The 144179-nt window shown below is 31.8% G+C and overlaps 3 protein-coding genes across 5 annotated transcripts; 1 reads left to right on the top strand and 2 right to left on the bottom strand.

Moving 5' to 3' along the window:
* Nucleotides 1-46715: 46715 nt before the first annotated feature.
* LOC139492834 (uncharacterized) lies at nucleotides 46716-47789 on the bottom strand. The gene has a single exon (XM_071280986.1). It carries the CDS (start codon nucleotides 47787-47789, stop codon nucleotides 46716-46718), a length of 1074 nt encoding a protein of 357 aa, XP_071137087.1.
* A 14840-nt stretch (nucleotides 47790-62629) lies between these two features.
* On the top strand, nucleotides 62630-115084 carry LOC139491478 (uncharacterized). Of its 3 annotated transcripts, XM_071279192.1 has the most exons (10): nucleotides 62651-62771; nucleotides 66640-66816; nucleotides 67336-67451; nucleotides 68609-68672; nucleotides 109290-109403; nucleotides 110101-110200; nucleotides 110627-110715; nucleotides 111709-111819; nucleotides 113155-113335; nucleotides 114875-115084. In XM_071279192.1, the coding sequence occupies exons 2-9, from the start codon at nucleotides 66652-66654 to the stop codon at nucleotides 113329-113331; spliced, it is 936 nt and encodes a 311-aa protein (XP_071135293.1). In that variant the 5' UTR covers nucleotides 62651-62771; nucleotides 66640-66651; the 3' UTR covers nucleotides 113332-113335; nucleotides 114875-115084. The 3 variants fall into 3 exon arrangements, with proteins under 3 accessions (XP_071135291.1, XP_071135293.1, XP_071135292.1); XM_071279190.1 differs by lacking the exon at nucleotides 113155-113335 and having other exon boundaries at nucleotides 62630-62771; XM_071279191.1 differs by lacking the exons at nucleotides 62651-62771; nucleotides 113155-113335 and adding an exon at nucleotides 65988-66005.
* An 11660-nt stretch (nucleotides 115085-126744) lies between these two features.
* Nucleotides 126745-136219, bottom strand: LOC139492489 (uncharacterized). The gene is made up of 6 exons (XM_071280666.1): nucleotides 136135-136219; nucleotides 133565-133876; nucleotides 131080-131195; nucleotides 130693-130870; nucleotides 128912-129022; nucleotides 126745-127399 (listed from the first exon to the last, which is right to left on the bottom strand). The coding sequence occupies exons 1-6, from the start codon at nucleotides 136217-136219 to the stop codon at nucleotides 127338-127340; spliced, it is 864 nt and encodes a 287-aa protein (XP_071136767.1). The 3' UTR covers nucleotides 126745-127337.
* Between the last annotated feature and the right edge of the window lie 7960 nt (nucleotides 136220-144179).

Below are 144179 nucleotides of genomic sequence, written 5' to 3'. Positions count from 1 at the left end.
TGCAAGTAAAACGAAATATAAAAAATAATAATAATATAATGGTATACAATTAGAAGATAACCATTTCAGTCATTTTTCTGATGAAAAAAAAAATATATTAAACCTCACTTCCTTAAGATATGTTAGAATTATTGTCTTCGTTATAAAAGGCCATTATAACTAAGGGCAGAGATCTCATTGTAACATGACTATTACATATTGTAATTTGGTAAATTTATTACTTATGATTTATGTGGGTTTTTATTTTTCATATACTGTTTTGTTTATAAGGCTGTTTATTATTTTATTATTTGTTAACATTTGTATAGCTACAAAGATTGTTAATTTTTAATGAAAGTAAAATTGAAATGATAATCTTTTAAAGTTTTTGTATTATAAGTGAAATGCAGAAACGAAAACGTGTTACAATTTACAATTTAGTGTCCTTCAAATAAGACATATTATGACTGATTTTTCAAAAAATAACCAGTAACTTAAATAAACCAACCTGGATCTGGATTGAAAGGATTTTTTACTGGCTTAGTAATACAACTGTCTTTTCCGGTTGCATGACAGCATTCCCATATACCATTAATTTTGTCTAAAGCTGCGTATTGAAAGGTTAATGTTGTTTTTTCTTGGAGGATATTTTGTGTAATTTCTCCAATTTCTGACGTACAAGTTCCGTTAATATACTTCGGAATTGGTGGTGAACATACACCAACTTCCGTGCCGTTCAATTCAAATGTCAGTCTCGAATTGAGAGGTGACACAACACACTCCAATGTTATACGTGTTCTTCCATAAGATACACGGAATGTTCTGTTTCCTACATTCCAGCTACCTACAAATTATTTTTTTTTATGTTTTACTTGTGTTGTTTTTATTTTTAACAGTACATGTACCCTTATTTTGTTTTGTTGTATATTTTATTTTATTTTCATTTTACTACATGTAGGAATGGGAAGTGTTTGTCATCATGCTTCACTATACTGAATACGTTATCAACTATAACCATGATAAACGGCGTCTTTGTTTGAATTAATTGTAAATTGGTTTGAACTTTGAATTCAGTTATGCTGAATGTCTGTTATTTTTGTTGACACTGTTTTGGTTGCTGAATCCATGAAATGGCAACGTGAACAAACTAAGTAAGTTTGGGTTGCTCAGATACCCAATTTGGAAATATTACCAAACATAAAAAAAATCATGTCATTCTCCTTTACAAAGATTTATGGAAAGTCGTGTTATTTTAATGGGACGTCATCAGATGATTGCCTTTTTTCATGAAGTCACATTAGAAATTTTGAGAAGAAACCAAGAAAATTTGACGTCATAATTAAATTTCGATCAATCATTTGTCGAGAACAGCTTTTTCAGATAGTGAGGAGAAATACTTTTCTCACACCGATCAAGAAATGTGAAAAAAGCGCAAAAATTAGAGAAGTAAACTCAAGTAAATTTAACATTATTGCAACACAAATGTCGAATGGTCACATGGAAATCAAAACCAATCATATTATATCTTGCTTAAAGTATGATCATCTGTTTGTGGTATTTGTGGTTAAGAAATAATAATATGCTGTTAAAAAACTTGACTTACCTTTTGTGACATAAAGCAGTAAAAATATCGTTGTTCTAAAATAATATTTTTGCATTATTTTGGCTTCATCTTCTATCAATTGGTAGTCTCGCTTACTGATTAGGAAAATAGGTTATATGATATTGTACCATGTTTTGTATCTAAAAAACAAAGAGTGAATTAACACAAAAGAGTGGTTTAAAAGAATAATTATTTTACATAGTAACTTTTTTTAACAGAAAAATAGTGACGACGAATTTGTCAAACGAATCCCATTTATTTTAGATGCCCCGGGAGATAAATCAGACCTTTTCGTCATATACAACACTTCGTGTTGATCTTTGTTATTTCGAATTAAGTGACTTTTCAATAGACAAGACCATATTGCGGTTTCGACAATTAAAGGTTAAAACATCTGTTGTCATCTTTTTTAAATTCTGCATGAGAAGCTCCTGTACGATGTATGTTTCATGTGAATAAAAAAAAGTAGAAAGCAATACGAAAATGCAGTTGGTTCAGTTAGGAATGTCGATTGTTTCTGGAAAAAAATAGATATCCTGCGAACTTGACAAATATATTGTCCCAAAAAATGTTAAAAATAGTGACAAAGTCAGTTTTAGTGATTTTTTTTATAAATTCAGAGGTTCATTTAAAAAAGTCTTTCCAAACAACAAGTTGTTTGTTTGAAAGTTGATTCTTTCTCCAACAGAGAAGCTTACAAATGTAGATCAACGTACAGCTTTCAACATACATATACTGCATACAAGTAGATAGCTATTCAAGACTCCGAAATCACAAATGTGAATTAATTAACAGGAAAACAAACGGACCAGCTTGATGAAGAAACCAGTTACGGAAAGGTAAATATGATGTATAACAACGGATCAAGTAGTATTACATCGCACGAATGAACAAAATACAAAAAACAGTGGAAAAGGGCTTAAATTATCAGATACGAGAGCTCTCAAATTTACGTACTGAAAGCAGGATTTAATCTTATTACAACAAATAAAATATAACATATATTATATAACACGTACATATAAAACCAGTAAGAAAGATTATTGTACATTATTTATATAGATTGATATGGGTCGTTGTATCTTTTGTCTTATGTTTTGTGTTCCTTTTTGTTTAAAAAACTTTTATTTTAACTGATATTTTCATATTGATAGAAAGAATTCATTTATCGAAACAAAGTTTGTTGATATGTTTTTGATATTATTGATATATTAAGTTAAGAAATTTCCAAAAATAATAATTCATTTATTGAATATTTCGACCGGATAAGTAACGGACGTCATCACAAGTTCGTTGACAGTTATAGAATAACCGTAACGGTTTCACAAATGATATCGGATATGTTCCTTACGTCGTAACTACAATCCCCTTCCCTTTCATGATGTGACCTACCGAATTAGACTTTTTACCGGATTTGTTATTACATAAACAACACGACGGGTGCCGCATGTGGAGCAGGATCTGCTTACCCTTCCGGAGCACCTGATATTTCCCCTAGTTATTGGTGGGGTTCGGGTTACTTATTCTTTAGTTTTCTATGTTGTGTCATGTGTTCTATTGTTTGTCTCTTTGTCTTCTTTCATTTTGAGCCAGGCGTTATCAGTTCATTTTCGATTTATGAGTTTGACTGTCCCGTTAGTATCTTTCGTCCCTCTTTTATTCCCTATTTTGTTCTTACTGATCCATTACACAGAAAAATCTAAATTCATAATATAATTTCTTTTTTATATTTGTTTACAGTAAAACTCACAACAAAATACGACTATTATGTAATTGTGAATCACAGTACGAAATCAAATATTTTTACATTTCTTTTTTTTAATTTTTATGTGGAACTTTTGATATCTATTGTTCTTACGTATTTGTGCATTACAATTGCTAGTGTTGTTCTTCGCCATGTGGTGATGCCCCCTACAAATTCCGGTACTTTCTTATTCTTTTCACAAAGCTTTAAATGACCATGTTAATCTTTGGAATGTTAAAAATATCGTAGTAAAATATTTAACATACAATTTCATTTGAAAGAGAAAAAGCGCCTGGCTTAATATAAAAAAGAAAATGTGGTCTGATTGCCAATGAGACCACTCGTCACAAAAGACCAAATGACACAAAAATCAACAACTTAACCGTACAGTCTTCAACAATGGCAAACGCCAATTATGCATGACATAACCCCTTGAAATTCTTTTTGAAGCATTAGCAACACTTTTGCTAGTCCACTCTTTTACCTGTAAATCAACAGTCATTTCACATTAAGATACAAAAAACACTTTCCGATGAAAGATCTATTGATTTTGTTCTGATTTTTTATTTTTTTTTTTTCCCGCCTAATATTTTTAATGCGTGGTATTGTTGTTTGACAAGATATTGCTTATATATTTGAAATATGATATCGTAGTGGGTTTTTTTTTTCCTATAATTTTGCTTTTGTCCGATAATTTTCGTTTTGTCCGTTGCTTTAGGTCCGTTTTGCGTTTTATTCGAAAATTTTGCTTTTGGTCCGACACTTTGGTTTTTTGTCCGTTGTTTTCGCTCTGTGTTTGCTCACTTGGAATCCATCGTTTCGAGGAAGTTAGAAAAGGATAAAAATGTTCCTAAGGTCAAGTTATATCTACCCTGAAATTTTCAGATGCATCAGACATACCGTTTTGTCAGACGTCTATAATCATTTGTATGCTAAACCCTTGCATAAAGCATCATTTACATATCCTAACGCATTTATAATTCTTGGTACCTATCAGTCATTAATTTAGTTTGCATATCAAAGCGATAAAAGGAATGAATAAAATTTAAAATCATAATTTTACTAATTAACTCATCATATATACCAGGATCACCTATAAAAGACTCATCAGTGTCACTCGTAAAGAAAAAGTTTTGCCAAATACTGCTAGGGTACATGTTATTTATTCTTGAGGAAGAGAAGCGTTAATATTAAAAAATTCAAAGTTTTGTAAACAATTCATTTTACAATAATGAACATATCACTGATAATTCATGTTAAGACGGACTTCAGATTTAGCTACTCATTCAGTTATTTAATCATTCAACAGTTATGTTGGATGATATCCTTTGAGGTTCAAAGTCACTCACAAGATAAACATGTTTACTTTGTTTCAATTATATCATGACGAACTTGACAATGCGCACGCCTAAACAATCATATGCTCGCCACTACAAAAATAAAACATTAAGTAAACAAAAGAGATAACCATTGCTTTGGTCCATATGTCTACATTCATTTGCCTATCTTAACCTATTAATATCATTTTGACTTTAACAACAGTTTAAATGTCCATTTCAAAACAGAAGATATTTGTTTCACGCTTTCAAAAAAAATACAAAATGAACGAATGGGTGTTATCATCAAGGAGACACAATCCAACGACAAAATAAACAATAATGTATTATCTTTACAAATATATTTTTAGCATTTAACAACTATTTTATATTGTGATTTTTCAAACTTTTTTCATCTGGGTGTGGACGTGGCGCACGTCTGGAATATTAATTTTATTAACAAAGTACCTTCTGTTGGATATTAATCGTTTGTTTCTCTGTCCTATATTTTCTCCCATTTATTTGTATTGTAGTACTGTCATGTAATGCTGTCATTGTAATGTTATAATTAACATTGCCAATAAAGCCGGAGGTTTGACTTGATACAAAACCAGGTTCAACCAACCATTTTTGTCTTGTACTGGATAAGTCAGGGAAATGGACATTGTTATATCATAGTTCGTTTCTGTGTGTGTTACATTTAAATGTTGTGTTTCTGTTGTGTCGTAATTCTCTTATATTTGATGTGTTTGCTTCAGTTTTAATTTGTAACTCGGATTTGGTTTTTTTTTCTATCGATTAATTAATTTCGAACAGCGGTATACTACTATTGCCTTTATGATGTCTAAAACAACTGTCGAAAAGCTTGATGTCAGCAATCAGATGCCATGTTTGGCAAAATACAAAATGTCCTTTAATTTAAAAAATATGTAATCATAACATGACATTTACATGTGTTTCAACTTTTTTGGGGGGTTTACAATTCATAAATAACCAATTTAACCTTAAGTTCCCTATAAGTTTGTCACATATCTCTTTAGTAGAAAGGTATTCTTATGTATCTGTAGCTTAAAGGTTCTTCACTGATCGAGTGAACACAAGAGAAAATATTAGAGTGTTCTGTCTTTCTAATCATTCGAATTGCATTTTGTCAAGTTTGGTTAGAAGTATCATGATAATTAATGTCGCTAGAGCAAACCTCATATAAATGTTTTTCTTTAATTTGAAATTGTAGGCGGTATTGTTTTGATCGGGTGATTTTGAAGCATTTGCTTTTTTCAAATGTTTTATTCTTTCATTTTAGCCAGCAAAAATACACTAAAATCTCCGAATTTTCAAAGGTTGGTTGTTGTAATTCTGAACGTTTAATAATCATTTAGGCATTAAGGCCCTTTTTTGGCAAAAAATTACTGCAAATTTAAATGTCAAAATACATATTCATTTGCCCTAACAAAACTGAAGTACTACATGTAGATGTTTAGAAAATAAAAACAAATTTCCCATGTTAAAACTAACCAGGGCAACAAATCATTCCCAAAGTTTTATAATATTTCTTGATTTACCTTGATTTTCATCATTTAACAAAGATTTTTTTTTATATTTGGCGAGATTATGCCAATAGTTATGATAGTTAAGCATCTTTTAAATTCTTTTGTTATATCTTGCCCCAGCAGAATGTTTCTACAAAGGATATAATGATTGAAAACTGCATAAATCTATATTTTTCAAAACAGTTTACATTAGGACGTAATTGTGACGTCATCAGATAATAGGTTTTTAATTCATTTTTCTTCTCTATGTGCATTTCAAACATATGTGCCAATTTGAAATAGCTTTCTAATAATTTCTATTTTAGGGCCAAAACAGGTCCTTAATACCTTCACCCCTTTGTTTAACATGAAAACGGAACTTACATATATAATGAGTACGAGTTTATATTTAAATCCATCATTAAATCACGTTGATTGCAACGACATTCTTTATGTGCGTAGTCAACTAAAACCAATAATGTTGTAATGAAACACTGCTGTTTCAGGTCAGGATAAGGCTGGTGTCTGTTAAAAACATTAAAACCCGCTGCATTTATATGCACATGTTCTAAGCAAGAAGCCGGTTATGCAGTGATTTTCGTGTGTATGTGTGGTTCATATGTGTTTCTCGGTTCTCGATTTCAATATATTGTGGACCTTTGGTTTCTTCTTTAAATTGTAACATTAGTTATTTTGGGGCTCTTTATAGATTGTTCTTCGAGTAGGGCCAAGGCGCCATGTTGAAAGCCGTAATTTGACTATAGTTATGAACTTTTTATACAGTGTGACTTGGTTTGAAAGTTGTCTCAATGGCACTCATAGCACATGTTCTTATTGTTAAAACGAAAATATGGATAAGAAACAGTATTAAAAGTCGTTGGTTTTAACTTCCTGTATTTTTTGCAACACATAGTAAAAGTAATTGTATTTTTCTTCTTTTCCGTTCTTTCAAAATTGTGAGATTGATTGTTCGTATTGCTAACTACGTTCAATCATCCGTTGTATCCTGTGTTGTTTGCTTCAGTTTATGTTGTATGCTAATTCAAAACTTACCAAAAGAGTTTTCAAATTTTACCCTAATCCATTTTTATGATGATAATGTCATGTGCATTGATTAAAGTTCATTATATCTACTTCACCTGAGATACATGTATTTATCAATTATATCTTATCAGGAAACAGTTACATGCAAACACAAATCAACAAGGTAAATATGTCTTCATGAAACTATTTTTATAATATGATAAATTTTAAAACCGAGAAAAGAAACAGATATTATACAATACTATGGATTCTTTTTGTCAAATGCATATGAGCTTACGCCCCCTAAAGAGCTTTATATACCAATGTTTCAACTAATGTTTGTAAAAATTGCTTTTCTTACTGTAAGGGAAAGACAAAATGGGCAAGGTAATTACCTACGTTTTCCATTCTATACCTTTAAAAATGTGAAGTATACATTACATTGTAGCTTACTTAAATATAATCCAAACAATATGTTTACCTTTAACGTTGCAATTATCACAAGATTATACAATATTCAAATGATTTTAACTCTTGAAGGAGACTTGTACATAGTACACACATTAACCTTCAATATCGAGATTGAGTTTTCTCTTGCTATTTTCATTTCTTTGATATCTTCTGCCATTTTAATTTGATGATGATGATGATGATTAACGTACAGCAGGACATTGAATGCTTGTTTGATGAGATAGAGAACATGATAATGTAATATAAACAATTCCCCTCATTTGTAATAGACCTTCATGTTGAGCCAAATTTGTAATGTGCAAGTTCACTAAATAACAGTTTGAAGGAAGATATGATCTTACCGAACGCATTTTAAGCAGATAAACAGCAGCTACTAATTGTAAAGTCTTTGGTTTGAACAAGTCGAATTCTAATACACGACTTATCGCACTGGAAGCGAATATTTACTACCAAATTATCACCACGACATAACAGTTTTATTGCATATTAACTTATTTTAGTCGAAAGCTGTGTTGAAAGAAGAATCAAATATCGGAGACGATTCCCTATTAGAAACATTGACGGATACAATTAGCTTTCGGACAGAGGACTTGAAAATGAAAGCAGTCACTGTGACAGTTTTGAGTCTAGTTCTCAAAAGTATGTACAATTAATTATCCTATAATTTCTAAATTGACACACGAAACTAACCAATACGTTATGTTATGAATTGTAACATGTTAAGGACCTCAGCTTGTATTTCCGATGGAATTCATAACAAATTACACTTCAGTTAGTATTTGTTTAATCGGGGGGGGGACCATCCTACATTCCCCTGCGTCAGATAGCTTAAAGAGAAATCCGTGATAAAATAAACTCACAAACTTATTCACATCAAATTTCATGTTTTCAAACAAAATCCCTGCTTCTACAGTAGCTTTGAAGAATATTCCCACAAATTTTATTACACCAGCTGCAAACTGACTTAATATGTCATTAAAAGAGGGAGGAAAGATACCAGAGGAACAGTCAAGCTCATAGATTGAAAATGAACTGACATCGCCATGGCTATAAACAAAAAGTCAAACAGACGAATAAAAGTACAGAAGACACAACATAGAAAAGTAAAGACTAAGCAACACGAACCCCACAAAAAAAAACTGAGGGTGATTTCAGGTGCTCCGAAATGGGAAGCAGATCCTGCTCAGAGATTAACAAAAAAGATTTAACTCTGACCCGTGCCCAAAAACGAGTCAGAGTAAGACAGTTTAAATGACGGGGAAATCGCAGGAGAATAAAATAATTGTAAATATTGTAATTTAATCATAAAAAATTATACTATGATAAATACTTGTTTTTAGGATTATGACTACCACATAATTTAAAGTGGCACTACCCACGAGAAATAAATTAATAAATACAATTTTTTTTTATCTAAATAAATCTTTAATGAGAGTGAAATAGTAAAATAAATTCCCTAATCATTCGCTTTTAGCAACCAGAGTCTTTTAAAATACATAGTCGCGTTTTCAGAACCAAATAAACACAAAAAGTCTTATATACAAAACACACCAGCAAAAATGGATGATAATACATACACATTGACGGGATGTATAAGTATCGAGCCACGTCAAATGGATAACACAGAAAACAAACCAAACAGTACAAATTAAATTAATATTAATAATAGAACCAAGACCAATGAAAGAAAGTATAACACGTTGTTGAGATGATTAACAACGTCAGTACGAAGAATCTATACATCAATGCTGTCATGTATTATTTGTGAAGTTGATATATTTAAAAAGGCTTGGTATCTTCCGATGAACTTTACAGAGCATTTTTTAGTACATGAAGGCAACAAAATGCATCCACTATGTCAATAGCATTGCCATCATAATATCAAATTTCTTCGTCTTTCACAAACCGTCTTTTCTTAATACCATTTTTTTTAGGGGGGGAGGGAATATTTACAATCATTTACAAGTATAGAATAAAAGTTTGTCTAACATATTCTTGGAGTCAATAACGTAATCAGAAAATAAAAGCATGTCATCAGCGTACATAAGTTAAAATAATGATAAGTCTTGAACGTCATATTGTATATTTATATTACGCAGGAGTTCCATGTCCAAGTAATTGACATAATATGTATTATAAAAAAAAGTATAGGAGAAAGGACTCCCTCTTGCAAATTACAAACTAAACTTGTAAACTGATCAGAACAATAACCATCAATTTGAGCATTGAAGACCTGTTAGTGAACTTTAGCTGTTGTCTATTCTATGGTCGGGTTGTTGTCTCTTTGACACATCCACCCATTTCAATTCTCAATTTTATTGGTTTTAAAACAGACTGCAATTTGCTTGTTATACCAACTCTTGACAGTTTCAACCATAAGGTAATTTTGGATACGGACTCAAATGACTGCTTATAGTCAACAAAGCAACAATATCATTTTTTTTTCTTGAAAAGAGCCATCTTGGTAAATTGCGTTAGCTGTAGATGTACTGCTACCAAGTCGAAATCCAAATTGAGCATCGGTGACCATATAATTATTCTAACACTATTTCATCAGACTTGAATTTATAATAGATGTAAATACTTTCGCTAAATTACTGACCACAAGTTATTTTCTGATGGTCCGTTGAATCGGACGAGTCACCTTTTTTTCTAAAAACTGGAATTTACACTGCGAGTGTTCAAATGTCGAAAAATGTACTGACGTTAATATCCTATTAAATATTTCCTCTAGGAATGGTAGCAGAATATCCTCGAATTCAATGAATAACTCGTTAAATGTAGTTCAATGAATAACTAGTTAAATGTGCTATCAGTACCATGACTTTTACCTCCTTTAATGTTTGAAATATATACAAAGTTTTATATATATAGATCAAAGTGTTTTGCACTTTTGGCTAAATCATTTACATATCGGGTTGTCTTACTACGGGTACGGTCACATCTTTTTGTGTGCATTATGTGAGTTACAAAGGAATGGGGAAATAATTTCCTTCAAATTGAAAATAAAAACGATTCTCCGGGTACCGCAATATGTGAATTCATTAGCTAAGCAATCCTTATGCCGACCGTTCAAAATACGCAGACCAGCGTTTTTTTGTCTTAGATTTAACCATTTTAACCAGAACTCATTAGTTTTTTAATCTGGATTTGTTTTAATTAGCAAATGTGTGTCCCTTAAAAACCCCAAAATATGGTTTTAAAATATCAACAATGGGGACACATAGATTTTGATTTATTATAAAATCATTAACTATAGCAGCTCTTGCATTCATGTTACCTAGTAAAACCACCTTTGCAGTATCTGGTGAATATTTTTCAGAGGTTCACAAGTCATAAAGTAAATCACAATTATGCATTTTAATAATTTGAATAAACAGAAGTCAAATATACACATCCCATTAAATAATCAAACCCACAAGTTGATATATCCATTGACACGTTGTGAATGTCAACTTCTTCATCATACTTTGCCAAACAGTTTTTGATTAACAAATATAGTCCACTGCCTTGTTTATATTTACTTTTTTTTAGATAGGAACTGGTTAACAAAGATAACCATCTACAATATCTTCAAATGACTCATCAAAAGTTAAATGAATATCATCAACAAGTTCGAAATATACTTATTAGGTCTTGCTACTTTTCGTAGAAAGACTTTTTGCTTTTGTTCTGATTTTTTTTTTTTCTTCTGCCATCTGAGATACTTTTTTTGTTTTACAACATATCGAAAGGATTTTTTGCCAATGATGTCGTACAGTGATAGGGATTTTAAAACAAACTCTATGTTACCGACCACTTATTCTATACAATGTAGGAGTTATCTCCCCTTGTCACTTTTTTCTTGTTATCTTTATTTCTCTGAAACAAAAAAAGAAGATTTCAAAAAACTGTTTTCACCAAATTGTTCGTCTACTCTTAGTAATGTTTTGATTAAGTTTAACTGATTTGATCGGATAACATTTTATCGGAGTTAACTTCCATTTAAAAATTTAACATATGTAATATGTTGAATACATTCTTACACTATAAGTCTTAGAGGCCTAAAGTATTTTGATATGAAGTTCTTGGTCCATTTTGAGGAAATTAAGGTCAATGTCAAAGGTCAAGATCAAGTTCTAAATTTTGAGTTTTGCCTGTTATCTTTATTCAAATAAAACCACAACAGTTAATGATATGATGTGTTTGCAAAATAATTTTATACGATAGGCGCACCCTCAACCCATTTAAGTCGAAGTGATTCGGTCAACCTTTATATGAGTTTTCTCCCCTTATGTATTTGAAATCAGTATTTCTCCTCAACCATACACTCAGGTCAAAGGCCTTGGTTTTCTCGCTTTAAGTTTAATGACCGATGATCTTCAAATTGAGATAAAGGTCAGAGATCAATTTGACGTTTTAGATTTTGACATATGCTAACAATTCTTATTGGTTCGTTATCAATCAATAAAGGTTGATCATAAGTATATATTTTTTAGATATTATTTTCTTGTATCTTGCCAAAAGGAAGATTTTACTATCCTTTATTTTCAAAAATATAATAAAAAGTATGGATCACCGTGTTATTTTCCAAGCTATGAGTTGTTGAAAATTGCCAACATTTGGCTAGATTGTCCATGAAAAAACACATTTGTGCGCATAAAAACAATTCCATGTGGTAGAATTTTGAAAAAAATGTAAGGAGATAAGTTTTGTAATATGTTTCAAGAAAACAAAAAGAATAATTGGGGTCACCGAACTCGTTTTCTTGCTACAAGCAACCATAAAAATTTCCCTATTTGTACAGTATATATTTTTTACAAAAAGAGTTACACTGTATTTTCCCTTAAATGGTTTAGTTGGAAAAAAAATGATTCTCAATACACAACATTTGATATTTGTTTAAATAGTTTTGATACATTAATAGTTATCAAAGGTACCAGGATTATAATTTACAAGTTTGATTTGTATGAATAAATAGTTTAACCATTAATTTGCAAATCTGTTTCCAAATTTGTAGATTTGAACCAATAAATAGACCTAAATTTTGTGCTGCGATTGTACAATCCAAGATGGCGGTATCCCATGAATCTACCTTTATTCTTCTGCATTTGGTTGGAGACCTTTTATCATTTATCAGGTCAACCGGAATTGACCATAATTTGACCGCTAGTAGCCAATTTCTGACTGATCCTATGAAAATGTAACAAGAATAATATTGTTGTTTTTAATATCAGTATGAAGTTACAAATTACATGAACCAGGGGTGACATTTTCCAGCACCGTTTATCAAATTTGTGGAAAGACCTTCAATTGTTCTCTGAAGAATTGTTTTTTGTCGAACCTGCGACTTTTGTCGGAGAAAGCCCGACAAAGGGATAGTGATCCGGCGGCGGTGGTAGTTAACGTCTTAAACGCTTTCAATTTTAGAAGGTGGAAGACTTGGATGCCCCATACTTTGTACATAGAAGCCTAATGTTACGAAGTTTCCGTCAGTCACTTCTCCAATGTCCTTGCCCTCATTTTCAAGGTTCAGTTACTACTTGAAAAAAAGTTCAGAATTTTTCTCTCGTATTATGGTGTAATAAGATAACTATATTTGGTATGCGCGTACCTTGCTATGTCATCATGCCCGTCAGACGATTTTCACTTGACCTTGACCTCATTTCATGGATAAGTGAATAAGGTTAAGTTTTGGTGGTCAAGTCTCTATTTTAGATACTATAAGCAATAGGTTTAGTATAATCGGTGTATGGAAGGACTGTAAGGTGTACTTGTCAAACTGGCCGGTGTCATCTGACATTGACCTCATTTTCATGGTTCAGCGGTTATAGTTAAGGTTTTGTGTTTTGTTCTGTTTTTCTTATACTGTATGCAATAGGTATACTATATTTCGTGTATGGAATGATTGTAAGGTGTACATGTCTAGCTAGCAGGTATCATCTGACCTTGACCTCATTTTCATGGTACAGTGGTCAAAGTTATGTTTTTGAGTCTTTTTTCTAATACTCTATGCAATAGGTCAACTATAATTAGTGTATGAAAATATTTTATGATCTACATGTCAGACACGCAGGGTTTCATTTACAGTTTTTGTATCTTGACCTCATTTTCACGGTTCATTGCTCAGTGTTACATTTTTGTGTTTTGGTATGTTTTTCTTAAACTATAATCAATAGGTCAACTATATTTGTTGTATGGAAGAATTATTAGCTGTACATGACTGCATGGTATGGTTCATCTGACCTTGACCACATTTGCATGGTTAATTGGTAAATGTTTAGTTTTATTGGTTAATGTTAAGTTTATGTGACAGTTTTACTGAAGCTTTATATTTAGGACTACCAACATAATATCAATGATTAGTTCAAAGGCGAGAAATTTCAGCGTGTGCACTTTTGTTTATATAGTATAAACATAGTTATTATCGATTTTTCAACGTATGATTTGTCTATTCCAAAAACAAGAAATGTGTTCCTGTTCTTTATATTTTGTTCTTAAAATAAAGTTGAAATAATGTTTTCAATTTGTCGAAGATAAAAATTAGACGTACCGTTTAATCGGTGCAGCAGCCAAATATTTTAATACTCTAGCACGAAAAGAGGGAGTAATCAATTACTCAAAATAGTCGTTGGATTATTTCATTATTAACATTCAAAGAGTAGATTTCTTTACAGTTAATCTAAATCCTGCATTTGATTGCTTCTACAGTTTATGTTAATAATTTGAAATTAGCAAATTGCTCATAACAAAACATTGAAATGATGTTTGCACTATATTCAGTTTGCACTTAACAATGTCAAAATAGAATGCATCTGTACCATATGCATGCAATCTTCATGCATATACATGTACATAACTTATATAAGCTTTAATGATAAAGAATTTTAATAGTATCAAATACTCTCCTCGTTAGATACTTAAAACGATATAAGTATCTTTATAATCACACCAATTTAAAAACATATATATATATATATATATCAACAGATGTATCGACAAATATTTGTCCAATTCGATCAAAATTTCTGTGATGATGTCATTCAATTTTGGAAAAGATATTTAGATGACTGCATAATATTTTAGAGCAGATCAGAAAAAGATTTATATAAATTTAAAGATATAATCAACTCCTTACACCCGTCGATTAAATTCACCATGGAAACCAGTGACACACAACTACCATTTTTTGATATCCTCATCTTAAAATCAGGCAGACATATAACAACGAATATTTAGTATAAATCCACAGACACCCATCAATACTTAAATTTTCATTCGTGTCATCCGTCCCATACAAAACGAAATATACCTTACTGTATGGCCAGGCGGATGTGTGCTATAGTCTTTGACCATAACATTCGAGAAGTACGTTTGAAGGAATTAAAAGGCTATTTGACACAAAAGTTTTACCCAGAGGGTTTAATCGAAAGTGGAATTCGAAAATCTTAACCATTGACACTTCAAGAATTACGAACCCCGAAAGCGAAAGACACGAATGAAAACTTAAAGAAAATACCGTTTGTTAGTACACATGACCCGTATTTATCAAACGTTTTAATACAATTAAATCAAACCTCCCGATTCTACACGAAATTGAAACTATGAAAAAAATGATACAGCCGAAGACAACCTACAAACTCAAAGAAACACTTAATCAGAGCTCAGTTCGAACCAAAGATTGTCAAATTCAAGATGCGGTGTTTACGGTCAAGATACAAAATAGTTAGAAACAGGTAAAATGAAATCATTTCAAGATGGCAAAAAATTTCATGTGAACGCCAAATTGACTTGTAAGACAACAAATCTTATTTACTGTGTCACATGTCCTGGTTGTCATGAAAATTATATTGGACAGACCGGGAATAGCCTCTGTGAACTGGTGCGACAAAGAACAAATAAAACACCCACAATACAGAAATTCGCCAATTAGTGCCCATCTTGACACTTGTAGTAAAAAGTATTTTCAAATAATGCCTATTTGTAAATGTAGACGGGATGAAGCATATAGAAAAGAGATGGAACGTTATTTCATAACAACGTTCCGATCGAAATTAAATCCAGAGAACTTTAAATAACGAACAATGGCGGAACGTTATAAACCTTAACGACGTCGCCTATAGCGACACTACATCAGTTATCCTGAAGAGTCCCAATGGAAGGATGAAATCGATAGAATGGAACTGTTAACTTTTTACTTATTTTATTATTTTATTTAATGAATATATATATATCTGCACATGTGAAAATTATTTTTTACGCCTATATATATATATATATTTATTATAAGTGCCTATAAATAGCAGCACATGACATACAAATCTATGGGAGTGTGGATTAATCAGCACAGAGATTAATTCAATTACACAAATAAAATTATAGAATATGGTCTAGCGAAATATCGCGTTTATTTTCATCATTTTGTAAATATCTTAAAATTTCTAATATTTACATACTAAATAGTGTGTTAAAATTACATTGTTAGGCAATCTATATATATTTATATCAATTAGAATGACTTAACTCAAATAAAAAAAACCGAAGTGACACAAATAAACACAAAATGAAAGAATAAATTTCTTCTGTGACACAATGTTAATACAGAGTTAATAAAAAATGGGATGAATTTTTAAAGAAAAGTATACATTTAAAAAAAAATGTCAAACAATCTTAGAGAAACATCAAATTTGAAAAAATAATATAATACCCGGGTAAATGAAAATAATTTTGTTGTTATAAAATTGAGAAAAGAAATGGGGAATGTGTGAAAGAGTCAACAACCCGACCATAGAAAAGACAACAATAGAAGGTCACCAACAGGTCTTCAATGTAGTGAGAAATTCCCTCACCCGGAGGCGTCTTTCAGCTGGCCTCTAAACAAATATATACTTGTTCAGTGATAATGAACGCCATACTAAACTCCAAATTGTACACAAGACACTAAAATTAAAAATAATACAAGACTAACAAAGGCCAGAGGCTCCTGACTTGGGACAGGCGCAAAAATGCGGCGGGCTTAAACATGTTTATGAGATCTCAACACTCCCCTAATCCTCTAGCCAATGTAGTAAAGTAAACGCATAACAAAACGCACATTAAAATTCAATTCAAGAGAAAGTCCGAGTCTGATGCCAGAAGATGTACCCAAAGAAAATAAACAAAATGACAATAATACATAAATAACAACAGATTACTAGCAGTTAACTGACATGCCAGCTCCAGACTTCAATTAAACTGATTGAAAGATTATGTCTTCATCGTATGAATATCAGGTACAATTCATCCCGTTAGGGGTTTAGTGTCATACCATCATAACATATATGAGAAGAACATAACCCGTGTCATGTCAATGACTAATTTAGTATTCAGTTCCGATGCAAAGACACTATAAGCGAATCAATATTAACGCCAAAATATGCAATCTTTAAAGACCTGACAACAGTATCGTAACAATATCCCTTCTTAATAAGTATATTTAAAGGTTTTGTTAGTTTCTTAGGCGAATACTGACACTTTTGTGCTTTATAAAGAATATTTCCATAAAAAAAATAGATGTGAAATACCTCAACGTCTGCATGTTGAGCTATATTTTCAAATGATGTCCTTCTATCGATGATAAAATTTACCAAATGTTTTGACTAGTTTGTGATATCGAAAACCCTGGTGTAATAATTTTTCAGTAATACATAAATTTCTCTCGTTAAAATCTAAAACATGGTTACATACACGAGCGAATCGCACAAGTTGAGATATATAAACACCGTAAAATGGTGACATAGTAACGTCACCATCTACAAATGGATAATTAACGATAGGAAATGAAAAATCATCTCTTTTATCATAAATTTTAGTATTAAGCTTTCCGTTAGTGATATAGATATCAAGATGTTTACCTCTTCTTCTATCTAAATATTCTTCCGTTTAGGAATACCAAGAAATTTCTTGAACGTAAATAAAACTGATCTAAAACTTTGTATATGTAGGGTGAATATAAAAAATGAAACTATACAATTGGTGCTCAATAAAACTTCCTCATGTACAGAATCCGGAACAGAAAAATGCCTGTGTAAATTATGTTGTGTCCTTGCGATTTGTGAGTTGGAGCTTTTAATTTTGCCATTTTTTAAGGGACCCCCTATTGAATTTTAATTGGACATATACTTTAAATGTTTGCAGTCGAGTTCAACTGCTGATTTTACGGAGATTGAACCCTTGTCTGTTATATCGTAGTTGAAGGATAGCTAATCTTTAGATTTAATCCCAAATAAAAATTTATAGTAACACAGCCTCATCTGTTTTCTTGATATATCTAACTATGAAGTAGTCTATTTCGATACAGATCACTGATTTATAATAATTGAAGTTATCGCTATTTTGTGCAATTTTCCTTTGATCTTTTTCAGTGATAATTTTTGCTACTCTCTTGAGATGGATAAATATCGCGAGAAACTAAGGTGTCAAGTGACGTTGCTAATTAAATTGACATGAAATTGACGACGTGGTCATAGGTAAAATAGCGATAAACAGTTTTCATTGGTAATCTCGAATCGCTTGCTTTTCTCGCTTTCGCCGTGCCGACTCAAGCGAGAAAGGATATCTCGATGAGATGATCAATGACAATCTATAAATATCTTTTACAATTAAGACTGAAATCCTCGATGTAAATGTCTTTTGGCTTGATGAGTCTTTGTTTACTCCTTGGTTTTGATTGTTATTGTCTTTAAAAGTGATTTCAACTCAAAACCCAATATCTGTTGGAGATATTTGTATGTTTCCGTTCGGAAACAAAATAAGAAGGTTTTTATTAATTTATGAAAAATTGCAAAATTGATGAAAAAATGCAAAATTGATGAAAAATGTTTTTCAGTACATGACAATACAATTTAGTAATCAGATTTCGATTTATTGGATTTGACAACTTTTAAAGATTGATCTTTTGTTGAAAAAAAAACGACAACATTGAAATCATTGTTTGTGTATTTTGATTTATTGCATTGTCGAAAGTCTTAATATAACAAACGTTCAAGTCTTCTTGTACCTAGTGTTTATCAGTATATTAATATTTCCTTACCTGTGTCGTATTTTTAGTGTATTGTCCTGTTAAAACGCAATCTACTTAATTCAAACCATATTTTACAGTTGCTGCACTATACGATACCCCACAGAATGTACCAAGTCGTGTAATTCAACTACAAGGTTACGACAAAATTGTGGGAAAAGAAATAAAATTCATCTTGAATTGTAGTTCTAGTGAAACGAACTTTGGTGACTATACTGCGGAGTTTTTATCCAATGGAAACACCATAAATTACATCCGTTATTTTCTTGGAATATGTTATAAGACAGTAAACATATCTGTATGCGATTCTTTGATATGTGATTGTTATGTAGACAATGATATGTCTTGGTATTCTATTGCCATTGAAAAACCTGCAAACAGTTACCAGTTTAGCTGCCTTATTCGGGAAAAAAAACCAAGTAACGATTATGTGTATGCGCTTGAAGGAATATGGAGTGAAAATGAGTCCATAAGCCACGTCATACAAGTTGCTCATACAGTTTCACATCCAGGACAGTGTAAGTGAGCAGTATAATTTTTTCCATGGTTTAGTTTTGTTCACCTGGTAGAAAAGTCCATATTTGTCCATCATCCGTGGTCAGGAAACTTCCTACTGAACAAATTTGGCTTGAATGGTCCTTAAGGTATCCTGTAATGATTTGTGTATTTCAATTTCTGGTTTTCACCTAACATGGCCGCCATAACAAAATACAGAACAATAAGAGTTCAATAAATCCTATATTGTCATTATAGTTTAGGAAGGGTAAACAGATTCTGTTCCACATGTTAGAAATACAAGATTAAAAAAATTAGACTAAAGATGCAAACTGCAAGAAATTGTAAAAAATCAAAAATAATGATACGATATGTGTTTACACATACTTGTGGGCATTTATCAATCAGTTAAAATACAAGTAAAACTGGTGCCACGCTCTCAGAACGTTCAAAATCCTTGTAACAAATCTCGGAGGTATCTTTCCAATATAACCTCATTTTTCAGTGGCAGTCGAAATTTCTGAGACCTTCGTGCTCGAAGGCCTCTATTGTAGGACCTACTGATTAAATGTATTCCTTATTTGTTCTTGTCCTGAACATGCTAGTATATTGTGCTCTATAAAGTCTTGAATGTAAACAATGGCAAGAGATGTATACCGCTGTTCAAACTCATAAATCCATGGACAAAAGACAAAATCGGGGTAACAAACTTAAACTGAGGGAAACGCATTAAATACAAATAAAACACTTTTTTTTTTGTTTATAAAAAGGAATTTCCCACGAAACCTATAACAAAAACAATCATTTTCAATTTTGGTCAATTTGATAAATATTGGAATGCAAATGTCGAACAACACGTCCTCTAAAATACAACAAGTATGTTATCAATCGAGTAATCAAACATCTAGACAATGTCAGTTTCAGAGAACCCTTTGTTTTAATCAGATTTTTTTTATAGTATATCAGTTACAGTTGTTATCAATGCGTTTGGTGTGAATAAGACAATCATCAATATTGAATTGAATGCGTCTGGACTATAGCTCGAAATATGTATGCAAGGATTAATGTACATATAAAACGTTCAAGTAATTCTCAAACGTTGAAGTAAAAAGCAACACTTTGAAAACAAAATATAAATAAGGTGTTAATATATACCATCATACCATTTGTTTAATTGAAGTGATGATTCAAAAATGGTTTTTAACATTGAAACACGTGTCATGTCATAAATATTTTTAAATTGAGAAGCCTCATAAAGATATAAAAAATATTGGGTTTTGAAAAGCAATCCGATGGCAAAATAATTTTCCAACATGAATATTTTACATGAACATGTATTGCAATCATTGTCGTTTTTTTTTAATGCAGCATTCGATGTGACGAATATAAAGCAAGAAATGATGGCAATTATACTTGCTGGAACAATACTGTTGTTACTGCTAATACTATACATGATACACTATTTTGTAAAGAAAAGGTAATTATAGATTAAATGAACTTAATTAGGCCGTTAGTGTTCTCGTTCGAATTAAATAAATTTTTCATTGTCATTTCGGGGCCTCTTATAACTGACTTTGCGGTATGGGCTTTGCTCATTGTTGAAGGCCGTGTGGTGACCTATAAATGTTGATTTCTGTGTCATGTTGGTCTCTTGTTGAGAGTTGTCTCATTGGCAATCATACCACATCTTCTTTTTTATTCGGTAGGTTTTACAACACATTACATGTACTAACTTAGTGAGCTTCTACGTTTTCTGACAACTATCAATTTGTATATGGGTATGACTTAAAGTTTTTTTATGCACTATAAAGAATAAATTAGGCTGTAAATATAGAATTAAAAACCAGAGCATGACATTAATTACGTTTTGGGAACGTTGAGTAAAAACGGCTATTCCTTTTGAAACGATAAAAAACCCAAGTGACCTAACGAAAAAATATTAAACACCACATTATTTAAAAAGAAAAACTTTGATTCATTTTCTATGATCTAAGTATGCTTATTTCATAGGCAGCTGATCAAGGACTCAATTTTAAAGAACATGTAGCGTTGGGAAAAGATGGCTATACTTTTTGTAGTCGTTGCAATAGAAACTATACGAATGGTGGTTTCCGGCCAAAAAACATATGAATCAAGAAAAAAGTGTAACAAATTTCAAAATATAATAAATATTTTTCCTCTCCGCTTTTTCAATTTCATGGTATAAATGCGGACTCCCGAAATATACCTACCTTGCATATGCTTGGAAATTTTTCAGACCGTTTAAAAAAAAAGCTTTTTTCGGATCACGGTTACAGTGATATTGATTTTGCTTTAACACGCGAATAGCTATTACTACAGCAATACTCTTGTGAAGTTTTAAGATGATCTGAGGATAAAATATCGTAGGAAAAAAACGGAACTCTGATCTTTTGCACACGAAATGTAACGTTGGACATTACATTTTTTGCGTAAGTAAGTGTTTTAATTCATGGTTTTTGAATTTCGATTCCTTTTTTTCCTTTAATTTCAGGTCTGATATTTTGAATTCAATCCGAAATAACTATACTGTTATCGATCTGACCATACTACGCATTTATTTTTATGCTAATCTATAGCAAAATATAAATTTTATAATTGCTACCAAAATCGTGCGCAACGTCTTAATTATTTATCTGACGCACCTGGGTTACCTTACAATTTGCATCCTGTTGTCCGTAAAAATATTTTTTCATTGTATTCTTAATTTTCTTTTTAAGTTTTGTATGGTATTTCATTGAGTTTTTATCCTCCTTTAATAGAACTATTCATTCTGAATAAAACTTGTTAATACAAAAAACAATAAGGAAGCAACCATTCCATTTCAAGGGGAATTATGGGTTTTAAAGATCTATTTAGTTTTTTTACACTACCGATCAAAATATTTTTTTCAGTATTTAATACTATATTAGAAATGGGAAAAATAAGTATTCAGAAATTATCTTTAGTGACATTGCTTGGGCAGGATTTTTTTAATGTCTTTAAATCAATATCCAGATACGGGTTACAATGGATTCCGATTATTTCATTTTGTTTTGTTGTACTGCAAAAATATTTCAGAGCGTTCGTTCAAAGAAATAATACGACACATCATTTGATACACACCAATACATGCAATAGCAGTGTCTATAATTCATATCCAACAGTCTTTAGTAAAAAAAGAAAGTAATTGCTTACATATAGGTGCAATAGAACTAGAAAAATGTAAAAAAGTGAAATAAGATGTACCAAGAACTATTTTTTCCGCGATATATATGCATGATCGTCATCAGTTAACATATGAGTCACATCTCTTACACTAAGGAAATTAGTAACTTTGCTGTTTTTATATAACATGTATAAGTTTTGATTAGATATATAGTTTCCTATATTTCTATTTCATAGGAACTTAAAAATACGACAACACACATTCATGAACCTGAATATAGAAGAGCGTCATCGAAAATTGAAGTCAGCCAATCAAAGCACCAACGGTGGAGGCTTAGGACACCGACGTAAACATTCAGAACCCCGTAACGATAAAGAGACAATATAATATTAAGTCATGCTCAGTCTCATGATAAATTGCAGCCTTATCCAATCACGTACACTCTGATTGGCTTATACAATTTGGTTTGAGTGAATGTATATAGTTTTGATGAATATGTATACTGTTCGGTAGTTATTTGTCTTTAAAAAAAAAGATACACAATTATCTAGTAAGTTCTGTAAGAGCTATAGCTATATTTGGTTGCAATTATTAAATTCACCGTTACAATGTAATAAATAGAGAAAAATCAATGGAGTATTACACCTTAAACCTGTTTCGGTTGTAAAATATAACGCTTAAGATAAATCGTTGACAATAATAGTTTCATCTATTTTCTCATAAGTCTTTCATCAACTTAAAACATTAAATTTTGCTAGCGCTCGTCATTTTCGTGTTTTACGAAACGGTTTTCAAAATGACGAAAGTATTTCATATCAATTTCGTCACTTAAATTAATATACTATCAGGCCATAGGTCTTTGTTGATTTTGCACTTTTCAAAAAAATGTACAGAATTTAGCTTTGCTTCAAATGAGAAATACTTGACATGAGTACAGTTTTATCCTGTCCATTAATGTACAAAAAAAAAACTCAAAACATTTTTATTACATATATGGAGTTCAGCTAATCGAATTTTCCCTTTTTGTTAACCTGTGTACATTTGTAACCATGTAACGTCAAGTTTCCATTATTTGATAGAAACCCCAAATTAAAAATAATGATGCTTTGAAATACCGAATATATATGTTTATGACCTAGAAATATTTTACTCCAATGAACTGTAGAATTAATTAACTACAACTTTCAAATTCAAGGGAATATTATTTTCGACCTATTTCTGTATGCAACCAAATGTGACGCACTATCATTTGGTGGTATTACAATTAATAGTAGAGATCCTCTGCTCAATTTGAGACAATCGTCCAGATTTTAACCATATTAAGACCAAAGAAACACAAGACTTAGGTGTGAACACAATATTTTTTCTGAACAAATATGTTTGAAACGTACATTTTACGTTGAAATGTATTTTAAGTTGACGTTATGAATCATTTTTGGTTTAAAGGTGAATTTTTTTATTTTTTTTTTTGCCTTCTCTGTAAATCGGTTCTCACGAACTACCATATACGTTACCAAATTGTTTTCCACATCTGCTTTAGAGCTGTTTTACCTCAGTCATTTGGTCATCTGCAACGTTGTTAAGCTCATGTTGAGTGTTCACCATTGTCATTCCATCACTGCCAGTTGTAATCCTATATTTACAAGACTTATTTGTACATTTGTAGAAAATGTTTCCATATTTGAGAATGTCTGATTGCCAATTGAAATGTTCATCAAAGATTATCTATTTATTGCACCAGTTTGTTTCCGTGTATAGAAGATTCATCTTAACATATCAAAAGATTTTGAGTCAAATCTTAATGACCTCAAACAACATATAGGACCAAACATAAAAACGAGAATAAAAACGGGGAATGTGTCAAAGAGACAACATCCAGACCTAAGAGCAGACTAAAAGCCGAAGAACAACAAAATAATCGCTGTTTATTTGCTTATTGTGTGTATGGTTTTTTTTTTACTATGCACATTATGTAATGGATGGATACCTCATATCCTTTCTATTTTATTACATGATGAATATTATATGAACATATACTCAGTAAACACCACTTATCTGATATGTCAGGGGTTAACCTACATGTAGGCAAAGTATATATCTAAAATGTATTTACCTTTTCAATTTAATATTTGTCACAATGAAAACCATAATTTTGCGCCACTGACGAAATTGTATATTCAAAATTGGCACTTTGGCATACGTCTGATATAAATGAATATACTCTAAAATAACTACAAATATGTTTGTGATGTAATAAAAAATCTCGAAGACTGTTATCATTTTGTTTACGTTTGCCCTAGCCTGTATTCACATCATTTAACAAAATACCTCTGTTCCTGAACATATATCTATTAACTAGATCAATTGTAAAAACTTGCCTAAACCTATGCAATTATATAGGGGAATTGATGTAATAATATTATGAATTATAAAACGTGTCGTGTATTACATTTGTAGGTGTGCTGTTCTGTGCTGTTTATCGTTGTGTCTTGCTTGTAAAGTATGTTTGATTGTTGTAGCATTTACATACTTTTTGCAAATGGACGCATTCATCCATTATATTAAATGACATTATAGAATTAATCATTTAGCTCCTGCTAATTTTTAGATGTATTATTAAATAAATATATTTGTATGGCTGTTTTAAAGAGAATTTTAAAATTAATTCATGATTGTTGTGTTTAGAAACATTAATGAATTGAAAGCAAATGTTTTAACTACTGTTTTATAAGACATTTTTTAATAATATATGCATTTCTGTTGTTGGTTTTAAGAGACGTTATTAAATACTCATTTAAATACTGAAAAATAGCTGTTGTGTTTTGAAAATATATTTGAATTAATCCTTCAATTACTGTTGTTGATTTTAAAAATATTGTTATTATATATGAATTAAAATAAAATGTTTATACTACTGTTGCTGATTTGAATCTTTGATCTATAAATTACTGGGTTTTTTTTACAGAAACATTATTGTTTTAATCTATGAATATTTCAGAAACATAATAAAATTGATATATTTATTAGTTGCTGTTTTTAAGAGACATTGTTGAATAATCAATTAATTACTGACAAACACTTGCTGTTGTTAAGTTATGTAATTGAATAAATCTACTAATGTCTGTTTTTTTTTAGCTATTTCATCGTGCTTATATAATAATCTATTACTTACTAGACTAAATGTTCTTTTAAAAACCATCATGGAATAATACATGTATATGTATTTCTGTTGTTATTTTCAAGAAATGCTATTGAATCTATATATATTTATTTCCGTTATTTTAGAGTCAGAATTGAAGTTATCAGTTATATTGAATGTTCTTTGTGGTAGTGGTGGTGTGTATGTATTTAATAAATCTAAGTGTTTCTTTCGTTTTACATAAACTTAATAGAATTAATCAAATATTTCGGATGTCGGTTTTTTTTTTCATATGTTATTGAATTTATATTTTTTTCTATTGTTTTGATTATATTCTAATTGTACTAAATACTAAGTTCGTATGTTGTTTTTAAAGACACTATTGACCTTATCGAATGAATGCTGTTGTTTGAGAGCCGTTAGTATGGCATTTGAAATTGATCTTTTTAAAAAGGATCCTGGTTTAAAGTCATTTTCGAATTACTGTTATCCATGTGTATATCATTTTAGAGACATTATTCATTTATCGAATGAGTGTTGTGTTTGAGAGACGTCATTGGACTATTCTCTTTATGGTGGATGCTCTTTTTGGGATATTATCGAATTAATCTATGCATTTTAGATGTTTTATATTCTTAATTGAATAATTTACAAAAAATGATCTATCTATTGCTGTTGTGATTTTTAAGAGATATTATTGAATAAATTTATTAATTATCCTTGCTGCTTTAATATATATTATCAAAATAATGAATCTAGTTTTTTTAATATAATAAATTTTATTAATGTATTTTGTTGTTACTATATGTCATAAGAGTGTCACATGTGGAGAAGGGTCTGCTTATCCTTCCGGAGCATCTGAGATCACCTCTAGTTTTTGTTGGAGTTGGTGTTGCTTATTCTTTAGTTTTCTATGTTGTGTCATGTGTACTATCGTTTGCCTGTTTGTCTTTTTCATTTTTAGCCATGGCGTTGTCAGTTTATTTTCGATTTATGAGACTCAGTTTGACTGTCCCTCTGGTTTCTGTCGTCCCTCTTTTTTTGAAATTAGGAAATCAAAACGCGCGTCTAATGTACAACATTTTAATTCTGGTATATGTTGTGATATACAAAAAAAAAAAGAAAATGTGGCATGATTCCGTAGAGACAAAATGACGCAGATATTAACAACAATAGTTTATAGGTTTGACTGAACATATTATGTCGACATGATTATTGTCTGCTGTAACTGACCGCGGTGCATGTTTACTCGAGCTCTTTTTAAAAATTAGTCGGTTAAAAACATGTCTGTGAACAAAAAAAAAATATTGTAAAGGCAACCAAAATTAGGTGAATATTCAAACAGTCTTTTAATTTTAACTACTGCGCTAATAATAATAAAAATATTCTCGATACATCAAAAGATTAAAAGATTGCAGATGATGATCGTCAAAGACATTTTTATATAACCTAATGACGGAAGTTCGATAGATTTGCGGATATTTTCAGAATGTGAAAAAAGCAAGATAAGTGCACACATGTTTGCCCTTAAAAATTTAACGATAATGCTTATTGTAGTCCTTGCATCACATTGATGTGTTTTAAGTGATTCTTCCATTATACATTGTTCTACTTATAATGTTCCAAAGGTCATAGTATTAGTATAATAGCATGAAAGGAAGAGGAAACGAAAAGGGACCAAAGTTTACTAATAAACACAATTACAGACTCTTATCTCTCAAAATATCTAAACATACTTGATTGAGTAGATATAAAATATCAATACTTTTGATCGTTAGGAATTAACCTGCAAGTAGAATCAATATGTTGCAGAATCAAATATTGAAAATAATGATTTCTCTACTTATTGTTGTTATAAGTGAGTACTTTCTTTTATAAACAGGTCTAGTTTGAATGATATTAATATGAAAAATATGTATTTCGCCGCTTCAAAATAAAAATGAAAATTACTGAAAGCATTTCAATTGAAAGTACGAACTTTGTTATAAAATCTGTCTGTGGCTTATAATTTGAAAATGACGGGTGTGCTTGTTTGGGTTTTATTATCTCCAACATACCTGACTATCGGGATAATTTGTAAATATATTTTAGTTGTTCTTTATCTGTATGGATAATTTTCTTTTCTTAATTTTTAAGAAATATCCTTTATATTGAAAAGAAAAGCTAATTGCATTATCTAAGATTGAATGATGCATTGCATGAGTAACCGGTATATGTTTTTACAATTGGCCTTATCTAAATTTCGTTTTGTATCGTTTGAAATTCTTGCAATGCTGTTTTACGTTTTTCGAATACAGTAAATTATATCATGTGGGTCAACGATAAACAAATACCAAAGCTTCTCGGAATACGGGAAAGCAAACATAAATGTATAATTTGATGAATATTGTTTCATTTTTATGCTCATAAGATGTTGTAGTGTTTTAATTTTCTTAATTTGTTTTCAAGTCGTGAAAGGTGAAAAATTGCCATCTGTGACGCTTCTGGCAGACAAATATTGGGCAATGAAGAGTCAAACTATTAAGTTAAACTGCAGTTCAAACATTCGGTCGTTTGGATTAAATGCTGAATTCCTACTATATGGTAATACATACAATAATGTAGGACTTTTCAATAATCGCTGTTTTAGAACGATTGATGCAAGGGCATGTACACCAACAATTTGCTCGTGTTCCGTTGATGGATTATCCTTTATGTTTATGTTTGACATATCCAAGATACCTAAAACTGACAACAACAGATTACTATTTGGATGTCAAATGAATTTTAGGGCTGAAAAGTTTACAAAAGGATTATTTGCATCGGAAACATTCATGATTCCTGTAATCGGTGAGTATGTCCATAAGAATGTTGGTGTAAGCTCTTTAGAAATATCCGAGATTTATTTGTTATATTATCTCAAAGCTAAATGACTTTTTTCTGACAGTACCGAATCTTACCGATTGGTTATTTAACCAATTAGAGTTAATCACTTATTGCTAACATTACGAAATGTTAACAACATAGATATAGGAAGATGTGGTAAGGGTGTCAATGCGACAACTCTCCATCCAAATAACTATTAATAAAAGTTAATCAATATAGGTCAATGTGCGGAATTCGACACGGAGCCTTGGCTCACACCGAACAACAAGCTATAAAGAGCCCAAAAATTACTAGCGTAAAACCATTCAAACGGGATAACCAACGGTCTAATCTAAATTAAAAAAAAAGAGAAACACGTATAAATTACATAAACAAACGACAGCTACTGTACATAAGATTTTCAGCGGGATTAAACGTTTTAATGGTACCAAACCTTCTCCCTTTTTATATAACATCATAACATAGAAAACACACGATAAAATATCAATTGGAAGGTTACTTTACTAATGTATTATTATTTTTCTTTCTGTTGTTTTGGATGGAAAATCTGACAAAATTAAAAGAGAAACAATTTTCCTAATATATAAATCGGAAGAATTTAACCTTAAACATTATATAAAGGATTAAAAATGACTTGGACATGAACATGGATATGATGAAAACTCATTAAACATAAATGTTTCAAGCAAATGACTAATTCGGAAGTCAAGTGATGTTATGAACTGCTCTAAGTAGGTACAACGTGCTAATAATTGGAATAATAAACAATGTTTTATTGGTAATCAAACCCCTTAGTAAAAGAAAATGGAGGAAAAAAGGAGTTTGGTAAATAAATGATTTAATTGGTAGCGATAACGAAGCTCGATTCCTCATATGGAATTTACTGACACCATATATACCGTATAACGTCACTAGCACCCTATATAACGAATTTATCTTACCGACTAACTAAACGTTTGAAATTTAGATTTGTGACTTATCAATATGATCAATACTGTTAGCATTAAGAAACTACTTCCATTGATCCTACTTCGCCCCTTTCTAACCTAATATGGAATATAAAGGGACGTAACACCACTACTAACCGTGTATGAAATAAGCTCCTCCTCCCTACTTACCTAATATGAAATATACACGGTCTCAGTGCGGACGCTTTTGACCAATCATACTACTAGAAATGCATAGGAGGTAAGATAAATAATATTATCTGGACTAAAGTGCCTAGAATTCTATTTAACATAACTAAAAAATAAAATTGCAAAGGCCTTCATACAGGATCACCCACAGATGTTCGTCAACAGATGCATTTCTCTTCAAAATTAAAGTTATACAAAACAATAAATTTACGTTGAATACGGACCTAATAGAGACTTTAGAAGACATATTCGTAACCTGTCAAAAGAGTATTTGATGTATCGGAAGACCTTAATTGATAGATAGATATACAAATCAAACTTCTACTTAACTTAGGCGTATGTCTTAGTCGGGAAATTACAATGTAGAAATACTAGAAAAACTAATACATAAGAAACCTCATAATTTACGAAATAGTCTATATACAAAACAAATATGCAAAGTGGACAAGAAAATATTGTAGCTTTAATTAAACCATTGTGGTGACGTCAGCCTATTCATTTACCGTGGATTCTTTTTCTAGAATCAACGCTTCCTAAATCCGTCGCTGAAATGGACTCACCAGATTATATTCTATTGCTTCCTTTGTGTTCCTAATATCATTAAGTTTGAATTGACTAATTTCCTGATTTCTGTTCACTAATGCAATTATTTTTAAAAACTTACCTTTAATTTGTGTAGTTTCTATATGCCCTCACTGGGAATCGAACCCGTCCATAAGTTTTGTAACTTGTTACTGACATTAACATATCGACGAAACCTCTGGGCTACCAATAGGTTATGATTTAAAAGTATATTATATATATATATATAAATGAATATATGATATACATCGGTACAACGGACACACATGGCTTGTACCTTAATATATACATAATAGGTAATCGTATAGTATGAGTTGATAGCCACGAGGTTTCGTAGTTAAGATAAATGATATAAAGCTAAGGACTTGTCTGTTTAGGTTCGAATCCCTGAATTCTTTTTGTTGTTCCAAATTAGTCTAGATTTCCAGTTTTTGTTCTTGTTTTGAATGTTATATACGGAATATTTGAATGGATATTTTGTGTAAAAAAAGCGATTTTGGTCGTTTATTATCAGTTAATGGTTAGCTATTCCATATGTTTCAAAGAAAACAAAAATGGATTGCATAATAATGGTCCATTTTTCTTTTATAAATTAATATTATATGATTTCATCTGTTTTACTACACAAATTCCTATGCTAGAAAATCGTGATATGTCTTGAAATTCCGGAAACATACTTATTATATGCACTATATATAATGTTTTTGTCGGGTTGTTGTCCCTTTGACACATTCTCCATTTCCATTAAGATCAATTCAAATAGAAATAAGTTCGAATATGTCTTATTTTGTAAAAACAGATAACATTCGAATGCCTGATGATATGAAGATCTTTAAGGGCAGACGTGTTGTGTTATAATATATTTGTATTTTTTTCAAATATTTAATTGTGATATCTAATTTATTGTAATGGATCGTTTGACACAATATCATGGTTAATTAAACTCACTTACAATACCTTCTAATTAAGAATAGACTTTAATTTTCAAAAGACATTATCACAATAGTTTAAGTGATAGATACAATGGATAAGCGTTGATTCATGAAAAACAAGAATCAACGCTTATCCATTGTATCTATACCACATAATGATTTGAAAGAAATAGATGAGTTATACAAGTAAATTTATAAGTAATAACATCATATTTCAAATTTAGGATACGCATGTTGTTTTTTTGTAAATTCATATATAAGTTTGTCAAATGATTTCAAAATCTAACTATATGTATTTGTCTTGATTTGATGCTGTATTAACGACTTACTTTGAATCATAATCATACCATATCTTATGATTAATTAGTAATGTGGTTTGACCAATAAACACTTTACAGAAAACAAAAACATAATCTATGATCGTTCGTTGCTTATTGTCCGAATTTTAATGTCTGTTATTTATTCAAGCCTACATTGTAGATTCAAAACCAAATACCCCAGTGATTACAAGTAGAATAAAGGAATTAGACGGAAACGAGTATTTAGCTAAAGTCTTATGCTTTACAAATTTAACAGTTTATTCGAAGATTGTGTTAGAGCTTATGTGCCAAAAAGAAATTGCCACACTATTAGTGCGAAATGAGACAACAGTGTGGACGTCTTTGGAGTTTTTAGTCGATCAACTCCAATTTCAAAATGATTTAAATTGTTCATGTGTAGCTACCTACGTAGATATCAGATACAACACGTCAGTTAACTACTTACTTCGAACAAAAGGTATTAACCATTCTCTTAACTATTTTACTTTATTTACTTGCATAAGTCCGACCGGGCTATTCCCATTTCTTGAAGTCTTATCATTTTACGAAGCCGATTAAATACAACTCAGCTGTTTAAATGGTAAGCCTGGAAAAAATACAGTACATCGTATTGTGATAAGTAAATACCATTTTCATATATGTTTCTTAAAACTGGTCACTCAGTTTTATTCTCTGTTTTCAATATTTCCGGGATATTCCGGTAAAACATTATTCTTGTATATAATCAGTACAATATTTGGAATTGTCTGAATAAAATTCTAGATACAGCACATTACTGTAAATTCTGATTTTTGCGGGGTTTTTTATTCGATTTTTCAACAGTGTACGAAGAACCAAAAACAAATCAAAATGCATGCTTTGCGAAACATATCTTTTTTCACATAACTCTAGCGTGGCCAAAATGAAATAGGTTACAGTGTATGCCCATTAATAAGACATTGTGTATGTATCTAATGTGAAAGGAGTAATTACGAACCGTCTGAGTGCTATCCGATCTTTTTGTTGATTTTTGTGTATTGTTTTAATTGTAGTGTTTATATTCGAAATAATATAAAACTAAGGAATATGATATGTGCTAGAATCCTTCGACATGTCTTTCTAGTACTTTTGCGTAAATTTTACGACATTTTGCTGTATATCATGAGCAAAAAAGGAAATACAAACCCTGGTGAAATTTTAATGAAAGTTGCGCATATGTCCTGTTCATTTTCTATTTGCTAAATAAGTTTAAAATCTGCTGTAATCTCATATCTTAATACTCTTTTTATTTTTTTATACAATTATATAACTTCAACCATAGATTGTACATATGGAACAGTATTTGCAGAACGAATGAAATAAGAAGCATGTTGGTCATTGCCTGGGATTTGACATTGTGTATCACAAAGGTTGATACCTTTATTCTGCGTCAGGAACAAATGTTACAACTCCCTCTGAAAAAATGGCTTTAGTTATATGTACCTTGTCGTAATATAGCTCCTATCTGACATTTCTACGTATTGATGGGTTACAATTTCTTGTTAAAGATAGCCGACAGATATTAAAGGGATATTCAAACTCATAAGCCGAAATTATACTAACAAGGCATTAACCAAGGAACTGAACCATGCTTAGGGAACAATTAAAGCAAAATGAAAATGACAGCAAAAGAATTGAAATTAATAAACATTTATATATATTAAATATAACTAATATTCTTAATATACATTACAGTAATATCAACAAAGAACTTTAAATGGCCGTTAGATACTCAAATTCACGAATCAATGATTGCATGATATTTTACTTCAGGAAATGTCAATGGCTTTCAAACGACAGATGTTTTCAAAACGCAACCAATTTGTTCCTGTGTATACACAAATAGATCATCAAAGTTTATTTTGTCAGAAAGAAAAGACATCACCAATGACAGCAACGATAAATGTGATTGCATCCCTGATGTAACTGATCGACAGCAAGTTGGTATGTTAGTTATGTTTAATCTTTGCCAAAGAGTAGACATGGTATATAAAAGTCTTTTGTAGATAAAAAGATAATACAAAAAACTTAATCTTTTTTATTTGATTTGATAGCTATTTCAGTGAATTTTTTTGCTTGTGAGTGACAAAGGAACAATAACATACTGAAGGAATCATGGAAACTATTAATGAATAATGAAAATGAAAATGACAGAAAATAACTTGAATAAAAATTATTTGGAATTGAACAAAGAGGAGCTTTGGAGTCCACATGCCATTCGGTTACAGTAAGCTACATAAATCTGACTAGCTAAAAATTAAATTGAAATGAGTCATATCTAAATAGTTTGATGAAAATGTGCCGGAAATGTTAGCAATATACAACTATATTTGAGATACACCAAATCTTATTTTTATCCAGAAAATAAAAGATGACAGTTTTACTGTACGAAATACATGTATGCATGAATAAAAATAATGTATATTCAGCAAAGTGCAAGGCATATAGCTGTTTTCTGTTGAATTCTTAATGCAATCCCAAAACAAATAGATATTTGCCAATATATTTCTGCATTCATTATAGTTCATAATATGCATAGACGTACAATTCAAGGTCATAAAGAAATATTAAATGAATTGCATGACCATTAATTTGAGCGAGACTGTTTTTTTTTCAAATGGCAAATAACATAATAATGTCCATAAAATGTGTCGTTTTTTTCTTCAGATCTTCGAAAATTTCAATTGACAGTGATTACAAGCATTGTTGCGTCTGTTTGTGCGATGGTTTTTACAGTTGCCTTAATGACAGTCTGTATTGTAATGATTAAATTATTAAAACCGCAAAATATAGGTATTACTATAATTGTTGGTGTAATATAAAAATTACAACATATATTATAGATAAGTTGTTATTAACAAACATTGTGTTTTACTTTATTATTATGGAAAATATATAATGTCCACGTATCACATATTATATGCCAAGCAAGTAATAGCAAGAATCGAGCAAATTCGTTATTTTGTGACATGCTAAATATAGTACATGCAATCAACCATTTGCTCTGACTCATGATAAACACACTTGTTTTTGAATGCATAAAGTGTGTCAATCGAAAATATAGACAATAATTAATTGACTACTTTTCCTTTCTGTTGTCCTTTGATGGAAAATTGAAGTGCAGGAGTGACAGCAATCTATTTGTCTACACATTTATATCAATATTGTTTACATGTTTTTACATGAAAAATTCATTGGAAAATTAACTTGAACAAAACATTCATTAATCTTTACAATAAAATTATAAGTACATTATAAGTTCAGAAAAATAATCATAAATAATTGAATTCAGGATAAAACCGTTCACTGCCAATATACAAATTCGATGTCATGTTAAAAAAAACGTGTTTCATCTTCAAAACATCCAAATTTTGTTAGGTTCAAAATTCGCCTTAATGAAGTATTATAAAATTATGTTGGGTTTTTTTTGCAGATAACGATGATGCATTTAACAACGAAAGAACGTAAGTACTAAGTATACACGACATCAGTTATGTTTTGACGTAAGCATTTTCTAAATGTTAAATAAACTGGTTATTCTCATGAAGTATATTGACGTTATAGTCGTCAGAGAACCAATTTGTTTAGAGTGATGCATTGTCCATACTGCCTACAAATTCAATATTCCTTTATGTCAGATAAAATGTGCAAAATTACAACTGCCAATGCACCTACATTTGTCTTTCTAGATCAAAAACCATTACAACGAAACTAAACAAATAATTACTGTAAACTAAAATACTTTAAATAATTTATTATTTAAATAAAAACTGCTGCTGACAACTAATTTGAAATATCCAATATTATACAATGAAATAAAATGTACGTAATCAATGCAAGTATGTTGTGTTACAAATATGATATCTCCAAAAAAAAAATCGGTGATATCATGTTCCGATAATTTTATAATTGAATTACATGGTTATCTGACGTGTATAAGTGTTCCATTTGTTAGAACAAACATTTGTATTAACGGTTGTCATGTTATAATGTAATAAAGTAAACCAATCCCTTCGATCTGTTTTTCTTTTTTGAAACAAAATCAAATTATACTATGAAGGGCTGTGACTTGAATTCTATATAAATCTGCAGAACTTTAGAAATTAGTATCAAAATCTAATTACATAGCCCATATAGAAGATAGTTTTAGAGTAATTGTGTAGTCATGTTCTGATTAAATTGATGTATAATTGAAACAAGTTATTTTCAACTTAATTTGTGTTTCTGTTTCTAATTCTTTTTAGATATCAAACGCTGTCTCCCTCAAGTAACCAGAATCAGCAATACACGGAAGTGCAATTAACTTTTTATGAAGAAGCGGTAGTACCTCAAGTAGAATCACATCATTATGACACTCCTTCCTCTGAGGCTGACATGTCCTTATTAGTTCCACAAATTAATCATTATGATGTTTGTGAAGATTTATAAATCAAAAATGGCCTCACGGTACGAATTTTGTTTAAGACGGACATAAGTTGATGCCACGCATTTGTTTTCATTGCCAGTTGATAAAAACTATTATTGGATTATGCAGGCATGTTTGTGACAACATTCGCCAACATTTTTTATGTTTTGGTAATTGATTCATGTTAATCGTCAGTATGTGTGTGTTCTGTTATCATGTTGATTGAAATGCAAACAATAATAGGCAGATTCATATCAAACTATTCGATCAACAAGATATTGATGTGACTGTCACACATTACATGTTGTTATTTTGTCAGCTATGTCATTCTTTGTATATAGATCTTTTCAGGATATGCAAAGTTTGGTGTTTTAACATGTTTTAAAATAATTGATCTTATAAGGCACTAACGATAAACCCAATAGTAACTGTTGTCTATATAAGCTGGTCAAGCCGATATGCATAATATGTACGCCCGTGTTACCTCATTGAAGATATATCAAATGCAATAAGAAGAAAAAATAGATGCTTGCATCACCGATTGCTTCAATAAAATTTCGCTCATTGTTTTTTTCTTCTTCATATTTATGTTATCATCTTCATATATTTGCAATGTACTGCGCACTATTTTTATTTTCGTTTTATTATTCATCTTTATGAAATTCATTCTCCACAATAGAACATTTAAACGGAAATCGATGTGGATTATTCGCAATTTAATATGCAAAATTTTCTATTTAAGGATTGAAATTTCGATTATGGAAATCCATTACATTGATACAAATTTCGAAATTACATATCATATGGATGCATATCAGAAGAAAGAATTGTTAATGTTGTGAAATTGCTAAAGTAAATACTGTATTATGGAGTTATATTCTAAACAAATTATGACCCAAGTGATTGCCCCCCGATAAATAGTTATTGACATTTGTTTTAGACAAAACGCAAGCTTATTTTTTGTATAAATTCAAAGGAATTTACAATTTGTCCGTTCGTATAAATGGTTTGTATGCCTCACTAGTATGGTTTCACCTTTTTAATTTTGCACAGAAACGCTGGTATCGTGTACAGCCCTGTAAATCTGCTACTGCAAGCTTTAAACAAATGAGAAAAAGAAAAGGGTTTCGTTAAATTTATTGAATAAAACTATTTCTGTATTTTAACATCGAAATGCCTATTCGTTATTTTTGTTTGTTTTGCTTGCTGTCTTTCAAACGTGTCTCCAAAATTGGGTTTTATTCAAACATGAATGTTATCAGAAACGAAGACACACAGAGTCATAACCTGTAAGAAAAATGTTTAATGATATCTAAATTACAAATTTAATCAAGGAAACCAATATTAAAAAGCTTTTAAACACATGCATGTACTAAGTATTTCAGATGCATATATTCTCATGTGTTAAACTTATGTGTACGTTGAAGGTACCAATTCTGGCTTTTATATTTTACATTTCTTATAACATGTATAATAAATTATTTTGAATAGTTGGTGCTTTAGTCAGACTTGTATCTATTTTAATCCTAATCATGCTAATACCTTTCTCAATGCTTATTCAAACCGTTAATATTAATATATGTGTGTTTGAAAGTTAAAAGATCTAAAAATGTTGTCTGAGAATTATAATTTTAATTGAATCTGCATTCAATCTGTTTGGCGAAACATCAAATAATCATTTTTTCTTTCGTTTTCAGCACTGTTGTGTAGAGGGTTCGATACTTTGTAGTATCATAACACAGCTTCGAGACAAGCAAAGACAAGAACTGGTTATACTATGCTTGTATGAGTGTTTTCCAAATTGACAATATTGATCCATGTAACTACCTTTTTTTCATCTTTAATCATCTTTTTCTTTCTTCCTGACGAATTATTTAACATAGTTTAACAATAATTGTGAAGTATGACTGTTATTTTTTTTGGAAAATTGTGTACATATTTCTGCTAGTGTTCATATTTGTAATTGATAAATGTTGCATGTCTTTATATCTATAGATCATAACTTAGTTATTATATGTAGTAAAGGATTGCTTATTCAAGGTATGATACCGCGTGTGGGATGTTTTTAATTGCCATTAATAGCAAATAAAATGTCCAAAAAAAATATTTACAAGACTTTGACTGTTTTCTGCTCTCTGGTTGGGTTCTTGTCTCTTGATAACATTTCAAATTCCATTCTCAATTTCTTTTTTTCAATATCATTCGATCTTTTCCATTGTGTGTTTTTAGTTTCTGCGCTAATCTGTTTACACTTCAACACTAGCTGTTATCAAATCAAGGGCTCCTAGGTCCGTGTAACACTTATCAATTCAAAGTTTTAAAAAGTTTTGGAATTTTAGATTTTTGGAACTTTGATCAAAGTTTTAAAATATCAAAATTCCAAATTGTGTAAAACTTTAAGTTTTGAAATTTTAAGCAAACAATTAAAATATCAAAATTCTAAATATCGTTTTTAAATTCATAGTTTGGAAATTTGATCAAACTTTAAAAATACTAAACCTAACGTGCAATTTTGATTATTTCACTTTTTGAAAGTTTGATTTTTTTAATTTTTGATTGAAATATCAAAACTACAATAGGGGCGAAAAGAGGGGTACCCGTATAAATAGCAAGAAATATATCAAATCATTTTTAATTACGTAATAAATAATTTAAAAGAAGAAGTCGTTTTATAAAATATATAAGACATCACATGGGATAACAGTATCCTGACATTTTAAGGATGTTAAATTGAGAATGGAAATGGGGAATGTGTCAAAGAGACAACAACCCGACCATAGAAAAAACAACAGCAGTAGGTCACCAACAGGTCTTCAATGTAGCGAGATTCCCGCACCCGGAGGTGTCTTTCAGCTGGCCCCTAAACAAATATATACTAGTTCAGTGATAATGAACGCCATACTAAACTCCAAATTGTACACAAGAAACTAAAATTAAAATACTACAAGACTAACAAAGGCCAGAGGCTCCTGACTTGGGACAGGCTCAAAATGCGGCGGGGTTAAACATGTTTATGAGATCTCAACCCTCCCCCTATACCTGTGCATCTATTAAAAAAATACAAAACCTATTTAAACTGGCATCTGAAATAAGTTGATTTCAATCTCTAATATACATGATATAAGATTAGCGTTTGAAATAAATAATTCAGAGCTATTTGGTGTCCCCAGTGCCCAACATTTAGAAGTAACAGTGAAAACTGACCAACTCGCAGTAGGCCAAATAGTATTAACGAAATATAACAATGAAGTACAATTAAAATCATACAAGACTGAAAAGGCCAGAGGCTCCTGAATTGGGACAGGCGCACAAATGCGGCGGGTTTAATATGTTTCGTTTCACAACCCCCTAAATACCTCTACCCAAATGTAGAAGAAAAAGCTAAGCACTAACAATTTTATCGAGTTTTTCATCGCTACTAATCACATTATTTGGCTCAAAATTTAAAACTAAAAGGCATGGGGAAAATCGGGATTCAGAATATCTTTTTGTCCTCTGCTTGCACAGAATATTTTTTTTCTTAAAAAAAATGGGGATCAGAATAGTTTTATGTACCATTATTGAAGCTTCTCGTAGAAGTATCCAAGTGAAAAAAAGTATCACCTTAGTGACAATATTTGTATATCGGATTCCCCAAAAAGATTACCATTTATCGCTGATATAAACTTTTGATTTCAAAATGCCGACACCTACAAATGGATGGATGGGCGCTTAATGTACAGCGTCAATTATTATATAAGTATGCAGGCTGAAAATAATGTTAATGGTATACGTTTATATATGAATGTGCAAGTTTAGATGAGTTTAATGTTAACGTTTACTTGATTTGGCCTTGTTAATTTTTTAAATTTTTAATGACTTTATTTGCCTTTTTAACTTAACTTGACTTGAGCGTCACTGATAAGTATTTTGTAGACGAAACGCGCGTCTAGTGCAAATACAAAATTTACATCCTGGTATCTATCTGTGATGAGTCTATATAGATGTCTTATAACAGTTTCCTGGCTCCAAGCTACAAATAGTTGATCTTACTCTTAATTTCAGTGTTCAAAAGATATTAAAAAAACCAATACTTAATCATTGATACAAGGCAATATATGATCGTCATGCAATCGATAAAAAAAGAAAACAAAACGTCAAAAGTTAAGACTGAAGTGCTTTTCTGAATCTACCATCTCCAGGAACGCTCAAAACTGAATATTTAAGGCCAACAATTTATAAAGAACAGAAATTATAGTTGATTTGAAAGTTTAAAATGATCGTTCAAAATTACATTGAATGATATATTCATCTGCCGACATGACTGCAGAAAGTAAGAAGTTGCAGAGCAAAACAGACAAAAATAAAATCAAATGAGATAATACAACGTGTATTGAGCCTTTCTATTGCTTTAAAGTTCAGTAGAAAATATAAATATACATACTCAACCTAACCATACTATTTGATTTAATGCGATTTGGTCAGTTTTTACTGTTACTCCTAAAATATGGGTGCTGGGAAAACTAGCAAGTAAAATGGTCATTATCAGAGCCGTGCGTCTTGTTTTGAAATGAATTCTCTTCTTTTGAGAAATATCTATTTTGGCATCCAACTTTTCGACAATAACAACTGTCTGCCTGTGGTTTTTTTTATACATTAACTTTTAAGTATCAGTATGTTTTCATTTCATCTTGTTTTGATTCGTTCTGCTTTTATTTCGTTTCGCAGTTTACAGGTACCCATCTTTTCGCCCCTTTTCTATTTTTGATATCTTAATCAAAAAATTTAAAAATCAAACTTTCAAAAGGTGAAATAATCAAAATTCCGCGTCAGGTTTAGTATTTTAAAAATTTGATCAAATTTCCAAACTATCAAATTTAAAAACGATATTTAGAATTTCAATATTTTATTTTTTTGGTTAAAATTTCAAAACTTCAAAACTTTTACACAATTTGGAATTTTGATATTTTAAAACTTTGATCAAAATTCCAAAAATCTAAAATTTCAAAACTTTTTAAAATTTTGAATTGATAAGTGTTACACGGACCCTCCTAGTGTTGAATGTGTAATAAACCTTCACAGATTTAACGAACACAATTATTATATATGCAATTATCTTAATTTTTTATAATGTATTTTTGTGTCGTACATGTATAAACAAACAGTGAAATCACAAAATACTGAACTCCGAGGAAAATTCAAAACGAAAAGCCCCTAATCAAATATTAAATCAAAAATTCAAACACAACAAACGACCGGACAACAACTATCAGATTCCTGACTTGGTCCAGGCAATTTCTTATGTAGAAAATGGTGGATTTAACCTCGTTAGTAAGCTAAACCTTTTACTGGTATGACCATCGTCTATTAATTATATTGACAACGATGTGTGAACAAAACAATTGGACATATTATGTAACTAGAGGCTCTCAAAAGCCTCTGTCGCTCACTTTGGTCTATAGGCAAAGCAAAATAAGGACACTCTCCAACACTGTAGAAGAGAATAGAACTTGACAAAAATCTCTATTTTGATGATCTTGTATTTCTGATCTCTCAGTCTGTTTAGTTTCTTTGACTAGCCAAGTTTGGTTAAATTTGTCTCGATCGGTGGTTTCAGGTTTCACTGTAGAAGAAAATAGACCTTGACAAAAATCTCTATTTTGATAATCTCGTATTTCTGATCTCAATCTAATTAAAATAAAATCTCTCACTCGCTCATTTTTAATGCTTGGTCGCTGCGTTCTGATCTTTTAGTCTGTTTAGCTTCTTTCATTTCAAAAAAATGCATTTTACACCTATGTTTTATTTTAAGCCATATGGCAGCCATCTTGGTTGTTGGGCGGGATAATCGGATACATTTTTTAACTAGATACCGCAAGGATGATTTAGGCCAAGTTTGTTTTCATTTAACCAAGTAGATTTACAAGAGAAAGTTTTTGTAAAATCTTGCAAAAAATTAAGAAAAGGTGTTAAAAGTTGACTTTTAAGGGCAATAACTCTTTATGGAGTCAGTTGACCATTTTGGTTATGATGACTTATTTGTAGATTATACTTTTCTGAACAGTTTTACTATTTACAGTTTATCTCTATCTATTAAAATATTCAAGATAAATAACCCAAAACTGCAAAATTTCCTTAAAATTATCAATTTAAGAGCAGCAACCCAACAACTGGTTGTCTGCTGCGTCTGAAAATTTTAGGGCAGAAAGATCTTGTTGTTATGAACATTTTTATCCCATGTCAGATTTGCTCTTAATGCTTTAGTTTCAGAGCTATAAGCCGAAAACTGCATTTTATCCCTATGTTCTATTTTTAGCCATTGCGGCCATCTTGGCTGATGGGCAGGGTCATCGGATTCATTTTTTTAAATTAGATACCATAAGGATGATTTAGGCCAATTTTTATTTTATTTGTCACAGTAGTTTCAGAGAAGATTTTTCTAAAAGTTAAGTTGTGGAGCGTGTACTAGTGTTTGTATGTTCATCTTTTTCTTTTTCAGCCATGGCATTGTCAGTTTGTTTTCGATCTATGAGTTTGACTGCCCCTCTGGTATTTTTTGCACCTCTTTTCAAAATGTGTTCTATTTATCATTGTCATATTTTTACTTCAGTCTGACAGCACTAAATGAATACGAACTGCCTTACTTTTCGGAGTGTACGAGTTTACTATGAATTTTAGGTGAATAGGTTTCATAAACTGCATAAACTATTGGTTTAATGTGTAGTCAGTTGTGAAATAATTATTGTAAAATTTCTTTTAATCTTTTTACTATTTTTATGCGAAAAGGTGTTGTAATTCTTTTATATCATCAACTTGACTTAAACCGTGGTATATCAAGATATGAAACTATCCAACACTGTCTGCAACAAAAAGAGTTCTTCAGAAGAATATGATGTAGGAAATGTTGCAGTATATCGTCAGAATGCCGGATTTTCATTAACAGAGAAATATTTGTCAATTCGCAAATATTACCATCTCCACTCAAGACAAGACAAATTATTACAACTGAAACACGCGTCGTATGTTCTACAAGAGGATAACAATTATACATTAACAACAAATTAATTAATATACATTTTGCAAGCAAGACACACAATTAACAAAGAAATAAGCGACATAAGAATCAAAGGTAATGATAATGGATGTTGCTTAAATAATATGCATTGTGACAATATGCTCGCTAAAGAAGAAAGCATCGTAAATTAGTCACTTGTTTTTAATACTGTCCTCTGGGAAAACGAAAATATAAATGTATAAAGTCTTCAGCTGAGGAAATGAATAAATTGGTAAATAATAAAAACAATTTGTTGAACGGCTGCGTTTTATACTCCATACCCGGTACCTTTCCTCCATTGTAACCTGTCACCAAATGTATATACTTGCCTTAAAACATGACGGTTTTTGTTGGGGTTCGTGTTGCTCAGTCATAAACATAGTTTTCTATAATGTTGTGTTTTGTAGACTAGTGTGTATCGTTTGGTCTTTTTACGCTTCCTGTAAAGGCATTGCCGATTTGTTCACAACTTATTTATTTGAATATCCCTACGCTTATACTAAATATTATAATATCTTTGTCGCTTGTTTTTTTTTTTCTTGTTTTTTTTTGCAATTGAATGATTGATTGCTCGTGTTTGTGTAACGTCCAGTGGCAAATATTTCATATATATTCTGGGGAAAAACAATTATCATTACAACCAAAAAGGTTTAGTGAGGAGTGTCAATAGGAGTATGTTGGACACAAAAACATGTTCTGTTTGCTACAGGTCTAGGCTACCTTCGGACACACCAAAGATTTTTTCAGGCAAACAGCTTAACATTCACCCTGCACTGGACATCTACTTAAACACTACATTTTAATAGACATCGATCTGCTTCCATCTTATGCGATTGATTGTTACATGTTGCACTCTCTATTAACTCTATATGCTGTTGGATACCTGAATATTACTTAAATAGACTTTTTTATAATAATTTTACTAGCAAACGTTTTCCACAATTAAGGAGGAAAATTTTGCAGATGATTCTTCTCAGAAGATGTGGAAAATAAAAAATGACGGACCTGAAATAACGACAATCACCATGATCACTGGATTACAGGGACCGGTATTACAGGGCCCTGACTTGGGACCGGCACATATAGAAATTTGGCTGGTTAAAACATGAGTGTTTGCTAGCGCTCAACCAACCCCTAATCTAGGACAGTGGTGTAATATCATTACATAAGAATAAACTATGAAATTCATTTGTTTGTGCTTTTAAAACCCAATACAGTCTTACAACTAAGCCCGAGAAATCACATCAAAATGATGTTGGGCTTATCATCTGCACCACTTAGAAAAACACCATAATTTCAAATTAAACTGTCACTCCAATTAAAATTTGTTAGATGACAGGAAGCACATGTTATTTTATCCTGATCCACAAGTGGTAATTGTTGCATACTAGTAAATGGATTAAAAGTGAAAATACACGACACTGCCTCCCCCTTTTTGAGAGGTTTTATATAAAAATGACCCTCCTTTTTATAACATACTATATAAAAATGCAATTACGTTTGATAACTATATATTGATTTGGAGTATGTATGATCTTCATTTCATATAAGAATATGCTATTCAGAATCTTAAAATTATAATATATATACTAAATTAAACTAATATATGAATTAATATGTATACCTTCAGAATAAGTTCCAAATGTCCCCCCCCCTTTTTCATGGGAAAAATTTGGTTCATTATTTAGGGAATGCTCCTGACTATAGGTGCTGAACATTATGTTACATGTATTAAAATTGATACATTTTTTAGGCCAGAATGGCACACCCTACCATAAAAATATTGAGGTATCATTTAGTATCAATGGGATCTATAAATATATCCCATAGATGAGAAAAGACCTAATTGTTCTTCTTATATTCTTTTTTTTTTCTTCTTCTTAACATCTTTTGACAATCTATCAATACATGCAATAAGAGGGTGTGGCTGAGCTCTCATAGTATTTTAGTAACAACAAATTAATGTATATGTAATGAACTAAGCTGTTTAAATTTACTGAAATTTACCATATTAAAGATTCAAAGCTTAAATATAACATATAAAACTATGAAAAATAATACATTATTCAAAACTCATGCTTCTTCTTTTTAATATCTGATGAGGTAATGTGTAGATGTAAAACTAAATCAGAATATTTACTTTTTACTTTGTAATTTCTTTACTAGAGGGTTTATCAAAAATTTACAAATTCGGTTTTTGTTTTAAACATCTGTTTTATGTAATATCATCTGTCCCCTAATCAGTAGTGGGTGACATATTTATACCGCTACTTAACCATTTTATAATTGAGAGAAGATATGAAATTTTCACTCTGAAGGGCTTAGTTGGAAGACTGAATAGGTCGGTAAGAAGCAAAACTTATCAAACTTATTATATTTAAACAATAGACAGAACACCAATATACATGATATAAGAGTACTCGCAATTACTGAAAATGGGCCTGAAATGTTTTAACTTATCGACATTTCTTGCAAGCTCATCATTGTCCTTACTACACGGAGATGGATTTTGAAAAAATTGGAAAATTACCTGATTATCATCAGCAGAACTAGAAGTAGCGGTCGTGAATACCGGAGCCATAGTAGGTCATAGACATAACCTCTGAACTGTGTAAAGTTGTTGCTACTGGACCCTCTATATATATGTTAACACTCGAATCTCCATCAATGTTTGAACGCAAAATAGTTTTCTTAGCCTCTTCCTATCAGATACCTTGAGCATTTTAAACTGAAAAAGACATGCTATGATAAATTATGTAAATATGTATATGAACATATAAGAATTAAAACAATGCAAAAGAAACAAAAACAAACAAAAAAAAACAGAAAAAAAACCCAACGCATTTGCTGATTCTGCTGTGGCCGATCGTGTCTCAAAGCACGAGAACAAAAAAATGAATATAAGATTTGCCAATGCTAATGGCCCATCCATCGTAAAGCAAACAATATTTTATTTTGTATTCAATAATCCAGCCATCTTAACTTTTAACGTGCGTCTCTAATCAACCAAAATAATGCTAAATTTAGATTTAGAAGTTTGCTCTAAATTTGAACTAAATTCAAATTGTCAAAATTGCATATTGGAAATTAAATCTAGAAATAATTCGATGTAGAAGTAATTTATTTTCTTTTCGGAATGACGACAGAACCTGACCATGCCGTCTGCTAAAAATCATAATTTGCCATGACCCTTCGACAATTGTATCCATCGAGTCAAAATAAACGACAATTAAATCCTTGATAAATATTATTTGAAACAGTTTTAAAACAAATAAGGTTTTTAACAACTTATGTGTCAGATTGGTTCCGATTTTTTAGAAGATAAATCTATGGCTAAAAAATGCGTCTGCTTTTCCTAAATGTTGACGTCAAAAAGGAGGATTATGGGTAAATCAATCACTTGCAAAGATCGATAATCCAACTAGAAACCAAATACTATTACTTGACGATGTAGTATAACGACGGACAGTGGTATGAGCACTACCGATAACTGATTTAAATTTTAGATTTTAAATCCTATTATACAAAGTTGCGAGAGGTACAAAATGTATCTTGTAGGCATTTTTGTAGCTCTCTAAGTGCTTCGGGACATGTATCCCTAACTTTAATTTCAGCATTCCTGATGAAGGTTTATCATGTTTATCCGGACAACCGCTTCTATTAAATTGAATTACCTTTTATTTATTGATTAACACTCAGATGTAATTAATACCTTTACGAAAGGAGATATACTGTAACATTTCGTTGCTATAAAATTTTACTAAAAGTCGTAAATTTAACAGAAACATCTAAAGATCTGAAAATTGCAAAAAAAAAAATGGAAAAATATTTTACACAGCTACATTCGACTTCGTATATATATCACAAACAAACAAAAATCCTGTCACTGTAGATAGAATCCAATACCCTATTGTTATTTTGTCATAAACAAGAACATTTCACGATGTACAACTTCGCTTTAAATATTTTTTTCCGAATTAAATCTTTAATTTCAGAACAGCCTATCCACATCAAACCGCTATGATCAATAGCTAAAGAATATGGCCATCGTATTCCAACAGACATGGTATCTATCAACGAGAGAACAAAGCCGTCTGTTTTTAAAATATGGATCAAGTTGTTATCTCTATCTGAGATTACAATACGATGATTTTCTGTCACCAAAATATCACACGGTCGAAACTTAAACCTTGGTTGACTACTTCCGGTGTACCTCCATTCAACTTTATTCGGATATCGTAGTGACATAACACTTCCGTCCATGTCGTAGGATGTATAGTCCGTAACGTAAATTGCGTCGTGTTTTGTTGCAACTCGGCCAATAACAGTAAATAGCCTTTCACCGTTTTCGTCATGTTCATATTCATGGATATGATTGCCATCACTGTCCATAACTAGAAGTTTTCTTTGACTAATGGTCCTGAGAGGTAAGACGTCTCCCTTTTCACGAACACTGATAAGAAGATTTCTAGAGCTGGTAAAATGAACAGCACGGATAAGAAAAGGGGACACGTCTATAATTTCTTCGAACGCTCCTTCACAGGTTAATCGTTTGATAACTGACTCCCCAACAAATGACATGATTATTTCACTATATCCAATTTCTTCTATGTCGAACACTTTGATATCTTTTATTTCCTGAATTGTTCGAAGCTGTCCATTTTCAAGTCTGTAACACTTTAGCAAATGTGCCTCGCTATTGTCACAAGCAAGCATGCTGCCGTCTTTTCTTTGGAATAGATTAGTCACGAGACCAAACTCAGTTTTGAATTCCTCTTGAATTTCAAAGATAATAGGATCATCAGTATCTGAATGTACTTCTTCGTCAGTTTCCATATTGTCATTTTCTACTTCCGCTTCGTTTTCATCAATTGTTTTGTGATCCTCTAATGAAGTCCTTCGTCTTTTAGTTTCCTCATTTTTGTCTTCGTCTTTAATGTCTTCCCCATCAACACATTCTGACTTTCGTTTCACGGTAACATTTATGGATGCCATATTCGATGTTATATTTACATTATGTTGTGCAATGTCCTTCACAATATTTTGATTTAGGAAACCCTCGGGATTGTTCATTGAAAAGATATTTATAGAATATATATTTATTTACTACACGAATCTATTTATATCGATGTCCTTGTTTAGTCAATTGTAATGTTAAGTTTATTTGCAAAACATACAAAAAGAATTTTATAGTATGTCTATACAAGAATAATGATTATATTCTGGTCTGTTTAATTAACTATGGAGCGAAATGAACAATCATGTAATATTATATTCTATTGTAAATTTATTTAATTACATATAAAGCATGTTTTGGCAAATTGCGATCCAGTTTGGTTTATATATATCTCTATAGTATAAAGTTGGTACATGTACCAAATGTGTAGAAATCAGCAAGAAAAACTTCTAGAGTAACAACATTTTAAGTTAGTTGATTTATGGCAACGACTTTTCATCCTTTCGTTTTGAAGTTAGTGTGTTTGTGCGTGTGCGCGTTTAAAAATTGGAAAGGTAAGTTAATATTGGGTGGGGTGGTTGTTATTAAAACTTTAAGTTGAATACGTGATTGTTCCGAATTTCTTGAAGAAATGAAACAGAAGATTAGCGAGATATACTAAGAGACATCTAAACTCGTAATTAATAGGCGAGTGATACATTTTTAATGCACCTACCTAACACACGGCTAAATAATATGTCACTAGAAAGCTAAGAATGTGTACTTTCTAAATATCCCGGTCGTCAAAAGAAATTATGGTGCATTTTTTTTTAAATCGAGGTCAAAGGTCATGGGTGCAATTCAATTCACGGATACTTCCAGTTGTAAAATCGAGTCAAAACAAATGCAAAAACGAAACAATTTTATAGGAATGCTGTATTACTGTTGGGAAAATACCTTTCTATCATAATATTAATTAATTTTGGTTGATTTTAACGGTAACGCATGTTACATAACGTTTTCTCTCGGAGTCTTTGAAAATCAACATTTAAGTCACACAAATGTATCTGTAGTCGCCCTTGCATTATCTAAATCATATAATACCTCCATATCATTTGATTGCACGTATTTACAAACATATATATCTGCAAATTTGTTGAAGCAAGGGTAAAATATAACATATGACGTATTTTTAATTGTTTAGAAAAGTCCCATGATGAGCTGTTTATTAAAATTGAGGAAGCGTATGGTCTCCTGTTAGTTTGAAAGCCTGACAACCATAGAGAAGATTTTCTTTTATATATGTTGCAATATGTTGATATATAAAAAAGAAGATTTGGTATGATTGCCAATGAGACAACTATCCACAAAAGACCACAATGACAGACATTAACAACTCATACATCACTAAATCAGATATGATAAGAGTACTAACAAACATAACTAAAATGAGTAAAGTGCTACTCGTATATTTTATATCAACAAATTGACAATTTTAATATAAAACATCACAAGGAAAATATGATCACTCATTGTACGTCACTAGTGATGACGTTCGGCTACTTTGGCACTAAGTATTACGTTTTTTTTTTATCTTGTTTCACCGCTTCAAACGGAGGACAAGGCTATCTTAATATTGAACCTTTTATTTGGCTTTCTAATGTTAAAATCCCGTGATCGAAACGTCGGACCAATGGGATGTTGGACCATTTAGGTGTCGGAATATTGCGATATCGGAATATTATAGCTTCATTTTAACTTGTAATCTCATCATTCTTATCGGTCAACATATCCATACAAAGACAACTTCCTTGGCATGGGCATATATCAGTACAGCAGAGGTTTTGCTCAAAGCGGACACAAGATCTACTATATACAGATTGAATTAAAAATTTGGAATAGACATGAGGGATTTGTAAAAGAGACACCAACCCGCTAAAAAGCAGGCAACGGCCAAAAACCACCAATGGATCGTCAATGCAGCAAGTACTTTGAAATGATAATGGACGTCATACTAAGCTTCGAAATATACCCAAGAAGTTAAAATAAAAAATCATACAAAACCAAGAAAGGCACGATGCTCCTAACTTGGGACAGGCGCAAAATTGCGGCGGTGTTAAACATGTTTTTTGGAAATCTCAACCCTCCCCCTATACCTATACCAATGCGTGAACAGATCAAATCTTGTAGAAAGTTGAATGACATCATACCGGACCGATGTTGCCTTTTAGCCAACCAAAGTCATACGGAGATCTTTTATTGTTACTTTAGTTGGGTCGACATTGTCTTGGATAAAATTTTAACCCCCAGAAGAAAAATAATGCCATGTAGAATGTATGCCCAATTTTCATTGTTTCTAATCTCCTGATCAGTCAAACTTGTTAATTGTTATCAAAGGTGTGTCCAATTTTTATACGGTGCATTGGTAGTGATAAACCTAAATGAAAAAGAGTAAAAAAAATATTTATAGATAATATACATTCTACTAAAGCCATACATCTAAGAACTTTGTCAATAGGAATATCGTACGCTTTATTAACTGCCGCAGATGTGCCATCATCCAAAAGACAACACAGAAATGTTTTTAAAGCAGGTGGCATAATTTCAATTGAATAATCCAGTGAAATGTTTTTAGATAATGAATATTCATCTGATTGGATTACAACTTTACCCTATATCTGCTTCCGTAAAGTAGCTGCACTAAGTGCTTGCAACCAGTTTCGCAGTCACTGCTCAGATCTTTAAATTTTACAGACCGAATATCACAGTCATTTTAAACGGGTAATTTTCCGTCATAACGGCATACGACAAAATTATAGAGCTACTGTATACAATATTGGAAGCACCTTGGCCTTGTTGAAGCTGTATACATGTAACTATAAATTGACCATGGTTTTTTTAGTTTTTGTTGAAGCTGATAATATGTTGTGTAGTTTTCTCGGCGGCGATCCTCGGGCAGAAATAAAGCCCGGTTAACCGATCAAGTAATTAAAGTTGTTAACCAGAATACTTCCTTGTGTACAGGCACGTCATCTTTAATCGTCGAAATGTTAGTAAAAGCTGTTTTATGTTAAGAACTAAATAGCTCTTTAATTTCTGATTTCAAATTTTGTAGCAAATATTTAGCGATGCAAGCTCAATGGTATAAAGATTTAATAGTAAAATTATCATGAGTTATTTTGTAAATCAGATCATTGTAGAAGATTTATGTAGTAACACTCAATACAGCTTGAGTTTGCTCCTCAGAGGATACCTTATGAAGTTGTGTAACTTGCTTATAGGCTTTATACATTTGCAAAATATACAAACAGACAATTCAGAATGAGTTGTAGATCTACTGTCCTCGTTGATATATGAGAAGATCTACTGGTCGGTAGAATTGGTACATGCAGTACAAAGTCTTTGTACAGACAAAACAGAAGTTGATAGGTTGTGCTTACTTTTGAAATATTTATAGCAACTCTTATGATATTTTGTATTTTCAAATAGGATGTTTTCATTTTTTTCATATTCATTGACCAGTCTTCTGTAAACTTCATCTTTTCGTTTTCCCAAGGCGGCAATACAACTGTATCTTCATTTAAGTGTTAACTACATAGTTTCTATGTAGTAAATATATGACAGACTATTCATCTGTGTCAATAAATGGATAGTTTTTTTGCTTTTTAGCAAAGGAAGGGTTTCATTGTGAACTGGACTGTGAAAATTTGACACGACTCGGAAGATTTTCTACAATTTCCGATACGATTCCTTATTTAGAAAGGGGTGAATTCTACAGAACTCAAAAACTATGTTTTACTTTGATTTGATCTTTATTTTGGAAGATTTTATATCTATTTAAGCTACACTGAAGTTAAAGATAGAAATAGAACCGTTTAAATATGATTTATCGTACTCTAATAGCACTATTTAGTACACGGAAATCGACTAATAAATTCAGTAAAAAACGAAATAGATAAGGGATTCCGGAAATTATAGTGATTTTACCCAACATCATAAAATTACAGAAATTCGTGATTTTAAGAAATGTTGAGATAAAGTCTTGATCTTGAATGAAAAAACTCTAACTGATGAGTAATTTGGTGTGATCTAAAACGGATAGATTGCAAAAACATTTAATAAAAATTTAATTGTAGATCCGAAAAGGTCGGGATTATGAAAATTTTCGTACAAAATGTCAAATATTTAGAAGGAATGCAAAAGCATGCGAACTTACAGTTGTAAATATTGTTTTTCATTATTTTAAGAATCTAATTCACTTAATTATTCTGTCTAAAAGAAGAGATACGACTAATTTCCTTTGCTTGAAAAACATGTCGTAATTATATAATTTTCAACTAATTTCTGAAATGAACGTCAATTTTACAAAAACTGCACCGTACGATTTTGTGACGACCGGGCAAAAATCAAAGTTTAATCATTATTCTTTCATTTAATAAAAAAATAGCCGTGTGTTAGGTGGGTGCATTAAAGTCCTTAACTAGACGTCTTTTTCAAATATTACACTCGCCTATAAGTCGAAAACAATCTAACAATGTAATGGTAAAGAAAGAAAATGACCAAAATACAGTATAAAAACACAAGACTGAGCAACACAAACCCCACCAAAAAAACTGAGAAGGGATCAATATGAGAAAAAAAAGATATTATTTAAAAAAAATCAGAGACAAAATACATTTATTACTGAAAATGATAGTTAACTTTATTTTCATTTAAGCAAATCATTTAAAAAAAAATCTTTAATGGATATGTCATCTTGTTAAAATGACACAACGTCACAGTCATGTATTTTTTCAGGTTGTTTATAATGTATAATATAGTTATTTGGTTGGAGAAATTTTTTGATGTTTTACTTTTTAAAGTCATTATAATTATCTTTTTATGTTTAAATATTGAATCATTCCAATACTCTAGCGATGTTCACCCCAGTCATAGTTAGAGTTTGTAGTCATAGATTACCTTAGCTGTATTTTGCACAACGTTTTGGAAATTTTGGGTCCTAAATTCTCTTCAACTTTGTACTTGTTTGGCTTTAAAGCTATTTTGATCTGAGCGTCACTGATGAGTCTTTGTTTAGACGAAACGCGCGTCTGGCGTATCAAATCATAATCCTGGTACCTTTTTATAACTATTTGCAGTATTTGACGCAACTAATCGGAACTTGCGGTTGCCAATGCTCTTCAACTTTGAATATGATAAGATCTTTCCTTGGTTTTCAAAAACTGTTTGCGCCCCACCGATGAATCTTATATGTAGACAAAACCCTCGTCTGGTGTACTAAATGCTTAGTTTCTTTAACGAACAGTTATTTTATTGGTTTTTTTTTAGATGAAATTGATGTAAAAATCAGTATAGGGTGAGTAGATCAGGTATCGGTATTTTTTTGTCTTTTGTCATTGTTGTGTTGTCACCGGGAAATAATCTAATAACTTAGTCTAGTCGGGCAGTTTCCAACAAATTTGTACAGTTTGTTCTTATATAACATGTATAACATACTAGATGCTTCACCGCTATCTACGCGAATTTCTACTTTTTGGTCTGGATTATTTAACAAATCATTCATTAAACCAAAAATATAGAACAAACCACATAACTCCCGGATGAAATAACGTATTATACGTAACTGATAATTGAACTTATATAAAAAAGAAAATATGGTATTGCATAAGAAGGGCTAAAGATACCAGAGGGACATTCAAACGCATAGTTTGAAAACAAACTGACAACGTCATAGCTAAAAAAGAAAAAGACAAACAGACAAATAATAGTACACAAGACACTTAATGGAAAATTAAAGACGAAGCAACACGAACCCCACCGAAAACTGGAGTGCTTCAGAAGGGTAAGCAAATCCTGCTTCATATGTCATACCCGTCAAATGAGACAACTCTCCACAAGCGACCAAATGAAACAGATATATAAAAGGGGGATGTGTCCATCGAACACTGATGCCCCCGCTTGCGTATCATAATATAAAGTTATAAGGGACATAACTGACGAACGCGTGCGGTAACAAATTCGCTACCCATATGTTTACTTGCTCTGAGTTTTGATGTTATAAGTTAAGCGTATAAGTTTAATGACATTTGGTTGAGTCAAACTCCAGTTAGAAAACGAAAACAACAAATTCAGCAACTTTTCCATTTGTACAGGAGAATAACTCTAGAACGCTAACACTAGTAAAAGTGACACCACCGAAATTCAAACTTGATCTGTTATTTTGTAGTAATAAGCAGTGTGTATAATTTTCATGACATTTGGTTAAGGCTCACTTAGGTTAGAGAACGGAAATCAACTTTGGGACGCACGTATGTACGGACAAGGGTAAAACTGGATGCTCCCTCCGACACGGCGGTGGCATTATACACAGCTATATTGTGTCATTGAACGGCCTTCAACGATGAGCAAACCCCATACCGCATAGTCAGCTATGACAGGCCCCGCAAGGATGAACACATTTGCATTATCATGATTATGAAGATTTTAAATATATATATATATAATTCTACGATATTCAAACTTGATAACAGTATCCACGATTACTATGCTATACAAACAGAACGATGTGTGTCTAGAAATTTTAATTCTAATATTTTAAGCTATATAACATTGCTCGATCTGATGTGTCTTCCTGAGTTGAACACCCAATCCACAATAACTCATCCACTCCTAGACAAATCATATGGGGAAATGATATCCCTTGTTTACTTGTGTCTATATAATTCGTAACCAATCCACTAATATTTAGAATATGAATTAACGCGTTGTCAACGTCGGTTACAATTATAGTATCTGTATTTCTGATTATAATGTCTCCTGGACAAAAACGGTCAGAAGTTATGTTATTGTTACCACTGTACCTCCATTTTATTTTGTTTGGATAACTAAGTGCAGCAACACACCCGTGACCGTCTAGTGTTTCCCTGTCAACCAAGTAAATATCACCCCTGGAAGAGGTCGCAATACGAACAACCAAAGAAAACAGTCTATTTCGTTTGTTACTATACTCATATGTATGTATTGGTTTCCCCTTTAAGTCCATCACTATTAGTTGTCTACAGCTTTTTGAATTCAGGGGGAAAGCCTCACCCTGTTCACGAACGCTCATTAAAAGGTGTCCAAATGCCGTTATTTGAAGAGCCCTTGGAAGTAAAGGAGAAAAGTCAAGAAACTTCCGAAGTGATCCTTTAGAGTTCATCCGTTTAAGGAATGTATCATCAACAAATGACAATACAAACTCACTTTTCTTAATTTCTGTGATGTCAAAGACCTTAATATTCTTCGTTTCACTCTTTAAATATACCTCGGGTCCGTCCACCTTTATTGTTTGGAAGGTGTGTTCAATAGCCTCGTCACTTAGAAGCAAATGTCCACTTATCGATCCAAACAGTTTAGTCACTACGCACAAATTAGTTCGGTATGAGTGAATTACTTCTGACGAAATTTCTGTTATTGCAATGTCTCGCTGAGTTTCTTTTTTCTGCTGTTTATTACTTCCCCTTTTTTCCAACACATCATGGCTGATAGTGTCAGTTTCTTCTTCATTTTCATTTTTCTTATTCTTGCCAATCTTACACAGTCCGTTATCATGATTTTCTTTACATAAACAGCATACATGGACAGAAGCATCTGCTTTCCTTTTTACTGCCAACCTTGTCAACGCCATTTATATACACTTCTGTTTACCTTCTATCCACTTCTAAAACAAGGTCATCCGCTTAAGTCTAAAAATAGATCTTATCGACAGTAAACAAATTATAAATACATTTAATCTATAAATACACCGTAGCAGATCACAGGGACTCGGTTAGCAGATTAAAATTTTGTAAATCAATGTTTTTAATTTATTTTTTATTATTTCCTAACTACTTGCATTACTATATTAACGTATTTAACGTTGCCATCACTATTTCTTTGTTTTCTGGCAATGTGCAGTTTACTATCCATATCCATATACTGAAAAAACCTAAAGGGATCTAAGTCGCCATCTTGAATTGCCTTCCCTACTTTAGATAGAAAATAATTAAAAATATTAATAAATTACTATATACCTTACAACAGCCCTCATTTTCTTCCGAAATTATTCTTCTATCACATGCATATTTTGATTTGTGGATTAACAGAACCCTTACGCAGTTTCAGTTGCATTCGTGTCAGAATATTCAAATTTCCCGGCGAAAGCAACGTATCATTCGGAAACTTCCAGGTTGATGCGTTCACTACAACGATAAATCCTTATAAACAGACGAGTGCTGTCCCCTGATTTATTATTTTACATATCGAGCGCAAAATTATTAACCATGTTAACGAATAGAACCTTTCTTCATACGGGGTAACATAAATCATTGACTTTTTCGTAGACACATCAATAAAATGAAGAAGTTACTTAAAATATTGACACTTTCAATGGGATTTATAAGGTTTACTAACAGTACCAGGATATAAAAAAAGGGGGAGGGCCGGTTGGTAGGTCAACTTGGAGTAATACTTTGAAAAAGTATATTAACTTATCATACATGCATGTATGAAGTTCAATCAGTAGGCCCCTTTTCCATATACATACATATACTCCTCTGATTATATAAGTGTTGTACTGCATAAATCCATGATTTGAAAAATATCAGGACGATGTCAGAAGATCTCAGAAATACAACCCGATAGTTTGTGACAATCATTTGATATTTTCAATGGGCGGAAGGATAGGAGGATAATCTGATATTGAAACAATACATGCACTAACTGTTCAAAGACATTTTTGTTTGATATTTAATTTATATGAAGGATATCTTGGTGTGGCGTAGGTATGAAGTTAGGGGACAGCACTCGTCTGTTTATAAGGATTTATCGTTGTAGTAAACGCATCAACCCGGAAGTTTCCGAATGATACGTTGCTTTCGCCGGGAAATTTGAATATTCTGACACGAATGCAACTGAAACTGCGTAAGGGTTCTGTTAATCCACAAATCAAAATATGCATTTGATAGAAGAATAATTTCGAAAAAAAATGAGAGCTGTTGTAAGGTATATAGTAATTTATTAATATTTTTAATTATTTTTTATCTAAAGTAGGGAAGGCAATTCAAGATGGCGACTTAGATCCCTTTAGGTTTTTTCAGTATATGGATATGGATAGTAAACTGCACATTGCCAGAAAACAAAGAAATAGTGATGGCAACGTTAAATACGTTAATATAGTAATGCAAATAGTTAGGAAATAATAAAAAATAAATTAAAAACATTGATTTACAAAATTTTAATCTGCTAACCGAGTCCCTGTGTAGCAGATCCGCTTGTTCGAAGGGAAGTCTCTGCTCAATTATAACCGAAGCATTGTAATATGGACCAATATCTGTCCATCATAATTATAAAAGTATAGTTAAATGAAAAATCTTCCAAATGAATGTAAAGTATCATTACTTTATTGATGGTTAAATCATATTTTATAATATACTAGTAGAAAGGATTGAACTATACACCTAATCGCTATTTATTCCATTCCGGGCAAGTTCTAAAATTACAGTACTTTTTTTCATCCAGTTGAAGCTATCTGGGACCCTGTTAAAACAATTAATGCACGATGCATGATACTTTTCAATGATACATGTTTAAACCATCGGAGATACTTCAAACAAAATATTTGTTTTACTTTAATTTGAGTTTCGAAAAAGTGGATCATATTAGTCTATCAAAGTTTCCTAGTGATCGCTTTCTAAGCTCTTTCCTTTCCTCAGCTCATAACTGATGACATTTGTTCTGCTTCACCATTGACACTACCAGGAAGTGTCTAAATGACTTTTTTTCCCGGAATGGAATAAATAGCGATAAGTAAAACGGTTATACAATATACAACTCAGAGATATACAATTTCTTATATAATACTAGTAACGAGGTAGACAATGATTTTAAAAATAGACATGGCTCCGCGATCGTCGTATGTTTCATACAAAATAGGTTCCCCTTTTCAAGAATAATTCTATTTACAATATAGTATACCGCATTCATTGATTTCTAATTTGTTGTTGAATTCCATACCTTCATAAAGATAAATAATCAGTTGCGTATTCAGAATTTTGAAAGGACAAGGGATAACTTACATGTATGAGTGGGATTTACAAACAGTATTTTCTTTAACCATGTTAACCATATAAATGTAGTTTTATAAGGGGAGGCACACACAAACCCCCTCAAATCGGACTCAGATTATAAGCATATAAACGAAAATAATCACAATAATCGTCATTCCCCTTTTCATTAATCTACTTGCTTGTTCGGGCAGTTTAAAGAAAACTGTTCTAGGGCGCTTGTTCAAATCGCACATTGTAAGTACTAGACAATCGGTATGGTATGTCAATAAAATACTAAATTGCGCAACCTATGAAACCAAGTTAAATTGTTCGAAAATACTTTTTTTTACGGGAAAACAGTATAATTTCGAAACTTGATGCCTCATAATACATGGATCGCACTCTTATCTTAAGGCACTCAAACTGGTCGTCATTTTTTTCTGCTTCATATCATGCATGTCTAGGAGGGAATATAGCGTTTACAAGACGAACCAAATGGGTGACATCCCATTAGTCCGACAACCATTATTCCGACAGCCCATTACTCCGACAGCCCATTATTCCGACAGCCCATTACTCCGACAGCCCACTTTTCCGACAGCCCATTACTTCGACAGCCCATTATTCCGACAATGCATCTATCCTAAGTTTATAGGTACATTTTCTATTAAAAAGACCAACTCCGTTCTCTATAATATTTGTGGTTGTACGTTTTAATTCCGATTCTTCTTCTCATGCGGGATATTTGTCTCAGTATAGTGGAGTTGGTACACATGCGTTTTGCAACTGCTCAGTCCTGACCCTCGTCCCTCTTTCGTTTAAGTTTTTTTTTTTTTGCTTTATCTATCTTCATTTCACTAGATCTTCGGATTCCCCCTTTCGCGCATCAGGGGAGTGAGGTTTAACCACTATTAACTACATAAATAAATATATCAGAGTTGGACAACACTACCCGCCCTCTTTGGTCGCAACACATTCTTCTCCTTGTATGACACTCATCTGAGTTTTACTAAAATTGATTTTGTCGTGACAGTCAAAATGAGGGGAAAAAAGAGACAAATACAAACCAGGTCCTAAAAAAAGATGACAAATAGGACGAAATATGTTTTCCGAAAAGATGAGTTCTACCAAGACACCATACCGTGCGATTTTATGAATATAATTTCGGGAATGTGAGTCCACGAAATACGGAGACATTCAGCACTTCCAATAACAATCGATCAGACATAGTCTAAGAGATAACACTCAATATATTTGCAGGGATACCGATTTTATATCCCGAGCTTATTTTAAAATCTAGAAAAAAACATGTCTCTTTTAAAATGGTTGGAGGGGTGCAGGACTGATGAATTACAACATACACTGTAACTATTTACGAAAAACAAAAATGTAGACATAAACTAACGAAAACCACTAAACTACCAGCTACTGACTTGGGACAGGCACATTACGAACATGGCAGGGTTAAAAATTAGTTGAAAAGGGCTTAACTTATCAGATCTATACAAAGCACATACACTTTTTACACTTATACATACCGGACGTGGACATGGCTTAACAACCACAAAAATACAAAGTACAGATCTGAGAGTATTCGCAGTTATTGAAAGTTTAAGGTCAAAGCCAATAACAAATATTATGACCTATAGTTGTTGATTTCTGTGTCATTTTGGTCTCTTGCGGAGATTTGTCTCATTGACAATGATACCACATCTTTTTTTATAAATAAAAAATCATGTATCTAAGACAATGTGTGACATTTTTGTCTCGATTGTGTCTTTGTCCAATGATTTCCCTTCTCCTGGACTTACTCTTGCATGGTTTGTCTTCTATTCATTGGTCAAGGCAGAGTCGCCCACCTAATCCTTACAGTGCCGGTTGGATTTGACCATATTGAAGTCACACAACATCCGATATACAGAATAACAAATATAGTCCCTAGTGTTGACAGTGGGTTACTTGCCATTAATTTTTATACCCCTTCCAAATTTATTTCTCCATGTTTAATGCCTCAAATTGCAAGTATGGGGGTTAAATTACACTGTAAAAAAAACTTGGGTCCAGAATTTTAAAGGAAAGTAGTGATTTGGTCCAGGTGAAAAAAGTTGAAAAATAGCACTTCGGAATCTGTCAAAAGATTTCAAGACGCCCTAAAGATAAAATTGTCCATATTTTGAGTTAGAGACGATGAAGTTTTCTATAATTTTGATATAATTTGTCCCAAAAGTAGTACAACACACTGTAAAAGTTTCTTTGAGAAAGCGCAGGTGGGATTTTTTTTATTTTCATTTATGTTCTAAAAGAAATGCACTACGAAATAATTGTGGTCTCGGACCATATGCTGACCCTGCAGCCGAATTGGTTTGAATAGTTTGATGAGAATCTGTACAAATAATTCCCTGTTTAACGTTATTCGAATTCTGCATATACACACGTAATTTAAATTCTGTATAGTACGTGTGTACTTTTTTTTTTACGGAATTCGAAGTCTATCCAACTTAAACACAAACAAAATAGTTTTGTGTATCCGTTGTCTTTTTTTTTTTTTTTTTTTAATTCTGTAAATAGTACTGAACACATATTAAACGATTTCTGTATATACGGAAAGGCGAGAAAATTATTAAACTAATTCGTATAGCTGTGATGTCAGAACTTGGTAGATTTCCTTATTTTGCGATTAATGTTTATAGACTAGTAGGTTTGAAAGATGGAATACTATATATGATGCCTACAAGTGTAATAAACAGTTATATTTTTTTTATGGTCAATACATGTTTTTTTCCAGCATTGAATTTCTACAAAAAGAATTCAATTAACTTATTTGAATCAAAAACTTAGTACATTATGTGTTTTGGTTAAATATTAAAAAAAGTTTCAAACAATGAACACTGACAAAGGCAAACTTGACACTTGTTTTTCATTTAAAGAATGTTAGGCCGTGTTCACACCAAATTCCATGTACAGTAAACTTGTTTACAATTAGTTTAATGAACTGGACATTGGTTTCACATTAAATTTGTTCACATCTATACACCTTGTTTAATTACCTGTACATAAGATTTGTTCACATTTGTAAACTCTATGTCATTTAAAAATGTTTATTACGTAGAATCGAATGAAACGTTTTCGGACAACTTTTCTAGCAGCAAGGGAACGACCATTTGACTCTAAATAGGGGGGATGGAAATATTCCGAACCCCAATTGGATAAAGAAAACAATTCTGGTTCTACAGATGATAAAAAATATTCTGAATCAAGAGTTTCCCCACACATTATAGTGTTAAATGTTGAAGAGAAAAAATTGATTACAATGTACCAGCATCGAAAAAAAAACCGGAATAAAACGTTTGCGCGGCAAAATTCTGACTCAGATAAATAAACAAAATGCCCCCCCCCCCCTTTTTTTTAAGTTAAGTGGTTGCTTCTTTATGAAAGCCATTTTCATGATTTGCAGTAGTTTAAAGATACTAAAGATACTAAAGCTGTCTTGATTTATCTCGGATAACCGTTAACAACACCTTGAAAAAAAGCCAAAACAGGTCAACATAAAAAGGTATTACCCCCTTCTATAATTATAGTAAGACTAATTTCTTACCAGGGTTGCGTTCAATATCGTAGCGCCTACATAGTGCTACGAAGATTTATGACTATGAACGTGTATTTAGCCTAGCTGCTACATAAACCTTGATAGCAGCTACGTAGCTGCTGCATGTAGTCAATATACTATAGTCATGAGGTAGACAATGATTTTGAAAATTGCTCAGCTCGTCGTATGTTTCATACAAAATAGGTTCGCCTTTTCATGAATAATTCTATTTGCAATGTCGTATGTATATTATAATAGTTCCATAAGCGAAGGCAAGCACCATCCCCTTCAAATCGGACTCGGATTATAAACATGAATAAACAAAAATAATCGCAATCATCGTCATTCGCCATTTCGTTAATCTACTTTCTTTTTCGGGTAGTGTTAAAAAATGCTCTGTGGCGCAAGTTAAAATTATAGGCACTAGACAATCGTTAATCAATCATAAAATACACAATGGCGCAATTAGGCAACCAAATCAAATTGTTTGGAAATACTTTTTTTTAAACGGGAAAAAACAGTATAATTTAGAAACTTAATGTCTCGGTCTTTTATCTTTAGGCACTACAATTGGAGGGAATGTAACGTTCTATAGACGACAATCAACAACAAAAATCTAAACTCTACAAATCATATTTTCCGTTCCAATTAGTTAGCCCCATTTTTCAAATTCGCTTTTTCAAGCATTGTTTTCGTTCCTTCGTTTTGTGACCTCAGTATTATAACCTTTACATGTAATTGGTTCATAATCGCTTGGAACATGCTTGGATTTCAGTTTTTGTGTTTTAATCATTTTTATTATATAATCTTTTACATAGTATAACTTACTATTAATTAACTAATCAATCCGTGAAAAGTAAGATAGAGGGGCAGTATGTTTATAAACTACTTTAACTCTACTGTTAGAAGCACCTTTATATTATAAGGCTTAACATATTAAGTTAACAACTGTAGGTCACCTTACGGCTTTCAACAATGAAATAACCCATACCATATAGTCGGCTATCTAGGCCACGAAATGACAAATGTAAAACAATTCAAATGAGAAAACTAACGGCCTTTATAGGAATGTATACAAAACATGTTTGTTGGTGCCAACCCCTCCCCCTTACCTCGGACGGTGTTGTAACAGTACAACATAAGAACAAACTACGTCTGTCCCCTGTGTTATCATTTTTGCTAAATAACATTTACGGTTATCATCATCATGATCATACACTAATGCACTCTAAATACATTGTAGTCTCATAAATTTACCTGTACTCTCATATATTATAAACACATATCAATATTGAGTGGACACTCTCGTGTCTATACATAAATTCTGATTAAGATGTCAACAAATATATACATGTACACGTCAAGGAAGTTATAGTGGGACATTTTAGAAAGTAAGTAAATATATCATACAGATTGTTGCCACTAAAGAACACATTTATTTTTACAGTTACTTTATACATAACAAACGCAGTTTTGTACGCTATTTAATGGTTCATCATAACAAATGGACAAATATCGCCGTATTTACATGTCAAAAACTACTCTGTAGTATAAAGAAATCAGAGATCTATATTTTAATTAGATTGCTACTTTTCCAAAAAGTTTCAACCCAAGGATTGACTGTTGTCTGTCTATTTGAGTTCATGAGGCATGGTTCCCTTTTTTCTTATGTCACTGTAGAAAAAAAAAATAGATTCGATTGTAATTTTCCTAAAGTCCAGTGACAATTATTTGGTTATTGTTCAGGACAACAAATTAACAATAAATACAAAAGTTAGGTCTTGTAATTGAGGACCTCATGAATGAAGGTCGGTGAAATTTCGACCGCACCTATAAAATACGAGGTTATATTGAATTAATACTGAAACTTTGCCTTGTAGTAGGCCACCTACGAACCCTTCATGAGTTATTGCAAGGATAATAAACGTACAGAGAGCGTGGTATTCTCTCCCGAGTCATCATATTCAATGGCCAAATTTTGACCGGACCTGAATGCATGCTTGAATAACTCGAACAATCGAACAAAATATAATCTGCCCATGATGACCAGACGTGACTGCCTGTTTTAACATCCCTAACAGTACAACAGAATTTAACCTCCCCATTCTGACCGGACACGACTTCATGCTTGTACATCTCGAACAGTCAAATATACTTTATCCTCATTTTTATCAGACGTGGCTGCGTGCCTTTGTTGGTCTTGCATTATCTTTATTTTTAGTTTTCTTGTGTACAATTTGGAGTTTAGTATGGCGTTCATTATCACTGAACTAGTATATATATTTGTTTGGGGGTCAGCTGAAGGACGCCTCCGGGTGCGGGAATTTCTCGCTACATTGAAGACCTGTTGGTGACCGTCTGCTGTTGTTTGTTCTATGGTCGGGTTGTTGTCTCTTTGACACATTCCCCATTTCCATTCTCAATTTTATTCTACATCCAGAACAGCTAGGTGTACGCTTCAATTAAGAAAGGGTTTTACTACCGGTCGGAAGAAGACCTGAAGAACCCATATTTCTATTCTCCAGTCGTCAGCCTTTGTGATGAGGAAAGCAATAAAGTGTTTTCTTATAATTGAATTTAAATGATAACGAATTGAGGTCTAAAGGACCATGTGTATTACCAATAGGAAATATCAAAAGGAACGGTATAGGTCGGCTAAGAATAAGATGAGAAAATTGCAATATAAATGATTTTTAAAAGATTTGTAACACTGACATAAAAAATGATAACATAAAAATTATGCAAATTATATAAATGCCAATATACTCAAAAAGACAAATACAAACCCAGAAAAAACATATTCCAGAAAACATGTACAAGTAGATAAAAACAAAAAAGAATCTATTCATATAAGGTAACGGCAGTCAATTATTGAACAGCTCCAGAAGGATCATTTTTATACCGATAGTTGTTCATTGTCATGTTTTTAATTCAAGGTAAAACATATACATGTATAAGACGGCTTCACTATGAACAAACACGCTTTTTTAAATTCTCATCATTTAATTTTAGGAATAGTCTTCCAGATCAATCCTAATTTTTCTGTGTAGTGTTTTAATGGGTTGTACTTATTAATTGTGAATAATTGTTGTCTTTTTTTTTTAGATTGGGCCACACCAATTTGATTCCTTGTTCGACGGACCCGCCCGCACCTATTTTTTTCAAAACAGATTTTTTTAATTTTTTTTATATTCCCGCTTCCCGCATCCGGAAATGTAATCATGTCCATTTCCCGCACCGTTTTTTTTTGGTAAACATGATAAAAAGATATCAACATTTGTTTTTAAAATCACAGTCTAACCTGTATATAACGATTTTAAACATAAAAGCACCCCAGCACACTTTGTAAATATCTGTGAGAATATTTGTTTCAGCATGAAACCTACTTATTCAAAGCGGGAGTGCTCCGATCAAGGATTTGTATCTCCGATATAAATCTATATCAGCGGAAATACCGGAGTAAAGAACAAAAAATTGGTTACTTTCCCCCTTACTTATATTCCCTATCAAAACATGTCGTTGTTAGAATAAAGTACAAAGAACTTCTGAAGGATTTGCCTTCAACTGCAATTATATTGTATGCTGGCGAAACAAAACTATCCATAGCCTCTGCATGTTTATGCACCTGTCCTGATTGATTGAGGGGCCTGTCGTTCAGCAGTTATCGTTTGGTAATGTTGTTCATTGGTATAATTTTTCCCGTTTGGATGTACATGATATATAAATTAGATCGTAGGTTTTCATGTTCGAATTGTGTACGCTAATAATTTTGGGTCCTTTATAGCCTGCTGTTTGGTCTGTATCAAAGCCCTGTGTAAAAGGCCGTACTTTGACCTACAGGTGTTTGTTATTTATATCAGGTTGAGAACAACCCTCCCTCAGACAACATGGTCAAGGGGTCATTTTACTAAAGTATAAAAGAAAATAGAAATACCAAGGATTTGTATAGTTCTTCTATACAAAATCTTTGAAAACTTAGAATTTTGTACCCAAAAAGAGGAGAGTTACATCATATTTTAAACAACTTTTTCTAAAAGAGTGGTCCACTTATTTTGAATAATATTAAACTGTTAAAGTAAATGTGTTAACATGGTTAAAGTCCAGGAATATTACAAAATTCTTGGACATGTTTTTACCAATTAATACCAGATAGATATATAGTTCTTTGAGAAAATATGAGCCCTTTTGTACAAACAAATATATTATAACTTATATTGATCCCTCATAAAACATGTAAAAGGGATATTTATAACATTAAGGGGTTCTCCCCAAACTGATTATGACTTGGATGGAGAATTGTCTCATTGTCAGTCACACATACATGTCATACACAGACCAGATTTAATTATTTCTTGGTGAACAGGGAAAAAATACTTCAGAAATTAAAGAAATGTCAAAGTACATGTGATAAAGCAAGCTTTAATATTGTCTAAACCTACTATTTTATGTTTACAAAAAAAAATTATAATCGCTCGCCTCTACTTTTCAAGCTTCGCCTCAAAAATTTGCAAATTAAATATTTTTTTATTTAAATTTTCAAATCGCTCGCTCGCCCCAAATTTTGAAGTCCAAAAATCCGTAGAACAAGAAATTAAATTGGTGTGGCCTTGGTGTGTTTTATGCGGGTAATAATTTTAACAACACTCTCGATATTGTTTGTCTATTTACGAGTGAACATGCTTTACGTTAAAATCGTACTTGGTCTTCCATCATTGAAACAAAGATACGTGTACAATATACCTTTTCAGCGCTTTAAAAAAATGGAACTAGTAGACACATATAACAACATTATGTTTACCACTTCATATTAGACACTAGACGGTTAACGTATGCAAACAAGGCTCCGTGTTGAAGGCCGTACATTGACCTATAATGGTTTACTGTTATAAATTGTTATTTGGATGGAGAGTAATCTCACACCACATATTCCTATATCTAAGAACAATATAATTAATTAATAGTTGATTGGTTGCTTTAATTGTAAAAGGATTAAAACTATCGAAAGGACAATCAAGAATATAAAAAAAAAAATACATTTAAGACTAATGACACGAACCCCGCAAAACGAGCTCAGATGCTCCGAAATATTCTGGAGTGGCGACTGTTCGTGCCAAACACCTAATTGTAGAAAAAAGGTTTTCATTGTTCTTATCGCTTATAAGCAACAATCCAAACATTCATGTCAGACGTTTTGCGGTGTTTGAAGATAACCAAATCTTGTAAATTGTGATATCTTAGTACTTACTGTTTATATTGCAGACTTAAACCAATATGTCTTCAATACCCGTCATAGATTTCCAAAAGTATGGGCTTCATATCGAGAAGGCAGAGTCCGTACCTAGGGAGGACTTGAAGGAACTAGGAGACCAGATGTGTCAAGCTCTACAGAATATTGGGTTCTGTTATTTGAAAAACCACGGGGTCCCTGATGAACAGGTATAAGACTGTTTGTATAATATTGTTTTTACTTATTGTATTATTAAACACCTGAATATAAAAAAGACACCAACAGTAACAACAAAAAAAGTCATTAATTAGACATAACAGTATTTTGTTAATAATTATCCATTTGTGTCTATGTGAATGACGAAAAGATAAAATTAGGATTTACATGGACGTTATAAAAGGTTTCCCTACACTTTGACTTATATTCATTTGGCTCGTTTAACTTTCGTAAACTTTCAGCATATTACCTGTCCACAAACTTATGTCAATTTCGAGAAACTTAGAGGAATAATTTCATTGGATATATAACATAATTTATTTATAAATGTAGCCGTTTGAGAAACACTTATTTTGATCATTGAGAAGTTTCATTTCTCTTTGCCAATGGTATCGGTCGATTGATTTTTAAAGAGTTACCCTCCTTATGTGTTCTGTAACCTCGAACTAATTTAAAGTAGAAACTAATATGATGTACATGTATATTAAATTTGATTTCAAATATTATTTCAGTTGAAACAAGTATTGGAATATTCAAAACAGTTCTTCAGTCAGCCATTAGAAGAAAAAGAAAAATGTGCCAAACCAGATGAAGGTTATGATGGATGGATCGGATTGGAGAAAGAAAAGTTAGGGTTTTTTTCATTTTTTTCATACAAATTATTAATAATTACAAGGTACTGTAAGTAGCTTCATTATTTTCGTTAGAAAAACGAGTTCCTAAGTTGCTTCAGTTTAAGAAATTTCGATGGGCCACAACTTATATAAGATAAGATAAGCTGTCACCGTGTATAACGCCACATGTTTGCTATGTTTGAAATGGGTTTAAGGGTTTGAAGTGAGTGAAAAGCGATCAAGGTGGGTACAACTGAAGCATAAAATTTCTTTTTTTTTTAGAATCGTTAGTGCCAAATATAATGAAGTGCACGAAAGAAACCGAACCGTAATCTATTACCCGGAGTCAGAAGCAAATGTTTCCAGTGGTCCGTTTTCTCAAACACCTCTACTCAGTTTTCAGTCTTGCAGATTTTGAGATTAACATTATACTCTTTTTTATTTTGCCTTCTCAACGAAAACTTTAAACAACAAATATAAACATGCTTACAAATTCAAATTCAAATTCAAATATATTTTATTGCTAATCAAAACGCCCACAAGGAGCAGAACAATCAACGTTAAGACACAATGTTATACAAAAATATTTATTAAGAGAAGTAGAAGAATACAACAAGCACAGTGTTTAATAATATAACTAGGTTAAAAAGGGGGGTCACTGGTCATTATTATATCTATATATCATTTAGGGAAACTTTCCTATATGAGGATAAATTACATGTGAATAATACAGAAACCTTGGCCTCTATTTTTAAAATTTCTTTTTTTTTAGAATCGTTAAAATTTATTTATATTTTAAAATTTTCTGACATCTTTCTAGGTCAGTTTAAAAATCGATAGCGCTTTTTTGTAAATGTTATTTGATCTGATGTTTTGAATGTTTAATTTGTTGACGGAAAATAATCAGGTTCAAGCTAGCAGCCAGTTTTCAGATATTTCTGAAATGCAATGTAAAACTTTCTGGTTATACTCTGACACATACATAAACTGTTTAAAACTTGAATACCAAACGGTTATTATTAACATTATTGGCGTTTAATAAGTAAACAAACTTAGTAGTAATGTTTAACTATGTATAGGCCGTGACATTTGTAATGGTTGATGATACATTTTCAGTTACATTTGTACTTTTGAATTTCACTTTTCAAGTTATATAAGCTCTCTGTTTCAGTCTGAACTTAGAAAGACCAGTAGGAGATTACAAAGAAACCTATAATATTACTCCAACATGCGAAGTAAGTATAATTTTTTATATATAGATAGATCATTGAATGATGGTCGGATAAATGTAGGCCTGCATCTATACAAAGATACATGCATAGACGGATGAATTAATATATCACTACAGATATTAATTAGAGACTCTAAAAATAGCATACATTATGTCCCCATTAAAAAGTTTGGAACCACACAAAATGTATTGAACACGGTTCCCACTTCAATAGCAGATTCCGCTTACCCTTTCTGATCAATTGAGATCACCATGTGGTCTTTGCGTCTGTGGTCATTGCTTAGTTTTGTTGCGCATATGTATCTTTTTATCATATAATAATTCAGCAGCTTGCGTTGCTGAACTTTGAAACGTAATAATGTATTAAGGTGGTATGGGTGTCTTCCTCCATCTTGGATTGTAAAAAACAGAGAATCAAAGGTCCAGATTTTCCATCAAGTTAGCAAAATTTGATGCAGAAATGCAGATGTTTAATGTACATTTTCATTTAAAAGTACCAATTTATAAGAATATAACTTCTAAATATTGATGTTTTTGCAAATGTTAATTATTTTTGGTTGTTTTTATTTTTTTTTTAAATTGGCATTTTAAGGGGAGGTAACTCTAAAAAAGTACATTTTCTGAAGGATTCTGTATGAAATTTTCCTATTTTGTATTTTAGCCGGAAAAAACGTACGGTGACCCTATCTTTTCTTTTGATATTCTCAAAGCAGTGTCTGAAAGCTATCTTTTCCTGAAGTATTTAACAATTCTATCATTGTGTTTAGTTTCTAATCACAAAATGGTGTTTTATCCTGTATAATCCATACAAAATGTGTCATTTTGTCCCGTCCTGTAGCTTGAGAAAATCATTTTTATTATATTTTTCAACATGTATCAATAGATACAACATTTTGGCAAAGTATGAACAAATTCTATCATTTTTATTTTAGACTCCCATACCACCTTAAAGTGAAATAATGCAATACTTGGAGTTAAGATGTGAAGACAACGTTGTGCACTATAACCCATACTTGAATATATAAAAAAGAAGATGTGGTATGATTGCCAATGAGACAACTGTCCACAAGAGACCAAAAGGACACAGAAATTAACAACTATAGGTCACCGTACGGCCTTCAACAATGAGCAAAGACCATACCGCATAGTCAGCTATAAGAAGGCTTCGTTTAATTTGAAATCTCCTAAATAAAGAAGCATTGCTACATGTACATCCTACAGCGGGGGCATAACACATGAATTTTATCTGCTGATTATATATATAATTAGTGATGCTTAAATTCTTTTTGCCAGTAACGTATGTAACAACAAGGTGGTTATATCTCATATAACCTCCTTGGTAACACCGAACATTCTTGTTACACATCGTTTTGTATGATTGTTTAACTTGCTTTTGGGAGTTTACCTGGTTATTGATTATGCAGGTAAAAATACATTAATATTGTACTGTTTTTGTCTCACGAGACAAAATTCGGCCACAAAATTCTACTGGCTACCTATTTTTTTAAAGTTGCTTCATTTCTTTTTTTGTCATGTTAAAAGACTATTTTTGTTTTCCTGATTCAATATATACTATAGTATTGCCGAGTGCTACTGTTAAAATAAAGTTCCGGTCATGGTTAAAATAATATGTCATAATTTGTTTAGTTTTAAAATCAATTACCAAGTAATAAGCCATTTAGAACATCACCTCCGGCAATATTCAGGTGATCGGAGGGCGATACATTGCGTAATCGCACATCTGTGAATCAACAGTCACAACTCTATTAAGGACCTAATTACCGGAAAATCGGACACACATAATTTCACTGTGTAATTGAGCAAACTATTGCAAAGATATGCCATACAGAAAATTTTCTTATAATAACAATTGATCATTACAAGATTTGAATTTTTAATGAGAAATGCAGACAAAAATATTTTTCTCAATAAATGCTTAAAGATAAATAAAACATTCAAGTATTTTTTTAGAAAAGATACAAGTGTGGACACAGATGAGTGTGGATAGTATGTATGGATGTTTGACAGTGTCTTATGACAAAATGAGTTCTATGTTTTTTCTATGTGGTGTTATTAACTATGTTGCACGATGACAACCAATCTGAGCATTATGAGTGTTATTTATTAAATTTTTTATGCCCCCACCTACAATAGTAGATAGGCATTATGTTTTCTGGTCTGTGGGTCCGTTCGTTCGTTTGTCCCGCTTTAGGTTAAAGTTTTTGGTCAAGGTAGTTTTTGATGAAGCTGAAGTCCAATCAACTCGAAACTTAGTTCACATGTTCATTATGATATGATCTTTCTAATTTTAAAGCCAAATTAGACTTTTGACCCCAATTTCACGGTCCATTGAACATAGAAAATGGAAGTGGGAGTTTCAGGTTAAAGTTTTTGGTCAAAGTAGTTTTTGATGAAGCTGAATTCCAATCAACTTGAAACTTACTACACTTGTTGCATATGATATGATCTTTCTAATTTCAAAACTCATAACTGCTCCAAAAGTAATCTGATAGAATTTCAAGCATTTTAAGCCAATATTATCAACATCTACTAATGAGTCTTAATATGTCTACATATCTAAAAAGTCATAGTATTCAAAAGGTAATGCAAAATTATTCCTTTTCATTTTTTTTGTTATATGGATACACATTTGAGTGATACATGTACCAATACAATATTTGTTGTGGTATGAAAGTGCAGTAATTAGCATTTACTGTAACTATGTTAATTCACACAAATTGAAAAATAAACAAATGAATGGACCAGATGCTCCGCAGAGCCCAGCTTTATACGACTGCAGAGGTCGAAGCCTGAACAGTTGGGGCTAGTATTGACACAACATTCAAGCTGGAAACAGCTCTGAGTTTGAATTGTGATTAAATAGATGACACAGCTTAGGTTTCTGACATAGAATGAATGTGGTCTAATGAACTTAAATATTTGTTTTGCTTTTGTGTTAGGAGCAATTCACTATGCTGCTGAATATTAATCCTTTCAAACAAAAATATCTAAAGAAATTTTCTTTTTAATTTCTGAAATGAGAAACATTTAGAGGAGACAAACTTCAGTTAAGAGATCAGAAACTAAAAATATGTATAATTTTTCCATTTGTAAAAGGGCATACCCTAGAAAGTGCTTGCAATCACTGAATGGTTATTAATGACTGCTTTAATTTATCAGTTGGTAATAAAGTGAATATTGCATTGTATATTGTATAATTGATTTAAGTTGACTGAACAAAGAAAGATAACTCCAATTTTCAAAGAAGATTTCATAAAGCATTGGTATTAGGTAATTCAAGAACCATTCTGGACAAACTCCAATTAAGGGTCTTGAATTTACAAAAATGTTTGTTTTTGGTCCGTAATTATTAGACTGTTTGTCCCATAACCCACACAATATATCCGAACCTTCTACTTATGGTATTAAACATTGTGGTACAATTTCAGAACAATTGAAATACTTATACACAACTTTTTAAACCGACACTAGATTAAAGCTTGTTTTGGGCACCTTTGTACCCCTTATTCCTAAACCTTAGGGACCATAACCCCCAAAATCAATCCCAAGCTTCCTTTTGTGGTTATAAACGTTGTGTTATAATTTTGTTGATTTCTGTTGACTTATAATAAAGTTATTATCCAGAAACCATCTTTCGGACAGGATACCAATTTACGACCCCAATTTTTTTGTGGTTGTATAAAAATGTTGAACATGTGCAATGAAATATAGTTTTAGAAATCGATTAGGGAGCTACCATTTGATTTTTATGGGGTGGGGGCTAGGATGAAAAATTTTGTCCTGCCTTTTTTTTTAGTTGTAATCTCTGTCCTGCCTTTTTATTTTTCAGTCTATTCGGTCCTGCCTCTTTTTTTCTTAGCTTATCCTGACTTTTTTACAACAATTGTCATCCTGCCTTTTTTTTTTGCCAAGTTACTCATCCTGCCTTTTTTTTTTACTCAAAATCCTGTCCTGCCTTTTTTTTCAAATTTCATCCTAGCTCCCCCCATAAAAATCAAATGGTAGCTCCCTTAGACTGGATAGGCCTTATAATTTTTTTCCCTCCTAATTGAAGGACCGTTTACACTCAGGGCCGAGTCATCAGCAGGCAATACAGATGTATTAAAACAACCTAGCATCATATTGCTAGTAGTGGGAGTAGCATTGTCCGGTAAATTTGTTCCCACTTTTTTTTATAAAATGTATGGTTCAAATCAAAATAGAATGCTTTTATCTCCTGAATACTTACATTGTACATAGAGATGATACTACTTTGACAAATCCTTGTCCATTAGAGTTGTCTGTCAAATCTTAATTTCACAATAAATGAATTGCATAACAATGAACTGAGCTCAAAGCAAAGTACTTTAATAATACACTTAGACAAAGAGCTAAATCCAGTGATATACTTTGTACTACAGGTCCTTCATGACCATCCATCCACCCAAACCATATCTCAATAACATTCCATACTACATGATTGGATTCAGAAGTCCTGAAAAAGACATGACTTTTTTTATCTTGTTTTAAGTATATATGCACAGGTTAAACCTTTATTGTGGATATAATCATTCAGTATCTAGCAACTATCAATTTGCTTCATGCACATATTGATATAGGTTGATTGCTCCTCTGTTGGAAATTAGAACACACCTCCATCTAATTTTAGTCAACTGACGAAGAAAAATTCAAAACTATATAAAATGTTATCTAAGACTTGTCAGTGTCTATTTCCTTTGCCACTGAATAAGATTCCATATTTACAACCAATGAAAATCAAATATCCCTCTAATAGACTTAGCATTGAAATCGTTTTCTAAAATGGTAGTTATGTGGAACCTAGAACTAAAAAAATTGAAACAATATATCTTAAATATTTCAAATGCATGTACATTTAATAATTCTCCAAAATTCACTTTATTTTTCCTTTTTTGGTTTTCTGTTGGAGACTGTATATTGACCTCTATGTAGCCTTTTCAACTTATAAAAGGGGGGATACATTTCCATAGAATTAAACTTTTCTGAAAGAATCGATTCCATTTATTTTCAATAAACAATAAATATTGAAGTCTATAACAGGCATCTAGGAACAGGCTCAACATTATTTCTAAACATGTATTAATATATACCAAAATGTGGACAAACCTACATTAAATATTCTACTTCAACGACTTTAATTAGTGGAGTAGATCAAATTAAAAAGTCACAATGGTTAAAAACTCCAATGGCAGTCTTTCCTGCTAAAATCTTGATGTGTAGAATGTGATATACCATTTTTGGGTCTATATACTGTCCTTTAAATTTAGGTCATTTTGACACGGCAAAATATGAAAAAAAATGTAAACTATGGTCTGGAAAGCACACAGTTTGTGATATTTTAAGGTATCTTTACTAAGAAAACCTGCAAATCTCAGTGGCAGATCCAGAACTTTTCAAAAAGGTGTGGGGGCTCTGATGGACCAGAGGGTTGCCCACTCCCATCAAGCTTCAATGATTTCTTACATATATGTCATAAGCTAAATTTCCCCCATCCCCTTGGTCTGTCTATGCATCTGTTTATCGTTCTGCGAAATAGTACTAATACTAATTTTTCCCCTCCCTTACCTGGCCCTAGACAGTTGCTTACCTTTGTAAACACTTTATAATTATAGTCAGGTATATATTGATTGAGAGTAACTTACATAGTAGTTAATGGGACTCTTTTTCACACGGTTCTGTGAAATATAATACGGCAAATATATACCCGTACATACTATCCGCATAACACAGAAATCTGATAGATTTTCACTCCTCTGGGAAAAATCAACCTTTGAAATGAAATACCATGCCTGGAAAAAAATTACCAGGACAAATTATCCTCAGGATAAAATATCACAGAGGACGAAATAAACCGTTACATTACATGAGAAGCCGGTTTGGTTACAAATAATTATGTCACGTGAAGGCGCACTGGCGTCACAATTTGCATTAATTTTGCAATACACTACAGTTCACTCATACAGAACCCATTATCATGCAAACATGCAACGTGAATGTGATTGGTTATCAAATAATACAGAATTTATGCATGTACAGTTAATATAGAAGAAATTAGTTCATCAAATGTGAGTTCGTGATCTTGTGGTTAAGACCGATGGCTACAGTGCTGAAAGTCCTGAGTTAGATTCTCACTTGGGGTGCTAAAAATATCAGTACATCAGAAGGGTAATTTTCACCCTCTCACACACATCTTTGTTAATGTTCCGGGATTGTTGAAAACTTGCATATTCATCAATATTTGATTTTGTGGTTTTAACAATCCAGACAGACAAATAGCAATAAGGTGTTTAGGAAAACATGACCTAAAACCTCCTTCATATATGACAAAAATACATGGGAACTCATATTGAATGGTCAAATGTGTTCAATATGAAAATTGAAATTAAGATGGTAAAATCAAATATTAGCCGTTACTGTAAATGGACTTAAAGTATGACTTTTCAGCAAATTTAAAGGGAAATGACACGGAAGGGGCCAAATAGTGTTCAAGGGGAGCAAATGCTATTTAAATTAGTATGCAGGTTTTAAATATAGAGGGAAGTTGAGTCATCTTTTTGGGTGAAGTTAAATACTGACTAGTGTGTGGTTCTCATTGGGTCTAAGCGTGACCAATATTGACAATTTTTCGCAAGCGTGAAACGTGAAAGTCAAATTATTGTGTCATGAAAACGGGAAATGAGGTCTGTCGTGAAAACGGGAAATGGGGTTCTGCAGGACCCCGGAAATGACAAAAAAATGAAAATTGCTCATGTACATAGTGTAAGCGGGATATGGGAATCTGACAAAACAGTAAGTGGGATCTGGGATCAGAACACCACACCCCCCCCCCCCCAATGAGACCCCCTTATGTAGATTTACCTTCTAATTCTATATAAAAAAAAAACACAACTAAGAACTACGTTTAATTCACTTTGACTACTGATATGCAAACCTAGAAATATCTCATAAAATAGTGATTGAAAGATTCATAACACTTTGAAAGGATAATTCAGACACGTGTTACGCGGGGAGCATGTTTTAAATTTGTTTACAAATAATAATGTCACGTGATCGCGCACTGACCTCAAGTTGCATCGCCCTTACAATTCACTAATACATGACCATTTTCATGCAAACATGCAACGTGAATGTGATTGGTTATCATATAATACAGAAATAATGCATGCACAGTTTAAGAAGAAATTAGTTCAATAAATCGATGCGATTTTCACTTTTGACACGAATAGGTCGGGTTGACATTACTGTCATCGGAGATAATATTGAGATAAATGGGATAAAACGGACCGTCAAAAAGGTCTAGAGGAGCACATCAGTAGAACCTTAACATTAATAAGTAATACTTACCAAAATTTCTCTAATTAAAGAACTATATAACTGAAATTTCACAAAGATAACGGTAAACATTTTGTTGATGGTGATGATGCTATTATCGATCCGTTGAATTCAGGGTCAACGGAATTTTTTGCGTTGCGTTTAAATCATTGAGGCCATCTATTTTTATTGCGGGTTCCACATATATAAATCGGAATTAAAGAAAAAATGGAATGTTGTTAGCAGAATCAAAACAGAAATGATGAACATTGCAACATTTTCAGCAAAATATAAATAGGATGGAGGATCTGTGTATTCACATTATTTGTAAAACTCTCCTTATTCATGTGAAGCGTGTGCTTTACATCGAGGCTTGCTATGCTTATCATTGACGCCACAGTACTTCAACCAATCAGACAATGTTTATTTTGGGCATTTGACTTTTTTTAACTCAGATTTTGGAATATTTTAATCGAAATTATAGAAAAATGGAATGTTGTTAGTACATATCAAATAGAAAATGATGAATACTTTTAGCTAAAGATAATTTGGATGGGGGTTCTGTGTATTCACATTATTTGCACAACTCTCCTTACTGATGCCATATTTTGGAATTTCCGTGACCTAAATGGTTCGCGAAAATTAATATTTTTATATATAGTATAGTAATTATAATATGATCTGATATCATTTTCGGGAGAGATCCGTTTGCGCCAAAAATGCGTCCTTTTGCGCTACAACTTTTTTCTCAAATGCTACGTTTGCGCCACACGTTCATTTACAATAAAAAAAAAATTATGCAAAACAAATGATAGAACTTCCAAAGATTTTGAGAAAAATTCGACAGAAAACCAAAGTACAAAGGTACGGCATTTATTTAAAAACAATCTCCATCAAACGTCAAAGTGTGAGGTAAATCGATTAGTTTACGCTAGCCAAGCAACCAACAGACAAAATAAATCTTGCCTTCCCGATCAAGACTATCTATAGACACGGAATAAAAGATAAGGAAATAAGAGCATGTTAGATTGGTTACAAACACATTTATGCAAACATGAAGCAGCTGTTTCTTTACTGTACTGGTCAGTGGTAATACAAAACCAGGGTTTCAAAAAGATGAAGAAAAAGACATTTAAACATGTTACAATTTATAAAAAAGCATATCAGAAATAGTATTTAACTGAAATTGAAAAAAAAAGAATCATAAAAAATATAGTTTATAATATGTATTAAAAATCTATTTCAGAAAGCTAACAACAAAATGAAAGGAAAAATATGTCTTGCTTAAGAACATTTACCAGGGCCGTAAATGTACAGCCTCGTGTTTGAAATTTTAAAACAAAGTTGAACCAAAGGCTTGTCTTCATATCAAATTGTTTTCACGGCGAATGTCTTGCAAGAAGCAAACTCCCATTACTCCAAAGTCGCCCCTGCATGTTTTTGCGTGATCCATGCATGTTTCTGAATTACTAGTCTTTTGTTCATTTACTCAGTGTCCTACTATATGGCTATAGTCTAAGTGTTAATTGTCATTTGTAAATGTTTAGTTTCGCAATGATGCATGTCTACCAATATCCAGACATTGTGCGAAAATAGTGTAGAAGATATGAGTCTTTGCTGAATACAGAAAACATATAGTCGTTTCTTCATGAAGAATTGACCTCTAAAATTAAAGAATACCAAACTGGCTCTCCTTTTTGTGTATTCCCATCTGGTGTCTTACATTTAAGGGTTTGATTTGTATTAAGTCGTGTCAACTTACTGTCAAGACAGACGCCTTTATAGAAAATAAAGGAATATGGAGTAAACGTACACGGGATATAATCGCACAAAAAGTCAGAGCTTAAACAAAAATACAAATGATCAATGGTCAGCGTTATATTCCTGTTCATCTTTATAGTCGCTAGAGGGTCTTCAACAATGAAAGAATCACTTGTTTAACATAACAACAACAAAAAAACACTAGCAAGAAAGGATCTGAGAGTACTTAAGTTACTGACAGCTAGTTCACACTGTTACGTTTGAAGTCTTCCTGTCCGTCATCCCGCAATCGTTATTTTTGAAGACCATAAGTATATGAATAATTTGATTTTCTGTCTCAGTACCTGCGCATATATAAAATACTTGCCACTGAACATTGAACCAAGTAAAATCAATACACATCGTTTCATATACAAAAATCAATCTACAGATGATAAAGCATTTCTTAGTTGGTTAGACTCCCTTTTGTGATAGTTGAACACTGTGCCAATATCATCGTGTATTAGTATTTCATGTAATAGTGTTCGCTGAACTGTCAAGTATCAGAAACATGTCTTTTGAATTTCAGAATTTAATTTAAGAATAAAAATTAAACTTCTGTTTTAATCTATATACATGGGGAATGGCTTATTCTTTTTCGTCTACGTCCACTAAAAATATGTGCACTAACTTTTTTTTGTCAAAGTTCCGAATCATACTAATGCAATGTTGTAACTCGTATACACAAAAGTCTTTTATTTCAATTCATTTTTGGCAAACACCTTTGAAAGTCTTTTCTAGATCTTTTATAATCTCTCCGGTAATTATCAACGAAAATCCAGAGTTTTCCATTTACAAGGACGCGCACGGATGAGGATTAAATATAATCATTATGATGTATTCACTTGTACTTCACCCGTAGGCTGTCTTCGTGTACTGTAATTTATGGTTTAAAGAAATACGAATACTTTATTTCTCATTAAACTTCAATTACTAGTTACCAAGAACATACATAAACATAACTATAAGGTAAAATTATTACATGCATGTGTAAACGATACAATTAAATTAACTTGGAGGACTGACCTTCACATTTATAACTTTTACATGTTTTTTCTAATAATACAACATTTGATGAGTTTAACTGTTGATCAGCTTTAAAGATATAAGGGTTTGACTAACAGTAGTTCCTTAAACATTTCTTTCTATAGTTTAAATGTTCTACAATTCATAATGTAATGGTAATCATCATCAATGTTGTTTGTGTCACAGAGACGACATATTCTGTCTTCTCTGTGTAAATCCTGCCACCTTCTAGACTCAATCGGCAACTACCATATCTATATTTGCATAATATATGAATTTAGAAACTAGGTAAAAAGGAAAAGTAATTTTCAAATTGATAATTCTTTTTGAAAATACGACAACATTATGTTTTATGTGACTCTGCAATAAAAGAATTCTTGTTGAAACTGGTCTTTGGTTTTTGGTTAATACATTTTGACACCCATTTATCACAAACTGTGCATTATAATTCGAAATATTAATTTGCATTTTTTTTTTATTAATTTGTATTTTTGCCTCATTAGATAGGTGAAAGTATGTATAAAATTAAGGGTTAATTGCGAAAATGCATTACGAACATTAATACATAAGTTTGAATTAAGAGTCTTAACTTTTTCAAAATCTCTGTAATATTACCCATGTATTATTTATGTTTATGTCAAAGACGTTTGATTGGGTAAAAGTTAAAGGTAGGCGTGGTTTTTGGTAACTTTTCTCCAATCAACTGACCTATTCGACAAACCTGTGTGCACTGATGCGTGATAACTTGCTATTGTAACGGCACGTGTCTTACATCAGAATCTATCGTGCGTGACCAATGTTTATTGTATAATTTTTTGTCATGTGGTCAAATATCTGAAGTGTTACAACTTTTTGAAAGATTATTTTCGGCAGTGCCCCTGTTATACGATGTAAAGTGTTTAAGAAAAACCGGACTTTAAATGAAGGAAGCATATTTACAGAGAATATCGTCTCGGACTATGCCTAGATATAATACATGTGTTTTATGGCTGCGCTTTTAACTATAACGTGTTTTGGAAAAAAATAAGTGTCCGATAATTTGAATTAATAAGGTCATCTCGGTCTCTTTCGACAAAATACTAATGCATGAATGATAAATCGCTGATTTTTATTTCTATAAATTATGTATGACTGTTATAAGTAGAGACATATGTATGCATTTTGGTTTACGTTTTCAATTAACACACTATATATTTTTCTGAAATATCATTATATTTTGGCAGACTTTTTTTTTTTGTATTCGGAAGAAATATAATACGTTTCATTATATTTGAATGCTTAAAAAATGCTTCAAATTACTATAAGCCTGTATTGTTGTTATTTTTTTAGGGTCAATGACTCCCCCTCTCCCCCCCCCCCCCCCCCCAAAAAAAAAAAAAACAAACAAAGTAAAATATTTGTATATTTATTTTAATAATTGTTTTAACACGTAATATAAATTAAGGTCAGCCAAACCCAAATTCAACAACAAGGAGTGTCATTCACCGGGTTTAATTAATTTCTTTTGGCGTTTTGATCTTCTTATTTTGTTCAATTAATAATAGTAATCTTCTTATTTTGTTAAAAAAAAATAATAGTAAAATTTACTTTCCATATACATGTTTGACTTCCTAAGTCATCTAGACTAGCCGAATTGTAAATCTGCGGCGTAAAGCAACCAACAATCAATCAATCGAATTGTAAATCCTAGCCTCCGTACTTGTATGATACTTTGATGTCAAATAGACTACAGTTGAAAAGTAACATTTACTACCAATCCATGTAAAATAGTAAGATGTGTGTTCCTGCGCGTATAATTCACAAAGAAAAGGGTTGTTGTGTACTTTTGAACTAAGTATGGTAATATGGTTGACATACGCCTTCATGTTACAGAGACGATCGACGTACACTACATCAAAATTACCGTTTAAGTTGTTATAATTCACACACAGATTAATTGGGTATATTTTGAAATCTGCTGCATGGTTTATTCCATTGGCAATCATATTCAAGAATAGTTGTAAATCTTGAATATTCTGTAATAACTTTATGAAGCGTGATTAAGACGTAGATTCACACAGATACCGATCATTGTTATCTTTTCTTCATTTACACAAATGAATGTCGGAGATTCGGAATATTGCTGATTAATTGATTGATTGTTGGTTGCTTAACGTCCAGTGGCAAATATTTCATGCATATTCAGGACGAGAACAAATTCACAAAAAATACAATAGGTAGGTTCATACGATAGCGGCTATCTGGGATGATGGTCGGGGAAATTTGGACTGCCACTGGAAAATGAGGGTATCATGGATAGGGACAGAAATTTTGCCTTGTAACAGGCCACCTTCGGACCCCTCTACAGAGTTGTTGCAAGGGTTATTAACGTGGAAAGAGCGTGGCGTTCTCTTTGCAAGAGGCATCGGATTTAACGTTCCCCTTCTGACCGGACGTGACTGCGAACCTGATACATCCCACACAGCCAAACGGAAGCCCCACTTCGGCAAGCGTTTTACTGCCGGTCGGGAGAAGACCAAGTGACAATATTTCTATACCCCAGTCACACGGAATATTGCAGTTATACATGTATTCATGTTTTCTCAGTTTATATTTAGTTTGAAGCATTATGGAACTAATACGACTTTCAATCTAATTAAAAACCGATCTCTCATAGCTCCCGTTTTCTGATATGTCGCGTGGGAGATCTAACGAAACCCGCTTTGAGGTCACATGTGAGTGACCTCGTAGGTGTGTCTTTTTCGACCAATGAAATTGAGTCTTCCACGATCTTGGAAGTTTAACGTAAGGTAAAGGGATGTAACTCATTTTATTTACGACAAAATCGTCAGTCAAAATAATTCATAAACTTTTTTGATTGGCTTATTAATAGGTCGTCAACTCATTTGAATATCATTATAAATTCATAACTTTTAGTTCACTCACATGTGACCTCAAAGCCGGTTTCGTTAGATCTCCCACGCGACATATCAGAAACAGGAGCGATGAGAGATCGGTTTTTAATTAGATTGTACGACTTTCATCTTTGAAATTTACTTTGCATGCACTAAATATCTAATCCATTTGTTTTGAACAATAAAATATGTTTAAACTACTAAACTACTAAACGTCCAGTGACATATATTACAATGATGTCGAAACAGAACTTGAAATTGACAATAGGGTTTCATAGAACTGTCGCTTTTCCAAAGAATTCACGCTTAGTTGCGATTTCACATCCTATCTCACAACTTCGGGTTCGCGATATAGTTATACATGTACAAAAGAACTAACAATAAACAAATTCTGATGATTTCTTCAGAGGCGGATTTAGGGGGAGGGCCCAGGTGCCCCCCCCCCCCCCCCCGTTTTGGGAAAACAATTGGTTGCTTATATAGGGAATCACTGAAGCGTGACTGCAGCGGGCCTCCTCTTAGGTCAGTCAGTGGGCACGCACTTATGAAAATTTCTGGATCCGCCACTGTTTCTTCAACTGTTCTAGAACGTTCTAGTTTTAATATAAATCTGTGATTTATCTATATTCGTACTTCCAACGAAGCAAGCGACAAGTTCGATCTTGATCTGACAATTTATGCATTAAACAATATTCAATAGTTGTACAAATTAATTGTCTTTTCGGATAAAATCTTTACTTACGTACCATTGTACATATACGGACCCTGGATTTAAATTAGATCTGATCTCGCGTTTTTTGTCTTTTTTCAAAATACATGTTTTAAATTGTGACTATCTTTAGTTCCGAATCTTTCTATCATTCTAATTAATTTAGTTTGAATGAAAATAAAGAACTTGGAATTAATACACTGTTAAGGAGAAACTACATTTTCGGGTTAAATTCACCTTAGTTCGTTTATTCAAGTTTGACATCTGACATCTTAATCCGTAATCCACATTTACCTGACAACCTTGTTTATTGTATTTTATCAATCGAATATCCTCACTCAGGAGACTGAGACAAATATGTTATTTAATAGTATTTATCAAAACTAAATGATTGAAAATATCTTTGTAGAATATGAATATGCCTAATAAGCGAATAATTATAATACATAGATTTCAACATTGGAGAGATTACTGATAAGATGTCCAAAATATAATTTTTTATGTACATGTATATTGCGATTAGTGCTATATAGTATGTCAATGATATTGAATGCCCGCTGACACTGCTGGTTTTAATTTTCTGACGCAAGTATAAATTTAAGAAAAGTTTATAGTTTCTGAATATTTTTAGATTCAATATTTTATTATTATTATAATTTTAAAGACATAAAGTGAGAATCACAGAATTAAACAAAACATATAAACATTTGTATTGTATGCATCAATCTTTAAAAGATAAATGAGAGACGTATAAGATACAATATATACATATACATTTTGTTTTACTCATTTACATTCAAAATTTACAGTGTCCGTATACTAAATGAAATGAAACATCTTTTTTCTTTAAGAACAATTGAAATAAAATGCCGTTTCTTTTCAATAAAATATTGTTGATTGTTTTTTGGCACCTATTGCAGCAACATTGTCGTTATTGAATAAGTATAAAAAAAATCGCTATTTGAAATTTATAAGATATAAATGTAAAGCTTAATGTATCATGATATGTCTATAATGGGCATTTTAAAAGGACAAGAATATAAAAAAGAAGATGAGGTATGATTTCCAATTAGACAACAGTGCACAAGAGACCAAAATGACAGAGACATTAACAAAATTTAATATAGGTCACCGTACGGCCTTCAACAATGAGCAAAGCCCAAACCGCATGGTAAGCTATAAAAGGCCCCAATATGACAATGTAAAACAATTCAAACAAGAAAACTAACCGCCTTATTTATATAACAAAAAACAAAATGAACGAAAAATAAATATGTAACACATAAACAAAGGACAACTACTGAATTACAGACTCCTGACTTGGGACAGACACATAAATAATGTGGCGGGGTTAAAATTGTTCTCCCCCTAGCTAATCTCGGTCAGTGGTATAAAAGTACAACATAATAACGAACTATAAAAATCAGTTAAAATATGTTTAAGGTTGTACTTAGTTGAGGTTTTGGAATTTGTGTCGAATGTTCGGACTCCTTGGTGTTTTTCCATACAATACAATGTAAAATATTTTGCCCAATAACACCCATTTATTTTTTCATACAAGACTTAATAGCTCATGAAAGGTCATTTACCAAAATTTAGAAGATTCTTAATTTTCTTTTGTTTTGAGACCTTATAATAATAATGCAAATATAAAGTAAAAGTCCGAGTCATCCTTTTCCCGCCATATTTTAAATCTCAAATATCTCGAAAAGGAAGTCCATGACCTATCAATATTTTTAGCTTATTTGTATGATGCTCTACCGGCTTAAAGTATCAATTTTAACTTCTTAATTTATTAATTTTCACCTAATCTCACCTAAGTACATCCTTAACTCTTCAGATGTACAAAAAGATGGAGGGGTAGAGTGTAATATTTGTAACTGGGCGTTAAGCAACCATGAATCATTTAATCTATTCTTTATATTTTCATCTCTTTATTCTGTAATGTAAAGTGCTTATCCCATTATCGCCTTAATTTCTGTAAACTCCCTTTATTTACTTTCATAGCATCATATATGTACATGTACATGGTATTTGAAACAGGAACATCGTCGTATATTACAAAAAATGCGAATGGAAATGGGAAAAAAAGAGACAAAAACCCGACTATAGAGCAGACAAAAGAGGAAGGCCTATATGACGGGTCTTCAATGTAGCGAGAAAATCGTGCGTTATTGTATGCACATGCTTGGACTTATAGATGAATATAATTGTACAAGTCCAAGATTGTGTTATAAAGTATTTCTTATAAAAATACAGGAACATTTTATTGAAAATTATGTTCTAGACAATGCCAATCCAATCTTTCTTTCTATTTTGTTGAAGAGGGGGAGAGGGAGAGTGTCAGGATTTTTGTTGGTTTCTTTTCAACATAAGAGCAAAATGCAACATTCAGTTTTAAAAACATATCTTGTAAGAAAAAATAAGTTTGTTGTTGAATAAAATCACAAAAGGGACAGCTGCGAAATATAAAAAAAATGCAAGAAATTGTAATACGATAATTGTATTATGAAGACATGCATATCTGTACTACTTGCCAATTAACATTTATTTTGTACGTATTCATTTAAACAAATAGAGATTTTAATTTGTAATTTATTTCCTGATCAGAAGATTATATCTGTTACATGTAATCTATACATGCTAATCCAAACACACAGATGTCAATATCTGTAAATCTACCGGTAATTATAAGTTGTCATCAATATAACTTCTGACGAACCATATTACATATTTCAAAAGTTTAAATTGAAAACAACGTCATTTATTCATTTAGGCTTGATGAAGATCTTCATCCAATAACGAATGAATATTAGAAGATGTGGTATGCTTGTCAATAATTTAATTCACCGTATATGTGGAATACCGTATGGTAGTTTTTTGGTCTAAAAAAGAATACATGTACTACATGTCTTTGATTTAACAAATGAGTAAAGATCTAGCATAAAAACGTGATTCTCAATATAATTTAAAAATTGAGGAGAAAGCCAGAATAAGACAGATATACAATTTAAAGAATACCAGTCTTAATTAAAGTTTTATTACCTAGAGGTATACTGTTCCCCTTCTCTTAACCTACAAGAAAACTTCACGAGAGCCGTATATATATTAAATGACTGAAGCAATTAGAATTCTTAAGGATATTCAATTTGTTTCAATATTGCCGAAAACTGAGACTACTATAACTGTTATACATGTAGTAGTCTCAGCCGAACTCAATACGTAATATTGTTAATATAAGCAAGTGTGACAAACCAATCAAAAATTTGTTGTTTGGGATTATTCATGGTTCACTAGTATTCCTTTCACGGATTTGGCTATACTTTTTGCACCTTTTGGATTATAGCTCTTCGTCTTTTAAATAGGCTTTTGATTTCATATATTTTGTCCTCGAGCATCACTGAAGAGACATGTATTGTCATCTGTGCAAGAAAATTGGTACCGTTAATTTTATTCTATATTAACCAGTGACACGTGTCCTATTTTTTAAGAAAAGGGACAGAAAAAGTATGAAACAAACAAAAATAATCGGTTTTTCAAAACTATATTTTCAAAATGCATTGCATAATTTAAACCGCTTTAAAGTGTTTCATTCTATTTTATGTTTGTGTGTAAACGAAAAAATGATAGCAAGTTAAACTTCAATGTTCATGACTTACAAGTTTTATATTTCTTGTGAAATTGATAGATGAGCGGTTTTAATAAATACCGAACATAAGAATATAGCGTAAACGTGAATTAATGGACCTGCAACCCAACGAGAAAAATATAATTTCAGAGGCATCTACATGTACATGTATAACTAGTTTTGAGTTAGAGAAATCATTCAACATATTCAATGCCATATGATTCTATTCAGTTTTGTGCGTTTTTCGATTTACGAATAAGTCAATAAGATAAAAAAAAAAAAAAAAGTAATTGACGCAAAAGAAAAAAGAGATACATGAAATAACGAATTAAGATAAGTTTACAAATACATACCTCGGTGCATTAATAAAACAACATTTGAACTTATTAATACATTTTTTTCATATAATTGTAAAATTTTATGTTTATGTACCGGATATAGAGTTCTTCTGAAATTAAAAATAACTTGAATGGGTATTGCTGGTGTATATACATGTATCACACGTGCTATCTACATGTACAATATACGAAAATGACACGGCTGGGTATTCTATAGTTACTGTAGGTAGATTACTGGCAGGTGTATATCACCGGGCGTAGAATAAACTGATTTGTGAAAACGGTTAGGTGTAATTTGTCATTTTTTAAAGGTTTGAATTGTGCTATCTCTTCTTTTTTATAATATGAATTGCGCCAATAAATGGAACTTGTCACATTCCCCATTTCCATTCTCAACTTTATTAATTGTGTCATATTTGCCTCGAAACGATTAACCTATTTACACGTACATGTAACATTAGAACACTGTTAAATAACTTTTTAATTACTAAAATTCGAAATTATGTACTTCTCCTTCCGTATGCCATGTTTTTTGTGTCAATTATATCTTTCCATCAGGTCCTTAGTGAACTTTTTTGTCAGTCTAAGCGTACTAAGGAGGCCTTTTCAGTCTGCAGTATCTGTACCTGCATATAAATACCGAAAAGGACCTCCTCAGTGCACTAATTAAGAAGAAACATTTGAAAACAAGTCTATAATATTTGTGCAATTAAATGATTGTTTTATTGGCGCAAATGAATGTTGCAGTTTTTACAATAAAGTGATGCGAAAAAGAATTGGCGTAATTAACTTGGGGCGCAAATTAATTCTTTTTTAGCCAAACTGGATATCGGCCTTCAAAACATTGTGTATACACAAACAAAGCAATATTTATCTTTTACGCAGTCTAGCCGGAGAATACAGGTTTTTGCAATTTGTGTAGGATTTTATTTTAGAATGTAATGAACAAATAAGAAGATCGTTAGAAACCTTAAGTGAATCGGAAAATGAGCTATGCACGATGAAAGGGAAAAGTTCGGTGCGCCGATAAAAAAAATCATGGATGCATGTGATAATAGTAAAATTTCAAGTCTTTAAATAACATCCATTTGTAGAACTGATTATTTTGGTCCTTCAATTATGTGTAGAATAATAATTAAAAAAACCCAACATATTATTAAGTCTCTCTCATATTAATACTGTAGATTTGTATTTGATCATCGATTGCAAACATAACGTTCAGTGAGAAATATTTCATGTATTCGTACAAAGAACAAATCAACTTTTTTCCGAATACAATTAATTGGTTATTTGGGTAAAAGATTTGCGACAGAATAAGTGAAACTTGGCCAGAAGCTTACTTTTAAGATAAAGAAATAAAGAAATATAAAAAAAAGGTAGAGTTATTTTTTAATTCTGTATTTTACTCATAATGGACTTACGCACTTTTTACAGTCAATACCGAAAATATGAAATACATCGATTTAAATTATGTACACAATAAATATTTTCTGTGTAGTTTTCTGTGTCTACGTTTAAATACGAGTACAATAGTTAACTGTATAATTTGTGTATGTATTTGATCCTATGAGCTCTATATTTTCCTACGGAATAAAGAATTATTACAGTAAAACAAAAAAATAGAGAAACGGTAAATATCCAGGAATACATTTATAAGTTTCGTAAATAGTTGCAAAGGACCACACGTTACTTTCATGCAACGAGTTTTCATAACACTTGGCAATTTGAAACGCATATATATATATATATATATGTATGTGATAAAGATCTAGTGCCCCGTGTTAAGAGAGAGCCATATCTCTTGCACGTTAAAGACACCCTTGTAGATTTCGAAAAAGAGTAGGCTAATGCCGCTACAAGGCAGCACTCGCACCCATAAAGTGGAAAGGAATTAATATAAGTTGCAAAACTTGTTTCCCAATCCACTATAAATAAATATGTTTAAACTAAAGATCAAGTGCATTTGAGCACATTAATACCATGTTATACATCTAACTATTTTATTTTCAACAGATTCACAAGTTTTGCATTTTTAAACCGCGTGTGCATATATATTTTAATGTTTTTATTTAAATTCCTTATATATGCACATGCCACGTGTATTATTCATTCGTTTGTTTAAATTGTGGAGAATGTGACTTTACTAAGACTACGCATTTACATGTAAAGTTTGAAACACAAAACGATAGATACATCGAGGTCGTTTTGCTTGAGTGATTTACCTGTAAAAAGCCCGGGTCTCATACATATGGCACGCCTGAACCACTTTTATAGATAATCCTAGATTATCTCAGATAAACCAGGATTTTCTCAGATAAACTAGGATTATCTCACTTTTTTACATTAAGCTCAGATAAACCGGGATTATCTCGATTTTTTCCAGATAATGCGGGTTTATCTCAGAATTTTCAGATAAACCGGGATTTTCTCCAGATAATGAATTTTCTATATTTTCTCAGATAAACTAGAATTTTCTCGAATTTGAATTAAGCTGAGATAATCCTAGTTTATCTGAGATAAACCGGGATTATCTGAGAAAATCCGGGATTATCTGAAAATTCTGAGAAAATTGATTATCTGAAGAAGAAAAAGGAGCCAATAGAAAGTCACGACACATTGGAAGATAATTTCATGGTCATAAGGGATAAGATATAGAGACCATGGTGAATCTATACAGACAGAATAATGAAAGATAAGACTCTTACGGGAAACGTTTTAGAACATTTTGAATTTTATTAGTAAATTGAAATATAAAGTTTTAAGTGTTTTTTGTTAATTAGATAATCTAATCATGATGATGACAAATGCCCAATACCTGAAATATTTATTACCTTACAACTCTATTATATTGTTTATTAGTTTGTTATTTAACGACACGTGCCCAGTGCATTGTTAACCATTAAACAAACGCTGTTAACACGGGTGTTGATCGCCACATTTTGCATTGAATTAGATCTATTTTTTTGCAACTTGTATCTTTATTTTTGTTCTAAGAAAACCTTTCGTACTCAGTGCAATCAGGAGGTCCTGGGCGGTTTTAAGGCTTTCTGGGAAATTATTACTTAAAATAATTTTTTTTACTGTTAAATGAAATACATGTAAATTCATGGAGTGTCAGTGAGTTTTAATTTATTATACAAATGAGAGCCCAACTTTGGTAGTCCAGATTGCACACATTGGGCAATCGTATATATGTTACAGGGAATTTGTGAAATCAGTGATTTTGTAAAATCACTGAAATTTCAAGGAATTTGTAAAATCACTAAACTCATTAGTGATTTTATAAAATCCCTGATTTTGACTAGTGATTTCACAAAATCCCTGAAATAATTAAGATCTTTTTTACAGATTCACTGATTAAATTCAGGGAATTTGTAAAATACATTCATTCATTTTTATTAAGAATTTCTGTGAAAAAAGACTACAACAGTAACACTCAATAAGTTTGAGGTTAATCTAGTCTTTATTTTAATATTAGGTAGCAATACACAGTTAGGAAAAAAACTTAAAATTGGCACTCATAATTTTTAAACACCCTCTTTCCCCTCCTGCCTAACAAAGAAGGCTTTATATGTGTGTTATGCATGTATATACTTATAGAAAGAGAATCTTCCATAGATTTGATTTCTAATGGTCATAGGGGTGAAATATAATCCCTCTTGGGTGTAACCATGGCAACAATCTGCATTTCTTAGATACAAAATATAGCAAAAAAGGGGGGTGAACATGTCACAAAAGTCTCCAAAATTTGGTCTAAAGGAAAATTTCAATCAATTACAGTAATACCTTTCCTGAATCCATAGGTTTATATCTATCAAGTGGTCCCAAAAAAATCATATGCTTATCTGCTCGTTTTTCCATAAAATTGAATTGAAAAGATCGAGCGCAAAATCTTTGTTGATAAACACTACAATAATGTATGGACCTATGAACGGTACGGATAGGAAAATACGGACTGTCAATCATATAAATGGCCTATAAAACATGTTAAAAACAATCTTAATGTTCATATAAACCCACTAAGAAGGCTATATTATTCTTCAATTATCTAAAAATCAATTTTATTGTACAAAAACTTTCATATTTAAAAAATTCACAGGGGCCATAATGCGAAACTAAACTTCTAACTGTGTATTGCTACCTTAAGTGAGCGGTTTTCATGCACAAAACAACTGACATACTGTAGAACAATGGCTCAGGCACAAATGTCTTGAAATCAAGAGCAAACATACACACAAAAGTTACTTCAAAGATTTGAGTTAAAATTAAAGTGCAACATATGGAACCAGGGAAAATATGATAAACATTTTGGAATATTTTGTCAATGAGCCACAGAAAGAAGACAAAACAAGCTCTTAACACTACCGTATTTGAAAGAAAGTTACTGTTTATTACAGTTTTTCTGTATAATTACTGTAGAAAATAAAACCAATTATATCATTTTTTTTAAATCAAATATAAAAACTGAACATTAGGTTGATTGCTGTCAATAGAGAAGAAAAACACATATGTAAGGTATAAGAAATTGAGTGGGTTAGGGTATGAGATTCAGTGGCAAATATTACATGCATATTAGATCAAGAGCATCTTATTGCTGCATGAAAATTGATATATAAAAAGCAAATAAGTGTTGTATTAATAATTTGATAATAAACAGAAAATATTGGTAATAATACTTTGTTTTGTACTTGCATGTTAATGAATAAGTTAATCTAACCATGGAAGTAATATTACTTCCATGATCTAACCAAGCAAAAATAAACAAAGTTTTACCTACTTTGGTCATTCATCAGACACATGTATTCTATCACAAAATGGTATAACTTTGAATAAGTTTCTAAAATTTCTCAACTCTTTTAATCCAAATAAAGTAAATATTTTGTTGATAAATGAAGGTATGAAGTTCTTCAATGTGAAGATTTGAAAAAAATGTTAAAAACGATATTCATCAGATGAAGATCAGATTAAAAATATTATGTATGTCTTGAAGATATGTACAGCATAGTTAAGAAAATCCACATATCAATAGCTTATAGTGGTAGGGATGTCACCCAAACTTGTCTTGCAAAAATAAGCAAATTCAGAGTGGTCTAAATACCCGTTTAGATGCCTTTTAGTCATTATCATTATACACAAGTTCTAGCTCATAGTGTTTATTAAATAAATATATTTCTAAATCATTAGTGATCATTCATTTGGTCTATCTTTATATTAAGAAAAACACATTTCTAATAGCATGTTATACTTTATTGTGATCAGGGATTTTACAAAATCCATAGCTCTATTTTCAGTGATTTTGTAAAATCCCTAACAATTTCAGGGATTTTACAAAACCACTGAAACTGTTAGTGATTTTACACAATCACTGATAAGTCCAGTGATTTTACAAAATCCCTGATTTTACAAATTCCCTGTAACATATATGCAATCAGGAACAGATGTATCCACAAAATTATAATAACATTTTATGTACTTTCCTGCTTTAATAAATCATTTTTAATACACAATACTATTTATAAATCAATGTTTAAAAGTCACCAATTTATGCTAATTAAGATTAAAACTTCATATAACATATTGTAATACTTATATATATAATCTTGTAAATTTTTTCATTAATAAATACTTTTTAAACTAAGATTAAAATTGCATGTGTCATTCGGTCATTTCATGTGTCATTCAATCATTTCATGTGTCATTCAATCATTCGTGTTACGTATCTCTAGTACTTATCTATGGATAAAAGCTAACACTACCAAAACAAATTCACTAGAATTAATCGAAAAATTCTAGAAAAAACTACCTCTAAGCTTATACTCTCATTACCAACTTATGTAGCAGATGTTACTATCATCATCCTAAACGGAATACTTCCAATAGCCCAACTTCATATTAGTCTATTGAACAACATCTTTTGCGCAAGGAATCGACTGAGTGGCGCTATGTTCAAAAATCTGAAACTATAGGGCTAAAAATTTGAAAAAAACGGAAAAAAAGTGGGGTTGGCCTATTTTATGGCTTCTTGAGAAAAACAATGAGGGGAGTCACCAGGTATGACTATTTAGGTCTTGTAGAGGAGAAACAGGCGCATCTTTTGCGCAAGGTATCGAGTGGCACTATGTTAAAAAAAATATGAAAAAATGGGGATTTTTTTTTTCATAGCCTCTATAGAAAAATAATTAGGGGTGTCACGGGGTATAGCGTGGTGATAGATATACAGAGTGATTGTAGATATACAAAGTGTTGTTAGATATACAGAGTGGTGATTAAATTCTTTTAAATTCGACGTCCAATTGTTTGATACTCAAATCGACGCCCAATGACAATGTGCCGTCATGTATTGCCAAAAACGACGTCCGATTTATAGTAGTCTTCTCTTATCGATGTCCACTATTAATGAATAATAGAATAACAAATTGCTGCACTTACACTTATACATGTAAATGCATATTGATAAATGACATGCGGTTACTTGAATAAGAACCGAACGACAAAAACAACTAAACGAAATATATATATAGGGCAAAACTCAGTCTTCAACAATGGACAAAATAAAGAAGTATAAATGCCAACTGTTAAAGTATTATAATTTGGACTCATTTGTTTTACACCTGGAGTGAAAAATATACAAAATAAATTGGCATTATGTTTTTATGTTGTGCTGTTACACCATTGTCTCATATTAGAGGAAGATTAAGCGCTCACAAACATGTTAAACCCAGCCAAATATTTTATGTGCCTGTAGTATAGTGGTTGTCGTTGGTTTATGTCTTGAATATTTGTTGTTCAGATTTTTTTGTTTTAAGTTAGTTTTTAGTTGTATAATAATTGTTTTATATGTGTCATGTCGTGACCTTTAATTGCTCAATGATTCCTTGTTGAAGGACGTACAGTTCCCTATAGATATAAGAAAATGTGGTTTGAGTGCCAATGAGACAATTCCCCATCCAAGTCACAGTTTATAAAAGAAACCCATCAAAGTAAAAATACGGTCTTAAATACGGAGCCTTGGCTCACACCGAACAGCAAGCTGTAAAGGTAAAGGGCTATATAATTGCTTACATCCACTTTATTTGAACTCTGGTCTATAGTTGTCCGATTAGCAATCTCTACACGTATCATTGTTTTTAATAAGCTTTTAAATAAAATAAAAAATGATACTGCAACCTGTAAACATCGGTAATACATTAAAAGAGAAAAAATAATATATTTTATTTGTCACATACACTATGTTTAGGTTGTAAAAATATTGACCTAGAACTGTCTTTACTTCTTTTTTTTTTTATCTTTATTCTTCTCGGCCAATTTCCACAGTTTTGTTCATTTTTTTAAGATACATTTTTGTATAATACGGCATGTCGGCAAAAAATGTCTCGGCGTTTGGATCTTTTCATAGGTCCATTAAAACGGACAATGATTAGAGAAGCTAAAAATTGGACTTCGATTAGAAGAGCCAAAAATTGGACCTCAATTAGAGGGTGATAGAATTGGCCGCCGATTGCAAAATATACAAATTGGTGATAGAAATAAAGTGTAGATAGATATACAGAGTGGTGGTAGAAATACATTGTGGTTGATGATAGACAAAATTGTGATAGATAAACAGAGTAGAGGTAGATATACAGAGTGGTGGTAGATATACAGAGTGGTGATAGATATACAGTGGTGATATATATATATATATATATATAGAGAGAGAAAGGTGATAACTATACAGAGTGGTGATAGATATACAGAGTGGAGGAAGATATACAGAGTGATGATATATATATACAGAAAGGTGATATATACACATATTGGTGATATATTTACAGTGGTGAAAGATACACAGAGTTTTAGATAATATATAGAGTGGTGGATGATAGACAAAGTGGTGATAGATATACAGAGTGGTGGAAGATATCAGTACAGAGTGGTGATATAGATATAGAGTGGTGATAGATGTATAAATAACGATAGATACACAGAGTGGTGGTATATATACGGAGTGTTGAAAGATTTACATAGTGTCGGTAGATTTACAAAAAGGTGATATTAATACAAATTGGTGATAAATATACATGGGAGTGATAGATATAGAGAGTGGTGGAAGATACACAGGGTGGTGATATAGATACAGAGTGGTTATAGATTTACAGAGTGGTGAAAGAAATACAGAGTTTTGGTAAATATATAGAGTGCTGATAGATATACAGAGTGGTGACAGATAAACAGATTGGTGATATATATACAGAGGGAGATAGATATACAGAATGTTGATAGATACACAATGGGGTGATAGATATACAGATTGATGTTAGATATACAGAGTGGTGATTGGTCTACAGAGAGGTAATAGATATATACAAAGATGTGATATATGTACAGATAAGGATGGATATACATAATGGTGATAGATAAACAGAGTGGAAATAGATATATGTAGAGTGGTGGAAGATATACAGAGTAGTGATATATATACAGAGTGGTGTTAGACTTACATAGAGGTAACTTATATACAAGTATGTGATATATATACACTTAAGGAAAAATATACAGAGTGATGATAGATATACAGATTGGAGATAGATGTGGAGTGGTGATAGATGTATAGATGAGATTAGATAAACAGAGTGGTGGTAGTTAATGGAGTGGTGGTTGATATACAGAGTGGTGATAGATATACAGAGTGGTGGAAGATATACAGAGTGGTGATAAATATACAGAGGGGTGATATATTTACAGAGTGGAAATAGATATACATATTCGTGATATTTATACAGAGTGGTGATATATGTACAGATTGTCGATAGATATACAGAATGCAGATAGATGAACAGATTGGTGATAGGTATACAGAGTGGTGATAGATGTACAGATTGGTGATAGATATACAGAGTGGTGATAGATATACAGAATGCTGATATATAAACAGGTTGAAAAAAGATATACAAAGTGGTGAAAAATATACAGAGTGTTGGTAGATATACAGACTGGTAGTAGATATACATATTGGTGATATATATACAGAGTGGTGATATATGTACAGATTGTCGATAAATATACAGATTGGTGATAGATATACAGAATGGAGATAGATGTACAGATTGGTGATAGATATACAGAGTGGTGATATGTGTAAGATTGGTGATGGATATTCAGAATGGTGATAGAGTGGTGACAGATATAGTGATAATATATATATATACAGAGTGGTGATAGATATACATAATCTGGATAGGTGTATATATTGGTGAAAGATATACAGAGTGGTGATATGTGTACAGATTGGTGATGGATATACAGAGTGTAGATAGAGTGGTGATAGATATATATTTAGTGATAATATATATAAAGAGTGGTGATATATATACAGAGTAGTGATAGATATACAGAATCGGTATAAATTTACAGATTTGTGAAAGATATACAGAGTGGTGAAAGGTATACAGAGTGGTGATAGATGTTCAGATTAGTGATAGATATACAGATTGGTGAAAGATATACATATTGGTGATAGATATACAGAGTGTAGATAGAGTGGTGATAGATATTTACTAAGTGATAATATATATAAAGAGTGGTGATATATATACAGAGTAGTGATAGATATACAGATTGGTGAAAGATATACATAGTGGTGATAGATATACAGAGTGGTGATATACTTACATAGAGGTAATTTATATACAAGTATTTGATATATATACACTTAAGGAAATATATACAGAGTGATGATAGATATACAGATTGGAGATAGATGTGGAGTGGTGATAGATGTATAGATGAGATTAGATAAACAGAGTGGTGGTAGTTAACGGAGTGGTGGTTTATATACAGTGTGGTGATAGATATACAGACTGGTGGAAGATAAACAGAGTGGTGATAAATATACAGAGTAACAGAGGGGTGATATATTTACAGAGTGGTAATAGATATACATATTGGTGATATATATACAGAGTGGTGATATATGTACAGATTGTCGTGAGATATACAGATTGGTGATATATATATATACAGAATGCAGATAGATGTACAGATTGATGATAGGTATAGAGAGTGGTGATAGATGTACAGATTGGTGATAGATATAAAGAATGGTGATATATAAACAGGTTGAAAAAAAATATACAAAGTGGTGAAAAATATACAAAGTGTTCGTAGATATACAGAGTGGTAATAGATATACATATTGGTGATATCTATACAGAGTGGTGATATATGTACAGATTGTCGATAGATATACCGATTGGTGATAGATAACAGTATGGAGATAGATGTACAGATTGGTGATAGATATACAGAGTGGTGATATGTGTACAGATTGGTGATGGATATACAGAGTGGTGATAGAGTGGTGATAGATATATACTAAGTGATAATATATATACAGAGTGGTGATATATGTACAGATTGTCGATAGATATACAGATTGGTGAAAGATATACATAGTGGTGAAAGATAAACAGAGTGGTGATAGTTATACAGAATTGGGATAGATTGACAGAGGGATGATAGATATAGAGAGAGGTAATAGATATACAGAGTGGTGATAGATATACATAATTGGGATAGATTGACAGAGGGATAATAGATATACAGAGAGGTAATAGATATACAGAGTAGTAGTTAATCTACATATTGATGACATACATAAAAATTTTGTGGTAAAAAGACAAAAGTGGTTTTAGATAAACAGGGTGGTGATAGATATACAGATTGGTGATAGATATATAGAATTCAGATAGATGTACAGATTGGTTATAGGTATACAGAGTTGTGATAGATGTATAGATTGGTGATAGATATACAGAGTGGTGATAGATATACAGAATGCTGATATATAAACAGGTTGAAAAAAGATATACAAAGTGGTGAAAAATATACAGAGTGTTGGTAGATATACAGAGTGGTAGTAGATATACATATTGGTAATAATATATACAGAGTGGTGATATATGTACAGATTGTCGATAGATATACAGATTGGTGATAGATATACAGAATGGAGATAGATGTACAGATTGGTGATAGATATACAGAGTGGTGATATGTGTAAGATAAGTGATGGATATACAGAGTGGTGATAGAGTGGTGACATATATAGTGATAATATATATACACAGTGGTGATAGATATACAGAGTAGTGATAGATATACAGAATCGGGATAGATGTATATATTGGTGAAAGATATACAAAGTGGTGATATGTGTACAGATTGGTGATGGATATACAGAGTGTAGATAGAGTGGTGATAGATATATACTAAGTGATAATATATATAAAGAGTGGTGATATATATACAGAGTAGTGATAGATATACAGAATCGGGATAGATGTATATATTGGTGAAAGATATACAGAGTGGTGATATGTGTACAGATTGGTGATGGATATACAGAGTGTAGATAGAGTGGTGATAGATATATACTAAGTGATAATATATATAAAGAGTGGTGATATATATACAGAGTAGTGATAGATATACAGAATCGGTATAAATTTACAGATTTGTGAAAGATATACAGAGTGGTGAAAGGTATACAGAGTGGTGATAGATGTTCAGAATGCAGATAGATGAACAGATTGGTGATATATATACAGAGTGGTGATAGATATACAGAATGCTGATATATAAACAGGTTGAAAAAAGATATACAAAGTGGTGAAAAATATACAGAGTGTTGGTAGATATACAGAGTGGTAGTAGATATACATATTGGTGATATATATACAGAGTGGTGATATATGTACAGATTGTCGATAGATATACAGATTGGTGATAGATATACAGAATGGCGATAGATGTACAGATTGGTGATAAATATACAGAGTGGGGATATGTGTCAGATTGGTGATAGGTGTACAGATTGGTGATAGATATACAGAGTGGTGATATATAAACAGGTTGAAAAAAATATACAAAGTGGTGAAAAATATACAAAGTGTTGGTAGATATACAGAGTGGTAATAGATATACATATTGGTGATATCTATACAGGGTGGTGATATATGTACAGATTGTCGATTGATATACAGAGTGGTGATATGTGTACAGATTGGTGATGGATATACAGAGTGGTGATAGAGTGGTGATAGATATATACTAAGTGATAATATATATACAGAGTGGTGATATATGTACAGATTGTCGATAGATATACATAGTGGTGAAAGATAAACAGAGTGGTGAAAGATAAACAGAGTGGTGATAGATATACAGAGGGGTAATAGATATACAGAGTGGTGATAGATATACAGAATTGGGATAGATTTACAGAGGGAAGATAGATATAGAGAGAGGTAATAGATATACAGAGTGGTAGTTAATCTACATATTGATGACATATATAAAAATTTTGTGGTAAAAATACAAAGTGGTTTTAGATAAACAGGGTGGTGATAGATATACAGATTGGTGATAGATATATAGAATGCAGATAGATGTATAGATTGGTGATAGATATACAGAGTGGTGATAGATAAACAGAATGTTGATATATAAACAGGTTGAAAAAAGATATACAAAGTGGTGAAAAATATACAGAGTGTTGGTAGATATACAGAGTGGTAATATATATACTTATTGGTGATATATATACAGAGTGGTGATATATGTACAGATTGTCGATCGATATACAGATTGGTGATATATATACAGAATGCAGATAGATGTAAAGAATGAAGATAGATGGACAGATTGGTGATAGGTAAACAGAGTGCTGATAGATGTACAGATTGGTGATAGATATACAGAATGGTGATATATAAACAGGTTGAAAAAAAATATACAAAGTGGTGAAAAATATACAAAGTGTTGGTAGATATACAGAGTGGTAATAGATATACATATTGGTGATATATATACAGAGTGGTGATATATGTACAGATTGTCGATAAATATACAGATTGGTGATAGATATACAGAATGGAGATAGATGTACAGATTGGTGATAGATATACAGAGTGGTGATATGTGTACAGATTGGTGATGGATATACATAGTGGTGATAGATATATACTAAGTGATAATATATATACAGAGTGGTGATATATGTACTGATTGTCGATAGATATACAGGTTGGTGAAAGATAAACATAGTAGTGAAAGATAAACAGAGTGGTGATAGATATACAGAGGGGTGATAGATATACAGAGTGGTGATATATATACAGAATTAGGATATATTTACAGAGGGATGATAGATATAGAGAGAGGTAATAGATATACAGAGTGGTAGTTAATCTACATATTGATGACATACATAAAAAAATTGTGGTAAAAATACAAAGTGGTTTTAGATAAACAGGGTGGTGATAGATATACAGATTGGTGATAGATATATAGAATGCAGATAGATGTACAGATTGGTGAGTATACAGAGTTGTGATAGATGTATAGATTGGTGATAGGTATACAGAGTGGTGATAGATATACAGAGTGGTGATAGATATACAGAATGCTGATATATAAACAGGTTGAAAAAAGATATACAAAGTGGTGAAAAATATACAGAGTGTTGGTAGATATACAGAGTGGTAATAGATATACTTATTGGTGATATATATGAGACAATATCTGAAAAAGTCTAATTTTTGGAAATAAGAAAAAACATTTTTTTTTTTTTAGACCCAGTATTTTAATAGCACAAATCGAAGAACACACATTGGGGATCTAGGAACTGTTGTCTGTAATTCAAACAATTGTTTAATAAGGAAACAATGGCTATTTTAAAAATGGTACAAAAAAATCCAGTTCTTTCCTGTTACCAAAGTGAATCAATTTTAAAAAGTTTCTAATGGGAATAAGGAATAAGTTTAAGACAATATTTGTGGTTTACTAGTATATCCTGCAATAGTTTATCAAATGCCAATTATTGATTTTAGCATTTGCAATACAAAAGGTTTAGAAATATACTTAAATATAGTCAGATATGTCGGTAACATGAAAGAATCTTGAATAACAGCACAACGGTAACAGGACAGAGTTGGTAACAGAAAGGATTTTTCTGCTTTATTTTAAAGTTTAAGAAAAATACAGCATTTTAAATTGGTCACAATTGGAAGATAACAGCAAACAATGTCATTTATCCTTTGAAACTGTATTTGCAAGATGAAAAATCTGCCTAGGTAATGAAAAATTCTAAAATAAATTCCTTTCTGTTACTATCTACTAAACTAGAATTGCACAATGTTCTCTGCTGTTATCAAAAGCAAAAAACCTATTTTTTTATTCAATAAACTGTATATTATTTTAAAATTTATTTAATATGGTGGTGATAACTTATATTAAATGAAATGGTTGGCATATAGTAGATTAACTTTTCGATTCTTCAGTGAAATTGTCATGAACATCCTTCCTGTTACTGATGATGGTTATGCTGTTACTTTTTATCAGGTAACATGACAGAACGTAACATGACAGAACGTAACAGAAAGGAATTACGCGATAGTTTTTGTCCTTTTTATCACATTAAATGTAAGTGTATTTCCTGTGACATATAACTTTTAAAAAGATGATATAAAAACACACTTAATGCTGTTGTGCACACTTAAAAATATTCTCAGAAAGTGTAAGAAAAGGCTGTAACATGATAGAACTCCAATAAGTATTTTTCTATAAATTCTTACCTTGGATGGGCTTGAATTTTCAAACCTGGCCGCCTTTCCAACTATTTCTTTGTACTAATGCATTCAGGAAATGATGCTCTTCACAATACATAATGGGAAAATAACTCTTGGTCTTGTAAACGTTTCCACAGGTAAAAAAAACCCAGTGGTAACAGGAGGGAAATCACCCCTGGGGACAAATTTTTTTTCTCTTAAAATTTGCAAAATTTTATTACATGCTATAGTTATAATATAAAAAGACAAATTAGGGGCAAGTTTATTATATAATATATCATATATGTGAGAATCGGACGCCTGTTTAATTAATTTGGATATTATTTGAATGATTTAGTTTTCAAAAAAACACAGGGGACAACATGATTTTAGGGGGGGGTTTGAACATTTAAATTACAATATTTTATTGGAAAAAATATAAGAATGAGTGTTTAATTGGCAGGCCATGGTGCATTATATAATTTAGTTTATACTGAAACTTAAAATTTTCAAAAAAAGTGGTTTAATAAAAAAATAATTGCTGGTGAAGTGCGGGACATAGAAATTAGACTTTTTCAGATATTGTCTCATATACAGAGTGGTGATATATGTACAGATTGTCGATAGATATACAGATTGGTGAAAGATATACATAGTGGTCATAGATGTACAGAGTGGTCATAGATATACAGAGGGGTGATAGATATACAGAGTGGTGATAGATATACATAATTGTGATAGATTTACAGAGGGATGATAGATATACAGAGAGGTAATAGATATACAGAGTGAAAGTTAATCTACATATTGATGACAGATATAAAAACGTTGTGGTAAAAATACAAAGTGGTTTTAGATAAACAGGGTGGTGATAGATATACAGACTGGTGATTATATACAGAGTGGTGATATATGTATAGATTGGTGATAGATGTACAAAGTGGTAATATATATAGAGTGGTGATATATATACAGACTGATGATTATGTACAGAGTGGTGATAGATGTATAGATTGGTGATAGATGTACAAAGTGGTAATATATATAAAGTGGTGATAGATATACAGAGGGGTGATAGATATACAGAGTGGTGATAGATATACAGAATTGGGATAGATTTACAGAGGGATGATAGATATAGAGAGAGGTAATAGATATACAGAGTGGTGATAGATATACATAATTGGGATAGATATACAGATTGATTGTTGATAGACAGAGTAGTGGTTGTTAGACAGATTGATGATAATTTCCAGTGTGATGATAGTTAGGGTGGTGATAAATATACAGATGGAGGGAGTTGTATATATATATTTATATTTGCAATTACCGAGGAAGGATATCTGTTATCCGAAATATCTAACATATTGTTCGTTTTATTGTGTTTTTGGTGATGTTGTACTCTTTTAGACTTGTTATATATTTATATTTATTTATATATATATACAGTTGGTAATTGATCGATATACAGAGTGGTAATAGATATACAATGTTGGTTATCTCATTGGTATAGTAGGTTCCTGTTGAATGTCCTATACCGTATCTATATCAAGTGCGTGGCAAAACTCTGTTATTATAGTAGGAACTTGTTGAATATCTTATAGTTATAGTAGGAACTTGTTGAATTTCTATAGTTATAGCAGGTGCGTGTTGAATTTCGTATTGCTATAGCAGGTACTTGTTGAATGTCTTGTAGTCATATCAGGAACTTGTTAAATGTCATGGAGATATACAGGTACTTATTGAATGTCCTATAGTCATGGATGGTACTCGATGAATATCATATAGTCATAGCAGGTACAAATGTAAATTTCTGAAGTCATATCAGGTACTTGTTGAATGTCCTAGGGTTAAAGTAGGAAGTTAATGTATATCCTCTACATATAGCAGGTACTTGTCAATGTCACATAGCTATAGCAGGTACTTGTTGAATATCCTATTGGTATAGTTCGTACTTGTTGGATGTCATATAGATAGATATAACAGGTACGTGTTGGATGTGCTATTGGTACACTAGGAACTTGTTGAATGTCTTATGAATAAAGCAAGTAAGTTTTGAATTTCCTACTATCATAGAAGGAACTTGTTTAATGTCTTATAGTTATAGCAAGTACTACTTGAATGTCATATATCTAAAGCAGGTACTTCTTGAATATTCTAGCTATTGGTATAGTAGGTACTTGTTGGATATTCTATATGTATTACAGGTACGTGTTGAAATCTATTATACTAGGAACTTGTTCAATGTCCTATTGATTTTTCCGTGTGAGCCATGGTTACCAGTAGTAGAGGTACATATGTATGCATGGTATCTAAAATTACCCATAGCACTAGACCAGTAAAAGTTTTAAAGCATTAGGTAGAAGTGTCTGGTTGTCACAACGACCACCTGAACTATTAATGCTATTACCAGCTGTGGGCCATGTAATAGAGGTAGAGATAGAGTTAGACATTGACCTCTAAAATTGACCAAATCATTTATACATTTAAAAATCGTCAGTGGTGGTTACGTAGACGTTTGGCACCCGCCTTGGACAAAAGTCGTGCGTTTCGCCAGATTTAGGTCCGATAGAGCAAATTTTGCATCAGATTTGACATGGTTTAGACGATGAAAACCACCACCAATATCATAAAGTCAGCTTGAGTTTGCTTTACAGGACAAGTGGAATAACATTCCTCGAGATCACATTAAACGTCCGGGATGATCAATTCCACGGCGCTGTCGAGATTGCGCTGCACAACGGGTTTGTAACATTTTTTGTTAGGACTGTGATTTGATGATTCGACATTGGATGTTTCGTTTATCTATTGCGCCCGAAAGATGACAATGAAACATTTTTGTTTGATATCGATCTATTGTTAGAATTGTTAATTTTCAAGAACAATGCATTTTGAAAGATTATGATTTCTAATATAAATTTTATTTTTGAAAAACCAAGTGTTGCGTTTTCATTGGCACTCAGTATATATAAATAGAACCATACAAATAGTTAGCAAATACATATAAAAAAAGATGTGATATGATTGCCAATGAGACAATTCTCCACAACAGACCAAAATGACATAGAAATTAACAATTACAGGTCGCCGCACAACCTTCAACAATGAGCAAAGCTAATGCAGCATAGTCAGCTATAAAAGGTCTCGAAATGACAATGTGAAACAATTCAAAGGAGAAAAATAACAGGCTTACTTATGTACAAAAAATAAAGAAAAAACGAATATGTAACACATAAACAAACGACAACCACTGAATTACAGGCTCCTTATATCATGCTCTCAGATATCATCTCCCAATTTAAAAAAATCACGAAAAATTGAACTTATTATGTGTTGCTTTCCTAGCTATAAAATGTATCCAAAATCAAAGATGTGGAACATATTCTATATCATAATCATTTGGTAACTAATGCAATTAGTGTCTCTTCCATGCCTGCCTTGAACATAAAAACTAAACTAAATATAAAATAAACAATACTCCTAATGCTCCGGTTGGTTGTCATCGTGCAACACAGTTAATAACACATTTAGAAAAATCATAGAACTACATTTATCATAAAACACCGTCAAACATCCAAACATACTATCCACACTCATCTGTGTCCACACTTGTTTATACATTTAAATATTATAATCCAAATTCATGAAGAAAATCCCACGCAGAGATTTTTTCTGAGACTTATTTTTCTGCATACCTAACATATGACAACATATCATGTTCTTTTGGTCTCGTAATCACAATAAAGGACCTCCTTTGAGCACAATAAAAGCACAATATAGCAGAAAGGACCATAAAGGAGTTCATAAGAGCACAAAGGGTCTTATAATCACTGTTTTGTAAGGAAAACAAAGAATCAACAGAAATCGTAATTTGCTATGAGGAACAAAAAGAGCACATGGTGCAACAAAAAAGGACTGCACAGCTGTATTTGGGGTATATGTTTCGTCGGGCTGTTTGATGAAACAGAAAATATACCTGTTGTAGTCTAGATAACCTTGATCCGTAGTTGTAATAAAGGTGTAAATGTATGGCCTTGAAGAATGTATTTATGAAAATTTATGAAAAAAATGTCAAGTACCTTGTAATAAAAAAATGATAACATGGTGTCAAAAAACAATGAACGATATCTTTGTTCGTCGTTTGTGTAAATATTTATTAATATATATATTATTGTATTTGTATTTGATAAGTTTACTTGTTTTTAAAGACTGGATATTTTTAACACCGAAACTTTGAAGATGTCATTTTCAAATGGTAAACAGAGTCACAGGACAAAAAGTCACAGGACATAAACTTGTCACAAATTTGATAGGACAAAAATCACAGGACAAAAAGTCACAATTAATTTGTTTCATTTCTAAGCTTTGGATATTTGTTCATAATAGATATAGGAAGATGTGGTGTGAGTGCCAATGAGACAACTCTCCATAAGCCTTGATAAATGAAAAATTATTAAATTTTGAGACATGCAAATGATATATTGCTTGGCACATAACAATTATTTAATCATTATATATATTTATTCAATACATTCAAATAACAAAGTTGTTCATATAGAATACTTCAAGTCAAACTAAAAAAAAATGTTTTAAAAATTAGTTTTTTTCTTATTCAAAGATTTTTTTTCTCAAAAACTGTATTGTGACTTTTTGTCCGCGACTTTTTGTTTGTGGCTTTTTGTCCTGTGACTTTCTGTCCTACATTCGTTTTAAATACATTCAAACAGAGTCTCAGAGGGTTATCAACTTCCTTGGTTTACTATTGTCATGTCAATTGTCCACTGTCTGCAAAAAATAAACAATTAAAACTTGAAGAATGAAATTTAAAAAAAAAATGTTATTTATTTACCTTGAAAAGAAACAAAGTGAAATACGATCAAACATTAGATTTTGTACAATTATTGAGATTATTTTATATAAGAATCTTGACTTTTAATCTTGTAACGAGTGCCTAAGTTGTAATAAATTGTCTTGTCTTGTCTCTCCGGTTTGATGAATTTATATTGTCTGGCCAATTTTATGAATTTATTTATTTTTACTTATAAATGTATAAAACGACTAATAATTGAATTCGCTTCTCCATTATTCATGCTTAGGACCAGCAATTAACAACTTGGTAGAGTAATTTTAATTCTGTACAAAATATGCTGAAACATCTGTGTTTGTTACAACACCGAGACAACACCAAGATCATCTAGAAGTTTGTGAAATTCAGATGGATTTTTGGTTGAACTGGATGAAGTTCCCTTCTTTATTTGTACATGGATTGACGAACGCATTTTAAATTTCTTTTCTTTCTTTTCTATATATGTTCTTCGTCAATTTTGAAGAGCTCTGAATTAATTATTGTAGAAGGCTATTTCCTATGAGCAGGATTTAATTAAAAAAAAAAATGCATATCACTGGATTGTGATTTTGTGTCTTGTGTTTAAATATGCTAGTTTTCGAGTCAGGAGTGATAATTAGAATAAAAGATAAGAGAAAAATATAATACAGAAACCGTAGGAATATTAACCTTTCAAAATATCTTTTTCGTGCATGAGTTATTTTTTTGTTTTGGGCAGTCTTAAAAGACTTTTATTACATTTTTCCTGTTATGTCAACATTTATTGCGGGTAGTTGTATATTTATTACCCATATAACAATCACGTCACCCGTAATTACATTTACCTATAAAAATTAAACTTTTTTGGGTCCAGATTTAAAAACAGAACGAAGAGGTTTTCTCCTGTTTCTAATCGAGTAAGCAAACATTTAGTCTTTCCGACAATGTACATGTATTGTTTATATCCTACAATTTAAAACTGACTCTTTAAGGTTTAAGGCATTTAAACTCTGACTTATGTATTCAATTATTTTGAAAAGCAAAATGAAAAATATGTATTTTTCCATGATGAAATAATTGTTTTTTCCATAATTGAATCGTGCATTATTTGTGTATTGGATTACTTGATTTTCTTCTTTCTAGTGTAATCTCTATTTTGTTCACTGACACATGACGAACTAATGCAATAGTTAAAATTAAATATTTTACAAACCCGTTGTCATTATAAAAAGATTAAAACCGACTGATTAAATTAAAATATTCGACGTCAGTAATAAACAGTCAGTTAGCGTCAAAGAGATCTAGATAACAAATTTGTTTATTAAGTATGTTCAAAGTATATGATGTATATTGTATATAATCAGCCCTTCTGTAATTCACTGTTGGTTTTTTTTTAATTTATTCAACGAATTTCGCTTGTCCAGGTGTCAATAACGGTGATGTCCACACCATGAGTAGTTTGATAATTGCATGCCGCCTCTAAAAAAGGACGGTATTTTTTATATAAAATCTGGCAAACGATTGTCGTCCAATTATAACACTCGTTGCATTGTTCTTTGGTATATTTAGAATCCGTAATAAACCTTAATTATCTGGAAAATGAGATAATGAATTATCTAACGGTATTTTTTATATAAATTATCGACAAAATTAGATAATGAATTATCTGACGGTATTTTTTATATAAATTATCTGCAAAATAAGATAATAAATTATCTGGAATTGAGATAATGAATTATCTGGAATTGAGATAATGAATTATCTGACGGTATCTGGCAAACGATTGTCGTCCAATTATAACACTCGTTACATTGTTCTTTGGTATATTTAAACCCAAATTATCTGGAAAATGAGATAATGAATTATCTGAAATTCAGATAATTAATTATCTGGAGATAAAGTAGGATTATCTGAAAATCGTTCAGATAAACCTAGATGTTCTTAATATTTTAAAATAAACCGGGATTTTCTCCAGATAATGAATTTTCTGTATTTTCTGAGATAAACTAGGATTTTTTCGAATTTGAATTAAGCTGAGATAATCTTAGTTTATCTGAGATAAACCGGGATTATCTCAGATAAACCCAGTTTATCTGAGATAATCTAAGATTAATTAATAAAAGTGGTTCAGGCGTGCCATACATACATGTTTAAAATGAATTAATGCATGTTTGAAATGGGCGCACTACGTTTGCGCGCATTTGGGGATTAAAATATTTTACGTTTGCGCGCAGCTTTTGATTACATTTGCGCGCATTCATTTTAAGGTAATCTCAGGTAAAAATAATAATTCATATATATTAACACAATGATTAAATTATAAATGACTATACTATTGGTATTTTAATAATAAATATGACTATCAATTATTAATTTTGAAAATAGTTTGTTAATTCAAATTATATATTGTTCATATTGAATTCTAAAATTAATTTAAAACCCCGTTATATATATCTTAAGTTTAAGTTATGATAAATGGGCTATGTCACAGATTTCTTAAACTTTTGTCTACACCTTTGACTTGTTGAATTGTATATGAAAATCGAAAAAAAAATATGCGTCTTTATCTCCTTTTTCCCTGCCTAAGAAGAGACTTAGACTAACTGAAGGGGTACTGATAATTGTAAATAATTGAACAAATTGATAAATAAATAAGTATTATGACCTGTATTTTCCCTAAAATATTATTGATTGAATTCTTTCAAAATAGGTACCTTAGGAGACTTAGACTAACGGAAGGGGTACTGATACTTGTAAATAATTGAACAAATTAATAAATAATAAAGTATTATGACCTGTATACCTGAGTTTACCTGTCAAAAAAATGCGCGCAAATGTAAGCAAAAGCTGCGCGCAAACGTAATGATTTTTGCGCGCAAATGTAATGGTAATGCGCGCAAACGTAATGCAGGGGCCTATTAGTTTGACGCAACTAACCACCAACTTGATTTCAATTGATTTACCGCAGAGAAATCTATTTAACTGGCGTTAAAATTAATTGATTTGAAATGAAATGAATTAAATATAATTTTTAATTTTTGTCAATCTTTATCAAATAATGATCAATCTCATTTAAATAGCGTTAACACGTTTTTGTCCGTTCAAGCTAAATTCGGGTTACTAGTGAAATGGACTTAATTTTTCTGCCAGTTGACTTTACATTCACTCTTTAGTTAACATTTTTTAAATTTTAAAACTTTCTTAAACTACCCTGGATTTGTACCAAACTTGGATAAAAGCTTGTTTACTATCAAAAGCTAGTATCTAGAAGTAAATTTTGTAAAAATATATTACCAGTTTTTCTGTACATGCATATATATGGAATTAGTTTTTCTTCCATTTTACATTACACATATAGTCTGCAGTTAAAGTTCTTAAAACATTTATTAGATTCATAAAGTAGGCGAGACACTGGGTTCCGTGGAACTCTTACGATTTCTTTTGTCATATTTTTAAATTTCAGATATGGCCGACCAATATGCCAGAATTCGAGACTGTCTTAATGGATTTCTTAAGAAAATGCATAGATCTAGCCTTACGAGTTTTTGATGTTATCTCCGTGGGTTTAAATTTAGAGGTAATTTTTATGAAATAAAATATGTTTTTTTTATTATTCAATTTATTTAAATATTACAATACACGTATATTACTTTATAAATGCAATCAGTGTTACTTTATTTGTACTTGACGTACTTGAATAAATAGAATTTCCTAGCTGTTACCCAGCAAGCGGAAATGTTGATAATTATTTTTGCGTAACAGTTCATTCTTGGGTCATCTTCGAGGTCAACGTTTATGTACTTTGTCGATTTTCTTATAAATATAAGAGACAGTGATTTACATACCCATATGTCGTGTTTTACTGAACACGGAAAAAAATACTTTGTAAGCAGAGACGATGTCTTGTGGACACGTATCATTATGAGGAATTTTCATCAAGGTCTATTCATAATAGTATAATGTTCGTCAGGACACAAATTTCATCACGACACAGCCTGTATTTTATTATGCTAAATAAAATGTAAATGTTTGTGTAGTAAGTAAGGAGTATCCATTTTCAATTACTCTGCCTGTCATTGATCAAAGTAAAAGGGGGGGGTGGGGGGTCGAAGTATTGGAAGCAAATTAAATATTGTACAGTATTCATGCATGCAATGTCCGTCCATGAATTTAATAAAAAATGTTCATTTATTTAAAGAAGTCTATTTGATTTTTCTGTAGAACTAGCAACAGTTATAGATACCAAATTGAATTATACGTGTCTTACATTTTAGGACAAGAATTTCTTTCGAAACTGTCATAAATTAATTGGACAAAAAGGAAATGTAACTGCTCTTAGAAGTTTGTTTTATCCAGCAATTCCAATGGAAAAAGGTTAGATATTCCTTAATGTCATCAGACATTTGAAATGCTGAGACATAAAACAGATTGAAAATAAAATTGAGAATGAAACGGGAAATGTGTCAAAAAGAAAACAACCCGACCAGAGAGCAAAAAAACAGCTAAAGACCACAAATGGATCTTCAACACAGAAAATAATACCGCACCAGGAGGCGGGCTTTAGCTTGCCCCTTAAAACTGTATGTTCAAAAAGAATTAAGGATACAAAACTACATTAAAATTGCGAACAATTTATTCATAAACGTTTAAATTGTTTGTCGGGCAAAAGTAAAATTATATTTTTGTCTCACATAAACTTCAATGTTGGTTTTTAATAGTTATGCATGTGCCTTAATTTTATTCACAAGAACATTTTACGAACAAATTCTTAACCTGAGATTGATTAAGAAATTTTTGCAGAAATAAAAGAAGGACAAGTACGATGTGGTGAGCATTCAGACTATGGTACACTGACGCTACTATTCCAAGATCTCGTCGGTGGATTGGAGGTAAATGTATACTCACTGTAATCGATGGAAATTTGTAGACTTGTGTTATAATTCTCGCGGCCTATAATTGTAAGTTTTCTAATTTATGTAAATATAGAAATAAGTATGTGTGGAATGATGACCATGAGACAAATATCCACAAAAAAAAACAAATGACATACATGTAGATAGAAATTAACAACTATAGGTCACTGTATGGCCTTCAACAATAAGTAAAATTTATCAGCTATGAAGTGCAGCAGAAATGACAAATGTTAAACAATTCAAAAGAGAAAACTAACATTTATGTAATAGATAACCCTCCCCTAACCTGGAATAGTGGCGCATTATCACAACAGAAGAACAAAATTAATGTTGACCTATAATGGTTTTTCCTTTACAAATTTTGACTTGGAGTTGTCTCATTGGAACTCATACCACATCTTCTTATATCTATAAAACAATACACAAAACAATATGATGATAAACAACAACCACTTCTTTATGACAGGCTTATTGAAGTTACACAATTGCCACAAAGTGCCGTGGCATATTCCAAAATACATGTAGGTAAAAAAAATCTTATTTAATTTTTTTAAATTATTTTGTCGAGATAATCGGTATTAAAGTTTACGAAAATCAGTTAAGTGTTTCTTTTCACTTGTGCTTAATTTACATTTTAATATTGACACACGCCATTTAGTAGACAAGTCACCAAGTTCTTTCATGTTGTAATTTACAACAGATCTAATCTGTGACAACGCTTACAAAGTAACAGTCCCAAGTAAGACACATCGCCTTGCTCGGACACTTTATTCTGACTCTGAGCCGACCAGTCTCCTTAGCGGAGAAGCAATTCATACCAATTTTAAAGTCTACGACCTCGAGCTCCCGCACACGAGACGAGCACGCTACCACGAGACCACCGAGGCGCATTTCCCCGTTTAACAAATCATTTGTACCTGAATCAAATTGTATTGGTACATTAACATATGTCTTTCTCGTCTAAAACAGGTGAAAACACGTGATGGTGACTATATTCCAGCCACGCCAATCCCTAGTACCATTGTTGTAAATATTGGAGATATGATGCAAAGATGGACGGCAGATAAACTGATTGCAACGGTAAAGTTTAAGTTATCTTTTAAATGCTAGAGTATTTATTTGTTTGTTAGTTTTACATTTGTAAATACATGTATATATAATTCTTAATGTTTCAAATTTTACTGTTTGTTAGCTTGGTTAATGTGTTGTTCTTTGTGAGGGAAATATTTCTGTTCTGCCTTCATGATAACAGATATAAAGCTTGTATGTTTTTTTAATTTTAGTTCATTTGTATGAGTTTAGTGTGACGTTCATTTCCATTGGACTAGCACACATTTTGTTTAGGGGCTGGCTACAGCCCATCCCTGGTTGCGGGATTCGTTTGCTCGCTGTTTTGAAGACTTTCTGGAGACCTTTGGCTGTTTTCTGCCCTGTTGTCTGGATTTGTCTCTTTGAATAGTCCCCATCTCCATTCTGAATTTCATAATGCACACATGTATATGTTGTATGTTAACATGTTTGTATAGTACAAGAACGCGTCAACTCATTGCAATATTTATGCTTGATACGATAATACATAATGACACTAGACTCAAGCTAGCGACCAGTACTTTGATTACTCGATAGCTTGAGTCCGGCATAACGACAGATGGAACAAATGGATAGATGCCACAGTTTTGACGGTTTTTATACAAAAAAAGAAAGAAAAAGAAATGCATATATGTGTAATGTCTATTGCGGAACGATTACAAAGGTTGAAAAACATTTTGTCTTCCAAAATACTTTTCTGAAAGATAATTGTCATTTACCCTTTAACAAAACAAATTAAACAAATAGTTCGTCGGAAGGGGACGATAAATGTATTACCCGTGAAAGCCATATCTCTTGCACGTTAAAGACACCTTTGTAGATTTCGAAAAAGATTAGGCTAATGCCGCTACAAGGCAGCACTCTCACCCGCAAAAAGAAAAGGAATTAATATAAGCTGCAAAACTTGTTTCCCAATCCACTATAAATAAATATGTTTAAACTAAAACAAATTAAATCTACATGAATATGTTTAAACTAAAACAAATTAAATCTACATGAATTGTTCAAACACTTGAATGAGTAAATATGAAACTTGTAGGAAGACTAAAATACATGTATCTGTTTAGAAAATTGTTTAGTTTTGTATTTTTCTACAAAGATGTTTTTCAATGCATGTTGCTGTAGTGTTTATTAATTTTTAACTTCTTAGAACTTTTTTGTTTTACTATGTTATGATAGCACGCCTCATCATCAGTTTTGATTGAAGATATCGCCATCATTTGCTCATGCTGCTGAGGTCATACTATATATAATTATTTTCACTATGCATGAAACACTTGCCACTGGACATTAAACTTCAGTCAATAAATTAACTTTTATTTACAGAAACATCGTGTTTTAATTCCAAAAGAAGAATCAATAAAACGGCAGAATCGACAGTCTGTAGCTTTGTTTGTTGTGCCTGATTCGTTTAGCGTCATCACGTGTTTAGATGATTCTGAGAAATATCCTCCAATCACGTGTATTGACTATCTCTATGGAAAATTTTATGAAAAATTCTAAATCGGTAAAATTTTTATTCATAAATGTATTGACGCATCTGTGTTGATGCTTGGCTTTTTCTTGCTTATTTTCCTCTACTTTTGCAAATTCATGGAAAACGCATATACTTAATATTTTTACCTTAAAGACTATATTTTGAATATATAAAACTCCATGGTAAACAACATCTACTTGTATCTTCTTCTGTTGAGATGTTTTAGTTATTTTCCTCCAATGAACAAAATTCGTTGGATCGTGTTTGTCAGTTTAGGTTCGTTGAGATTTGGTCTCATTGAAATATGCCATACAATGTATCTCCTTTAATTGGTACATTTGTGTACAAATGAGGCCGTTTGGTTTTCTCTATTGAATCGTTTCAAATTTTCTTTTAATGTCTTACAGCCGACTGTTCAGTATGGGTTTGATCATTGTTGAGAGCCGTTACTTGTAGTTGCTTACATCCACTTCGTTTGAACTTTGGTGGATAGCCAACTTATTAGCTATGAATCACAGCCCCTTTTATTTTATACAGATATATAAATATGTCTGGTATCTGTGCGTCCTAGCCATTTTGTTAATTGATTTTTGTGATTTTGTCGATCAGGTGTTCAACGCCAATTACGACCAATTTTCATAGTATTTTCTTATGTCAGTTAAGTTTAGCATTTTTGTTAAATGTTTATTGTTGTAGCATAGAACAGGTTGTTATTTATTTATGTTTGTCAAATAGGGACCTTTTAGAGCTAACTATACAGTTTTGGGTTTACTCTTTGTTGAAGGTCGTTCATGTCAACATCCACGGACTTTGGTCTCTAGTGGCAATCATAATATGACATATCTCTTTGTTTGACACACCGCTTACTATAAGACATTTTTGGACCGATAAATGCAACAAAATCTAAAATAAAATAGCACCTACCTCACAAACTTCATGTAAATTAGATATTATCCGAATTTGAAGCGTACACGTAACGAAATAATATGTCCCTAAGCTTGAAAATTTTCATTCGTTTGACGTCGTGTTTTGCCCTGACGTAAATTCGCCAAATCCTTCATGAAATTTCGCGGAACTTTATTTAAATATTATTTTTATACATTTTCGAAGCTTTACTGCATCTATTTTATTTCTTTGTTTTGTTATATATGCATTAGAATACAAACAACTGTTATGCAATTGTTTTATAATCTCAATTTGCTGAAAATCCCAGTATCCTGCAAGAACGTGTATCGCGCATGAATAGATTACGAAAGTAGTTTCGGAAACATGGTTTATCGAAGTGTAAACCAAGAGAAAAATTCTAATTGACCAATCCAATTCAAGTATTTATAGATATGCAAATGATATAAAAATTATGATAAAGTAATCAATGATTTTGCTGGGACGTTTATTAATTTAGTGAAAAATCAAAATAAAAGTAATAAAAGACAAAAAAGTCCTACATTTTAGCATGATCGTTTGTAATTGTTTTTTATATTTTAAAATATATTGGAGCTTCGTTATTATGAGCGATTGCGTCATATTTAATCGAAAACAATACTAAATTGCGTAATCTTTTTTTTTCAGAAGCACCGTGTTCTTATCCCGGAAGAAGAAGTTACAAAAAGACGAGATCGTCAGTCCGTTGCATTTTTTGTCTTGCCAGACGATGAAGCAATAATTCGTTGCCTGGACAATTCGGATAAATATGAACAAATCACAAGTCGAGATTATTTAAAAATGAGATTTTATGAAAAGTTTTAAATGTTTCTATAATAAAACCACAATGGAATGAAATGCTTTTCTTAATTTATTTTTAAAACTGAATATTATTATCGCCTAAACAGTCAACCATTTTCAACGAAAGAGATAACAGATAGAACATACATGTACATAACAACGGTAAATATCAACCATTGAGAAAATTTGCTTGTAACAAAACTTAAAATTAAATCGGCATTGTTATGGTGGGACATATCAGAACGGGGAAAATAAAAAAAACTTTATATTATGATTAACACATAGCTGAGAGTTCGATAAAGAAGTATACCCCGAGAAAACATGGTGAACCGCGGGGAAGCCAATGTTTACAATGCTTTTTCAAGGGATATCAATCTGCTCCATCACCCTCTCAACTATGTGTTATTTTATTCATTATACTGAATGTCCTATCATTATTGCCTTTTACAGATGAATTTTATTTAAAACTATTTTTTTCTATGACATCCCGTACATAACGACGTCACGGGTAGTAACAAAATCAACAGAAGTAAAACGCTGTTCGGTGTGAACCTATGCCCCTTGTTGAAGACCGTACCTTCACCTTTAATGGTGTACTTTTATAAATTGTTACTTGGATGGAGATTTGTCTCATTTGCACCCATACCACATTTTCCTAATCTATAAAGTTCTGTATCTTGGCTAAGATTCTATTATTTGACCGTCAAAATACAAAAATTAAACATCTAGCTATAAAGGTCCCTAAACATTAATAGTGTAAAACCATTCAAATGGGAAAACCAACGGTCTAAACTAAATAAAAAAAAACGAGAAACGAGAAACACTTACATAAACAGACGAAAACCACTGAACATCAGATTTCTGACTTAGGACAGGAACTTTTCAATCAAAAACAGTTACTTTTATACTCAAACACTCATTATATGAGACTGGTTTTATCTGTTTATGATGTATTGAATATAATTCATGTAATAATGAGCAAGTATGCCTTTATCTGATATTTTTAATGTGTGAAATATTGCTGATGTAGGATCTCTTAACCCTGTTCGACGTGATCGATCACCACATAATTTTCGATCGTCTACAGTATAAGTTTGGTATATATATCTGGTACAGCCTTGTCATGGCTTCGTTCATACTTGACTAAAATGTCGCAATGTGTCTCCATTGGATCTGTTCACTCCGACAATATGGTTCTGAAATATGGCGTCCCACATGGTTCCGTGCTTGAACAGAGACTTTACTCCATACCTGGTTAGTGAAATCTGTAAGAAGCATGGCATGTCATAACACTGTTATGCGGGATGATACACACATTTATCAAGTCATTAAACCACTAGATAATTGGGATGAAATTATCGAGCGCCTAGAAGCTTGTTTTGAAGATATTAAAACTTGGATGTGTACAAATATGATAAAGTTAAACCATGTTAAGGGGGTTCGCGGGTCTAAATCATTTATATAGGATTTCTCTATATTTTTCTATAAATGAACTTTATCTTATAGTTAATAGAAAAATCAAATAAAAAAAATGGGGTCACCGTTCATTTGCGCTCACAATCTGCCTTCGAAGGAAGCATACATCTTTGTAAAAGTGTTTTTTTTTGTTGTTGTACTAATAGGAGAAATAAAGGTAATATCGAAATAAAAAACGAAATTTATTACAGAAATCGCTCAAATTTGACAACAATTTAGTTAAAGTACAGCATATATCGAAATTATATTAAAAAATATAGGTCACCGATGAGTTAAAAGAGATATTTCAATTTAAAAGCCAAAAAATGGCATTTTTCCACCAAAGGGAGATAATTTGGAACTTTTTCAATGATGTTTACATTTTAAAAGTCATCTGGGGCCAACACGAATTAATTGTTTTGAATATTTTTTGTACCATATGATGAAGTAACAACTACAAAAGGTAATAAATAAAATTTGTAATGAAAAACAAATGTTTAATTTTTTTCTGAAATTTTTATACCCTCGAGCCTCCTTAAGACCAAATTGATTGTATTTGCTCTAAAACACATTGTCAAAAATATTAGTTACAACTAGATTTTGATGGCACTATACTATTAAGGAAGTTTTCTACTCAGTTTCAAAATAACAAGCTTTTCATAACACTAGTATATATATCTTAAGAGGATTAAAAAAGGAACAAAAATAGCTAAAAACATATATAGGTCAAAGTGCCTGTTTTTGAGATAATAGCCATTGAAATTTTGGCGGAAAAATTTTCTCTCTTGATTATTCATAGCTTTATCATTGACAGGATTAAGTTCTCAAAAACTATATAAAAATAACAATGATTTTATAAGACTTTAACAGATGGCTTATAATTATGCATGTAAAAGATTTATAAAATAAAAAGTGGGGGTCAATGGGCAAATTTTATTAAGGCATTCAAATGGATAAAACCAGAGGATTCCGAAAATCTGACAAAAATCCCAAAACATGACAAGCGAACATCCTTAAAGTGAATCTACCTGTAATGGAAATCTAGGAGTTTTTCTCAATCAAATCATCAACATGCAGCAACAGACTAATGCAATTACCGTATCCTGTTCCCATCAGATTCGTAACAAAGCACGGATTAGATCATACATAACGGAAGACGCTTACAAAACTTTTGTATGCTCTCTTATTACGTTGCGACTTAATTATGGTAACGATTTCACAGGCACTTGTATCATAATTTTTTTACTCTATATACCTTAATACAAAATGTATGTGTTATATTAAGGTATGTAGGGGAAAAAATTCTTAGACAAGTGCCTGTGAATACTTTAATGTATGGTGTGAATGCCTCGAGTCTATCCAAACTTCAATGTCTTCAGAACACCGCTGCCAGGCTAGTTACCCGCAAACAGAAGTTCGAACATATTACTCCAACTCTTATGACACTTCATTGGCTACCATTTAAATTCTGAGGCCATTAGAAACGGTTGCTTTACGCATTCAAAGCCTTACATGGACTTGCACCTTCGTATCTTAGTGAACTAATGCATTTTTACAAGCCAACACGATAGTTGCGATCTGAAAATGCTGCTTTAATTGAGATGCCTAACAAAATGCACGGACAAAAATGTATGCTGAACGGAGGTTTGATGTGACAGCCGGGACTCTGTGGTATAGTCTCCCAACAAAGCTTAGAAACGAACATTTCGAGAACTATTAAAGAAAGAACTAAAGCCGCATTTATTCAAAGCTGCATTTGTTGCATAGTTAAGACCTCGAACCGTTATCGATTGTTTTTGACTGATGTTGATTTTTAATAGTGTGTACATTTTAGTCTGATTTGATGTGTTTCTATACAATTTGATTTAACATTTTTTCATAAGCCGATGCATTTTAGTAACTTGGGTTTAAATACAAGACAGGAATAGCATTCCGAAAATTTAGAAATATTTAGTTTAGATAACAAGTATTATTTTTTTACTTATTCATTTATAATTCTTTTAAGTATTTTTTTATACCACTGGGTCGATGACACTGCTGGCGGACGTTTCGTTACGGAAGGTATCACCAGCCCAGTAGTCAGCACTTCGGCGTTGACATGCATATCAATTATATGGTAATTTTATAAATTTCCTGTTTACAAAACTTTCTATTTGTCGAAAAACTAATGATTTTCGTATCCCAGGAATAGATTACCTTTATAGTCCGTCTGATTGGTAAAATAATTGTGGGTTTGATGATAAAAGCATCAAATTTGGCATAGTAGTGGAGATGGGTATTCTAAACAATATTAGCTATGGACCCACCTTGAAATTTCAAAATGGCGGCTTTTTTCAAGATGGCCGCCGTCATATATCAAAATTAACAAGTTTGACTAATACTAGGTTACCATATGATTTTTTTTGGGGTGCAAAAGAGTTTAAAAGTAGGGAAACATGATTGCATTATGAACAAATAAGATTTATTTTGTCATTTTAGGTATTGGTAGTCTTGTAGCTGTATATTTTGAGATATAAACTAGTAGTTTTAGCAATGTCAAAACAGTGCAAAATTGTAGATCCTGAATTACCATCAACATCTTCTATATCTGCCGACTTTGATTGGAAAGAATGTATTTTTTGCCAAGAACAGACTAAAGAAAATTTACAGTGTCCCGCTAATAGCAAGCGATCTGACCTAGATGTCGGAACAGGATACAAAACACTTGAAACAATTTTAGAACGATGTCAGCTAATTGAATGGTTCCCGATTCCGATTAGATTAGAACATTTCATTGACGAAAACGGTTTGGCCTTAAACTTGCAGCTGCACAATGCAAAATGGCACAAAACATGTAGAAATAAGTTTTCAGAGTTAAAGATTGACAGGCACGAAAAGCAGAAGAGAAAAGGAGAGAGTGTTGAGCAGGTTGGGACTAAAAGTAAAATAACACGACAAAGTGTTGGCTCTGCAACAATGACAATGACTGAAGATTGTTTCTTCTGTGGTGAGTCTTCAGGAGATCTACACAAAGCATCTACGTTTGAAATAGACAAACATGTACGTAAACGTGCACTCGACCTGCAAGATACCGTACTTTTGGCAAAACTAAGCGCAGGTGACATGATTTCCCAAGAAGCCATTTATCATGTTAAGTGCCTGACACATTTATATAATAGAGCAAGACCACTAAAGATTAGTGATGAAAGTTCAGACAATCGACAAATTATGATGATGAGGCAATTTTACTGTCTAAGGCTACACAGATAGTGCGAAAGGACATGATGGCAATGCAATATATATTTAATGGAACGTTTGAGACAGGCTGTCAACAAAACTCTGTTCCACAATCATTGAAAACATTAGTCGGAATGATTCTTGGTGGACCAAATATTAAAATGCAGTCAAGCAAGTCTATTGAAGCACAGACTACACTAACTATTTCACAGCTGCTTCAGTTTAATTCCTCCATACGCAGACGAAAGGATTCATCCGCAGTCTTCCATTCAACCGAACGAGAGCCACCTCTCCCAATATATTTAGGCCTTCTGCTACATGCTGAAACGAGGAAACGAGGGTTAATTGATAAAATGTACTCTTTAGGTTTATCATTATCCTATGACAGAATTATGAATTTATCTACTGCTCTTGGCAACTCCATCTGTGAGGCTTTCAATATTGAAAATGTGGTGTGTCCAGCAAAACTTCGGAGTGGTGTGTTCACAACTGCAGCCGTGGATAATTATCGACCATAACCCGAGTTCGACAACTGCTCAAGGATCGTTGCATGGAACTGCCATATCACTTTTTCAGCATCCAGTTCCAGGAAATGTGGGTGTCGAGAGATTAACCATACCAATTGATTCTACAGTATCAAAGAGGGAAAACCTGAAACCGTTACCAAAAGCTTATACCATCGTCCCTCCTGTTGTTCTTCCAAAAGAACCTGCAGTAATACCAACGGTTCATGGTCCGATGATTAGCGATGGTACAGAGATAGCAAGTGCAATGATTTTAGAGTACAGGTATGTTCTTATTTTCAGACGTATGCTGAAAGACAAAAGTCTGGTTGAGAACCGCAATGTGATACCAGCTTTGAAAAGTTGCAACAAACAACTATTATTGTAGCTTTTATTTGATTGAGTTTGGTAGGTTAGCTGTTGTCTGTTGTGTTTAAAATGTTTGATGATTGAACAAATGATGAATATTCTGCTCTTTCCATTACAGTATACATTAGCACAACTTGTAGAATTGTTGCCTAAACTATACCAATACTCACCTTTTTAATTCTAGCACTATATACATATATAAAACTAATTCTTACCTTTAGAAAACTATATTCCTATGTCAATAATACTTACCTTTATAGAAAACTATACACATATAATTACCGTACGCTTTGTACATTTATAGCCATGCTTCAACTGCTCGCCTCTCATATGATATTAACACTCATTATTTGCACATTTGCTATGTTAATTGCTTGTTCGTCTGTCTGTATGCACATATATATTAAAACATTTTACCATTTATTACTAACTCAATATAAAGTAAAACCTAATGTTACAGGTGGCTTAATCATGTGAATACCAAAATTGAAGAGGATGACATTGAAGACATGGAATATTCCTGGGCAGCTTTCCACGCTAGTGAAACCACAGCAGATATCAATGCACCTTTAGATATCAGTTCACTGTTACCCTTGTTTCAGGAAGAAGCTAAATCTATCGCAATGATTAGACATTCCATGAATATAGCAAAACAATGTGTTCAATTTTTAAATCCTGGACAGATACCAGTGATCACCTGTGATCAGCCTCTCTATGCACTTGCGAAATCGGTTCAGTGGAATTGGCCAAACAGATTTTCAGAAGAACAAATTGTAGTCCTGTTAGGAGGTCTTCACATAGAAATAGCAGCGCTGAGAACCATAGGCGATTGGTTAGACAATAGTGGTTGGACAAATGCCTTGAGTCAAGCGAATATAGCATCATCAGGAACAGCAGATTCGTTTTTGAGAGCGTCTCATGTCTCCAGAACACGACACGCCCATGAAGTAACTGCAAGTGCACTGTATATTCTTATGCAACGAGCATACAGGGTGTGTATGGAAGAACCCAGCCCTGAAGATACTGATGTTACTTTTGAGGAATGGCGTGAGCTGAGAGAAATTGAAAGTCCACTTTTTCACTTCTGGTCGTTAACATTGAGGTTTGAATTGTACATTCTGCTGTTTGTAAGATCATTAAGAGAAGGTAACTTCAAATTATACAAAGATTCTATGACACAGATTATTCCATGGTTCTTTGCTTTAGACCATCCAAACTATGCAAGGTGGCTTCCAGTACATGTACGGGATATGATGACATTGAACAATACAGCCCCAAGTGTTGCAACAGAATTTGGAAATGGCAAGTTTGTGTTGCATAAATCGCATAGTAAATTTTCGTCAATTGCTATAGATCAAGCACACGAACAAAACAATAAACTTGTCAAAGGAGAAGGTGGAGCGATAGGCTTGACTGAAAATATGGCACAACTTCAGCGTTGGATGGTGTCTGGGCCGGAAATGGCCAGAGTAATCAACGAATTCCAAACGTCACAAGAATGGATCAAAAGAGATCAGAGTAAGGGACCTGATGTTCGACATCATGAACAAACAAAGAGTAAACAAACAGCTTTTTCAAATCAAGTTAAATCTTTGTGTGCCGTTTTTGAGGAAATGGGAAATTCTTTTCAGGAGCAAAGTACAGATTTGTTGATTCTAGATACACGAGACATTGTTGATCCACGTGTCTGTGAGACTATAAGAAATGTAGAAAATCTTGGAAAAGAACAATACCATCAGTTTGTAACTGAAAGACTCGAAAATAAATCAAAGTCGCTTTATGTACCAATAAAACAAAACAAGTTATTGCTGTTCAGTCGACAACAACCGAAGACCGAAACAAAAGACAAACAGCAGATAACATCTTTGAAGCAAAACTGTTCTTTGTTTTCACAATTATATGTTTCATGCCAAGTAAGAAATGGTGACTTAGAGGAATTCTTTCGGCATGAAAACCAATCATATCCTCCAGCTCTTTCACAGTTTGGAGAAATGCGTCTGGGATCAAAATCTGACCTGTTAGTTCCATTGGAAAGATTGACAGAGCTGCACGAGGAGGCACTAAATGCAGACGTTTTGGTCATAGATGGCGCAGCCATCGTTAATATGTTGAAACCCCGTGGAAGTAAGACATTTGAAGACTATTTCAACGATATTTTCATGCCTTACATACATGATCAGTTGCGTTTTGTAAGTCGGCTTGATGTAGTTTGGGATGAGTACATCTCGAATAGTTTGAAAGCCTCAACAAGATGTAAAAGAGGCAAAGGTGTGAGAAGACGTGTCCTGCCAGATTCAAGAGTACCAGGAAACTGGGAGGCATTTCTTAGGGTTAATGACAATAAAACGGAGCTGTTCATATATTTAGCTGAACAATTAGTAGCTTCAGCAAGAGGGTATGATGAACAGAAACAGGTGATTACTACGAAAGGAACTGATGTTCTATGCAGCCTACCAAAAGATATAAGTAAATTATCACCGTGCTCACACGAAGAAGCAGATACACGGATGATGCTCCATGTGTATGATGCTGTAGAAGAAGGATTAAGACGGGTTATATTGAGGACTGTTGATACAGATGTCGTAGTTATTGCAATTTCTATTGTCCATGAAATTGAGGTGAATGAGTTTTGGATTGCTTTTGGAGTTGGCAAAAATTTCAGATATATAGCTGTTCATGACATCGCCAAAAGTCTTGGACCTTCAAGTTCACGGGGACTTTTGTTCTTTCACTCCTTTACAGGTTGTGATCAAGTATCGTCTTTTGCTTACAAAGGAAAGAAAACTGCATGGGATACATGGAGCTCTTTTGAAGAGATTACACCTGTGTTTGAAACATTAAGTAGAACAGCATCACCTAATGTTATTTCCAATTTCATGCTTCAGATAGAGCGATATGTTATACTGATGTATGATAAAACAAGCCAATATACGAAGATGAACGACGCACGGAAAGATCTATTCACTAGGAAAGGAAGGGCAATAGATAACATTCCTCCTTCAGAATCTGCTTTACTAGAACATACAAAACGAGCTGTTTACATGGCAAGCCTTTGTTGGGGGGAAATGTCTAGAACCTTCTCCCCAAGTAGGTTCACCGAGTGAATGGGGATGGCAGAAAGACAAAACACAGATGTGGATACCCTATTGGACATCCTTGCAACAAGCTTCAGCCTGTTGTAATGAGCTGATAAAGTGTGGCTGTAAAATTGAAAATGGATGTCGAGGACGATGCAAATGCGTGAAGGCCATGCTGTTATGCACAGCACTTTGTAAATGTGGTGGGGAATGTGACAGAGACTAGATAACCAATCAATTTGTGATATAATTTGACAACTGAAGAAGTGTAATTACTTTCGTGTAGAAATGTTTTTGAAGTACAATTTGATAGAGAAAAATGTTTGAAGTTTTTAGTAGTTTTGGTTTTGTGCATTTCACTTGTTTTGGCGGCCATTTTTAAAATGTCCACCATTTTGAAAATTATTGAGTAGTTCGAAATAGTAATAGAACTTATCTTAAATGATTCCTTATGTTGTATTTACTCTAAAAAGATTTAGTTTCAAACCTCTTTGCTTTTTTTTTTGGTAAATTTGTGAAATTTATAGCATCTGTCCGCCATCTTCAAAATGTCCGCCATTTTGGATTTTTCAGAGTGGGTCCATAGCCTAAATTGACCACAATATACATGTTTACCCTTGTGCAAAGTTTCATGCTTTTATCATCAAACCCACAATTCTTTTGAAAATATGCACGAATCAGCTGGACTATTATAGACGATTTTACTTTCAATTTCCTTCACACATATGGATTAACATTCCCCAGCTCAATCAAGAGCATGCAACTACTACACGTATCGTCCTTTTTCTAAAAAAAAAATTGAAAGATGCCAAACCCTTATTAATAAATATTCCGTACCAACTTAAAGTACAGATTGTAGTTACTGATGTTATTTATCTTCTTAAAAACGTGTTAGTATTCTTTTATTGGTCTTTGTAATTTAAATTATTACTTTTACTGTTTAGTCTATATTGTTTGCAAAAGTATGAATTATTCTAATTAATAATGATGACTGTGCTTATCCGAAGCAGAAAACCCTAGCCGTATTTGGCACAACTTTTTGAAATTTTGGGTACTCAATGCTCTTCAATTTTGTACTTGTTTGGCTTTATAACTTTTTTGATCTGAGCGTCACTGATGAGTCTTATGTAGACGAAACGCGCGTCTGGCGTATTAAATTATTATAATCCTGGTACCTTTGATAACTTTTTGACCAACCTATATGTAAATAAACTCATCATAGATATCAGGACTAAATTTGGATATACGCCAGACGCGCGTTTCGTCCACAAAAGACTCATCAGTGACGCTCGAATCCAAAAAAGTTAAAAGGGCCAAATGAAGTTTTAAGAGTAGTTTCGTATTTGTGTGAACTTGTGTATATTTGTTTTAACATGAAAAGCGCTTAGAGTAATTGTAGTGCTATAAACGCGCTATAAAATGCCTTGTAATAATAATAATAGAAGGATTATTATGTATTTTCTGAAACATAGAGTTCTTATTCAGGAAGAGGAAGTCACAAAGAGACGAAATCGTCAATCCGTGGGTTTATTTGTTTTATCAGACGATGATGCAATAATCCTTTGCCTTGACAACTCTGACAAATATGAACCAATCACAAGTCGAAATTTTTTGAATATGACATTTTACGAAAAGTTTTAATATAAAATGCAATTAAACTACGTACAATATATAATGTCTTTTTATTCAAATGAAAAAAAGACAATAATGTAAATCCAGTTACACGCTTGTATACAGTGGTTCTTTTTTATTTGTTATTGGCTATGAGCCATCTTTCTGTACTCCTGGATCGATAATTATTGTCTTAAGAGTTTTATATTGATTTCTTATTTATTGTATACAGTGTGGGTCGATCTAATGAGTTAATATAACAATACGAAAATGTGGTATAATTGCGTATTGCGTTTAACAATGAGATAAGTTCATAATGTGTTGTGCTGTTATGCCACCCAATGTCCGAGGTTAGGTGGTGGTTCTGCGCTATATTTAACCATGCTGCAAATTGCACGTCTCCGTCTCAAGTCATGAGCGTGTAAATCAGTGGTTGTTGTTTGCGCTGTCTGTAATACATTTATTTTTGTTTATTAAGGCCGTACAGTGATCTATAATAACTAATGGCTTCTACTTTACTTGGTCTCTGGTGGAAAGTTATTAGATTTTCAGGTTTTACTATTTGGAATCGATAGCCTTTTCTCTAAAGCAGTCTTTGATTTTTGAATTGATTTCTTATTATTGGACGTTTACAATGACTTTGGTGGATGTCAGTGCGGAATATTATTTTTTAACCTTGATTTGTGTTTACTTTATTAGGGGTGCATGTTCGCTTTTGTAATCCCATAAGTTTCTAAAGAAAGAGCGGTGATGTTTTTTTTTTTGTACATAATTATGTATTCTTTGTTCATCAATTCAATGTGTAGAATCATCATCGGATATATATATATACTGTAGAGAAAACATAAACAAGTTTGAAGTCGGGTAAGGTTAGTCGGATAGGATGGTCCTTGTTAAACAAAGCATGTGAATTCTTCAGTTATTTGACGTTTTCGAGGAACAAAGGTATCACAGTAGCTTGAACAACAATACATTTCGGAATTCACCATTTTCACAAAATTCTATCACGAAAAGCTGCGAATTTGTGTTTCCTGTACGGGGATTATAATGGGTACTGTTTGCTATCCTTGTTTCTGGGGTTCATCTAACTAGATCAATTCGGGATGCTTTCCAGTGTTATTGCACCTTCTGCAATAGTGGTATTATTTAGTTTTAAAATTAATTCACAAGTACTCGCTTTCAAACCATTCAGCCTACGACTATACAGAGGTAGCTTAAAACAAACTTTGTATGTTTTTCTGAAAATAGTTTATAAAAACAGATTTGGTTGGTTTTACTACATGACTTTGTGCTTTGAATGTTTTTTGTTTCTGGAAAATATTAGCCACAATCAATACCTTGACCATACTACCAAATTTGCTGGCGATCCTAGTCAGAATTTAATTCTTCCCCTAAATATTTGAATTTAAATAAGCTTTGTCATCAAAACTCTGAAAGCCGATTTAACTGGCCTTTTAAAAAAAAAAATGAACAAAGAAGTATTTGATTTTTTTTATACAGTTTCTTTATGAATTGCAACCATTAGAAGATCTACACATGAATAATATCATAAAAGCCGAAACAGCGTAACGTTTTGAGCTCGAAATACTATTATAAAAGGAGTTATGGAATGCAACCATTAGCAAAAAGCTACTAGATTTACATAGCAAAAATAGCAAAAAGAGGTTCAACTATACATGAGATATATATATTAAGTGATTCTATTAAAAAATAATTAAATTCGAAATCTAAAAGACAGGTTTCGGCATTTAATGAATGTCAAATACAAGAGAAAAGACAACAATTGAAAAGACAACCCTATTCGTATTCAATTTTTCCTTCTTTCACACATAATTACTACACAAATGATCTTGAAAGGTTCTGGTGGTCTTGTAATATGGCCCTATTTAAACTTTAAGTTTTATTGAATGAGATGTCAGTCCTAACACAAAATTGTTTTCAATGTCACATCACTATTAAAGCCATTGTCTGTTTTAACTTAGTTTGTTCATTTGCAATACCAATTTAACCTATATATTTTCAAAAGTCCTGAAACTTTGAGACAGGTAATACTATTAATCCTACTGTTTTCGTTGAAAGTTACGGTAAGAACTTTGACTCTTCTTTCAAATCTTCCTTTTTCTCCGACGGATGACTACTACCTGCAACAGATGTCATGTTATTGTCTTTTTTTATTTTTAAATACTTTGAACGACACAATTATTTTACATTTCCATCAGTGTCACGTTAACATTCTGACTTCAAAAACTCTATTCTATAGTTATTGTTACTCTAGCCACTTGATCACAGGACTAAACATATTTCAATCCTTTGTGGGTTGATTTAACATACATAAATAAATACAAAAATAAGTAAGCAATGAACGTGGTTGTTAAATTTGATATACGCTTTTTGGGGCTTCTTTGTTAAATATTTGTTTGCTTTTGTTCTGATTGAGATTGTGAGAAGGTTATGATTGATGTACCCTCATTTTGTCAATTTTACATATTATGTCTGTTTTGTTCACGCATCCTTGTAAAAAAAAATGGAATTTGATGTAACTGTTATACAAGCGAGAGGTTTAGCACTATACAACCAGGTTCAACCCACAATTGAAAATGGCTGTACTAAGTCAGTTAAAAGACATTTGTTGTTTATTAATTTAATGTGTCTTATCACTTGATTTTACTTTTTGTTGAGGGACTTTCCGTTTTGAATTTTCTTCGGAGTTCATTTTTTAAATGTTACTTTTCATTGAAACAATGTGTATTTAGACTTATACTTGTATTGATAAATGAAGACTTTTCTAAATTGATCTGTACATTACTATACTAAATATTTATTATAATTGTTTAGTATCTGGTTTTTACTATATATACATTTTTAGTTATCAAAGGTACCAGGATTATAATCTAGTACGCCAGGCGCGTTTTGTCTACACAAGACTCATCAGTGACGCTTAAATCAAAATATTTATAAAGCCAAACAAGGACAAGGTTGAAGAGCATTGATGGTTCAAAATTCAAAAAAGTTGTGCCAAATTTGGCTAAATTAGGGTAATCTATGCCTGGGATGAGAAAAGCCTTAGTTTTTTTTCAAAAAATTCAAAGTTTTGTATACAGGAAATTTGTAAAAATGACCACATTATTGATATTGTTAACACCGAAGTGTAGATTGGTGTTGGTGGTACCCTCGGGGACGAAACGTCCACCAGCAGTGGCATCGACCCAGTGGTGTAAATAGTGTAAATAGGTACCAGGATTATAATCTAGCACGTCAGGCGCGTTTCGTCTGCATAAGACTCATCAGTGACGTTCATATCAAAATATCTATAAAGCCAAACAAGTACAAAGTTAATCGGTATTGAGGACCTAAATTCGAAAAAGTTAAGGTAATCTATGACTAGGATCAGAACATATGCAATGTACCAACACACTGAACGAAAGATTTCGAATGAAAGGTAAAAAAAAATAGTAAATCAGACATAGACGCATTGTAAGAAGCACGACGTTATTGGTAGATTTAATATCTCTGTTAGATGAATAAATGAAAAACCTCTTTATCTATTTTCTTTGCTATTACCTAAGGTGACAATAGACTATGCCACTTTTATGTGTGTTAATGATATCTTGTTACGTATGTTATGTATGTTAAAAATATTAGACTCTACTCACCGTTTTTCTTTTTTAAGTACATGTACAAAAGAGCCACCGATATACAAATTGCTATGCATGCGACAATTGCTGGTATATAAACAATCTCCCAATTCAATTTTACTTTTCTATCTAAAAAACATGAACAGGAATATACTCAATGTTATCATATGGGTTATGTAAATCTAGAATTTTTTCCAACCACCAAATCCATTCATATTCTAAAACGTTATACTGTAATATTGTAAATTGCACGTAAATATCGAACTTGATATCAAGATCAGTGTATCGACATTATTGAATGAAAACGACATTTACAATCAATTTAACAGTGTCTGTAGATTGATTACTTATGTTCGAAGCCTGTATACGGAAAGCATGTGATAAGTGAACAAAAACGCCAATTAAAAGAACAATTTCGTGGCCGGATTCTATACAATGTACACAAAAAATCTTTCACATCAGGTTATATCTTCATTGGTTTTCATTGGAGGTAATTTCGATGGTTCATTAGATAACATCTGTTATAAAGTTTCCGTATCACAGTCATAAATCAAGTATTCTAATTTGAGTTAGTTAATCAAAGAAGGACGAAAGATACCAAAGGGACAGTCAAACTCATAAATCTAAAACAAACTGACAACGCCATGGCTAAAAATGAAAAAGACAAATAGAAAAACAATAGTACACACGACACAACATAGAAAACTAAAGAATAAACAACACGAACCCCACCAAAAACTAGGGGTGATCTCAGGTGCTCCGGAAGGGTAAACAGATCCTGCTCCACATGTGGCATCAAAGGTACCAGGATTATAATTTAGTACTTAAGACGCCCGTTTCGTCTTCATAAGACTCATCAGTTACGCCCATATCAAAATATTTATAAAGCCAAACAAGTACAAAGTTGAAGAGCATTGACTATCTAAAATTCCAAATAGTGGTGCCAAATACGGCTAAGGTAATCTATATCTGGGATAAGAAAATCCTTAGTTTTTCGAAAATTTCAGTTTTTGTAAGCAGAAAGTTAAATCGGAGAACATGAATTTGACAGTTTTTTTCCCTATACATTTTCTCAAAACATAATTAAAAATAATCATATTTTCTAGATCAAAGTTATGTGCGTCAATGGCGCTTTTCGTTTAACAAACATCACCATTGAAGCTCTAATCGAAACAGTATAACAGTTCAAATAAGGTAGCGAAGTTTATGAGACACATCTTAAAAAGTTTTTTTTTAAGATAGACTATTTCTGGGATATAAAATCCCTAGTATTTCGAAATATTAAAGTTTTTTTAAACAAACGATTCAAAATTATGACCATATCAAAGATAATTCAAGTCAGCATATACGTTACTGACTACACTTGGCTGATACCATTTGGAATGGATTCTCAAACAGAAGTGGTGTCGACCCGTTGTAAAAAAAATTATCAGCTCAATCTTGAAATTATGCCACCGAGTTGAAAGATAGAAATGTATAATGTATTCGTATTGAAAATATTAAATCAGCAGGGATTGTTGAATTGTAAAGGTTCGATAAGTTTTTTAATTACCCATTTTTATCTCAAATTAAAGTTTAATAACCAATATACCAATGATTCAAAGCAAATATTTTATTTTTTAAAACAAAAAGGACAAAAAAGAAGAAACAAATGAAAATCCAGATATTTAGAAAATATAGCTGATAGCTGTTGTTGTTCGATGACTAGATATAAATTAAGTATGAACATAGACACGAATACGTTTAATGATATCTGTTCCAACTCTCCTTGATGACAACTTTTAAATAGTGCTAGTTACATGTGCAATTATTCTTGGACAACGGTTTTCCAAAAACCATAATGTTTGTTGTCCCAAATTTGCATTCTATTTCTAATGTTGCATGGAGACATTCAGGAACAGCAACATGCAGTGAAATGTTGGCAGAATAAAACATGTTCCCTTTTATTGTGTTAATATTGAATGTCACATTTTTCATCTGAAAAATTATAACTAAGATATGTTTGTGGAACACAAAATATTAACATTCAAAGTAATAATTCAGAATATGTTTAGATATGCTAATTCTTTGTCTTATTCATTTTTTAATTATTAAATGTTAAAAATACATGTATACAAGAACTACATTTTATTTCAATATACAATTAACATATCCATATGATTGTTTATGTAATAGATCATACATACATTCAGTTTAGCAATGCACGTAGGAATAGGATACACATCATTCATATTAATGGAGACACTTGCAACTCCGTTGACAAGGCTGAAGTCTGCATGTTGTGATTGTTTTGTTGGATGTTCTAAAAAGATAAATTAATAAAATCGGTATAAAATAAACTGCGTATTAAAAAAGCACAAAGATTGGTTCTATGTGTTCAAATTCTATCAATGTTTAACAAAACCAACATGGGTTAGTATTTTCATTCGTACAAATTTTGTAGGATTCAAATGTAATATGGAACTCAAAAGGAAACTTGAAAATGGGGGCGTCCATTAAACCTAACATAATCAAATGTTAGATATTCTTACTAAAGGAATCAATCTGAAATTCCAAACTATGCTAGAAAATTAGAAATTGCAGCAGACATCCAGTTTTCCTACTGGTATTGATTGAGCACAACTACTGGAAAATTCGTGTTTAGATTAAAGGAAGTATAACTCACACTCAAACTTCTCAAAGAAATGTAATTTTAAAATAGCTCTCACTTTGCCATTTGATATATGGAAAATGTCCTAAAACCCGCAATTCAATAATTGTTCATACTTTTATTTCTCCATTGACACATTGCCGCTTTTCGTTCTCAATTATGTTTTAAGTACTGTCAGTAAACCTATCAATCAGAATTTCATTTTTCATCTGTGTTGCAAAATCATTGTTTTCGTTGCTAAATCCAATTTGGATTGTTGTCTGTCTTTTTGTCTTTTATGTGAGCCTTGTGGCATACTTGATTATTTGTTGCCTACTTTGTAAGTATATTAAACTAAATTGGCAGTTATCTGTTTTATATATTTTGTTTACTTTGCCGTCACTTAATGAGACTATTTGAACTGACTTAATCTAAAAACAAATTGCATCAACATAATATATCATTTCAAGTTTCACATATAAGAACTGTCTGTAACGACAAAAACAATATTTTGTGTAGTTTCAGCAACTTAAAGCATTATTAATTTTTTTTCTTGTAAAATGAACAAGTCTAAATTATACTTTGTAACGGTGGGACAGAGTGATAATATACACTTGATATATATAACTTGAATAGTTTTAGGTTCGTGTTGTTCAGTCTTTAGTTTTTTATGCTGTGTCATGTGTACTATTATTTGTCAGTTTGATTAAGATCTTTGAGTTTTTTTAACTGTCCCTCCGGTACCTTTCGCCTCTCTTTAAGAATACATATACAATTGATATTCCATATTTGGTAAACGTACATTTATTCATTTACGGTGTGGGTTCTTTTATACGAATACATGTACATTTTTTATAATGTTTTTCTTCGTTTTATTGATGAAAAACAACATCAACTAATGATATCTGCTGCAATATATAAAAAAAGAAGATGTGGTATTATTGCCAATGAGACAACTGTCCACAAGAAACCAAAATGACACAGACATTAACAACTATAGGTCACCGTACGGCCTTCAACAATGAGCAAAGCCCATATCGCATAGTCAGCTGTAAAAGGCCTCGATAAGACAATGTAAAAGAATTCAAACGAGAAAACTAACGGCCTTATTCATATAAAAAAGTGAACGAAAAACAAATATGTAACACATAAACAAACGACAACCATTGAACTACAGGCTCCTGACTTGGGACAGGCACATACATAAATAATGTGCCGGGGTTAAACATGTTAGATACTCACATTATGCTATATTTGTTCTTTGAATAAGTCTTTCACTTATGTCTATTAAACAGGAAAAAATCGCTACACTTTATCACTATTTGTTTTTATTTCTAATGTTAAGGATGTACTTAGGTGAGGTTTTGTAATTTGTGTAAAATGTTCGGACTCCTCGGTGTTTTTCCATACAATACTAGGTAAAATATTTTCCCCCATAACACCCATTTATTTTTTCGTCTCAGACTTAATAGCTCATGAAAGGTCATTTGCCAAAATTTTAGAAGATTCTTGATTTTCTTTCGTTTGTTTTGAGACCCAAAATAATACCAATGGAAATTTAAGGTAAAAGTCCGAGTCAGCCTTTTCCCGCCATATTTCAAATTTCAAATATCTCGAAAAGGAGGTACATGACCTATCAATATTTTTAGCTTATATTTATCATTAATTAATGCTCAACAAGCTTATAGTATTAATTTTATTTTCTTGATTTACTCATTTTTACCTAACCTCACCTAAGTACATCCTTAATGACTGTTTCAAGATAATGTATGTGCATGCAATATAGTATTTCTTTTGTGTAATTCGTGTTTATATGTTCTGTGCAGGGTTTGTTTAATATAAACGTTGAAGTAATATTGTAAATTAATAAATAAATGTAAAAAAGAGATCGATTGATGAATACATTTGGCAAAGAACTATGAAGCATGATTGATTTTATAGAGTCCATCTTCCTTGATTATGGGATAAGTAACATTTCAGTGACCCTCTTAATATACTTGGTAAATTTATGGTATAGATCTGGCAATGAAATACAGACTTACTTTCAAATTCATCCTTATTTAATGACAGTTCTTTTTTAAAGGATTTGAATCCACAATGACATGCATAGTTCACATTTATGTCCTCTTTACTGAAGTTCTTTATCATCAGACTAAAGCTATCTGTTTCTAGACTTTCAGTGTACTTTAATGGATATTTCGAAACTCCGTCATATATTAACAAATTCTTTTGTTGTCCACCAGTCCACTTAATCTTTCTTTTAGCCGAGGGACAATTACAATCATCACCAAATGAACATGTTAGCTTTACGTTTTCTTCAAAAATAGCTGGTTTAGTTCCAATTGTCCATTCACCTAAAAGAAACATTGATAATTTAAGTGTACTGAACCATTGCCGGGACTTTAAGATATTCATTTACCATAGTTGATTTATTTTTAATTAAGAAAAAATAATGTACTAGTATTTCCTTATATATTTTGTTCCGTTAAATTTGATGCTTTTTGTGCTTCTTTGTTAAATATTTGTTTGTTTTAAGATTGTGACACAGTGATGACTGTTGTTCCCATATTTTGATAATTGTAGCGATTATATCTGTTTTGTTCACGCATCATTATAAATAATGTGGAATTTGATGCGACTGTCATACAAGTGAGAGGTTAAGCGTTATAAAAAACAGGTTTAGTCCACCATTTCCTACATTTGAAAATGCCTATACCAAGTCAAGAATATGACAGTTTCATGTGTTTTATCATTTGATTTTGCCATTTGATTTTGCCATTTGATTGAGGACTTTCATTTTTTGAATTTTCCTCGAAGTTCATTATTTTTGTAGTTTTACTTGTTTTTAATTGTGTAATTTACTGATTTCTGTTCACTATCGAAATTGATTTGAAAACCTTTGTTGTTTTGATTTGGAATCACTTGGAACTGAATATCACCCTCGAAGTCTATTATCTATGATTGATTCCTCACACATGAACAACAGATCTTAATAGTGTAAACACCAATTTTTATAATTCGTTCATATATATCTATGTAAACATAGTTCAATAGCAAAATACAATTCACACCAGTAACATGAAAAACTAGGGCTTGCACTTTTAACATCTGTTCAATAAAGTTTTAATAGCTGCGAAGTTTAGACTTCATGTAAACTCAACTGGGAGTGAATCCGGATAACTATCAGATTGTTTTTTTTAAATATCACTCCCATTTGTTATAATAAACTTGTGAATGATTCTTGATAATAGGGTGGTTATCTTAAATGAATTATGATACAGTTTTATTGTAATCAACTATAATCGATCTTTTCTGACATATTTTTCACTAACGAATTGTATCTTTATTATGTTGTGCATTGTTATTTTTTTGATCTGTAAAATGCTGAAAGTGAAATCACTTATTACATCTTAAAAGCTCATATATTCCACATGTTCAAATAGTTCAATGCTTCCCCTTATTACTATGCAAACAGAGGGGCGAAAAATAGCAGAGGAACATTCAAACTAATAAATCGAAAATAAATTGACAAAGCTATAGTAAAACTTAGACAAACAATAGTACACAAATCAACATAGAAGAACAAAGACGCCTGTTAACAAAATATACAATGTTGTCATGTTTTCAATTTTTATTTCCTTAGTCAATTTAACGAATTCATATACAACAAACAACAATAAACTATAACCACATCATCATATTAATTTAAACATATTTACTTATAGTGGAATGTAAAAGGAAACAAGTTTTGCAAAATAAAGGCAACAGTAGTATACCGATGTTCAAAACTCATAAATCGATAACAAAAAGAAATCCGGGTTATAAACCAAAACCGAGGGAAACGCATTAAATACAAGAAAATGACAACACAACTTTAAAATGTAAGACACACAGAAACGAACTAAGCATTAGACAAAAAGACTTTTTTTCGAAATCTACAAGAGTGTATTTACGTTCAAGAGATATGGCTCTCTCTCTCTTAACACGGATAAGCCATTTGTCGTCCCCTTCAGACGGACTATAATCGTTTCCTCAAGATCATACTTGCAAATGGTGTCACGGGAGAGCCTAATATTCAGTCCCTGAAATTTTCATCCCGGAACGTGAATTGAACCAGGAAACTTAGTGTTAGTAATCTGATGCACTTACCACTACATCACGGCTCTCTACATCACAACACTATATGTTTACTATTAGGGAAATGCACATTCATAACAAGGCGGGATGTTTATATATTTATATACAACAAATTCACAAATTTTTATTCTACGTCGACCTAAGAGAATTTTTCTACATGATCACAAAGTATGTGTCATAAATCATAAATGTGATGACAATGTAAATTTGGATACGAACGTAAAAGTATGAGTGGTTATATGTCAATACAATCATCTGATATAAGGTGTTAATGCGCTTTATTTGACATAATGCCTATTCTGTATGTAACTCTAAAATTATGATAATAAGATTGAAGCGTTTAAAACAGAATCGCATTAAGGTAACTTTTTATGACGTCTTTACTTTTAGCCGGCCTTATTTTACAAGTGTGTTGCTCTTTAAGATAATGTTTTAGTATTCTATAAATTAAGATCTAATAAATTATAATAACTACCTGAGCATTTCTTTTTCCATAAAAAACCATGAATATGACATGAAACCAACACAAGTTCAATACATAGTACAAGTATTCTGTTCATTTCTACAAAGGAAAGCTAAAAATTATAAGAGTAAATGTAAAAATAATTATTATAAAACAAGTACACCTTTACACATTTACACATCCGCAAAATACACTTGGTTTTACATGTTAGGTAAATGCATGATTATTTTATATGGCATCGTGTAGTCTCTTTAACTTGTACCTGAGTTTTGGCAGCGTTAGTTCAAACTATGATTTTGAATTTGTAGACCGATAAGGTTTCATATTTGTTTTTCTATGTTTTCTTGTGTTTTGTTTTACAAATAGTTAAAGTTACCAAAAATGGAAGAAGCAAGCGTCCTTTCCTCCACTTCCAGTTTAAAAATATTCATTTTAACCAACTTTTTATCACAATACAGGGTACATTTTCACGAATTAGTCTAACTTTTTGAAGTATGTGTTTTCACATTTTAATATGACTCATCACATATTGTCCAGTCTTAACTGTGACAAAACAATGAAATCACGTACAGCTGGGTGCAGACCAAGCATTACATGTAGAGGGGCAGAAAAAATTATAAATACAAATTTAAGAACGTTTTTCGCTTATTTTATGTGCTTTTCATACAAATATTCACCTAATTTGAAAGTGTTCAATCAGAAATGTTTCAGAAAAAAAAAAAAGATAAATGATTTGTGTTCAATTTTCAGTAATTGTTCAACGAACCAATTGTGTCTGTAAATTTTACCACTGCCTGATATTTTTTCACTACATTCTCAAAGTTTTCACACTATCTTTATGTTTCTCAACCCATTGTTGACGTCGTAGCGAAGCGGTGTAGGTTATAAGCCGCTAAATACTTTTCTCCGAAAATTAAACCGCGAACAGCATATAACTCAATCTTAACTAACAAATAGTGTACTGCTACCTGAGAGATATATATATTAATTATATCTGTTGCGTTCAAATGTACATTTGGATGAAGTTTTTGCAACTTCTTATCAATTTAAGTTAATTGAGGCAATTGAGAAGGTTTACTAAAACTGATTACCTATGCTGTTGTTAGTTTGAAGAAGAAAAGATGCGCCGTGAATTCACAACTGCAATCCGGCATTAAAAGCAAATTTATTTTGTTACCAGCCCAGTAGTCAACACTTCGGTGTTGACATATATAACAATAATGTGGTCATTTTTACAAATTTCCTGTATACAAAACTTTGATCTTTTTTTAAAAACTAAGGATTTTCTTATTCCAGGCATAGATTATTTGGCACAACTTTTTTGGAATTTTAAATCCTCAATGCTCTTTAACTTTGTACTTGTTTGGCTTTATAAATATTTTGATATGAGTGTCACTGATGAGTCTTATGTAGACGAAACGCGCGTCTGGAGTACTAAATTTTAATCCTAGTACCTTTGATAACTATTAACACCACTGGGTCAATGTCATTGCTGGTGGACGTTTCATCCCCGAGGGTATCACCAGCCCAGTAGTCTACACTTCGGTGTTGACATGAATATCAATAATGTGGTCATTTTTACAAATTTCCTGTATACAAAACTTTGCATTTTTTGAAAAAACTAAGGATTTTCTCACCCCAGGCATAGATTACCTTAATTTAGCCGTATTTGGCACAACTTTGAATCATCAATCCTCTTCAACTTTGTACTTGTTTGGCTTTATAAATATTTTGGTTTCAGCGTCGCTGATGAGTCTTATGTGGACAAAACGCGCGTCTGGCGTACAAATTATAATCCTGGTACCTTCGATAACTATTATCTGATATATTCTGTGTCTACTTTTGTTGTCACATAATCATCAAAATTTTGCCTTTCTGCAGTTAACTGTCCAGGTTAGTTATATAATCACGTTGAGAATAGAATCAGGGAACGTCTAAAATAAATAATAAAAATAAAAGGACAGTGTTCCAATGCCCCCGCGTTGTACATATATTATCTATTCAATGGCAGTAACTTAAAAAAGGAAACATATTTTTTTGTTCTTTGAACAAATTATAGATATCTAAGAGAAAGGAAGGCTTCACGGCAAATACAATGCAATTACCACTATAATTATTTTTTTCAAGCGGCATGAAAGGTTAAAAAAAAATTATCAGCACTTACATGTATATTCAAAAGTGTCAAAGTCATTGCTGATATATAACGTTATGATATAAATTTATAAAAGTCTGGCAAAAATGGTACCCGTGTGAGATCTATCGTGGTCTTTTTTGAAAAAAAAATCAAAGGGGCATGACTCTTTTAAAAAAGTCGACCAACTACCATAATGGAACTTGTCCGTGATATTGCTGGTATTAATCTATATAAGTTTTTAAAAATATGGCAATATTTGAATCTTTGAGAGTACCTACGAGGACAATCACCATAAATTTAATATTTCCAATGAGCATAACTCTTTAAAAAATAGTTGCTAATATTAACCTATAGTTTAAGTTTTACAAAAGTCTAACAGAACTGTACCTGTTCATGTGAGAACGCTAAAAAGTCCCGATAAACGGAAGGACGGACGCCCAGTATGTTTATGTCCGCGGTGCTAATACGTTCACTGGGAACAAAAACCTCATATCGTTTTATTAGCTATGGAAGACTCAGAAATACAAAGTTACCAAACACAAATATGATAGACATTAACCACTGGGCTCTTCATAATAACAGGCTCCTGACATGTTTGTTAATCTATAAAAGTCAGTATTAAATTGCATAACTCAAATGAAGTTTTACATATGTTTTAAAAGAGAAAAAAAAGAACTAGGTAAAACCACAGAAAATGCAGATATTGAACACTTACTAGAAGCCGATTCACGAGATGAAACGAGATTTGAAGGTTTTTATTTGTAGTGTAGGTATTCAATACATATTAAGGACGTTCAAATATTCAGTTGAGTACATCAGCTGATATTTGGCAGTGACTCTGTGAATATTATGGTATATTAAATGTCCGTCGATGCAAAATTATACAATATATTTAAAATATTGATATGTTTTTAAAAGGCTAAACATCAACGTTTAGCGATGAATAACAAGTTTAGACTATAGATATATGACAGATTATTGTAATATATAAGAATGTATTATTTACATAAAAGAGGGGCGACATATACAAGAGGGACATTCAAAATCATAAAAAGAAAACAAACTGACAATCCCTTGGCTAAAAAAGAAAAACAAACATACAGGCAGACAAATCATAGTACACAATGCACAATAAGAAAACCCAAAGACTAAGCATCAACACCCTACCAAAAAATTGGGAGATCTTAGATAATCAAAAGATATATACATGTATGAGCATGTACGTGTTTTCGTGTAAAAACATAATATGTGAAATGCTCGTCATATAAACATGATGAATGCTACAGTAAATCATGAAAAAAAAAAATTAACGCTAATATAATTTTTACATGACTGTACAAAGTAATGTAATTGCGCTTTGAATACTCACAAATTGCACTGATGTCTGTAAAATCCGAAGTTAGAACCAAATTCAACTTAAGTTTGACTAACCTTGACATAAACCATGTAGATAGACGCCAATTAATATCAATTAAATCAATAGACATTCCGAAAATTCTAGATTCTTTTTGGTACGTTACAAAGTTTTTTTTTATCACACGCATTATGACACATATGCATATACAGTGTATCACACGCATATTCATCATAATTATTTTACTATGATATCATAATCTAGTGTGTACATACATATAAAGTATCATGATTAATAGTTTAACTTAACATTGATTAAAAATTTTGTAAACCATGTAAAAAGAAGATAAAAAATCAACAGTAGTAACCGCTGTTCAATATTCAAAAATCGATTAAACGAAACCAAATTCGGGTTACAAAGAAAAACCGACGGACACATATCAGCCAGAAGAGAAAAACAATGGAACAACAGAAACACTGAACTTCTACAAAAACAAACGCTAAAATGAAAATATTACTGGACAGGAATACATTTCAAATTAAAGCAACAAAAAAAAAAATACACAAAAAAACAAACCATATGACTAGAAAATACATAAAAAATAAAATGAACATTACAACATGACAAACGCAGAATAACAACGGTAAAATTTCCATTAACTTACGACAGTAAACCAGTACACCATACTAGAATTATAAGTTTGATAACACGAATGTATCAACGCCATAAAAAGTCACGTTAAAGTTAAATTTCTTCAAATAAAATATAAAAATTGAGATTTAGTTTGTTATGTTGTTGTTTTATGTATTTTATGACTATTACTAAAATCAAAGCAACTAAATGCTGTCCCTGTATTTGATTTAAACTAAACTAGTCATATAAATAAACTAGCTGATTAATTTTCTATAAACTTTTCATAAATACAAAAAATAAAAAAATAAATCAGACCACCGACGAGAAAACATAAGACAATATCCAACTAGACTTACAAATAGAACATCATAACAACATAGTACATGAATGTTGGATGTATAAATACCAAGCCATTTCAAACTCGACAAAACAGTCATATTCGGGAATATCTAGGTCATACTCGGAACTATGCAGATTAGACGACGTCGATGGTAAACGACAAATTAAGACGTGGCAAAAATGTCGTTAGTAAGACAAAGACACACCGTTTATATCAATCAATTCGTCATAGTGTCCATAAATGCCGTTTTACACATGTATAAAAGAAGTTCTTCAATAGAAATTAAATAACTAGTTAAAAACACAGAAAATGCAGTTGTTGGACACTTTCTAGGAGACGATCCGCGAGATGAAACGAGAGTTGAAGGTTTTATTTGTAAGGTGCAATGTAGGTTTTCAATGCATATCAAGGACGTTCAAATATTCAGAAGAGACATTACGCTGATAGTTGGCAGTGACTCTGTGAATATTATGGTATAAGATGTCCGTCGATGCAAATTTATACAATATATTCTGAATATTGATATGTTTTAAAACGTAATGTGTAAAACGCTTGTCATACAAATGCTACAGTAAATCATGAACCAAAACTTGTACATGTGTAATGTAATTACTCTTTAAATAATGACAAATTCTTCTGATGTCTATAAAATCCAAAGTTACAACCAAATTCAACTTCAGTTTTACTAACCTTGACATAAACCATGTAGACAGACGCCAATTAATATCAATTAAACTAATAGACATTCCGAAGAATCTAGATTTTTTTTGGTACGTTACAAAGTTTGTTTTATCACATGCATTATGACATATTATGCATATACACTATATCATACACATATTTATCATTTAATTTTAATCTAATGTGTACCTATATATATATATATATATATGTAACGTATCAGAGTGTATAAATAAACTTTACATTGAATAAATCTTTTGTAAATTGTTTAAAAAGAAGATTAAATAAATCAACGGTATTATACGCTGTTTAATAGTCATAAATCGATGAAACATGAAAAACACAGAATAACAACGGTCAAACTCCCATTTATTTACGACAGTACATCAGGACACGATACAAGAATTATGAGTTTTGCGTCACACGAATGTATTAACAGCACAAAAAGTGACGTCAAAGTTAATTTTTTTCAATTAAAATAAGAAAATTGAGATTTAGTTTGATATGATGTAGTTTTATGTATTTTGTGACCATTACAAGAATAGGAACAAAGATTGTGTTAGTTATGACACACATATTTGGTTTTTTTGCTAACAATGTCGTTTTGAATCAAAACTGTGTTTAAACAAACATCCTGTGCATGTATTTGATTTAAACTAAAAATCGTATATATGAACTAGCTGATCAATTGTCTAAACTTTTACATGCATACAAAATATAGAAATAGAAATTCATACCACCGACAAGAAAACATTAGACAACATCCAACTAGACTTACAAATGGAACATCATAACTAAATACATAATTGTTGGATATTCACATACAAAGACATGTCTAACTCGACAAAACAATCATATTCGGATCTATGCAGACTAGACGACGTAGATGATAAACGACAATCTCAAAGGTGACAAAAACGACGTTAGTTTGACACAGACCCACCGTTTAGACCAATCAGTTCGTCATGGTGGCCATCAAAATTACGGAGTGTCATTTTAAATCCTTTTTCCTCATAACTCTGTTGGAGCAGTGTCAGTGTATTTAAGGAGCAAACTGTATTTGAAGTCTATATAGTGTGAACATGTACGAGCATTACGTTTAACTTATATTTGTAATCGCCATACGATAGGGCAAATAGTGTTTTACTGCTGGAAAAGGGATATTGATTATAGGAAAGTTGAATTCGTTCCTTTTGTCATATAATTTAGTGTGAAGTCGTCCATGCATGCGTTACGGAAAAGATCAAGGTATGATACAGTCCTTTTAGCATCAGTAATATCCTTAACTGCTATTTCACTTGAATATATGAGATTTAAATACTGACTTTAATGTGGATTATTTAGTGATAAAACAATATCAAAATATCTGAAAGTAACATTAAAGAATTTCACAATGTGCTTTTTCATTTTGTATATTTGAGGTTCTGAATGAATTGTAATTTATAAGATAGAGACACCCCCCTTTTTTTCAAAGAAAAGAAATGAAAAAAAGAAATACCTAAACCATCATTTATCTGTATTACGGACTTCCATTAAAAGCAATTGAATGCTGTATAAACATTAATTGCTGTGGTTTTAAAATTGCGTGATTTTGTATCCAAAAGTAAGTTTGTGGTTTATTAGTTGAGAAAAAAAGTAAATTAAATATAACTTTATAATTAACAATACTAAAAAAAAATACTAATAACTTTCGCCATTGTGAAATCAATAATACATTTAAATAAAAGCAACCGTAGTATACAGCTGTCAAAATTCATAAATCGATTGTGAAAAAACTAATCCGGGCTCCAAACTAAACCGGAGGGAAACAAATCAAATATAAGAGAACAACGACACAACAAAAACATAACACTGAAATGTAACACACACAGAAATGAACTATTATATAACAATGGTCATTTTCCTGAATTGGTTCATTTAAAGTATTTGTTTTGTTATTCTTTCATTTGATTTTTATTTTCTTCTTTCTTTCAATTTTGAATATTGTTTTAAATCCAGAAGTTTAATACATTTATTGAACTAAACAATATTTTGTCCAGTTAAGTTAAAATGACATGTTTTTATTGCAACTTTGGTCATTTCCTGGTATGAAATCAGTCGAAAAGTCCGCATTTAATAACATTCATATCAATTTGCTGCATATTCAATAAAGATTGAAATTTCCAAAAGAGTGATGATTTCCTTAATTCAATTAATTATTTCCTTAAGCTCGATCCATTGTATTAGTCGTTCTGTTACAAAGTTTACAGGAAAGACAATTCGATAATAATAAATTCTATTGAAATTTGAATGTTGTACTGAATAAGAGGAGTCCAGTAATGTATTTGTTAGCTCTAATTATAAAAAAGGAGGGAGTAAAAAGAAGTAAGTATCACAAAGTCTATATATTTTTGAAATGATAAATTATTTATGTTTTTATTATAATTACACTGACTGATTTTTTATTTTGTTGGTTTTGATGATGAAAGAATAAATATTATGTACTCCTTTTTCAAATTTCCTGATGGCGTTTGAGCTTTAAATTTTGCCATTTGTTCTGGGGTTTTCCGTTCTGAGTTATCCTTGGAGTTCGGTATTTTTATCATTTTATTTTTAAGTTCTATGATACGATGTATGCCTACACCTGATTCTCAACATTTGCCTCAAGTGTTACAATATGGTTAGCCCTTGACTCCAACTGTCCGACAGATAACTCTTACCTTGAAGCTGAAGGAATGCATCGGTTTGGTGTCTAAGCACGAAGTCAGGTCCCGTTGCAAAGGAGACGCTTAATCTAATGCCCCATCAATGCTAAGGACTACACTCTATGTTTTCTTTTCTTGTATTTAATTTACTTGTTTAAATATAATGTATTTCTAAATCATTTTAATTTTTTGTAGGCTTCTTTCATAATTCAATTTCGTTTTCTTTTCTTT

Source organism: Mytilus edulis, chromosome 10, assembly GCF_963676685.1.
Source record: "Mytilus edulis chromosome 10, xbMytEdul2.2, whole genome shotgun sequence".
NCBI classification, from domain to species: Eukaryota; Metazoa; Mollusca; class Bivalvia; order Mytilida; family Mytilidae; genus Mytilus; species Mytilus edulis.
The sequence above is the reverse complement of the archived record's forward strand: the minus strand, read 5'-3'. Positions and strand labels throughout refer to the sequence as shown.

Excerpts from the sequence above, each read along its gene's own strand:
- LOC139492489 (XM_071280666.1), bottom strand. The coding sequence starts at position 136,219 with ATGAACAGAATACTTGTACTATGTATTGAACTTGTGTTGGTTTCATGT. Across the intron at positions 133,877-136,134 it reads ATGGAAAAAGAAATGCTCAG|GTGAATGGACAATTGGAACT; the intron begins GTAGTTATTATA and ends TGTTTCTTTTAG. Across the intron at positions 131,196-133,564 it reads AAATAAGGATGAATTTGAAA|AACATCCAACAAAACAATCA; the intron begins GTAAGTCTGTAT and ends TTATCTTTTTAG.
- LOC139492834 (XM_071280986.1), bottom strand. The coding sequence starts at position 47,789 with ATGGCATCCATAAATGTTACCGTGAAACGAAAGTCAGAATGTGTTGAT.
- LOC139491478 (XM_071279190.1), top strand. The coding sequence starts at position 66,652 with ATGTCTTCAATACCCGTCATAGATTTCCAAAAGTATGGGCTTCATATC. Across the intron at positions 110,201-110,626 it reads AGCAATTCCAATGGAAAAAG|AAATAAAAGAAGGACAAGTA; the intron begins GTTAGATATTCC and ends AAATTTTTGCAG. Across the intron at positions 110,716-111,708 it reads ATCTCGTCGGTGGATTGGAG|GTGAAAACACGTGATGGTGA; the intron begins GTAAATGTATAC and ends CGTCTAAAACAG.